This window comes from Dendrobates tinctorius, unplaced genomic scaffold (genome assembly GCF_039654945.1).
Source record: "Dendrobates tinctorius isolate UK_male_01 unplaced genomic scaffold, ASM3965494v1 ptg000093l, whole genome shotgun sequence".
NCBI lineage: Eukaryota > Metazoa > Chordata > Amphibia > Anura > Dendrobatidae > Dendrobates > Dendrobates tinctorius.
Genome location: NW_027361761.1, coordinates 10,638,261 through 10,782,439, shown reverse-complemented (window position 1 = coordinate 10,782,439; position 144,179 = coordinate 10,638,261). Strand labels below are relative to the sequence as shown.

Genomic DNA, 144,179 nt, shown 5'->3' with positions numbered 1-144,179 from the left:
GAGGAGCCTTTTTGCTGGCTTGTGCCCTTCAGGGCCAGCCAGACTAGTATCACACTATTTTTTGGAGCCTCATCAATTGCATTGTAGGTTAGCTTCCTGCATTGCAATCGCTCCAAAAAGTTTGTGATACTATAGCTTTCAAACTTTGGTCACATCCTTTTCTTCCCCCCCCAAAAAAAAAAAGGAAATAAAGTTCACCAAACACTCCACTTTACAGTTGTGTAGGCCACATTAGATCATATTAAAGTGTAGTACACACACTCTTAGCCAAACTAGTGTTTCTTATACTGGTTAGCAGGTGTTCAGGAATAAGAACACTAAGCCACCCCTTTTTTACTTTTCTGCCTATCTTTATCAGTCTACCAAGATGAAGAAGGCAGGGAGTAAGGCACGTGGTCGTGGCCGTGGAGTTTCAGCAGGGAGAGGACGTGGGGATTCAGCAGGGAGAGGACGTGGGGATTCGGTGTCTGCTGCGGCCACCAGTGACCCGGCATCCCCCACTTTTACCAGGCAACAGTCCTTCATGCTTTGTTAAATCAACATGAAATCCAACAAATAATTTTCAAGTGCCATTAAAGCAATACAAAATCCCGTCCGTCCCATGGGTAGTGAAATTACCCCGACACAGAAAAAGCACTATACACATATATAAAAAAACATTTATTTATTGAAACATATAAAAACAAAACCGTGGAAAACCTCTGTTAGAGGACACGACAATTGCTATATGCATCCAGAAAATCGGTATAGATAGAACAATGTGTGAAAATTCATGCTAATAATGAAATAGGTGGAAATATACATCAAGTATGAAAAAATATATATATATCATGCGTAGAGTTGAGCGATACCGTCCGATACTTCAAAGTATCGGATCGGAATGGATCGGCCGATCTTTAAAAAAAGTATCGGTATCGCCGATTCCGATACCGGAAGTCCCATTCAAGTCTATGGGACTTCCGGTATCGGAATAAGAAAAACCCTGTTTTTGCCTTGTACAGCCTCTCTGTGTGGGAATTTCCCACGCAGCAATGGCATAAAGTGAGACTAGGGACTTTTTTTTTTTTAAGTGGCGGAGGAATACAGTGCGGAAGGATACCTACCTTCCGTCATTGGATTCCTGCAGCCCGTAGAGAACGGCAGCAACAGCTGATGCTGCCGTTCTCTACCCAAGATCGTCGTGGGACACACTCGTGGACTGCTTCGGATCGTGGGTGAGTATTTTTGTGGTTTGTTATGTTAATATTTATTCCGGAAAAGACAATGGCTTCGGGGAACAATGTGACAAGTATTGGTAAGTATGTTACTCTATGTTATATGTACTGTATGTCTATGTATGTATTGTATGAATGTATTGTATGTAGTATGTATGTAGTATATATGTGGTATGTATGTAGCATGTAGTATGTATGTAGCATGTAGTATGTATGTAGCATGCATGTAGTATGTATGTAGTATGTATGTAGTATTTTTTTTTTTTTTTTTTTTTTTTTTTTAACATTTAACACATTAGCCGGATGATGGGACTACTACTGTCCCATCATTGGCTAATGTGTCAATCACTGTCATGGTAGCAGGCATCGCCAGATGGGACTTGTAGTCCCATCGGACGATGCTTGCACAGACCCCCGGACATCAGCACAGCCCCCCGGCAGGCCGGCACAGCCCCCCGGCAGGCCGGTACAGACCCCCACAGGGTGCACAGACCACCGGCAGGCCGGCACAGCCCCCCGGCAGGCCGGTACAGACCCCCACAGGGTGCACAGACCACCGGCAGGCCGGCACAGCCCCCCGGCAGGCCGGCAGAGACCCCCGGAAGGCCCGAAATGACGGCGCATCATGATGCGCACACACCGCGCATCATGATGACGTCAGGCTGTCAATCATTTTGAACTTCCGATTCCGATGCCGAATTCCGATATTGAAAAAATATCGGAAGTCGGTATCGGAATTCCGATACAGCAAGTATCGGCCGATACCCGATACTTGCGGTATCGGAATGCTCAACACTAATCATGAGGAATACCAAAAAATGAACAATCTATACTAATCAGCTCAAATCGCAATAATATGAGAGTTGAAGAAAAAAAGGCTCCTCATAAACACCATCGCATGAATATCACAAAACCATACTATCTGCAAGATACTGATACCGCTGGGTAGCGATCCTTGCAACACAATCAATGTGTGTGCCCTAACTAAATATTAAGCCAGAAAGCACTACTGAATGAATTTATGTGTGTGCGGATGATGCTAACCCACAATCAGGGAAAACAATTGTAACACCACTTGCTTACATGGATGTCAGTAGCCGCGTGTCCCACTCCCACAGCGAACAAATTGAAGCCGTTGTCGGATGGATGGCAGCTAACGCATCCACTTCAATGACTTCCGCATCCTCCCAGGGCCAGAGCACTGAAGAGCAACCATCTGTCTCTTGACCACCTGCCAAATTGCCCAGGCAGTCTGAGAGCCCTGTACAGGAGCCATCTCAATCTTTACTTCTGTTCTCAGAATCTGTTGGCTTGGAAAGAGGTGGCCAGCCAAGCAGCATTCTAGAGCGTGAAGAAAAGGGAGTATGCAGTGATGCGCAACTGCTTTGTCCCTCTGAATCTGAAGAGGCGGGTTGGCCAGTGCCTATTGTCAGCACACCTCAGTGCTCATCTGATGATGATGAGACTCAGTTGCCAATTTCTGGTGCGTACGGTGCTGGCGAGACAACCCAGGACCAGCCGGTGCTTGAAGAGGGGAGTGGAGATGATGAGGTCCTTGACCGATCATGGCGTCAGCCACAGGAAGGTGGTGGGAGCAGCTCTGAGGAAGAGATTCCCCGAACGGCCAAAAGAGGAGAGGAGGGAGAGGGCGGGGGCAGACTTGGTTGCCTGTAGCCTCCACTTTGGCACCCGTGAGGAGCAATCCTCTTCCAAAACAGAAAACGGGCGCTCCCAGGACTTGCAGTGAGTGGTCTTTTTTTGACACAGTTGCAGATGACATTTGCTTTGTCAAATGCAAGCTGTGTCATCAGAAAGTTAAACGAGGGAAAAATGTGAGCAACCTCAATACCACAAATATGTGGAAACATGTGCGTACCAAGCACGAGGTGGAGTTACACAGACACACTGAAGATGTAGGCCAACCTTCAGCAGCACTTACCACCTCTTCAGCTCGTGTTGGGACCTCTTCCTCCAGCTCACACACAGCTGGTTCGGCTTCCTCACTGGAACGCCATGGAAGAACAACTGCCACTGTTGTCCAGAGACCCAGTGAAATTCCACCCACTGAACCACGTTCTCTGTCATCAGCACACTCCTAGGTCACTCACCAGCAATCGGTAGCACAGGCATGGGAGAAAAAGCGGCCATACTCGGCAAACCATCCCCGAGCACTGGCTCTGAATGCCGGCATTGCCAAACTACTGGCCCTTGAGATGCTGTCATTCAGGCTGGTGGAGACTGACACCTTCCGGAACTTGATGTCATTGGCAGTTCCACAATACAATGTGCCCAGCCGCTTTAATTTCAGCAGGCAAGCCGTCCCTGCAAAAGCATGTGAAGGGAAAAATTAAAAATGCGCTACTAAACGCCGTCAGTAGCAAGGTCCACCTGACCACCGATGCGTGGACCAGCAGCCATGGACAGGGACGATACCTTTCCCTCACTGCCCATTGGGTCAATGTTGTGGAGCCGGGTACAGATCTGGAGAGTGGCTCTGTATGTATTCTGCCAACTCCAAGGATTGCAGGAATGCAGTCTGTACATATTGAGTCCTCCTCCTACTATAGTTCCTCGGAATCAGCACTGCATGAGCCTGTTAGGCCAGATATGAGCACAGGTGTGGCCAAACGTCAACAGGCCGTCCTTAAATTAATTTCTTTGGGGAATCGGAGCCACACAGCACAGGAGCTCTGGAATGCCATCAAGCAGGAGAGCGATGTGTCGTTTGTGCCAGCGAACCTCCAGCCAGGTTTGGTATTGAGTGACAATGGCCGAAATCTAGTGGCAGCTCTGGGCCTAGGCAACCTCACTCACATACCATGTCTGGCACACATGCTCAATTTGGTCGTGCAGAGCTTTCTGAGGGACTATCCGGATCTTGATGCACTGCTGCACAATGTTCGCCTAGAGTGTGCTCACTTGCGGCGTTCCAGTATGGCAAGATCGCGCATTGCATCTCTGCAACGCCGATTCCGCCTGCCAGAACATCGCATCATATGTGACCTCCCCACCAGGTGGAATTCAACGTTACATATGTTGGAGCGGTTGTGTGAGCAGCAGGCAGCAGTAATGGAGTACCAGCTGCATCAGGCGCAAACAAGTCGCACTGTGCGCCGGACACACTTCACCACCACTGAGTGGGCCACTATGAGGGACATCTGCCAAGTTTTTCGTGCCTTCGATGACTCCACGCGGATGGCCAGTGCAGATGATGCACTAGTCAGCATGACTGTCCCCCTTATCTGTCTGCTTCAAAAAACCTTACAAGCACTAAGTGAGGAGGTTTTTGAAGAGGTTGAGGATGAGGAGTCAGAAATGCCATCTGCTTCTGGCAAGTCTGCGCAATGTGTCTCCACACAAAGGCCCAGGCAGGGGACACTTAGTGAGAAGGATGACGAGGAGTCAATGGAGGAGGAGGAACACATCTCTCCAGAGGAGGGAGGTACACAAGGCTCTAGTAGTCAGTGTGTACAGCGAGGGTGGGGTGATGCTGAGCAGGCTGAGATGCTGCCTCAAGCTGGGGACAGCGTTTCCGGTCCAGTTGGCAGTCTGCAGCACATGGTTGATTTCATGCTGCAGTGCTTGTTAAATGACCGCCGCATCGCCAACATTCTCCACACGGCTGATTATTGGGTGTACACCCTCCTAGATCCTCGCTACCGGGACAACTTACAAAGCCTCATACCACAGATGAACCGGGAGCGAAAAATGCGGGAGTACCAAGAAACACTTTTGCAGGCCATCATGTTCTCCATTCCCCCCGCAAGTGTTGCTGGTAGTGCTTTTCAAAGCAGCCATGTGGGTAGAGGCAGTGGAGGAAGCTCTGCACAAAGAGGTAGCAGAGGCAGTGCTGCAGGACAAGGCAAGGCCAGTATGGCCCAAATGTGGAAAAGTTTTGTGGGACCGCCACAAACGGCTACACCATCACAGACGGCTCCAGTCAGCAGGAGGCAACGTTTCCGTCAGATGGTGACAGACTACTTGTCTTGCCCTGTTAGTGTACTCCCAGACGGCTCTTCCCCGTTCAAGTATTGGGTCTCTAAGCTGGATACATGGCCAGAGCTTAGCCAGTATGCATTGGAGGTGCTGGCTTGCCCTGCTGCCAGTGTATTATCGGAACGTGTCTTTAGTGCTGCAGGTGGTGTGGTAACAGACCGTCGCACGCGACTATCTGACGATAATGTTGACCGGCTTACTTTGCTGAAAATGAACAAGGCCTGGATCTCACCTGAATTTGCCAGTCCTCTTCCAGAAAAAATAATTGGCTGGCAACAGGATCCAGGCCTCCTGTTGTGTTCATGTTTCTATGGCCTGAACTTTACTTCCTGGGCTACAGCAACGCCCGTTGTTGCTCAGAAGTGCTGTCCACACAGACAAAACACTCGCTCATGTGTAAGAGGGGTTCGGTAACGTCAGCTGATCCCCTGCTGTGTGTATGGCAAAGTGTCCTGCTCCCTCCACAGTCAAACAACCCCAGATTTACACCTGGCTCCAAGTAGGCCTCGGCCTACTACCTGATTTTCCCTGGGCTCCGACACCGCCAGTTGGTGCTCAGAAGTGCTGTCCGCACAGACAAAACACTCGCTCATGTGTAAGTAGGGTTCGGTAACGTCAGCTGATCCCCTGCTGTGTGTACGGCAAACTCTACTGCTGCCTACAACTTCTGACTACCTCTGATTTAATATGTTCTCTGATTTGCCCTCTGTCTCCACTCTGTTTTGAGTATTTCCTCCGGCCTACAACACCGCCTGTTTCTGCTCTCAAGTGCCGTCTGCACAATCCACACTTGTTCCTGTGTTACCTGGGTCCTGTAACATCTGCTCATCTCCAGAGGTGAGTTCGGCAATGTCTCCTGCTTTGTCTACATTCCCACTACTTGTAGTGGAAAAGTGGACAGAGCAGGAGACATTGCCTGACTCACCTCTAGGGAGAAGCTGCTGTTACAGAACCCCAGTAACACAGGAACAAGTGTGGGTTGTGCAGACGGCATTTCAGAGCAGCAACTGGTGTGGTTGGAAGCCAGAGGAAATACTCGAAACAGAATGAAGACAGAGGCCTAATTAGAGTACGTTGACAGTTAGTAGTAGTCTAGAAACAAACAATCGAAAACTGCCACCAAGTAGGCCTCGGCCTACTACCTTATTTTCCCTGGGCTCCGACACCGCCAGTTGGTGCTCAGAAGTGCTGTCCGCACAGGCAAAACACTCGCTCATGTGTAAGTGGGGTTCGGTAACGTCAGCTGATCCCCTGCTGTGTGTATGGCAAAGTGTCCTGCTCCCTCCACAGTCAAACAACCTCAGATTTTCACCTGGCTCCAAGTAGGTCTCGGCCTACTACCTGACTTTCCCTGGGCTCCGACACCACCAGTTGGTGCTCAGAAGTGCTGTCCGCACAGACAAAACACTCGCTCATGTGTAAGTGGGGTTCGGTAACGTCAGCTGATCCCCTGCTGTGTGTATGGCAAACTCTCCTGCTTCCTCCACAGTCAAACAACCTCAGATTTACACCTGGCTCCAAGTAGACCTCGGCCTACTTCCTGATTTTCCCTGGGCTCCGACACCGCCAGTTGGTGCTCAGAAGTGCTGTCCACACAGAAAAAAACAATCGTTCATGTGAAAGTGGGGGTCGGTAACGTCAGCTGATCCCCTGCTGTGTGGAGGGCAAACTGCTGCTGCCTCCAAATTGTAACTACTTCAGATTTAAACATTCTCTGATTTGGCTTCTGTCTCCACTCTGTCTCTAGTATTTCCCCTGCCCTCCAGCACCGCCAGTTCCTGCTCACAGTTGCCGTCCGCGCATTCCACACTTGTTCCTGTGTTCCTGGTGTTCTGTTATGTGAGCAGATCCCCCAATGTGTGTCTGCCACTGTCTCCTGCGCTGTCCACCTTCACACTGCAAGCGGTGGGAATGTGGACAGAGCAGGAGACAGTGGCAGACACACATCAGGGGATCTGCTGACATTACAGAACCCCAGTAACACAGGAACACGTGTGGATTGGGCAGACGGCTGCTGTACGCATAAACTGGCGGTGTTGGTGGTCACGTGAAATCCTGGAAACAGAGTGGAGACAGATGCCTAATTGGAGCACGTTGACAGTCTGTTGTAGCCTACAAACAATCTAAAACTGCCACCAAGTAGGCCTCGGCCTGCACCATGATTGTCCCTGGGCTCCAACAACGCTAGTTGGTGCTCGGAAGTGCTGTCCACACAGAAAAACACACTTGTTCATGTGTAAGTGGGGTTCGGTAACATCAGCTGATCCCCTGCTGTGTGTACGGCAAACTCTCCTGCTGCCTCCAAATTCAAACAGCATCTTATCTTAAACTGCCTCCAAGTAGGCCTCAGCCTACAAAATGACTCTCCCTGGGCTCCAACATCGTGAGTTGTTGTTCGGAAGTGCTGTCCACACAGAAAAAAACACTCGTTCATGTGAAAGTGGGGTTCGTGTTATGATTGAGTCACCGTAGGAGGCAAAAATAGAAATGCTAGCTAAGTCCAGAAAACCAGAGAAGTTGGCAGCTATCGGATTGCAGACCCCTGAACCTATCAACACAACTAGCAGTAGCCGTGGGGGGCTCCTACGATGCCCTAGGCCCCTCGATCACAGCAGGAGGACTACATAGCCTAAAGACAGAAAGGGAAATCTAAACTTCCCCAGAGCAGACCCCAAAGCAAAAGGCAGCCCCCCACATATAATGACGGTGAAGCAAGAAGAAAGAACAAAACACAGACAGAAAGATAGACTGAGCAAAGATGGGGCCCAAGCTAGCTTAGATAGGAAAGGACAGGAAGGCTGCTGTCTGCAATCCGTGAAAAACCCTATGAAAATAAGAGCCAACAAACTGACAGTAAAAAAGGCCCTGAAGACGCTAGGCTTCAAAAAAGGCTATGTCAGTACTCAGGAATATTCTGAAGACAGAGCAACAGGCAAAAGGAGATTCAGCTCACCCCAGCAGGGAATGACAGATTCCAGAAAAGCAAGGAAAACAAAACACTAATGCAAAAAGGCAAAGCAGAAATCTTAGCTTTAGATGAGCAGGAATCAGACTGGTTTCCTAGAAGTCCACAGAGAAATCACCCGCAGGCCAGAAGGGCGTCGGCAGCCTTATATCCAGTCATTAACTCCACTCAGCCAGTCATCATCATCAGCCCCAGGTGTTTGACAATCAGGCTCACTACCTTTCTTCACCAGAAGAGGGAGTTCCTCGGGCCTCAGTAGTGAAGGGGAAAATGAACTCACAACAGTACCTCCCCCTTGAGGAGGGGTCACCGAACCCTCAACCACGCCACCAGGGCGATCAGGGTGAGCCCGATGAAAGGCACGCACCAATCTTTTGGAATGAATATCAGAGGCAGAGACCCAGGAATTATCCTCCTGACCATAACCCTTCCACTTAACCAAATACTGGAGTCTCCGTCTAGCCAGATGGGAATCCAGTACTTTCTCTACCTCATATTCCATGTTACCTTCAACCAATACAGGGTCTGGAGGTGCCACCCCCGGAACAACAGGTTCAACAAACCTCTTCAACAAAGATTTATGGAACACATTATGGATTTTAAATGTGACAGGAAGAGCCAAGCGAAAAGAGACCGGATTAATAATCTCCAAAATCTTGTAAGGTCCAATAAATCTAGGCTTAAACTTAGGAGAAGCCACCTTCATAGCAATATTTTTTGATGATAACCACACCATATCACCAACCTTAAACTGGGGACCAATGGTCCTATATCGGTTGGAAAACCGCTGGGCCTTTTCCTGGGAGAGAGATAACTTATCCACCACTTGGTCCCAGATCTGGTGCATTCTCTCCACCACAGTGTCAACACCTGGGCAGGCAGAGGGCTCCACCTGCCCTGAAGAAAATCGAGGATGAAACCCAAAGTTACAAAAAAAAGGTGACATCAAAGTGGCAGAACTAGCTCTATTATTTAAAGCAAATTCGGCAAAGGGCAAAAATGAAACCCAATCATCCTGATCAGCAGAAATAAAACATCTCAAATATGACTCCAAGGTCTGGTTTGTTCTCTCTGTCTGCCCATTGGTCTGAGGGTGAAAAGCAGAGGAGATGGACAACTGAATTCCCAGCTTGGAACAGAAAGTTCTCCAAAATCTAGACACAAACTGGACTCCTCTGTCAGATACAATGTTCTCAGGAATCCCGTGCAAGCGAACCACCTGTTGTAAAAACAGGGGCACCAATTCAGAGGAAGACGGCAACTTAGGGAGTGGTACAAAATGAACCATCTTAGAGAACCTATCACAAATCACCCAAATAACAGTCATCCTTTGAGAGACAGGCATATCAGAGATGAAATCCATTGAAATATGGGTCCATGGCCTCTTGGGGACAGGCAAAGGCATCAACAACCCACTAGAGCGAGAACACGATTTAGACCGGGAGCACGTCCCACAGGACTGCACAAAATTCCTGACATCACGAGACAAGGAGGGCCACCAAAAAGACCAACTCACCAGATTTCTACTACCAAAAATACCTATATGACCAGCCAAAGCAGAGCAATGAACTTCAGACATCACTCTCTTCTTCCACTGGTCAGGAACATACAACTTTCCACTGGGACAACGCTCAGGTTTGTCCTCCTGGAACTCTTCCAGAGCACGTCTCAAATCGGGCTAGATGGAAGAAAGAACTACCCCTTCGCCTAAGATGGTAGCAGACTTGGTCACCACAGGAGAATCAGCAAAGAAGCTCCTAGAGAGGGTGTCAGCCTTGACATTCTTAGTTCCAGGAAGAAAAGAAACCACAAAATCAAAACGTGTAAAAAACAAGGCCCACCTAGCCTGTCTAGGGTTCAAGCGCTTAGCCGACTCTAGGTAAATCAAATTCTTGTGGTCAGTGAGGACCACGACTTGATGCTTAGCTCCCTCCAACCAATATCTCCACTCCTCAAATGCCCATTTCATGGCTAACAGTTCCCGATTCCCCACATCATAGTTACGTTCAGATGGAGAGAACTTTCGGGAAAAGAAAGCACAGGGATTCATTTTAGATGTTACAGGATCCTTTTGGGACAAAACAGCTCCTGCACCAATCTCAGAAGCATCCACCTCTACCTGGAATGGAAGTGAGACATCAGGTTGCTGCAAAACCGGGGCGGAGGTGAATCTTCGCTTCAGCTCCTGAAAGGAAGAAACAGCCTCCGGAGACCAATTTAACACATCAGCACCCTTCTTAGTCAAATCAGTCAATGGCTTGGCAATACTAGAAAATTTTGCTATAAATTTCCGATAAAAATTAGCAAAACCCAAAAACTTCTGGAGGGCCTTCAAAGAAGTGGGCTGAACCCAATCGTAAATGGCCTGTACCTTGGCTGGGTCCATTTCAATAGTTGATGGGGACAAAATAAATCCCATAAAAAAAATCCTATGTACTCCAAAAAGGCATTTAGATCCTTTGACATACAGGGAATTCTCCCTCAAGATCCGGAACACAGTCCGAATATGTTCCACATGAGAATCCCAATCCTTGGAGAAGATCAAAATATCATCCAGATAGATAATCAAAAATTTATCGACAAAATCTCGGAAAATATCGTTCATGAAGCACTGGAAGACAGAAGGGGCATTAGTGAGCCCAAAAGGCATCACCAGGTACTCAAAATGTCCCTCCGGAGTATTAAACGCCATCTTCCATTCATCCCCATGCTTAATGCGAATAAGATTATACGCCCCCTGAGGTCAAGCTTGGTAAACCAGCAAGCACCTTTAACTCTGGAGAATAGATCAGAAATAAGGGGTAACGGATACTGATATTTAACAGTAATTTTGCTGAGAGCACGATAATCAATACAAGGTCTTAATGATCCATCCTTTTTGGCTACAAAAAAAAAACCGGCACCTAAGGGTGACGAGGATGGTCTAATATGACCCTTCTCCAACGCCTCCTTAATATAGGATCGCATAGCCTCGTGCTCGGGTACAGATAGATTGAAGAGCCGACCCTTGGGAAATTTACACCCCGGGCTCAGTTCAATTGCACAGTCATAACTCCTATGAGGAGGCAGAGACGCAGACTCATTCTCACTAAATACATCATAAAAGTCCGCCAAATAATCAGGAACATCATGCGACTGAGGAGAGGTGGAAAACACCGGAGCTTCACTAAAGGCACACCGACAACCCCAACTCACCACAGACACAGATTTCCAATCCAAAACTGGATTATGAATTTGTAACCAGGGAAACCCCAGAACAATAGTATCATGCAGATTATGTAACACCAAAAACCTGCAATTTTCTTGATGGTCTGGGGCGACCCGCATTACCACCTGGGTCTAAAACTGAGGTTTATTTTTAGCCAAAGGAGTAGCATCAATCCCCCTCAAAGGGATAGGCGTCTGCAGAGGTGTCATCGGAAATCCACAACGTTTAGCAAAATCGAAGTCCATTAGGTTTAGAGCTGCTCCCGAATCCACAAAAGCCTTGGTGGAAAATGTGGACAGGGAGCAGATCAGAGTAATAGCCAAAAGAAACTTAGGTTGAACACCACCAACAGAAAACGTGTGTGCAAGGCGTTTCTCGCGTTTAGGACAGACAGAAATAATATGTGAGGCATCTCCACAGAAAAAACACAACTTATTACGCCTTCTGAACTCTTGACGCTGCTCTCTGGAAAAAACACTATCACATTGCATAGGTTCAGACATCTGTTCAACAGGTGGCAACACCTCTCGTGCAGCTCTGCGTTCGCGCAAACGCCGATCAACCTGAATGGCTAAAGACATAGAATCGTCAAGACCAGAGGGAACAGGAAATCCCACCATAGTATCTTTTACGGCTTCTGACAACCCCTTCTGAAAGAGAGCAGCCAAGGCATTATCATTCCAGGTAGTAAGTACTGCCCACTTTTGGAATTTTTGACAGTACAATTCTGCAGAATCACGACCCTGGTTCAATACCAGCAGGGTCTTTTCAGCCTGATCAATGGCATTAGGTTCATCATACAACAACCCCAAGGCCTGAAAAAATGCGTTCACATTAGTCAGAATAGGATCATCTGGTTTCAAAGAAAACGCCCAATCCTGGGGATCGCCACGCAGCAAAGAGATGACAATGTTAACCTGCTGCGCGGAGCTCCCTGACGAGTTAGGCTTCAAGGCAAAAAATAATTTACAATTATTTTTGAAATTCAAAAATTTAGACCGATCCCCAAAAAATACATCAGGTGTAGGAATCTTTGGTTCAGCAGCATGTGAATGAGCAAGGTAGGCGGAAATTCCCCGCACTTCCGCAGCGAGCTGCTCCACACGATCAGACAATTGCTTTATCTCCATTGAGAGAAAAAAAAATTCCCCCTACGGCCTCAGAGATATAGAAGAAAAAATATACACACCTTTTTTTTTTTTTTTTTATACAATTCTTTCCTGCAATTGAGTACCCTAGGGTCTGCGGTATGGCGGGTGATTTGTTATGATTGAGTCACCGTAGGAGGCAAAAATAGAAATGCTAGCTAAGTCCAGAAAACCAGAGAAGTTGGCAGCTATTGGATTGCAGACCCCTGAACCTATCAACACAACTAGCAGTAGCCGTGGGGGGCTCCTACGATGCCCTAGGCCCCTCGATCACAGCCGGAGGACTACATAGCCTAAAGACAGAAAGGGAAATCTAAACTTCCCCAGAGCAGACCCCAAAGCAAAAGGCAGCCCCCCACATATAATGACGGTGAAGCAAGAAGAAAGAACAAAACACAGACAGAAAGATAGACTGAGCAAAGATGGGGCCCAAGCTAGCTTAGATAGGAAAGGACAGGAAGGCTGCTGTCTGCAATCCGTGAAAAACCCTATGAAAATAAGAGCCAACAAACTGACAGTAAAAAAGGCCCTGAAGACGCTAGGCTTCAAAAAAGGCTATGTCAGTACTCAGGAATATTCTGAAGACAGAGCAACAGGCAAAAGGAGATTCAGCTCACCCCAGCAGGGAATGGCAGAATCCAGAAAAGCAAGGAAAACAAAACACTAATGCAAAAAGGCAAAGCAGAAATCTTAGATTTAGATGAGCAGGAATCAGACTGGTTTCCTAGAAGTCCACAGAGAAATCACCCACAGGCCAGAAGGGCGTCGGCAGCCTTATATCCAGTCATTAACTCCACTCAGCCAGTCATCATCATCAGCCCCAGGTGTTTGACAATCAGGCTCACTACCTTTCTTCACCAGAAGAGGGAGTTCCTCGGGCCTCAGTAGTGAAGGGGAAAATGAACTCACAACAGGTTCGGTAACGTCAGCTGATCCCCTGCTGTGTGGAGGGCAAGTGCTGCTGCCTCCAAATTGTAACTACTTCAGATTTAAGCATTCTCTGATTTGGCCTCATCTGGATTCCAGTACCGTCAGCTGGTTCTCGGCAGTGTCTTTGGCACGGGTACTCCCTGTTGCCCAGCCTGGTTCCAGCACGCCAGCTGTTTCCGGGTAGTGTCAAGGTCACTATGCCACCAATCCGTTGTCCTGTCGTCTTGCGGCCGGGTTAGCCGACTCTACAGTGCCTGCAGTTTAGGTAACTCCTATGTGGGCTGCGGGAACTGGCACTGAAGGCTGGATCCATAGTGCCAATGGGACATGGACCCCCTGTAGGACTGTGGGTTTCGGTAACTGTGGCCGGCTTGCGGCCTGGCTACTTTGCTTTGGATGGGTACCTTCTGCTACCCACCTGGGTACCAGCACTGTCAGCTGGTTCTCGCCAGAACCTTTGGCCTATGTGCCTCCATCTTGGTATCCAAAGGTCCAGCACCGCCAGCTGGTCCTTGGTAGTGCTTTCTAGCACAGGTACCTGCTGCCTAGTAACTGTGGTCCAGCCCCGTCAGTCGGTCCTCGGTAGTGCCATTGGCTCTTGTTCCTTCTGCTACCCATCCGGTTGCCAGCACTGTCAGCTGGTTCTCGCCAGAGCCTTTGGCCTAGGTGCCTCCATCTCGGTATCCGAGGTCCAGCACCATCAGCTGGTCCTTGGTAGTGCTTTTTAGCACAGGTACCTGCTGCTTAGTAACTGTGGTCCAGCACCGTCAGTTGGTCCTCGGTAGTGCCATTGGCTCTTGTTCCTTCTGCTACCCATCCGGGTGCCAGCACTGTCAGCTGGTTCTCGACAGAGCCTTTGGCCTAGGTGCCTCCATCTCGGTATCCGAGGTCCAGCACCGTCAGCTGGTCCTTGGTAGTGCTTTTTAGCACAGGTACCTTCTGCTTAGTAACCGTGATCCAGCACCGTCAGTTGGTCCTCGGTAGTGCCATTGGCTCTTGTTCCTTCTGCTACCCATCCGGGTGCCAGCACTGTCAGCTGGTTCTCGCCAGAGCCTTTGGCCTAGGTGCCTCCATCTCGGTATCAGAAGTCCAGCACCGTCAGCTGGTCCTTGGTAGTGCTTTTTAGCACAGGTACCTTCTGCTTAGTAACCGTGGTCCATCACCGTCAGTTGGTCCTCGGTAGTGCCATTGGCTCTTGTTCCTTCTGCTACCCATCCGGGTTCCAGCACTGTCTGCTGGTTCTCGCCAGAGCCTTTGGCCTAGGTGCTTCCATCTCGGTATCCGTGGTCCAGCACCGTCAGCTGGTCCTTGGTAGTGGTTTCTAGCACAGGTACCTCCTGCATAGTAACCGGGGTCCAGCACCATCAGCTGTTCCTCAGTAGTGCCATTGGCTATTGTTCCTTCTGCTGCCACTAGGGGTTCCAGTACTGTCAGCTGGTTCTCGCCAGTTTCTCAGCCTTCTTGTACCTTCTGCTACATTTCCAAGATCAAGCTTTTTGAAATTGTCTTTGGTAATCCTTATTGATCTCCATGACGACGACCCTGATGACGACGACCCTGAAGACTACACCAAAGAAGACCAGAAATATGACCCTAAATAATAAGACCAAGAGGACAAAGAACATGAAGACAACCACCAAGATACAGAACAAAAGACAGAAGAACAAGAAGCAGAAGAAGCAAAAGCAGAAGAACAGAAAGCAGAAGAACATTAAGCATAAGACTAAAAATCAGCATAGAAGAAATCAAAATTATAAGCAGAAGAAGACTAAGCAGTAAATGGGGGTGAGTCCGTTCCTCCTCGTGGTGCCCCTGGAAAATGCCTGCTGCTGCAGGCCAAACTGAACGCGGACAAATCCTGTTGTAAATCTTTTGTGACAGGCAGAACGTAAAGTGTAATCTTATAACTTTTATAGATAAGTACTACAGGAATGCCTGTCACCATAAGAAAATGAAGAAAAAGAAGAATAGGAAGAAGATGAAGAAATAGCATATGAAAATTAATAATAGCTGAATAAGAAGAATATGAAGAATGGAAAAAAAAATTAATGGGAAGAAGGTGAAGAAGATGAATAAGGTGAAGAAAAAGTTGATGAAAAAAATGCTACTGCTGCGGATCATGAAGGAGAAAGTGTGGGAGAAGTACAAAAGAAGGTGAAGAGCATGGAAGTTGTGAAACATACATATCTGACTAAATATAAAAAAGTTAACATAGTCAATATCTTTTTAACTCCGAACGTCTTGAAAAACAAAAATTGGAATTAATGCTATGCCATGTGATTTGAATAAACCACTATGCCTTTAATGTCTTCTCCACCTCCCACAATACATTCTACATGATTCTTATTTGTTTTCAATTATGTAGAATTAGCCAACAAGGAAATAAAGGGCTTTTTTAAATTCCGATACCGGAAGTCCCATTGACTTGAATGGGACTTCCGGTATCGGAATCGGCGATACCCGATATTTTTTTCGTATCGGGCGATACCATCCGATACGATACTTTGGGGTATCGAATGGTATCGCTCAACACTACATATGAGGTATCGGTGTACTCAGGAGAAATTTCCCAACAAATTTTAGGATCTATTTTATACTGTTGCCCATGGGAAAATGAAAAAAATGATGCTAAAAGAAAATTTTTGTTGGAAAAACTAAAATGTCCATTTTTTCCTTCCATGTTGCTTTAGTCCCTGTGAAGCACCTGAAGGGTTAATAATCTTCTTGAATGTAGTTTTGAGTAGCTTGGTAGCTTGAGGGGTGCATTTTTTAGAATGGTGTCACTTTTGAGTATTTTCTGCCATATAGACCCCTCAAAGTGACTTCAAATGTGAGATGGTCCCTAAAAAAACGTGGTTTTGTAAATTTTGTTGTAAAAATGAGAAATTGCTTGTCAACTTTTAACCCTTATAACTTCCTAACAAAAAAAATTTTGTTTCCAAAATTGTGCTGATGTAAAGTAGACATGTGGGAAATGTTATTTATTAACTATTTTGTGTCACCTAACTCTCTTGTTTAACAGAATAAAAATTAAAAATTTAAAAATTGTGAAATTTTCAAAATTTTCACCAAATTTCCATTTTTTTCACAAATAAACGCAAAAATTATCAACCTAAATTTACCTCTAACATGAAGCTCAATATGACACGAAAAAACATTCTCAGAATCGCTAGGATGCGATGAAGCGTTCCTGAGTTATTACCTCATAAAGCGACACTGGTCAGAATTGCAAAAAATGGTCAGGTCATTAAGGTCAAAATAGGCTGGGTCACGAAGGGTTTAATCCGAATTCGGGAACGGGATGAGAGGAAAATGGCATTTCTCACTCTGAAGGGTTATTTGAGAATTTGGTTATGCCCTTTGGACTCACCATTCGTTACCACAGATGTTTTTCAGAATTTTATTAACCATGTATTTTCTGATTTTATTGGGTGCTTTATGTTGGTGTACTTAGATGATATCCTCGTGTTCTCATCTAACAAACAAGTTCACATGGATCATGTACGTACGGTTCTCCAGAGGTTACGGGAGAACTCTGTTGTGAGTTCATTTTCCCCTTCACTACTGAGGCCCGAGGAACTCCCACTTCTGGTAAAGAAAGGTAGTGAGCCTGATTATCAAACATCTGAGTCTGATGATGATGACTGGCTGAGTGGAGTTGCTGACTGGATATAAGGCTGCCGACGCCCTTCTGCCCTGCAGGTGATTTCTCTGTGGGATCCTTGGAGACCAGTCTGAATTCCTGCTCCTCTAAAGCTAAGTTTTCTGCTCGGCCTTTTGCATTTGTGCTTAGACTTTGTTTTGCTTTGTTTTTCTGGATTTCTGCCATTCCCTGCTGGGGTGTGCTGAATTCCTTTAGCTCTGTCTTCTGAAAATACCTGAGTGCTGATTTAGTTTTTGAAGCCCAGCTGCTTCAGGGTCTTTTTCATGTCAGCTTGTTGGCTTATGTCTTTGATAGGGTTTTGGCAGATTGCAGACAGCAACCTTCCTTTCCTGTTCTGTTTAGCTAGCTTGGGCCCCATCGTTTGCTCAGCCTATCTTTCTATCTGTGTGAGTGTTTTTTCATCTTGCTTCACTGTCATTATATGTTGGGGGCTGCCTTTTACTTTGGGGTCTGCTCTGGGGCAGTTTAGATTTCCTTTTCTGTCTTTAGGCTATTTAGCGCTCCGGCTGTGATCGAGGGGTCTAGGGCATCGTAGGAACCCCCCACGGCTACTGCTAGTTGTGTTGATAGGTTCAGGGGTCTGCAATCTGATAGTTGCCAACTTCTCTGGTTTTCTGGACGTAGCTTCTATTTTTGCGTCTGCCTCCTACGGTGACTCAATCATAACAGAATCACCCGCCAAACCGCAGATCTTAGGGTACTCAATAACAGGAAAGAATTGTACAAAAAAAAAAAGTGTGTATATTTTTTCCTCTATATCTCTGAGGCCGTTAGGGGCAATTTTTTTTTCTCTCAATGGAGATAAAGCAATTGTCTGATCGTGTGGAGCAGCTCGCTGCGGAAGTGCGGGGAATTTCCGCCTACCTTGCTCATTCACATGCTGCTGAACCAAAGATTCCTACACCTGATGTATTTTTTGGGGATCGGTCTAAATTTTTGAATTTCAAAAATAATTGTAAATTATTTTTTGCCTTGAAGCCTAACTCGTCAGGGAGCTCCGCGCAGCAGGTTAAAATTGTCATCTCTTTGCTGCGTGGCGATCCCCAGGATTGGGCATTTTCTTTGAAACCAAATGATCCTATTCTGACTAATATGAACGCATTCTTTCAAGCTTTGGGGTTGTTGTATGACGAACCTAATGCCATTGATCAGGCTGAAAAGACCCTGCTGGCATTGAGCCAGGGTCGTGATTCTGCAGAATTGTACTGTCAAAAATTCCAAAAGTGGGCAGTACTTACTACCTGGAATGATAATGCCTTGGCTGCTCTCTTTCGGAAGGGGTTGTCAGAAGCTGTAAAAGATACTATGGTGGGATTTCCTGTTCCCTCTGGTCTTGACGATTCTATGTCATTAGCCATTCAGGTTGATCGGCGTTTGCGCGAACGCAAAGCTGCACGAGAGGTGTTGCCACCTGTTGAACAAATGTCTGAACCTATGCAATGTGATAGAGTTTTTTCCAGAGAGCAGCGTCAGGAGTTCGGAAGGCGTAATAAGTTGTGTTTTTTCTGTGGAGATGCCTCACATATAGAGTTGAGCGATACCGTCCGATACTTCAAAGTATCGTATCGGATGGTATCGGCCGATCTTTAAAAAAAGTATCGGTATCGCCGATTCCGATACCGGAAGTCCCATTCAAGTCTATGGGACTTCCGGTATCGGAATAAGAAAAACCCTTTCCTGCCCTTGTACAGCCTCTCTGGGGTCTGTACGGGCCTTTCGGGGGGCTGTGCCGGCCTGCCAGGGGGTCTGTGCAGGCTCCGGGGGGCTGTGCCGGCCTGCCGGGGGGCTGTGCCGGCCTGCCGGGGGGCTGTGCAGGCTCCGGGGGGCTGTGCCGGCCTGCCGGGGGGCAGTGCCGGCCTGCCGGGGGGCTGTGCAGGCTCCGGGGGGCTGTGCCGGCCTGCCGGGGGGCTGTGCCGGCCTGCCGGTGGTCTGTGCAGGCTCCGGGGGTCTGTGCAGGCATCGTCCGATGGGACTACAAGTCCCATCGGGCGATGCCTGCTACCATGACAGTGATTGACACATTAGCCAATGATGGGACAGTAGTAGTCCCATCATCCGGCTAATGTGTTAAATGTAAAAAAAAAAAAAAAAAAATTACATGCTACATACATACAACATGCATACTACATACATGCTACATTCATACTACATACTACATACATACTACATTCATACTACATAAATACTACATGCAACATACATACTACATATATACTACATGCATGCTACATACATACTGCATGCTACATACATACCACATATATACTACATATATACTACATGCATGCTACATACATACTACATGCTACATGCATGCTACATGCTACATACATAACACATATATACTACATGCATGCTACATACATACTACATGCTACATACTACATATATACTACATGCATGCTACATACTACATGCTACATACATACTACATATATACTACATGCATGCTACATACATACTGCATGCTACATGCATGCTACATACATACCACATATATACTACATATATACTACATGCATGCTACATACATACTACATGCTACATGCATGCTACATGCTACATACATAACACATATATACTACATGCATGCTACATACATACTACATGCTACATACTACATATATACTACATGCATGCTACATACTACATGCTACATACATACTACATATATACTACATGCATGCTACATACATACTGCATGCTACATGCATGCTACATACATACTACATACATACTACATGCTACATACATACTACATATATACTACATGCATGCTACATACTACATGCTACATACATACTACATACATACTACATGCTACATACATACCACATATATACTATATACATACAATACATTCATACAATACATACATAGACATACAGTACATATAACATAGAGTAACATACTTACCAATACTTGTCACATTGTTCCCCGAAGCCATTGTCTTTTCCGGGATAGATATTAACATAACAAACCACAAAAATACTCACCCACGATCCGAAGCAGTCCACGAGTGTGTCCCACGACGATCTTGGGTAGAGAACTGCAGCATCAGATGATGCTGCCGTTCTCTACGGGCTGCAGGAATACAATGACGGAAGGTAGGTATCCTTCTGCACTGTATTCCTCCGCCACTTAAAAAAAAAAAAAAGTCCCTAGTCTCACTTTATGCCATTGCTGTGTGGGAATTTCCCACGCAGCAATGGCATAAAGTGAGACTAGGGACTTTTTTTTTTTTAAGTGGCGGAGGAATACAGTGCGGAAGGATACCTACCTTCCGTCATTGGATTCCTGCAGCCCGTAGAGAACGGCAGCATCATCTGATGCTGCCGTTCTCTACCCAAGATCGTCGTGGGACACACTCGTGGACTGCTTCGGATCGTGGGTGAGTATTTTTGTGGTTTGTTATGTTAATATTTATCCCGGAAAAGACAATGGCTTCGGGGAACAATGTGACAAGTATTGGTAAGTATGTTACTCTATGTTATATGTACTGTATGTCTATGTATGTATTGTATGAATGTATTGTATGTATGTAGTATATATGTGGTATGTATGTAGCATGTAGTATGTATGTAGTATGTATGTAGCATGCATGTAGCATGTAGTATGTATGTAGCATGCATGTAGTATATATGTAGTATGTATGTAGCATGCATGTAGTATATATGTAGTATGTATGTAGCATGTAGTATGTATGTAGTATGTATGTAGTATGTATGTGGTATGTATGTAGCATGTAGTATGTATGTAGCATGCATGTAGTATATATGTAGTATGTATGTAGCATGTAGTATGTATGTAGTATGTATGTAGTATGTATGTGGTATGTATGTAGCATGTAGTATGTATGTAGCATGCATGTAGTATATATGTAGTATGTATGTAGTATGTATGTGGTATGTATGTAGCATGTAGTATGTATGTAGCATGCATGTAGTATATATGTAGTATGTAGTATGTATGTAGTATGTATGTGGTATGTATGTAGCATATAGTATGTATGTAGCATGCATGTAGTATGTATGTAGCATGCATGTAGTATGTATGTAGCATGCATGTAGTATGTATGTAGTATGTATGTAGTATGTATGTAGCATGCAGTATGTATGTAGTATATATGTAGTATGTATGTAGCATGTAGTATGTATGTAGCATGCATGTAGTATATATGTAGTATGTATGTAGTATGTATGTATGTATGTAGTATGTATGTAGTATGTATGTAGCATGCAGTATGTATGTAGCATGTATGTAGTATGTATGTAGCATGTAGTATGTATGTAGCATGCATGTAGCATGTATGTAGTATGTATGTAGCATGTAGTATGTATGTAGCATGTAGTATGTATGTAGCATGCATGTAGTATGTATGTAGTATTTTTTTTTTTTTTTTTTTAACATTTAACACATTAGCCGGATGATGGGACTACTACTGTCCCATCATTGGCTAATGTGTCAATCACTGTCATGGTAGCAGGCATCGCCCGATGGGACTTGTAGTCCCATCGGACGATGCTTGCACAGACCCCCGGACATCAGCACAGCCCCCCGGCAGGCCGGCACAGCCCCCCGGCAGGCCGGTACAGACCCCCACAGGGTGCACAGACCACCGGCAGGCCGGCACAGCCCCCCGGCAGGCCGGTACAGACCCCGGGCAGTCCACACAGCCCCCCGGCAGGCCGGCACAGCCCCCCGGCAGGCCGGCACAGCCCCCCGGCAGGCCGGCAGAGACCCCCGGAAGGCCCGAAATGACGGCGCATCATGATGCGCACACACCGCGCATCATGATGACGTCAGGCCGTCAATCAACTGAACTTCCGATTCCGATGCCGAATTCCGATATTGAAAAAATATCGGAAGTCGGTATCGGAATTCCGATACAGCAAGTATCGGCCGATACCCGATACTTGCGGTATCGGAATGCTCAACACTACTCACATATTATTTCTGTCTGTCCTAAACGAGAGAAACGCTTTGCACACACGTTTTCTGTTGGTGGTGTTCAACCTAAGTTTCTTCTGGCTATTACTCTGATCTGCTCCCTGTCCACATTTTCCGCCAAGGCGTTTGTGGATTCGGGAGCAGCCCTAAACCTAATGGACTTGGATTTTGCTAAATGTTGTGGATTTCCGATGACACCTCTGCAGACGCCTATCCCTTTGAGGGGGATTGATGCTACTCCTTTGGCTAAAAATAAACCTCAGTTTTGGACCCAGGTGGTAATGCGGGTCGCCCCAGACCATGAAGAAAATTGCAGATTTTTGGTGTTGCATAATCTGCATGATACTATTGTTCTGGGGTTTCCCTGGTTACAAATTCATAATCCAGTTTTGGATTGGAAATCTGTGTCTGTGGTGAGTTGGGGTTGTCGGTGTGCCTTTAGTGAGGCTCCGGTGTTTTCCACCTCTCCTCAGTCGCATGATGTTCCTGATTATTTGGCGGACTTTTATGATGTATTTAGTGAGAATGAATCTGTGTCTCTGCCTCCTCATAGGAGTTATGACTGTGCAATTGAACTGAGCCCGGGGTGTAAATTTCCCAAGGGTCGGCTCTTCAATCTGTCTGTACCCGAGCACGAGGCTATGCGATCCTATATTAAGGAGGCGTTGGAGAAGGGTCATATTAGACCATCCTCGTCACCCTTAGGTGCCGGGTTTTTTTTTGTAGCCAAAAAGGATGGATCATTAAGACCTTGTATTGATTATCGTGCCCTCAACAAAATTACTGTTAAATATCAGTATCCGTTACCCCTGATTTCTGATCTATTCTCCAGAGTTAAAGGTGCTTGCTGGTTTACCAAGCTTGACCTCAGGGGGGCGTATAATCTTATTCGCATTAAGGATGGGGATGAATGGAAGACGGCGTTTAATACTCCGGAGGGACATTTTGAGTACCTGGTGATGCCTTTTGGGCTCACTAATGCCCCTTCTGTCTTCCAGTGCTTCATGAACGATATTTTCCGAGATTTTGTCGATAAATTTTTGATTATCTATCTGGCTGATATTTTGATCTTCTCCAAGGATTGGGATTCTCATGTGGAACATATTCGGACTGTGTTCCGGATCTTGAGGGAGAATTCCCTGTATTTCAAAGGATCTAAATGCCTTTTTGGAGTACAGAGGATTTCTTTTTTGGGATTTATTTTGTCCCCGTCAACTATTGAAATGGACCCGGCCAAGGTACAGGCCATTTACGATTGGGTTCAGCCCACTTCTTTGAAGGCCCTCCAGAAGTTTTTGGGTTTTGCTAATTTTTATCGGAAATTTATAGCAAAATTTTCTAGTATTGCCAAGCCATTGACTGATTTGACTAAGAAGGGTGCTGATGTGTTAAATTGGTCTCCGGAGGCTGTTTCTTCCTTTCAGGAGCTGAAGCGAAGATTCACCTCCGCCCCGGTTTTGCGGCAACCTGATGTCTCACTTCCGTTCCAGGTAGAGGTGGATGCTTCTGAGATTGGTGCAGGAGCTGTTTTGTCCCAAAAGGATCCTGTAACACCTAAAATGAATCCCTGTGCTTTCTTTTCCCGAAAGTTCTCTCCATCTGAACGTAACTATGATGTGGGGAATCGGGAACTGTTGGCCATGAAATGGGCATTTGAGGAGTGGATACATTGGTTGGAGGGAGCTAAGCATCAAGTCGTGGTCCTCACTGACCACAAGAATTTGATTTACCTAGAGTCGGCTAAGCGCTTGAACCCTAGACAGGCTAGGTGGGCCTTGTTTTTTACACGTTTTGATTTTGTGGTTTCTTTTCTTCCTGGAACTAATAATGTCAAGGCAGACACCCTCTCTAGGAGCTTCTTTGCTGATTCTCCTGTGGTGACCAAGCCTGCTACCATCTTAGGCGAAGGGGTAGTTCTTTCTGCCATCTCGCCCGATTTGAGACGTGCTCTGGAAGAGTTCCAGGAGGACAAACCTGAGCGTTCTCCCAGTGGAAAGTTGTATGTTGCTGACCAGTGGAAGAAGAGAGTGATGTCTGAAGTTCATTGCTCTGCTTTGGCTGGTCATCCAGGTATTTTTGGTACTAGAGATCTGGTGAGTCGGTCTTTTTGGTGGCCCTCCTTGTCTCGTGATGTCAGGAATTTTGTGCAGTCCCGTGGGACGTGCTCCCGGTCTAAATCATGTTCTTGCTCTAGTGGGTTGTTGATGCCTTTGCCTGTCCCCAAGAGGCCATGGACCCATATTTCAATGGATTTCATCTCTGATATGCCTGTCTCTCAAAGGATGACTGTTATTTGGGTGATTTGTGATAGGTTCTCTAAGATGGTTCATCTTGTACCACTCCCTAAGTTGCCGTCTTCCTCTGAGTTGGTGCCCCTGTTTTTACAACAGGTGGTTCGCTTGCACGGGATTCCTGAGAACATTGTATCTGACAGAGGAGTCCAGTTTGTGTCTAGGTTTTGGAGAACTTTCTGTTCCAAGCTGGGAATTCAGTTGTCCTTCTCCTCTGCTTTTCACCCTCAGACCAATGGGCAGACAGAGAGAACAAACCAGACCTTGGAGTCATATTTGAGATGTTTTATTTCTGCTGATCAGGATGATTGGGTTTCATTTTTGCCCTTGGCCGAATTTGCTTTAAATAATAGAGCTAGTTCTGCCACTTTGATGTCACCTTTTTTTTGTAACTTTGGGTTTCATCCTCGATTTTCTTCAGGGCAGGTGGAGCCCTCTGCCTGCCCAGGTGTTGACACTGTGGTGGAGAGAATGCACCAGATCTGGGACCAAGTGGTGGATAAGTTATCTCTCTCCCAGGAAAAGTCCCAGCGGTTTTCCAACCAACATAGGACCATTGGTCCCCAGTTTAAGGTTGGTGATATGGTGTGGTTATCATCAAAAAATATTGCTATGAAGGTGGCTTCTCCTAAGTTTAAGCCTAGATTTATTGGACCTTACAAGATTTTGGAGATTATTAATCCGTTCTCTTTTCGTTTGGCTCTTCCTGTCACATTTAAAATCCATAATGTGTTCCATAAATCTTTGTTGAAGAGGTTTGTTGAACCTGTTGTTCCAGGGGTGGCACCTCCAGACCCTGAATTGGTTGAAGGTAACATGGAATATGAGGTAGAGAAAGTACTGGATTCCCGTCTGGCTAGACGGAGACTCCAGTATTTGGTTAAGTGGAAGGGTTATGGTCAGGAGGATAATTCCTGGGTCTCTGCCTCTGATATTCATGCCAAAAGATTGGTGCGTGCCTTTCATCGGGCTCACCCTGATCGCCCTGGTGGCGTGGTTGAGGGTTCGGTGACCCCTCCTCAAGGGGGAGGTACTGTTGTGAGTTCATTTTCCCCTTCACTACTGAGGCCCGAGGAACTCCCACTTCTGGTAAAGAAAGGTAGTGAGCCTGATTATCAAACACCTGAGTCTGATGATGATGACTGGCTGAGTGGAGTTACTGACTGGATATAAGGCTGCCGACGCCCTTCTGCCCTGCAGGTGATTTCTCTGTGGGATCCTTGGAGACCAGTCTGAATTCCTGCTCCTCTAAAGCTAAGTTTTCTGCTCAGCCTTTTGCATTTGTGCTTAGACTTTGTTTTGCTTTGTTTTTCTGGATTTCTGCCATTCCCTGCTGGGGTGTGCTGAATTCCTTTAGCTCTGTCTTCTGAAAATACCTGAGTGCTGATTTAGTTTTTGAAGCCCAGCTGCTTCAGGGTCTTTTTCATATCAGCTTGTTGGCTTATGTCTTTGATAGGGTTTTGGCAGATTGCAGACAGCAACCTTCCTTTCCTGTTCTGTTTAGCTAGCTTGGGCCCCATCATTTGCTCAGCCTATCTTTCTATCTGTGTGAGTGTTTTTTCATCTTGCTTCACCGTCATTATATGTTGGGGGCTGCCTTTTACTTTGGGGTCTGCTCTGGGGCAGTTTAGATTTCCTTTTCTGTCTTTAGGCTATTTAGCGCTCCGGCTGTGATCGAGGGGTCTAGGGCATCGTAGGAACCCCCCACGGCTTCTGCTAGTTGTGTTGATAGGTTCAGGGGTCTGCAATCTGATAGTTGCCAACTTCTCTGGTTTTCTGGACGTAGCTTCTGTTTTTTTGTCTGCCTCTTCTGAAAATACCTCAGTGCTGATTTAGTTTTTGAAGCCTAGCTGCTTCAGGGTCTTTTTCATATCAGCTTGTTGGCTTATGTCTTTGATAGGGTTTTGGCAGATTGCAGACAGCAACCTTCCTTTCCTGTTCTGTTTAGCTAGCTTGGGCCCCATCGTTTGCTCAGCCTATCTTTCTATCTGTGTGAGTGTTTTTTCATCTTGCTTCACCGTCATTATATGTTGGGGCTGCCTTTTACTTTGGGGTCTGCTCTGGGGCAGTTTAGATTTCCTTTTCTGTCTTTAGGCTATTTAGCGCTCCGGCTGTGATCGAGGGGTCTAGGGCAACGTAGGAACCCCCCACGGCTACTGCTAGTTGTGTTGATAGGTTCAGGGGTCTGCAATCTGATAGTTGCCAACTTCTCTGGTTTTCTGGACGTAGCTTCTGTTTTTTGTCTGCCTCCTACGGTGACTCAATCATAACAGAACTTGCTTTTTGCGAAAACTGAAAAATGCACATTTTTGGTCCAGATATTGTCCTTTCTGTGGTTCATTCTGTCTGACAAGGGGTTTTGTAAGGACCCTGGGAAGGAATGGGCCATTGTGGATTCTGTGAAACCCAGAGACTTAAAAGGTCTTCAACGTTTTTTGAGGTTTGCAAACTATTATAGGAAATTCATAAAGGGGTTTTTAAGGGTGCTCAAGCCCCTCACTGATCTGACTCGTAGGGGGCTGCTCTCAAAAACTGGTAGGCTCTGGCTGTGGAGGCATTTGCTTTATTAAAGTAATGCTTTATGTCTGCCCCTGTTTTGGTCCAGCCTGATCTTTCTAAACTGTTCATTGTTGAGGTGGATGCATCGGAAGTGGGAGTGGAGGGTGTTGTCCGAAGACCTGCCACTTTGGCTAACTTAGGCCCTGTGCCTTCTTCTCAAAAAATTCTCTCCTTCTGAGAGGAATTATGATGTTGGGAATCGGGAGCTTTTAGCTATCATGCTGGCCTTTGAAGAATCGAGGCACTTTTTGGAGGGGGCTGTTCATCGGATCACTGTGATTATGGACCAAAAGAATTTGTCTTATATTGAGACAGCCAAACATTTGACTCCCAGAAAGGCTAGGTGGTCGCTTTTTTTCACACTTTAATTTTTCTATCACTTTTCAGCCTGGTTCGAAGAATGTCAAGGCGGATGCCTTGTCTAGCAGCTTGGATCCAATATCACCACCTGAACCTCCTTCCTCCATTAAGCACGGGTTGATTGTGGCAGTTGTGTCCTCAGAATTGGAGCAGGAGATTCATGAGGCTGTCTCTTGCTCCTTCATCATTGCCTGACAACAAGCTCTTGGTCCCAGTTCAGTATCGGTTGAGGGTGCTCCAGGAGTTCCACGATTCTGCTCTTAGTGGGCATCCTGGTATCTCAGACACTCGTAGAGCTATTGCTAAGCTGTTTTGGTGGTCCTCAATGGCTTCTGATGTCGCCGTGTTTGTGTCTTCCTGTGATACTTGTACCTGTGCCAAAAGCTCTCGTAACCAACTGGCCAGGGAATTGGTGCCATTGCCAATTCCGGATAAACCTTGCACTCATTTGTCCATGGACTTTAACAAGAATAGAGAGGTCCTCATGCTGTATTTTTTAATTACTTAAATAAATAATTAAAAAAAAGGCATGAAGTCACCCTCATTACTGACAACCAGCAATGCTAAAGCAAACAGTTGAGGGCTGATATTCTCAGGCAGGCAAGGGGCCAAGGATATTTCCCCCAACCTAAAAATGGAAGCCAAGATGTGACCATCCAGACTGAAAACCACTAGTGAATGAGCTGCTGTGAGCGCAACCTCAGTGACTAGCGGTGATGTCATCGAGGTTACCTCCAGTCAATGAGGCTGCATTCCCAGCAGGGCTGAAATGCTGTGACCTCGGCACCATGGGAAAAAGTCAAAGATGAGGTCACTGCAGTTCAAGCTCAGTGACTTCACCACCGATCACAGTGAGGAATTCTCATGGTGATCAGCTGTGAAGCCCCTGAGCTTGAACTGTGGTGAATTCAGTGACTTTTTCCCAGGGTGCTAGCGATGATCTCACCGAGGTCATAGCAGTTCAGCCCATCTGGGAATGCAGCCTCAGTGACCGGATGTAACCTTGATGACATCACCGCCGGTCACTGAGGCTGCACTCACAGCAGCTCATTCCCCAGTGGTTCTCAGCCTGTACGGTCACATCTTAGCACCATCCAGGTTCAAAACTATCAATCTCACAGACATTGATTACGGCATGGGACAGAATGACAGACAGGTATGGTATATCGGTTTTTATTTTAGTTTTAGGGCTTCGGTGAAATAGGCATTAGGTGAGTATAACGGTGTTTGTAATTTTTTTAAAAATTGGAAAACTGTGTTTAGTCTTATTTCACATAAAGGTCTTTATTATGGCTGTGTCTTTATTACCATACAACTGTAGGATTAGCAATGGATAGGTGTCTTATCACCAGACAATACAAAGGTGGCATCAACCCCACAAATATGAACCCCACTTGCAACCGTTACAGGGAAAGTGGAAAGAGCCAGGTACAGTGCCAGAACTGGCGCATCTAAGGCTATGTGCACACACTGCGGAACCACCTGCGGGTTTTTCCCCGCGGAACCACAGGTAAAACCGCAGGTAAAGTGACCTGCGGTTTTCCTGCAGTTTGGCCTGCGGCTTCACACCTCTACTATGTTAAAGGTGTGAAACCGCAACGGAATCCGCAGAAACAATTGACATGCTGCGGTTTATAAATCGCAGCAAAACCGCGCGGAAAGAATCGCAGCGTGAGCACTGCGATTTTGAAAACCCATAGGGTTACATGGTACTGTACCATGTCTGTGGAACTGCTGTGGTTCCGCAGGGCCAAAACCGCAGCGGAACCGCAGCAAAAACCGCAGCTTGTGCACATAGCCTTATAGATGTAGAAACTTGATTCTAGCTCAACCAGTTGCTCCATGCACATCCACCTTGGGATCAGACACCAGCTTCGCCATGGCCTCACATTAAGGATAATAGAAAAAACTAGTGTCCGGCTCAACAGGACTGGATTTTCATTTTCTTTTATTTTTCAGTGAATAATGAGTAAGACCGCTTAGTGCATTCGAAACGCGTTGACTGAGTCATGACATGTCATGAGTAAGACTGCTTAGTGCAGTCAAAACGAGTCAACTGGGTCATGTTGACCATGTACATTTTTCTTTTGTGTGCACTATATTTTCTTCTGAAAAAATAAAAGGAAAATCCAGTCCTGTTTATCCAGACTTCAATTTTTTCTAATATCTAATAGATGTGACTTTTCTGGGCAGTTGTGTGCTGCTATTTTTAGGCTGGGGGGTCAATATTCATGGCCCTTTACCAGCCTGAGAATACCAGCCCCCAGCTGTCTGCTTTAGCAAGGCTGGTTGTTAAAAATAGGGTGGACCCCACGCCATTTTTAAAATTACTTATTTAAATAATTGAAAATACTGCATGGGGACCCCTTTATTCTTAATAACCAACCTTGCTGAATCTGACAGCTGAGGGTTGCAATCCCAAGCTATGAGTTCTGCACGGCTAGTTATCAAAATTACGGGGGAACCAATGCACTTTTTTTTTTTGTATTATTTACGGGGCAGGAGCGGCTGGTGAATACTCACATCCCCCTATCCTGCTCTCACTGTTATTAGCGGAAGCAGGTGTCAAATGATGGGAGCCGTAGTCCCATCAGCTGACACCAGTGACCGGAGGTAAACATCATACCTCCGATCACAACTGAGCACTTACGTTGTCTTCTGACAGCGTGGGAACAGCGGGTCTCTGATCGGTGGGGATGATTTCACCGGCGATCAGAAGCGCTATGCCAGTGTTTCCCACTTTGTCACACAGCGTGGGAAACACCAGCTTTTGTGCTGTGTATTTTTGGCTTAGCCAGCGATTTAATAGATGATTAAATCCATGAATATTGGAAATTCAGCGACTATGAGCCAAACTGAACATTGAAATATTCGCTCCTCTCTAGTCAGCATAACTAATCATATGGTAACTGAAAATTTTCTAGAAATTGCATCCATATTTGAGTAAATTCTTGGCTGTCCCTTATACAAAATCTAGTGTGCATCCTTGTATGAGGCCATAGAACAAAAAAATAGCTAAAAAATAACAACAGAGATTGAGTAAAATATTGATTTTATTTCTCCAATTTGATTAAACACACCATGACAATCATATGGAAATCATAAAAATCATAAAATGTTAAAGCAGCACAGCAGCACTCAAGCATTTTTTTATTATTTCATTGCTGCAGTGGTGCGTAAAATCCTAGTCTCTTCCCCGTCTGATACTCACTTTACATGATTTTCTTCTGTTTTTTTTTTCGCCTGATTGGTGCCAAAAAATGGTGAAGACGCTGGAGGGTGAGTATGAGAGATTGAGCAAGGGACGTACATTTAAAGCACCACTTCAGTAGTGAAAAAAAATCAGAGATACTGAAGAGCAGAGGGGCACTTATTTTATCTCTCCTTTTGTGCACACAGGTAGCAAGGCAGTTGTCAATCAAAGATTTGTCAGTGTTAGAATTATTTTTGAAGTCTATGCAGCCAGCAGAGAAGTCTTGATATGGACAAGCGTTTGCTGAAAAAGAAACAAAAATAATTTACAGTATATTGCACAATCCAACAATAAAGAGGGGGTCACATAAAAGAAACCATATTCCTCACAGACCCCCTCTGATAGCCTCTTAGGAGTGACTCCCAGTTTATAGGATTAATTGTGACTATGAATTACAAGGGCTTCATGTTATGCCGCATTTCTTCTGAAGTTTACTGGTGGACAAATGTGTCGCCACATGAGGCATCCCCATAATGAATTATTTCTGACTAGTACGATTCTCTTTTCACAAAAAGGAGTGCTGTAATGAAAGAAGTGCGGCCACTGACTTTCGGGGCTTATCTACAGCATTCTGCAATGCTGTAGATAAGCCCCCGATCTAACCTGAAAGACAAGAAAAACAAGTTTTATTATACTCACCAGGGAGAGGTCCAGTCCAATGGGCGTCGCAGTTTCGGGTCCGGCGCCTTCCATCTTCTTGCGATGTCATCTTCCTTGCTTCGTGTCGTGGCTCCTACGCAGGCATACTTCTCTGCTCTGCGCAGGCGCTGGGCCTCTCTGACCTTTCTCGGCGCCCGCGCACTGCAGTACTTGGCTCTGCCCTCAACAGGGCAGATCAGTACGCCAGTGTAGGAGCCACGACACGAAGTAAGGAGGAGGACGTCATCGCATGAAGATGGGAGGCGCCGGACCCAGACCTGCAACACCCATCGGACCGGACCGCCCCCAGGTGAGTATAATAAAACTTGCTTTTCTTATCTTTCAGGTTAGATCGGGGGCATATCTACAGCATTCTAGAATACAGTAGATAAACCCCGAAAGTCAGTGGCCGCAGCTCATAGCTGAAAAACCAGGTGACAGGTTCCCTTTAATTACAGAACTCAAGTAGCTGAAAATATCTAGCTCAGTGGAGAATGTTCCAATTCTTCTACCCATCCCCCCAAAAATAAATAAAAGGGCTTTCCTGGTTATGTAATGTGTGCACTGTGGAAACTTGTATAATGAGGTAATGTAGCTTGCTATGCCTATTCGGGTACATCACATGGCTATGTAATGTCGGCTTCATGGAAGCTAGTGCTATGTGGGCAGGGTAACTGCTTGTGCCTCGTCAAGCACAGTATATTAATTGGGTATGACCGTGAGTAGCCCACGACTAGTAGTCATGCTGTTTGCAGGCGGTCTACAATGAAATTGCCCCCCCCCGATTGTATGTACATAGTTAGCGCTACTTTGGATGTGTTATAAATTCTTTATGTGATGTAGACACTATGGAAGCTTATTTTATGGGGGTATTGGAGCTTCTTGTGCTTCTTCAGGAACATTATCTGGCAATGTAACATGGGCACTGTGGAAACTCTTATTATGGGGAAGCGCCACTTCCTTTTCTTATGGGGGTACATTATCTGGCAATGTAATTTAGGTGCTGTGAAATCTAATGTTAGGGGGTGAAAGTAGGTTCTAGTGCTTATAGGGGTACATTGTTAAAGTTGACATTGTGAAAGGTAACGTCATGTAGGTCATGTGTCTTCTAGTCATCATTAAGGTTCATTACTTGACAATATAAAATGCAGCTGATGTTATGAGGGCAAGGTAGCTTACTGTCTTCATCAGATACATTACCTGGCAATATGAGGTGGATACAGCTCAATCTAACTATATGGGGCAATATGGCTTCTTGTGCTTATGAGGATACATTATCTGGCTGAATGATGTGAGCGCTGTGGAAGCTAGAGTTTGGGGAGGGGAGAGGAATATGGCTTCCTGTGCTTATGAGGGTACTTATCTTGCAATAGGAAGGGGGCGCTGTGGAAGCTAAAGTTTGGGTGGCATTGTGTCTGTAGTTCCCAATGTTTACGGCAGTATGTTATAATGTGATGTGGATGACAATGTTATAGGACAATATGGCTTCCCATGCTTTACTGCTTAAATAGGGGGCAATGTGGAGGCTAGTGTGTTGGGGGTACCCTGCTCTTTTGGGGCACACCGCCTAATGTAAATGATTGTACAATAAAGGTTATTGATGACTTGTACCCATGATACTTCAATGTCATCTTGTGAACCTCTCTAGAACTATTGTTATTTAATTATCGACACATCCCCAGTATCTGGATTATAATCAGAAACTGACAGAAATCACCAAATGGGGAAAAGCAAAATAAAATGTAATATGTTTCCTATAAGAACTTACTAGATAGATTGGAGCAGTCCTCTCATGGCTTCCCTTCCATTCAGGGCAAAGAGCCGGAGCCTTGGTTTCTTCTTTAATTGGAAATATAAATGGTAACATAATTATTAATACATACACATAAGAGAGATATATATCTTTGTACCGTGTTAGCCAGTAGATAGAAAAATATTCAGGATTGAGAGTCCTCAGTGGTTGATACCTTTTAATGGCTAACTGAAAAGATGGTAATACATTGCAAGCTTTCGAGACTACTCAGGTCTCTTCATCAGGCTAGACTAATACAAAATCTGAAGTCACATATTTATGCACAATACAGCATAGAAAAAATGCAATAGATAAGACAAGTGACGTGAAGCAGAATTATCATTATGGGAGAGAGAGAAACATAAATATTGGAACAGTTCATAGATATGGAGTCTGGATGTTTTATTGTCCTCTGATTGGGGTCTCCATTAGGAGGACTCTCAATTCTGAATATTTTTCTACACATAAGAGAGTAATTAAATGGCGGCCTAGCACCTAAAATGTTCTTTCTAAATACAGCATCTATCTTTACACACTAACCACCTGATCAGCTTTATTATAAAGTGCCCTACACTTTCCTTTTATCCTGCTAATCCCTAAATATGTTTTTTTACTGCTGTTCCTGAGACATTCCACTTGAATGAAGTCTAAAACGTAGCATCATAGGAGAGGTGCGGTCGCTCACAGCTGCAGCGGAACGAGAAGGAGAGGTGAGTATCGGATTTTATTTTACTTTTATCAGGGTGCATTATACAGTATTATATAAAGTCTGGCGATGGGCAAGGGTGCATTATACTACAGAGTCTGCCTATGGGTGGGTCCATTATACAATACAGAGTTTGCACATAGGAGTGCATTATACTATATTTTGAGTCTACCTATTGGGGATGTATTATACTATATCAAGGACTATGGCGAGTGTATTATACTAAATTGAGTCTGCCTATGGGGGCTGCATTATACAATATAGAATCTGCCTATGGGGGTGCTTTATACTATATAGAGTTTACCTATTTAGGTGCATTATACTATATAGAGTCTGCCTAGGGAGTTGTGTTATACTACAGAGTCTGTCTATCGGAGGCTGAATTATACCATATAGAGTCTGCCAATGGGGGTGCATTATACAACATATAGTCTGCCTTGGGGGGGGGTGCAATATATAATATAGTCTACCTATGGGTGGTGCATTATAATATATAGAGTCTACCTATTGGGGTGCATTATGCTATATAGAGGCCTATGGGGGGCATTATACTATATAGAGTCTGACTATGGGGGTACATTATAAAATATAAATTCTGCCTATGGGGAATGCATTATACTATATAAAGTCTGCCTATGGGGGTAAATTATGTAATATAGAGTCTGACTATTGGGGGTGCATTATACTATATAGAATCTACCTATGGGGGTAAATTATGTGACATAAAGTCTGACTATGGGGGGGTGCATTACACTATATAAAGTCTGCCTATGGGGGTAAATTTTGTAATATAGAGTCTGACTATGGGGGGTGCATTATACTATATAGAGTCTACCTATTAAGAGTGTATTATGCTATGTAGAGTCTGCCTATGGGGGGTAAATTATGTGATATAGAGTCTGACTATGGGGGGTGCATTATACTATAGAGTCTTCTTATGGGGAGTGCATTATACAATATAGAGTCTGCCTAGGGGGGTGTATTACAATATAGAGTCTGCCTGTCATGATCTCAGTGCGGGTTTGACTCGCACATGTGCGGTTAATGTCTGGAACCAGTGCTGATGACTGGCATTTCTGGGGTTAAAGGTTGTGATCCCAGTGCAGGCTTACCTGCACACCTGGGGCTTATGATTGTGGCCTCTCTTCCTGGTTCTGGGAAAGCTTCTTATAGCCTCAGGATGCTCCCATCCCCGTCAGTTATACTTTCGCCCTTGGCATTGTGTGGTGACCCCTGAGTGTGTTTGTGCTGTGTTCTTTTTTATCTGAAACTCTGTGTATGACTCGGTCTGTTCTCTGGATACTGCTTGTTGGATTCTGCTTGGTACCTTCTATATCTGTTTGGCTTTGACCACTCCCTGTCCCCGACTATCCGTTCTGTCTCATCCCTGGTACTTTACTGCTATCTCTGTGTATGATCTCCATTTTGCCTGATTCTGAGTATTTCTGTATAGTGTCCTGCTGATCACTGGAAGCAGGACGCTAAGCCCCGCCCCTTGCAGTCACAAGACCGTAGGTCCTGCTCTGCTTGCTAATCTTCAGCGTTCCCAGGTCCTGTTTGTCAGTACTTTCCGGCCGTACCTTACCCCGGGCCCCCCTACAGTGCGGGTGAGTACCTGCTCAGCGAAGGCTGCACGCCGGCACTAACAGGACCCTGACATTATAACTGACCTCAGGCCATGTTACTTTTTTTCCAAGAAGTTCTCTGCTGCGGAAAGAAATTTTGACGTATACAATTGAGAGCTTCTTGCAGTCAAATTGGCATTTGAAGAATGGAGGCACTTTTTGGAAGGGGCCAGTCACCCGGTTACGGTGATCACAGATCACAAAAATTTGTCATACATTGAGTCTGCTAAAAGACTAACGCCCAGACAGGCCCGTTGGTCACTTTTTTTCCCATTTTCAGTTTACGATTACATTTTGTCCAGGGTCTAAGGATGTCAAAGCTGATGCCTTATCGCGCAGTTTTCAGCCGGTGTCTCCCCCCGAGCCACCGTCCTCCATTCTTCACCCTGGGGTTGTGTTAGTAAAGGAGATTCAGGGGGCCCAGATGCGGGCTTCGGCGGCCAAGCCGGGGGTAAGTTGTTTGTCCCAGAGCAACTTCGCCTGAAACTCTTGGAGTTCCACGAATCCAAGCTGAGTGCTCACCCTGGTATTTCAGCCACGCGTCTGGCGGTGGCTAGGATCTTTTGGTGGCCTACCCTTAGTTCGGACATAAAAAAATTCATTGCTGGGTGTGGGGTCTGCGCTCGTTCCAAAAGCTCTCATAGCCGGCCGGCAGGGGAGCTGATGCCCTTGGCAGTGCCCGAAAGACCATGGAGTTACTTACTCATGGATTTTGTTACCAATCTCCCTCCATCTAAGGGTAATATGGTGGTATGGGTAGTGGTGGACAGGTTTTCTAAGCAGGCTCATTTTGTACCCCTGTCCGCACTACCGTCAGCTGAGACGTTGTCCAGGTTGTTTGTACAGCATGTGATCCGGTTGCATGGGTTACCCCTGAATGTGGTGTCTGATCGTGGTGTGCAGTTTGTGGCTACGTTTTGGCGTGCTTTCTGCAAAAAATTAGGGATGTCTCTGTCCTTTTCATCTGCATACCATCCTGAGAGCAATGGTCAGACGGAACGCACTAACCAGTCCCTGGAACAGATCCTCAGGTGTCTAACCTCTGGTAGACAGAATGACTGGTGCGATGCACTGCCGTTGGCTGAATTTGCCTTCAATAGTCGGGTGAGTCAATCCTCGGGTATGACTCCTTTTTTGATCAATTATGGGTTCAGTCCTCATTTTGGTGAGTTTTCTCGCCTGGACTCGGGGTGTCCCGGGGCTGAGGGCTCTGTTCAGCGATTACAGAATACATGGGCAGAAGTCCAGCGGAGTATATCTAGGTCTCAGGGGAGGTATAAGTTTTTCACGGACAGGAAACGAACACCAGGGCCCACGTTTCAGGTTGGAGACAAGGTTTGGCTCTCCACGCGAAACATTATGTTGAAGGTTCCTTCAGCCAAGTTGGGGCCCAAATTCACTGGCCCATACAAGATTGTGGAAAAAATCAATCCAGTGGCGTATAGGCTGTGCCTTCCACCCTCTTTCAAGATCCCTATTGTCTTCCACAAATCTCTACTGAAATCTTTTGAAACAGTCCGGGGAGACTCCGAATCCGCTGCTCCTCCTGTTTTGGTCGAGCGGCAGGTGGAGTATGAGGTTGGTCATATCAGAGATTCCAGGTTGGTACGGCGGTCGGTACAGTACCTGGTTCATTGGAAGGGGTATGGACCGGAAGACAGATCCTGGGTACCGACACGGTTGATGCATGCTGATCGCCTGGTGCGGGCTCTCCATGCTAAGCACCCGCGCAAGCCTGGGGGTCCAGAGGCCCCCTGTTGAGAGGGGGGTACTATCATGATCTCAGTGCGGGTTTGACTCACACATGTGGGGTTAATGTCTGGAACCAGTGCTGATGACTGGCATTTCTGGGGTTAAAGGTTGTGATCCCAGTGCAGGCTTACCTGCACACCTGGGGCTTATGATTGTGGCCTCTCCCTGGTTCTGGGAAAGCTTCTTATAGCCTCAGGACACTCCCATCCCCGTCAGTTATACTTTCGCCCTTGGCATTGTGTGGTGACCCCTGAGTGTGTTTGTGCTGTGTTCTTGTTTATCTGATACTCTGTGTACACTCGGTCTGTTCTCTGGATACTTTTCACGGCCTCTGGCCTTGCTGTCACGGCCCCCGGGCCCCCAGTCACGCTCTCCGCCAGGCGTCCCAGCGTGCGCGGCCATAATCACCTCGCTCGGCAGCCGCTCTCCCTCCAGCCCCGGCGTCGGCGTCCCTCTCTGTCCGGCCCGCGGCTGGTGACGTCACCGCAGGCCTCGCGCATGCGCCGTAGGCCGCGGCCGACTCTCCACATCTGATCTGATCTGGTCTCCGGCGGTGCCCTGCCCCGATAGCGCCGCCGGACCAATGGGGGCACAGCGGCAGCTATATCAGGCCGCCCTCCCTTAGTGGAGGCGCCTGACCGTTGTTGTTCTCTCGCAGCGCTTTAGGCTCTGTGCTCTCGCCTGGCATCAGGCTCCTTGCCTTAATCTGTGTGTTTCCTTCCAGCTCTGCTTCCTGTGTCCGTACCTGCTCCAGTCCTGTGTCCGTACCTGCTCCAGTCCTGTCTCCGTACCTGCTCCATTCCTGCTACCTGTCTCCGTACCTGTTCCAGTCCTGCCTTCCAGCCTCCGTACCTGCTCCAGTCCTGTTATCTGTGTCCGTACCTGCTCCAGTCCTGTTACCAGTATCCATACCTGCTCCAGTCCTGTGTCCGTACCTGCTCCAGTCCTGTGTCCCTGCCTGTTCCAGTCCTGTCTCCGTACCTGCTCCAGACCTGCCTTCCCGAGTCCGTACCTGCTGTCTGTCTCAAGCCTTGCCAACCCGGGTTTCAACCTGCTGTCCTGTTCTAGTTTAGTCCACCGGTGTCTATCCAGCCGTCCTTACGCAGTTCTTCTTCCCGTCTGCAGCTCAGTGATCCATTCCGAGCCGCCCCTCTTGGTCCCGGCTACCGTGGCACTCAAACCCCTGGACCTGCGCCTAACGGTCCCTGTATAGAGGTCGGCCACACCTGGTTGCTCGTCCGGGACCCCTCGGTGCCACTGTCCAGAGGGTCCACTCCAGGGAATTCCACCTTGCCTTGTGCGGAGCTAACAGTACGGTCAGGCCATGGATCCCGCCGGTGTTTCAGCTCGCGGTCAAAAGGAGTTCCTCTTTTTACGGGAGAACCAGGGGCGCATCATGTCGGTCATGAAGTCCATGGAGTCCCGCCTGTCCGCTCTTCAGGCTGCCGATCTAGGGAATGCCGCTCAGCTGGCCGGCCTCCAGCAGGAGTTGAGCCAGCAGCGGGACGCTCAGTCCCATATTTTGTCTTATATGGCCTCGGTAGACAACCGTCTGGGAGATCTCCAGTCCGCCGCCGCAGCCTCGGCCGCCATCCCCAGTCCCGCTCCGTTTCCCTCTCCTCGCCTTGCCAAACCACCCCAGTACAGTGGGGTCCCCAAACAGTGTAGAGGGTTCCTAAACCAGTGTGGCTTGCATTTTGAGCTTTAGCCTCACCAGTATCCCTCCGATAGGGCCAAGGTGGCCTTTATCATGTCCCATCTGGAGGGAGAGGCCTTATCCTGGCTAAATCCGCTCTGGGAGAGGGACGATCCCATGGTCTCTAACATTCTGGTTCTCCTGGACACCTTTCGTAAGGTGTTCGATGAGCCTCACTCACTGAATCACTTTTCAACCTCCACCAGGGCGCCCTGACAGTTGGTCAATACGCCATTCGGTTCCGCACCATGTCCTCCGAATTGGGTTGGAATAATGCGGCATTGGTCGGGCCTTTTGGCGTGGGTTGTCGGGCAGAATTAAGGATGAGTTGGCAGGGCATGATACTCCCATCACCCTCGAGGACCTCATCTCCCTGGCCACTCGAGTAGACCTCCGGTTCCAGGAGCGTGCCCGAGAATCGGCGAGGGACAGGAGGCCCATTAGGCCTGCCCCGACCACTAGTCGGTCCTTAAGTCCACGCTTGCCTGGTCCTGTACATACTCTGCCTCCCGAGCCCATGCAGGTAGATTGGGTCCGGATGGCTGAGAGACGTCAGAGGGAGAGACGGGAGCAGGGTCTTTGTCTTTATTGTGGGGGAGCATCCCACTTCACCCGTTCTTGTCCTGAGAGACTGGGAAACCCTTCCACCTAGGCCAGGTAAGAGAGGCCTTCCTAGGTGATTATGATTCCTCTCAGGCCCTCACACTTTCTGTTCTTCTACTTTCAGGGGAGAGGCGTGGGTCCGAGGTGGCCTATGTGGATTCGGGCTCAGCAGGCAATTTCATCTGGCGTGAAGTAGTGGACAAGTATCGTATCCCCGTGGTCACCCTGAAGAACCCCCGGATTATCGCTTCTGTTGATGGCAGACCGCTACAGGAATCCATCACCGCGGTCACAGAGGAGGTTGTCTTGCAAGTCGGCGCTCTCCACTGAGAAAGAGTGGCCTTCTACGTGTTGCCCGACTTGTCTCATGCCATTCTACTTGGCCTCCTGTGGTTACAGACACACCAGCCGGTACTCAACTGGTCTACCGGGGAGGTCTTGCGCTGGGGAGATCCGTGTCATGGTCGCTGTCTGAACCCCATTCATCCGGTTGTTCCCGCCCGCCCACCTCAGGAGCTCTCTGAGCTCCCCTCAGCCTAGTGGGCTTATGCAGACGTTTTCAACAAGAAGGAGTCGGAGGTTCTTCCACCACATCGGCCCTTCGACTGCCCGATCGAGCTAATCCCAGGTTCTACTCCTCCCAGGGGCAGGATCTATCCGCTGTCCCCTGCAGAATCCGCAACCATGTCTGAATACGTCACGGAGAACCTCGCCAAGGGTTTCATTCGGAAGTCTTCGTCTCCCGCAGGCGCTGGGTTCTTCTTTGTTAAAAAGGACGGTTCACTGCGCCCATGCATCGATTATAGAGGATGGAACATCACTATCAAAAACCGGTACCCACTCCCTCTTATCCCGGAGTTGTTTGACTGTCTCAGAGGGGCACGCATCTTCTCCAAATTGGACCTCAGGGGGGCGTACAACCTCATCCACATCCGTGCCGGCGATGAATGGAAGACCGCCTTTAACACCCGTGACGGTCATTATGAGTACTTAGTGATGCCATTCGGTCTGTGCAATGCCCCGGCAGTGTTCCAGGAGTTCGTCAATGAAATCTTTCGGGATCTCCTGTACTCCTGTGTCGTAGTATACCTGGATGACATCCTGGTCTTCTCCTCAGATCTTCCATCCCACAGGAGGACTGTCCGCATTGTTCTTCGCCGTCTTCGGGAGAATCGTTTGTATGCCAAGATGGAGAAGTGCCTGTTCGAGCAGACTTCACTGCCATTTCTGGGCTACATCGTCTTCGATGCCGGGCTGGAGATGGATCCCGAGAAACTGTCCGCCATTCTCAAGTGGCCTCGCCCCATTGGCTTAAGAGCCATCCAACGTTTTCTGGGGTTCGCCAACTACTATTGGCAATTCATTCCGCATTTTTCCTCACTCTCCAAGCCGATCTCTGCCCTTACCCGTAAGGGGATCTCTGCTAACTCTTGGACACCCGAAGCCGAAGAGGCCTTCCAGTCGCTAAAACAGGCTTTTTCCACGGCTCCCATGTTGATCCGTCCTGAGAGCAGCAAACCTTTCGTGCTGGAGGTGGATGCTTCCTCAACTGGCGCCGGGGCTGTCTTATCCCAGAGGACCAGTTCGGGCCGCCCACCCCCTGTGGATTCTTCTCCAGAGCCTTCTCCCCTGCTGAGTGTAACTACTCGATTGGCGACTGCGAGCTTTTGGCCATCAAATTGGCATTGGAGGAGTGGCATCACCTTCTGGAAGGAGCAGTCCATCCATTTGTTGTTTACTCGGACCACAAAAATCTAGCCTACCTCCAGTCCGCCCAGAGACTCAATACTCGACAGGTTAGATGGTCCCTGTTTTTTGCTCGCTTTGATTTCGAGCTGCACTTCCGCCCTGGAGACAGGAACACTAAAGCCGATGCCCTATCCAGAGTCTTTCAACCAACTGAGTCTGGGGAGGAACCTTCCCATGTTATCGAGCCTACGAGGATAATCACAGTGGCCCCGTTGACTCTGCTTTCTCCACCTCCGGGCAAGACTCTCGTGCCAGAGAACGTCAAGAGGAGAGTTCTCCTGTGGGGGCATTCTACTAAAGTTGCTGGTCATGCCGGAATTGGGAAGACCCTGGCTCTCATAACGCGGTATTACTGGTGGCCCACTCTTCGGCAAGATGTGGCAGACTTCGTCGCCTCCTGTTCCTCCTGTGCTAGGAATAAGACACCTCGTCGTCCTCCATTTGCTGCTTCCCTTGCCGATGCCGAAGTCACCTTGGGAAATTATCGCCATGGACTTTATCACGGATCTGCCCCACTCGTCTGGCTATACGGTGATTCTTGTGGTCGTGGACCGCTTTTCTAAGATGGCGCATTTCATTCCGTTAAGCGGCCTTCCTTCCGCACCTGGTTTAGCCAAGGTCTTCGTCCATCAGGTTTTCAGACTACACGGCCTACCTCAACGAATTGTCTCTGATCATGGAGTACAGTTTACGGCTAAATTTTGGAGAGCGCTTTGCAAACTTCTGGATATATCCTTGGATTTTTCATCTGCTTATCATCCGCAGACCAATGGGCAAGTGGAACGAACTAACCAGACGCTGACTGCATACCTTCGGCATTTCTCCAACGCCCATCAGGATAACTGGGTTGATCTGCTTCATTGGGCGGAGTTTGCCTATAACAATCATGCCGGCGAATCGTCTACTAAATCTCCCTTTTTTGTGGTATTTGGCAAACATCCTAACATACCTCTTCCTGTCACCCCAACCTCCGAAGTACCGGCAGCCAACTCCCTGTTCCAGGAATTCTCTGAAATCTGGTCCGAGACCAACTCAGCCCTCACAAGGGCCAGCGAGCGAATGAAGAACCACGCAGACAAGAGAAGGCTGGACCCTCCACCGTTTCACATTGGGGATAAGGTCTGGCTTTCATCCAAGTACATCCAACTAAAACTAGCCTCTTACAAGCTGGGTCCCCGGTACATAGGCCCTTTTGAGATCCTGGAACGAGTCAATGAAGTCGCCTACAAGTTGAGGTTGCCCGCTTCGCTCCGTATCCCGAACACCTTCCACGTCTCTCTCCTGAAACCTGTGGTCCTGAATCAGTTCCATCCTTCGCCTGCTCCAGCCCCTCAGCCGATGGGTTCGGATGACACTTTCGAGGTAAGGGATATTCTCGACATGAGGAGAGTTAGAAGGAGGACCTTTTTCCTTGTTGACTGGGAGGGTTTTGGTCCTGAGGAGAGATCCTGGGAGCCCCGGGAGAACATCAACGCCCCCCACATTCTCAGGAAATTTTTTGTCAGCCGCAGCAGGGGGCGGCTTAAGGGGGAGGGTACTGTCACAGCCCCTGGCCTTGCTGTCACGGCCCCCCCACAGTCACACTCCCCGCGAGGCGTCCCAGCGCGCGGCCATACTCACCTCACTCGGCAGCCGCGCTCCCTCCAGCCCCGGCGTCGGCGTCCCTCTCTGTGCGGCCCGCGGCTGGTGACGTCACCGCAGGCCTCGCGCATGCGCTGTAGGCCACGGCCGGCTCTCCACATCTGATCTGATCTGGTCTCCGGTGGTGCCCTGCCCCGATAGCGCCGCCAGACCAATGGGGGCACAGCGGCAACTATATCAGGCCGCCCTCCCTTAATGGAGGCGCCTGACCGTTGTTGTTCTCTCGCAGCGCTTTAGGCTCTGTGCTCTTGCCTGGCATCAGGCTCCTTGCCTTAATCTGTGTGTTTCCTTCCAGCTCTGCTTCCTGTGTCCGTACCTGCTCCAGTCCTGTCTCCGTACCAGCTCCAGTCCTGTGTCCGTACCTGCTCCAGTCCTGTGTCCGTACCTGCTCCAGTCCTGTCTCCGTACCTGCTCCAGTCCTGCTACCTGTCTCCGTACCTGTTCCAGTCCTGCCTTCCAGCCTCCGTACCTGCTCCAGTCCTGTTATCTGTGTCCGTACCTGCTCCAGTCCTGTTACCGGTGTCCGTACCTGCTCCAGTCCTGTGTCCATACCTGCTCCAGTCCTGTGTCCCTACCTGTTCCAGTCCTGTCTCCGTACCTGCTCCAGTCCTGCCTTCCTGAGTTCGTACCTGCTGTCTGTCTCAAGCCTTGCCTACCCGGGTTTCAACCTGCTGTCCTGTTCTAGTTTAGTCCACCGGTGTCTATTCCAGCCGTCCTTACGCAGTTCTTCTTCCCGTCTGCAGCTCAGTGATCCATTCCGAGCCGCCCCTCTTGGTCCCGGCTACCATGGCACTCGAACCCCTGGACCTGCGCCTAACGGTCCCTGTATAGGGGTCGGCCACACCTGGTTGCTCGTCCGGGCCCCTCGGTGCCACGGTCCAGAGGGTCCACTCCAGGGAATTCCGCCTTGCCTTGTGCGGAGCTAACAATATTGCTTGTGGGATTCTGCTTGGTACCTTCTATGTCTGTTTGGCTTTTACCACTGCCTGTCCCCGACTATCCGTTCTGTCTCATCCCTGGTACTTTACTGCTATCTCTGTGTAGGACCTCCATTTTGCCTGACTCTGAGTATTTCTGTATAGTGTCCTGCTGATCTCTGGAAGCAGGACGCTAAGCCCCGCCCCTTGCAGTCACATGACCGTAGGTCCTGCTCTGCTTGCTAAACTTCAGGGTCCCCAGGTCCTGTTTGTCAGTACTTTCCGGCTGTAACTGACCCCGGGCCCCCTACAGTGCGGGTGAGTCCCTGCTCAGCGGAAGCTGCACGCCGGTGCTGACAGGACCCTGACACTGCCTATGGAGGGTACATTATACTATAGAGTCTACCTATGTGTGTGCTTTATATTTTACAGTGGGTGCCTATGAGGGTTCTTTATACTATATGAAGGCCTATGGGGGTACATTATACTATATTGAGAACTATCTGGTGCACTATAAAGTGTGGAGATTACAGTGACGGGGCTATCATACAGTGTTGGAGCCATCAAACAGTTTGAGGGCTACTAACAGGTCAGTATACTGTGTGGGTGATACTATACAGTGAGGGGGCATTATACTGTGTATAAGAGAGCATCATACAGTGTATAGAGGAGCTGTACAGGGGGAGACTCGGGACATTAATAAATGTAAAGCGGGCACTTATTGTTATAGGGGAACTCAGGTTATTGTGACTATCAAAGGGGCACACAGAGGGCATTATTACATTCTAGGGAGCGAAATGTGGGCACTGTTTTCTAGGGCACTTGCACAGGACTTTACTATATTCTACAGGGTTGCTTTGGAATTTAGAGGGCACAGAGAACCACACAGTAGGTACAGTAATAGGGCCACATACAGCAGCAGCGGCTCAGCATTGGGGTATCAGCAGGATGAGGGGTTTGTGCTGGTTGGGAATAGATGGGGACAGTGCCAAAAATATGAGACGTGAAATGTGTCTTTGTTGTAATCTCTGCAGCCGAGTCCTGGCTGGAAGAAGTTGTTATGTCGGTGTGGGCCACATAGAAAAGACGTGAAAAGTGAACTATTCCATCAGAAAGAACGTCAGCTGTAAGTCATTATCTGTAGCTGTACTGTAATCTCATACGTTCCGTAGGACGGGTATCTACCACTGACCATATCCATACACATGGATATGTTGGTCTTTGTATAGAGATCATTTTCAGCAACAGCGCGGTCATCTGCTGAGGTTTTCCTTCACTATTAGGGTGCGTCACCCAGTTGTAATCAAAGTTACTTGGTTACGTGCCCACTCAGAAGTTTCACCCCTCCTGAACCAAAACCCTAGCTTCACCTCTGGATTGCGGAGACAGAAGCATAGTGCTGAGGCTACACTCACCTCTCCAAAAGCTTCCATCACCCAGGATTTATGACATCTCCATTGGGCGGCCATGCAAGAAACTATTGTAAGTAACTGCAATGTTCACCCTGAAGACGTACTATGCCAGGATGGGTGATGGACTCTGTGGAGAGTGAGTGCAGCCCCAGCTTCCTCATCCTCCTGGATAATCTGCAGAGAGACTGATCTCTGATGGAGATTGGAGGTTTCCGCTGCACTGCACTCACTGCACATGGGACACTGAGCACAAGGATGTCCTAACATAGGGTTCATCCTTCTAGGACCCTGATATCCACTGCTGATATCTTTAATAGGGGAAATAGGCAGAGTGAATAGTGTACTTATTCCAGACAAGTAATATGGACTCTTGGTTTATGTATGTCATATGCACATTACATGTGGGGTTATATCTTATATGTCATGATGTCTCTTTGAAAATTATTCTCCTGCTTTGCCATTACATATTCCTTCTTTTGTATATATCTGTATATGGACACATTAGTCCTTGATTTATTTGGTGAAATATAAGGAGAAGTGAAGAGCATTTTATAATAAAGCTTATTACAAAAGTGGTTAGGATGTAAAGATTGATATTTAGGAAGGACATTTTAGGTGGCAGACCACCACTTTAGGTGAGGATGTTGTTGTGGCATTTACTTCAGATGCTGGGTGCCAGGAGAGATACCAATGACAAGCTAGGCTGCCTTGACCAGGATTATTTAGATACAGGGTTAGGATAGTGAACTGATTCATTGCTTGGGGTAAAGGGAAACCTAGCTACAACTGTTAACTTTCATCCTTGGATCCACGAAGTATCATTTCGCCTTGTGGAGAGTGACATGTTAAGCGTTAAGCATGCCGAGATGAGGAGACTTAAAGCCACAAAGCTGCTCTGGGAAATATGCAAATTGTCTAAAGAGACAATTTGCAACTTTCTTCCTTTAAATTGGAAACCTCTGTCCTTCACCTAATTACAGTAGAAGTATGAACCTAATCCAGGTGCCTGTGATGTAGAAACCATTCCACAATAAATACTTACCCTGCACAAACGTGACACACATAAAGATAATTGAATTTGTCTTTTGGACACCTGGCTAATGAACATCCCATGTGATAGATAGGGACTGACACCTGAAACATACAAAAATGGCATGAATTTATTTAGCATTGGATTAAAAGCAGCATTGCAAATAATGAAGATACTGTTTTTTTTAGACAAGTTAATTTATCATTTGTGGAATGCTACTTAAAGAGAAACCACTCAGGTCCCCTGACTGCCACCATTTGCTAGTATAGCATTATTGGTGCAGATTTATTTAATTGGAGAAGGTGTTTTGTTTGCTATACTGACGCTGCAGTGTTTGAAGAATTAACTTTTATCCTGTATAGAGATGGGTAAACCCGAGCAATAAAGTTCCGGGTCCGTTACGAACACCTACTGTTTGGGCTTGGGCTTGGACTCTGAACTTGTACTTCACCAGGAAATCCGTATTACTGTACGGGTTTGTACTGTATGGGTTCAGTGAGGTCACTACTAGCACGGTGAGAAAAATGGTGCATAACTGAGCTCAGAGAGTGCTCCGGGAGAAATATGACATTTCTCCAGGTAAACTCACCACAGCACTCTGAGACTTTTTGTCACTCTGCTTGTGGTAATCTCACTGAGGTCACCTTAGTTCAGAGGCCTGACTGGGAATGCAGCCTTAGAGAACGCACATTACAGTGTGGCAAAAACTAGATGTGCTGCCTCCCCATTCAAGAGTAGGGTTCTGGTACCCAAATGTTTTTTTTTTAACTGTTCAGCCGAACGCAAGCATCCAGGGGTCTTCCCATCTCTAATCCTGAACTTTTGCAAATACTAGTAGGACTAGTCAGGAGGGTTTTCCTTCTCCCAGACTAGTCCTGAGTCATACACTATGCCCCATATAATGCTCCATAAAGTTTATTATGGGCCCCAAAAGATGCTCCATACAAAATATGCCCCACATAATGCTCCATAAAGTTCATGATGGGCCCCAGAAGATGCCCATATACTGTATAATGCTGCTGCAAAAAAAAATGACATACTCACCTCTCATCACTACCCTCTGCTCCTCAGCATCGCCGGCTCTCTGCAGTGACTGGTCAGGCGGAGGGTGCACACTGATCACGTCATCGTTCCCTCTCACCTGAATGTCACAGTCAGAGGACATGGAAGACACAGCGCAGCGGTGGAACAGGGACCGGTGAATATTCACAAGTGCTGGGGGCCTGAGCTAGGGGTGGCACAGGCACCTGGCCCCCATAGCGCGCCGGTTTCCCTGCCTGCTCAGGACCCCGGCACTTGTCTCGGTGCCAATGCCGACAGCCGGCCCTGTCAGCAGCCACCGGAATACTTACTGAGGTTGCAAGAGAGCACACAGACGATCAAGAGACACAGGGACCACCGCACTGCATCGGAGAACAGGTAAGTGGGACCATGACTCGTGTATAAGCTGAGGGGGGTCTTTTTCAGCAAAAGAAAAGGTGTTGAAAAACTCGGCTTATACACAAATTTATACGGTATTACCACTTTTGTCAGATTCAAGTTATTTATTTAATATATATATTACGCTTTATTTTTTGTATCCCATTGACTTAAGTGACTTGATCATTACTACTAGATCCCCCCATTACTCCTTTTTCAGAAAAAGTAATTTCTTGGGTATATTTTGGAATTTTGATACTTTTTAATAAATTAATAAAATGTATTTTTTCGGGGCTCTTTGCTTTATACTTGGTTTTCATTTTAACACTAGACATAAGCCATCTCTATCACACCCTCTCTAGGACTCGCTTAGGTAGGACACTTCCTGAAAGAGCCAAACACTAATATATAGAGTTGAGCGACTTTTGGTTTTTTAGGGTCGAGTTTCGTTTCGTGAAACCCGACTTTTCCAAAAGTCGGGTCGAGCAAGATCGTCCAATTATAGGGAAAAGTCGGGGTCGTCCCGAAACACGAAACCCAATGTAAGTCAATGGGGAATAAAAGTCGGCAGTGAGAGGAGGACAGGAAACACACCTACAGTGCCCATTTGAATGCCAAAAGCATCAATTCTTCTTACTTAAGCTTGTCAACCTTAATTAACTTCATAATACAAGTTACGCACTGAAAAATGGGGGTTATTTGGCTAAAGCTGTGGGGGGGGAGGGCTGGCTGCAGGTTTTCATGTGCCCTGGGCGAAAGAGCGCCCCTTTAACACATACCACAACTCATCATGCTCCGATACGGCAGAGAAATAGCGGTATAGTACAATGAAAAATACTTCACTTTTTACATCTCATGACAAGGCCCATCTATTTCTCCATACAGAATCATTGGTCCCATATAATGTTTGAAACAGTATATGATGAGCTCCACATAATGCTACAGTATATGTTGGTCCCCATGGATGAAGCTCCACTGTCTTATGGGCCCAAATAATGCTCCAAACATAATGGGCCCCATTTCTAATGCTCTAGTGTATAATGGGCCCTGTAAATGCTGCTCCAGTGTCTGATGTCCACCTTTGGAATGTTCCAGTGTATGGTGGGCCCCATCTATCATTCTCCAGAGTATAGTGCTCCCCAAAAATTGCTGTCCCAACATTGAAAACAATCAAATAAGTCTCCTCGCTAGGGAATCCCTGTACTAGTCTGGACTCCTCGTCGTCCCCATCTTCCATCTCACTGCACAGTATTTCAACCTTGCAAGTGCTGTGATCCTGAGCAAGCAGGGGGGGCGCACTCGTTGGCGACGGCACTGGCACAGGGCCCCTGGTAGTACGGTGGTGTGTCTGATGGCGGGTGGGCCGAACCTGCACTTTCATCTGCAGCTTCCTCTTTGTCACCGTGTAAGATGGAACTGTATATGGGAAGGGTAACCTGAGTTTCATCAGGGTCAGATTCAGGCCGTGTAGCGTGCGAGGGGAATGTAGTGGTCTGGGTCAATGTACCAGCAGATTCATCGAGCAGTGGCTGGGCATCAGTGCACTTGTGTCGCCCCCCAGGAGTACGGTCGCCACAGTGGCATTACCTTCTTCCTAGGGAGTGTGATGTCATGCTTGGGAGCAACGAACGATCTCTCTAGCAGGTTAACTGTTTGGGCGGCGTTATTCCCACGAGTCATGACCCTCCAAACAGCGTTCATGAAGGCAAAGTGTTTGTTTTACGTGGGCAGTATGGTTGCAAAGCTGAACCTTAAAGGAATGTCCAGAAGGGCACCACCAGGAGTGGAGCCTATGGTTAAATTCGACTCCACCTGGGAAACCTCAACCATGCCAGCTACAGAACAGATGCACACATTGCAAGCTTAATTCCGTTAACGAACGAGACTCCGTCATGCCCCGCGGTCCGAGTCCGGCTTACTAGAGGGACACGTGAGGCTCTGGAACATGAGATTGGCCAATAACTGGTGTGTCATGCCCTTACATGTCCGTGGCTGCATGTGCGCTACACTGAAAAGGCCAGCGTTTGTCGCTTACAGGTGCAGATAACCCGCTGAACAACGTTAGTGATGGGGATCACTGATTACAATTATTACCCGCGAACAATGATTTCCCAGTAAGTGCAGGTCAACTGCAGTTCCGGAATTAGGCCTAACCGTCATTCCTGAAAAAATGAAAAACTTACGTGTGCAAACCACAGGTGCTGTAGCTTGCTTAACAGCTCGCCAGCCGTTCTCACGCCCAGTATGGATTACACGTGATTGCACAAAGATTAGAAAGGGTACCGTATCCCCGGATAACATGTATGGATAGCGTACACATTCAAAATATATGTCTCAGGAGGCAGGCTCAGACGGTGTTAGGCCCAGTATGGATTGCACGTGATTGCACAAAGGTTAGAAAGGGTACCGTATCCCCAGATAACATGTATGGATAGCGTACACATTCAAAATATATGTCTCAGGAGGCAGGCTCAGACGGTGTTAGGCCCAGTATGGATTGCACGTGATTGCACAAAGGTTAGAAAGGGTACCGTATCCCTGGATAACATGTATGGATAGCGTACACATTCAAAAAATATATGTCTCAGGAGGCAGGCTCAGACGGTGTTAGGCCCAGTATGGTTTGCACGTGATTGCACAAAGGTTAGAAAGGGTACCGTATCCCCGGATAACATGTATGGATAGCGTACACATTCAAAATATATGTCTCAGGAGGCAGGCTCAGACGGTGTTAGGCCCAGTATGGATTGCACGTGATTGCACAAAGGTTAGAAAGGGTACCGTATCCCCAGATAACATGTATGGATAGCGTACACATTCAAAATATATGTCTCAGGAGGCAGGCTCAGACGGTGTTAGGCCCAGTATGGATTGCACGTGATTGCACAAAGGTTAGAAAGGGTACCGTATCCCTGGATAACATGTATGGATAGCGTACACATTTAAAATATATGTCTCAGGAGGCAGGCTCAGACGGTGTTAGGCCCAGTATGGATTGCACGTGCTTGCACAAAGGTTAGAAAGGGTACCGTATCCCCGGATAACATGTATGGATAGCGTACACATTCAAAATATATGTCTCAGGAGGCAGGCTCAGACGGTGTTAGGCCCAGTATGGATTGCACGTGATTGCACAAAGGTTAGAAAGGGTACCGTATCCCCTGATAACATGTATGGATAGCGTACACATTCAAAATATATGTCTCAGGAGGCAGGCTCAGACGGTGTTAGGCCCAGTATGGATTGCACGTGATTGCACAAAGGTTAGAAAGGGTACCGTATCCCCGGATAACATGTATGGATAGCGTACACATTGAAAATATATGTCTCAGGAGGCAGGCTCAGACGGTGTTAGGCCCAGTATGGATTGCACGTGATTGCACAAAGGTTAGAAAGGGTACCGTATCCCCGGATAACATGTATGGATAGCGTACACATTCAAAATATATGTCTCAGGAGGCAGGCTCAGACGGTGTTAGGCCCAGTATGGATTGCACGTGATTGCACAAAGGTTAGAAAGGGTACCGTATCCCCGGATAACATGTATGGATAGCGTACACATTCAAAATATATGTCTCAGGAGGCAGGCTCAGACGGTGTCAGGCACATTATGGATTTGACGGCCCAGATTACACAGCGGAGGAGCAGGGAGAGGTAAAGATTGCAAATTCTGGGGCCCTGCCCAAGCAAGGGGGGCCCACTCGTGGGCGTCGGTACTGGCACTGGGCCCCTCATAGTACAGCGGTGTGTCTGACGGCTGGTGTGCACCACCACCATCAGAGACACTTGATTGCACTATGAGGGACCCTGTGCCAGTGCCCGCGCCCAAGAGTTGGCCTACCCACCTGTCCAGGGTAACGGCACTCTCACGGTGTCGTGCGCTAGGTGGTGACCCCGGCCATGGGGGGAGAGGCAGCACAGTTAGGGAGTTTTAGAAAGTGGCATATGTTGATGTTGGACATTCAGCTGATGCAAAAGGCGAAATAGGTCAAGTCCCAGGAAGAGGTGGACCAAAGCAAGCCATTTTTCTGTCCCCCTATGTGTTATCAGGGGAAGGTGGGACAAAATCCTTGGAAACCCATGCATGGTTCATTTTAATGAAGGTTAGATCATCCACATTTTGGGTTGACAGACGGGTCCTTTTTTCTGTCAGGATTGATCCAGCTGCACTGAAGACTCTTTCCGATAGCACACTTGCAGCTGGGCAAGCGAGCTCCTGTAAGGCATATTGTGCCAATTCAGGCCAGGTGTCCAGTTTAGCGGCCCAATAGTCAAAGGGAAATGACCTGTGTGGGAGAACATCGATATGGGAGGAAAAGTAGTTTGTAACCATGGTTGACAACTGCTGTCTCCTGTCACTTTCCATCGATGCAGTATTACCAGTTGTGTGAGCGGTATTTGAAAAATCAGTCCACAACATTGTCATGAAACCCCTGTCTCCAACGCCACTTCTGCTGTGTGCACCACGAACACCTCTGCCAAGCTGCCCCCGGCCCGTACGGCTCGTTTGAGAACCATCACCGCTGCTGTGTGCTGGGAATGCCTCAAGCAACCGATTTACCAGAGTTGCTTGTTTATTAGCCAATATTAGGTCAAGGTTCTCCTGTGGCATGATTGTTTTGTAATTTGCCTTTATAGCGTGGATCCAGGATGCTGGCCAACCAGTAGTCGTCATCGTTCATCATTTTGGCAATGCGGGGGTCCCTTTTTAGGATCCGCAAGGCATAATCTGACATGTGGGCCAATGTTCCCGGTGTCAATGATGCACTGCGAGTGCTGGTTGGAGGAGCACTTTCTGGCAAATCCACATCCCTCCAGTCACGCACAAACCCTGTACCAGACCTTGCCACGCCAACATTTTCACTTGCCCCACGAGATGCATCCTCCTCCCCTAAGTAATCATCCCCATCATCATCCTCCTCCTCCTCTTCTTCCTCCACCTCGTCCAGGAGAGGTCCCTGAGCAGACAATGGCTGAATGTCATCAAGGATTCCCTCCTCCTCTTCCTCCTCATCAACATTGGCTGCAGACGCCTGCTCCTTAAGGTGCGTCAAAGTTTGCATGAGCAGACGCATAAGTGGGATGCTCATGCTTAGGATGGCGTCGTCTGCGCTTACCAGCCGTGTGCATTCCTCAAAACACTGAAGGACTTTACAGAGGTCTTTCAGCTTCGACCACTGCACACCTGTCAACTCCATGTCTGCTCTCAAAGTGCCTGGCCGTGTATCCTCCCACAAATGCATTATGGCCTGCCTCTGCTCGCACAGCCGCTCCACCATGTGCAGGGTGGAGTTCCACCTTGTTGCAATGTCGATAATGAGGCGATGGTTGGGAAGGTGGAGCAATCGCTGCAGCTTCTGCATACGAACGGAGTGTACAGGCGACCAGCGGATGTGCGCGCACAGTCTTCGCATCTTCTGGAGCAGGGCTGTTAACTCCGGATAATTTTTGAGGAAGCACTGCACCACCAGGTTCAAGGTGTGAGCCAAGCAAGGTATGTGGCTGAGTTTTGAAAGGGCTATGGCTGCCACAAAATTACGGCAGTTATCACTAACTACCTTGCCTGCCTCAAGATGTACACTGCCCAGCCATGACTCAGTTTGTCGCTTCAAGTACTCGGCCAGCACCTCGGCGGTATGTCTGTCGCCCAAACAAATCATCTGCAACACAGCCTGCTGACGCTTTCCACTAGCTGCTCGATAGGGGGACACATCATGTGCAACAGTGGCAGCTGCAGATGGAGTGCTCGTACGACTGCGCTCTGTGGACGAGCTTTCGCTTCTGGAGGAGGAGGGTGGAACGCCTACAGCCAAATGTTTCCTATACCGTGGGCTAGGCAGCACTGTCCCACCACCGCTGTCCCCTGTGGACCCTGCATCCACCACATTAACCCAGTGCGCAGTGATGGACACGTAACGGCCCTGGCCATGCCGACTGGACCATGCATCAGTTGTGAGGTGCACCTTTCCGCTCACTGACTGCTTGAGTGCATGGACAATGCGGTCTTTCACATGATGGTGGAGGGCTGGGATGGCTTTGCGAGAGAAGAAGTGGCGACTGGGTAGGTCATAGCGTGGTACTGCATAGGCCATGAGTTCGCGGAAAGCTGTGCTTTCCACCAACCGAAAGGGCATCATCTCAAACGAGATTAGTTTGGCAATGTGGGCGTTCAAACCCAGTGTACGCGGATGAGAGACTGAGTACTTTCTTGACCTACTCATAGTGTCTGGGAGGGTGAGCTGGACTTGAGAGCTGCATATGGTGGAAGTAGCGGTGGACAGGGTGGACTGAGAGAGGGTTGATGATGGTGATGGAGTTGGTGTTCTTTCTGATGGCCTAGAATCAGTCTTTCGTTGATATAACAGTGGGATTCCCTGACTGCTGTGGCCTTGCAACGACACCTCAACATTTGCTGCTGTGCTAACCGGTGGGCTTACAGTGGGGGAAACAATGTAGCGTTGCTGACTACCTTCGTTGTGATCAGTTGCACATGTGGCACTTGAGGTTTGGTGTTGTGTCCATGCTTGCAAGTGCATGCTGGTTAAATGTCTAAGCATGCAACTGGTATTCAAATTTTTCAGATTTTTCCCTCGGCTAAAGGTCTTTGCGCACTTCTTACAGATAACCTTGGCCTGATCATGAGGATTTTGTTCAAAAAAGTGCCACACTGCACTCTTCCTACTTTGGCAGACATTTTGCGGCCTAGCACGCTGTGATCTTTTGACCCTCTGGACAAGCTGTCCAGCAACTCTTTTGATGTTTGGAACCTGTCTTTGGAGTGCTCCGGGCCTGCCAGATAACAGCTGTTGCGATGTCGATGTCTGCTGTGGATGCTCCTCATCTGAGCTATTGGAAGCAGCACCCTCTTCCCCCAATGGATGCCAATCTGGGTCAACAACTGGGTCATCCATCACCTCCTCTTCTATGTCATGTGCACCTTCCTCTGTGTCACCGTGTATGGTGGTATAGTGTGCGGGAAGGGGTACCTGAGTCTCATCAGGGTCAGAATCTGGCTCTGTACACTGCGAGGACAATGTAGTGCTCTGAGTGAATGTACCAGCAGAATCATCCATCAGCGGCTGTGCATCAGTGCACTCCATGTCAGATTCATCTTGGCCTGGGTAATTCACCATTTCACTTGATAATCCAGGCATGGTATGTGAAAACAGCTCCATGGAGTAATCAGTAGTATGGCCTGCGTCATCCTTCAATCTTGGTTGGGGTGAAGGACACAAGGAAAGGTGTGGTTCATGAACATGAGCCTCCAATGACGACTCAGTGCTTTTACTTTTTACAACTGAAGAAGAGGAGGCGATAGAGCTGGAGGCTGAGTCAGCTATGTAAGACAAAACTTTTTCCTGATGCTCTGGCTTTAAAAGCGGTTTGCAAACTCCTAGAAAACTAAGCGTTCGAGGCCTTATGTAGCCAGACGATGATGCAGGCTCAACACCTCCTGCATTCGGTCCTATTTTGCTCTTGCCACTACCATCAGATCCACCACCAACACCATCATTACCAGCTGCCAACCCCCGCCCAATTCCATGGCCTCTTCCACCAGCCTTCCTCATTTTTGGTAGAAATGTAGACAAAATCCAACAAACTATATAGTATGTAAAACAAGGTACAAGGTGTCTATAGGACAGGGGAGATTTTGAATTTCTGCACACACTTTTGGACACTGGACACTTTTGGATTGTGTGAGGCCCACTGATATCTGAGCGCTATGTGACAGGCTCGATGGCACAGTTGTGACCTAAGTGACTAGAGGATAAGTGAGATTTTGAATCTCTGCACACACTTTTGGACACTGGACACTTTTGGATTGTGTGAGGCCCACTGATATCTCAGCGCTATGTGACAGGCTTGATGGCACAGCTGTGACCTAAGTGACTAGAGGATAAGTGAGATTTTGAATCTCTGCACACACTTTTGGACACTGGACACTTTTGGATTGTGTGAGGCCCAATGAATATCTGAGCGCTATGTGACAGGCTCGATGGCACAGCTGTGACCTAAGTGACTAGAGGATAAGTGAGATTTTGAATCTCTGCACACACTTTTAGACACTGGACACTTTTGGATTGTGTGAGGCCCACTGATATCTGAGCGCTATGTGACAGGCTCGATGGCACAGCTGTGACCTAAGTGACTAGAGGATAAGTGAGATTTTGAATCTCTGCACACACTTTTGGACACTGGACACTTTTGGATTGTGTGAGGCCCACTGATATCTGAGCGCTATGTGACAGGCTTGATGGCACAGCTGTGACCTAAGTGACTAGAGGATAAGTGAGATTTTGAATCTCTGCACACACTTTTGGACACTGGACACTTTTGGATTGTGTGAGGCCCAATGAATATCTGAGCGCTATGTGACAGGCTCGATGGCACAGCTGTGACCTAAGTGACTAGAGGATAAGTGAGATTTTGAATCTCTGCACACACTTTTGGACACTGGACACTTTTGGATTGTGTGAGGCCCAATGAATATCTGAGCGCTATGTGACAGGCTCGATGGCACAGCTGTGACCTAAGTGACTAGAGGATAAGTGAGATTTTGAATCTCTGCACACACTTTTGGACACTGGACACTTTTGGATTGTGTGAGGCCCAATGAATATCTGAGCGCTATGTGACAGGCTCGATGGCACAGCTGTGACCTAAGTGACTAGAGGATAAGTGAGATTTTGAATCTCTGCACACACTTTTGGACACTGGACACTTTTGGATTGTGTGAGGCCCACTGATATCTGAGCGCTATGTGACAGGCTCGATGGCACAGCTGTGACCTAAGTGACTAGAGGATAAGTGAGATTTTGAATCTCTGCACACACTTTTGGACACTGGACACTTTTGGATTGTGTGAGGCCCACTGATATCTGAGCGCTATGTGACAGGCTCGATGGCACAGCTGTGACCTAAATGACTAGAGGATAAGTGAGATTTTGAATCTCTGCACACACTTTTGGACACTGGACACTTTTGGATTGTGTGAGGCCCACTGATATCTGAGCGCTATGTGACAGGCTTGATGGCACAGCTGTGACTTAAGTGACTAGAGGATAAGTGAGATTTTGAATCTCTGCACACACTTTTGGACACTGGACACTTTTGGATTGTGTGAGGCCCAATGAATATCTGAGCGCTATGTGACAGGCTCGATGGCACAGCTGTGACCTAAGTGACTAGAGGATATGTGAGATTTTGAATCTCTGCACACACTTTTGGACACTGGACACTTTTGGATTGTGTGAGGCCCACTGATATCTGAGCGCTATGTGACAGGCTTGATGGCACAGCTGTGACCTAAGTGACTAGAGGATAAGTGAGATTTTGAATCTCTGCACACACTTTTGGACACTGGACACTTTTGGATTGTGTGAGGCCCAATGAATATCTGAGCGCTATGTGACAGGCTCGATGGCACAGCTGTGACCTAAGTGACTAGAGGATAAGTGAGATTTTGAATCTCTCTCTGCACACACTTTTGGACACTGGACACTTTTGGATTGTGTGAGGCCCACTGATATCTGAGCGCTATGTGACAGGCTTGATGGCACAGCTGTGACCTAAGTGACTAGAGGATAAGTGAGATTTTGAATCTCTGCACACACTTTTGGACACTGGACACTTTTGGATTGTGTGAGGCCCACTGATATCTGAGCGCTATGTGACAGGCTCGATGGCACAGCTGTGACCAAAGTGACTAGAGGATAAGGGAGATTGGATTGCTTTTAAAAAAGCAGTTTGCGGAGCAGTGGGTAAACAGCAATGCCAGCCTGTCAGGAAGCCTTAAAAGGCAGCCCAACAACCAACACCACTGATACACCACTATATAGCCTCCCCTTGCACTGCACACACAGTGACTGGTGTGTTGTGCAGGCCAAATCGCTAGCAGCAGAAGCAGTTTTTTGGTCTTCTTCCCTGCCTAACGCTCTACCTACAGAATCAGCAGCAACCTCTCCCTATACTGAGATCGGCAGAAGTAAGATGGCGGTTGGCGTGCACGCCCTTTTATACCCCCTGTGACGCCCACCAAAGCAAGCCAATCACTTGCATGCCCTTCTGAAAGATGGTGGTGACCCGTGCCTATGTCATCACGTTGCCCACAGTGTCCGTGGATCCTGATTGGCTGAAAAAGAGCGCAAAACAAACTTTTGAAACGCGACTTTGGCGCGTAAGTCGCCGACCTCGTGGCCGACCTCATCCTAGGGTCGGGTTTCGTTTCATGAAACCCGACTTTGCCAAATGTCGGCGACTTTTGAATTTTTTCGACCCGTTTCGCTCAACTCTACTAATATATATTAATATAGTATGTGTATATATATTTCAATAAAGTGCTTTTTAAATAGCCCATATGGCTATGTGCACTCTATTGAAAACTAACATGGTGTGCTGATATATATATATATATATATATATATATATATATATTACTGTTTATTCATGCCATGATATTTTTCCACTCACAAAAAGTCCCAAAGGAGGCCACTTACCTTTATGGAATGGCCGACCTCTGCATCAGATAAGGCCCCAAGTCCATTTTTACCATTTTTACAGTCTGCATATTCACGTTGCCAAGAATCAATAACCGTATTCCAGGGGACCATGACGTTAGACCTTAATTCGGTTTCTTTACATATGGAATCTGAAAAGATGAATGTTATAAAGGTAATAAAGGTACTAAATAAAGGTACTAAACATTGAGAAAATACACAAATAATAATAGATAATTCTAACAAATTTCCTCTTCACTGATCTTATCATCCATCATATTGAAAAAGAAAAAAAAAACAACAACAACCTGTGAAAAATATATAATGAATGATATACACAAATGGACAAAAGTATTGGGACACACCTTTATATTCATGTTTTTCATTTAATGCCATTACCCCCCAGTTGACCCCATTGTCCCCCCCCAACTTATAACATGTGGCCCCTCACTCCCAGTGTAAAACATTAGTGTCTCACCTCCTGCATATAACATCCAGCATATTGCCCCGGTGTTTAACGTCTGGCCCCATTGCCTTTGATGTACAATACAACATTTTCCCCCTGGTGTCTAAAATCAAGCCCCATCACTCCCAATGTAAATCATCTGGCTTACCACCATGTCATCAGCCTTTACTAACGTGTGAGTGAGTGGTGCAGATCTCACTGATAACAGCATGGTCCTGTAATAGAAGCCACCGCTGTAACAAGTCCGTTTGTGACATTTTTTCTACCTAAATCTCCACCCATCCCCTGTGAGTGATGTTATTGAGAAGTAGATGGAATCACAGCAAATCAGCCACAAAGTGGTGATCCATAATTAGTGTTGAGCATTCCGATACCGCAAGTATCAGGTATCGGCCGATATTAGCGGTATCGGAATTCCGATACTTAATTCCGATACTTTTGTCATATCGGATTCCGGAATCGGAATCGGAATAGGAAGTTCCCATCATGCTATGAGCCTGCTTGCTTTGATTAAGCCAATGGGAATCCTCCGAAGTGTGGGCACATCCTGTTAGGCATGTAGGCATGTTAACTATTGGCATGGCTGTGATTGGCTGCCGAAATGATGTCATGATGCACTATAAAAGCCACCGCAGCCGCCATTTCTGGTCACTCTGCTGTGAATTCAGTTAGGGACAGGCTGCTGTAGAAGACTGTGAGGGACAGTTAGAAATAGCGATTCCACCAAACATCTAGTGCTTTACCCAGGCTACATAAACCACCACTGTAGCCTTCTTTGCCCTAGCAGCAGTGTTCACAGCTGTCTGCAAGGGCTGTGTGAGTGCAGCTCACGCTGTGGAGTGGGTCCTGCAGCCATGTCAGGCTGTAGGCCACCCAGTGTGATCACTGCTGCCTCATACATCTTTTATTTTTTGAGCTGCATTTTTTACATAATTTCAATCTAGTGTGCTTCCATCCGTATCCATATACGTTGGTTGCAAACACTAGTAGTAGACAGCGGAGCCTTTCTGCAGCCTTTCAGTGCTAGTGTCCACTTTGCTGCACTGTTCACGGCTGTCTGAGAGGTCTCTGACTGTGTGTGAGTGCAGCTCACGCTGAGTAGTGTGTCCTGCAGCTACGTCTGGCTGTAGGACGCTCAGCGTGCGTCAGTGCCTCACACATATTTTTATTTGAGTGCAGCTCATTTTTTCTTCTATTAGTGTGCATCCATCCGTCTCCATCTACGGTGGTTGCAAACACTATAAAGGAGTACACAGCGGAGCCTTTCTGCAGCCTGTCAGTGCCAGTGCCCACTTAGCTGCACTGTTGACGGCTGTCTGAGAGGCCTCTGACTGTGTGTGAGTGCAGCTCACGCTGAGTAGAGTGTCCTGCAGCTACGTCTGGTTGTAGGACGCTCAATGTGCGTCACTGCCTCACACATATTTGTCTTTGAGTGCAGCTCATTTTTTCTTCTCCTATTAGTGTGCATCCATCCGTATCCATCAACATTGGTTGGTTGCAAACACTATATAGGAGTAGATAGAGGAGCCTTTTTTTCTGGCTTGTGCCCTGCCGGCGCAGCCAGATTAGTATTACCCAATTTTTTTGGAGCCTCATCTTTTGCATTGTAGGTTACCTGCCTGCATTGTAATAGCTCCAAAAAGTTGGTGATACTATCAGTTTCAATTCTTTGTTCACATACTTTGAGTTTGTTTCCAACAAAGAAACCACAAAAAAAGTTCACCAAACACTACATTTTGAACTTGTGTAGGCCACATCAGCTCCTATTAAAGTCTAGTCCACACACACACACACTTCATAAAATTAGTGTTTCTTGTACCTGTAACCAGCTGTTCAGGAATAAGCACACTAAGGCCCCCCTTTGTACTTTTTTGCCTATCTTAAGCAGTCTTGCAAGATGAAGAAGGCAGGGAGTAAGGCGCGTGGGCGTGGGCGTGGGCGTGGAGTTTCAGCAGGGAGAGGACGTGGGGATTCTGCAGGGAGAGGACGTGGGGATTCTACAGGTAGAGGACGTGGGGATTCTGGGCCTGCTGCGGGCACCAGTGGATCAGCATCCCCCAGTTTTAGCAGGCAACAGTCCTTTATGCGCAGCTTTGTAGGACCTCAACGTACCCCACTGCTGCGGGAGGAACAAATTGAAGCCGTTGTCGGATGGATGGCAGCTAACGCATCGACTTCAATTACTTCCGCATCCTCTCAGGGTCAGAGCACCGAAGAGCAACCATCTGTCTCTTCACCACCTGCCAAAGTGCCCAGGCAGTCAGAGAGACATGGACAGGAGCCATCACAGTCTCTACTTCTGTTCTCAGAATCTGTTGGCTTGGAAAGAGGGGGCCAGCCAAGCAGCATTCCTGAATGTGAAGAAGAGGGAGTATGCAGTGATGCGCAACTTCTTTGTCCCTCTGAATCTGAAGAGGCGAGTGGGCCAGTGCCTATGGTCAGCACACCTCAGTACGCATCAGATGATGACGAGACTCAGTTGCCACTTTCTGGTGCGTACGGTGCTGGCGAGACAACCCCGGAGAAGCAGCTGTTTGAAGAGGGGAGGGAAGATGATGAGGTCCTTGACCCATCATGGCGTGAGCAACAGGAAGGTGGTGGGAGCAGCTCGGAGGAAGAGATTCCCCTACCGGCCAAAACAGGAGGCAGAGGGAGGGGGAAGACTTGGTTGCCTGTACCCTCCACTTCGGCACCCGTTAGGAGCATTCCTCCTTCCAAAGGCAAACCGGGCGCTCACAAGAGTTGCAGTGCGTGGTCCTTTTTTGACACAGTTGCAGATGACATTTGCTTTGTCAAATGCAAGCTGTGTCATCAGAGAGTCAAAAGAGGGAGAAATGTCAGCAACCTCAATACCACAAATATGTGGAAACATGTGCGCACCAAGCACGAGTTGGAGTTGCAGAGACACCCTGAAGACGTAGGCCAACGTACAGCACCACCTACCACCTCTTCAGTTCGTGTTGGGCCCTCTTCCTCCAGCTCACACACTGCTGGTTCGGCTTCCTCACAGGATCGCCAAGGAAGAACCTCTGCCACTGTTGTCCGGAGACCCTGTCAGATTACACCCATAGCAGCACGTTCCCATCCATCACAGCCATCGGTAGCACAGGCATGGGATAAAAGGCGCCCTTACTCGGCAAACCATCCCTGAGCACAGTCTCTGAATGCTGGCATTGCCAAACTTCTGGCAGTTGAAATGCTGTCATTCAGGCTGGTGGACACTGACACCTTCCGGGACTTAATGGCATTGGCAGTCCCCCAATACAACGTGCCCAGCCGCTTTTATTTCAGCAGGCGAGCCGTCCCTGCCCTGCAGAAACATGTTGAGGGCAAAATAAAACATGCGCTACTAAACGCCGTTAGTAGCAAGGTCCACCTGACCACCGATGCGTGGACCAGTAACCATGGACAGGGACGATACCTTTCCCTCACTGCCCACTGGGTCAATGTTGTGGAGCCGGGTACGGATCTGGAGAGTGGCGCTGTACGTGTTCTTCCAACGCCACGGATTGCAGGACTCCAGTCTGTACACATAGACTCCTCCTCCTACTCAAGTTCCTCAGAAACAGCAGAGCAGGAGCCTGTTACGACCGATATGAGCACAGCCGTGGCCAAACGTCAACAGGCTGTACTCAAATTAATTTCTTTGGGGAATCGAAGCCACACAGCGCAGGAGCTCTGGAATGCTATCAAGCTGGAGAGCGATGTGTGGTTTGGGCCAGCGAATCTCCAGCCGGGCTTGGTAGTGTGTGACAATGGCCGAAATCTGGTGGCAGCTCTTGGCCTAGGCAACCTCACACACATCCCATGTCTGGCACATGTTCTTAACTTGGTCGTGCAGAGCTTTCTGAGGGACTATCCGGATCTTGCTGCACTGTTGCACAAGGTCCGCATAGAGTGCGCTCACTTGCGACGTTCCAGCACGGCAAGATCGCGCCTCGCTGCTCTGCAGCGACGATTTGGCCTTCCGGAACATCGCATCATATGTGACCTACCCACCCGGTGGAATTCAACGTTACATATGTTGGAGCGGTTGTGTGAGCAGCAGGCAGCAGTCATGGAGTACCAGCTGCATCAGGCGCAAACAAGTCGCACTGTGCGCCGTTCACACTTCAGCACCATTGAGTGGGCCTCTATGAAGGACATCTGCCTCGTTTTGCGTGCCTTCGATGAATCCACGCGGATGGCGAGTGCAGATGATGCACTAGTCAGCATGACTGTCCCCCTTATCTGCCTGCTTCAACAAACACTGCAAGCACTAAGGGATGAGGTTTCAGAAGAGGTGGAGGATGAGGAGTCCCAAATGCCATCTGCTTCTGGACAGTCTGCGCTACGTGTTTCCTCACAAAGGCCTAGGCAGGGGACACTTTGTGAGGAGGATGAGGAGGAGTCGATGGAGGAGGAAGACATCTCTCCAGAGGAGGGAGGTACACAAACCTCTACTCAGTATGTACAGCGAGGGTGGGGTGATGCAGAGCAGGCCGAGGTCACGCCTCAAACAGGGGACAGCGGTTCTTTGGCAGTTGGGAGTCTGCAGCACATGGTTGATTTCATGCTGCAGTGCCTGAGAAACGACCGCCGCATCGCCCACATTCTCGTCTCGGCTGATTATTGGGTGTACACCCTCCTAGATCCTCGCTACCGGGACAGCGTACAAAGGCTCATACCAACGTTGAACCGGGAGCGTAAAATGCGGGAGTACGAAGAGTCACTGGTGCAGTCCATAATGTTTTCCATTCCACCCGACAGCATTGTTGCTAGTGCTTTACAAAGCAGCTCTGTGCGTCGAGGCAGTGGAGGAAACTCTGCACAAAGAGGGAGCAGAGGCAGCGCCGCAGCACAAGGCAAGACCACTATGGCCCAAATGTGGCAAAGTTTTGTGTGTCCACCACAATTGTCTACACCATCAGCGACGCCTCGAGTCAGCAGGAGGCAACGCTTCCGTCAGATGGTGTCAGACTACATGTCTTGCCCTGTCGCTGTACTCCCAGATGGCTCTTCCCCCTTCAAGTTTTGGGTCTCTAAGCTGGATACATGGCCAGAGCTTAGCCAGTATGCATTGGAGGTGCTGGCTTGCCCTGCTGCCAGTGTATTATCGGAACGTGTCTTTAGTGCCGCAGGTGGTGTACTAACAGACCGTCGCACGCGACTATCTTCCGATAATGTTGACCGGCTGACTTTTCTGAAAATGAACAAGGCCTGGATCTCCAAAGACTTTGCCATTCCTCTTACAGACTAAATTAGTGGTTGGCAACTGTATCCAGGTCTGCTGGTGTGTTCATTTTTCTACCACCTGAACTATAATCTCTTTGCTTCAACACAGCCAGTTGTCGCTCAGATGTGTCGTCTGCACAGAGAAACACACTAGCTCCTGTGTTAGTGGGGTTCAGTAATGCCAGCTGATCCCCTGCTGTGTGGACGGCAAAGTCACCAGCTCCATCAACATTCAAACCACTACTGATTTTTAACCGTGCCCAACTTAGGTCTCTGGCTCCACTGTCTCTACTATTTCCCCTGACCTCCAACCCCGCCATCTACATCTCTGAAGTGGCGTCAGCACAATCTACACTTGTTCCTGTGTTCCTGTGGCTCAGTCCCATCAGTTTATCCCCTGATGTGTGTCCGGCAAGGTCTCCTGCTCTGTCCACATTCCCATAACCAGTAGTGGGAATGAGGACAGAGCTGGCGAACTTGCCGGACAAACATCAGGGGATCAACTGACGGGACTGAGCACCAGTAACACAGGAACAAGTGTAGATTGTGCTGACGCCACTTCAGAGATGTAGCTGGCGGGGTTGGAGGCCAGGGTAAATAGTAGAGACAGTGGAGCCAGAGGCCTAAGTGGAGCATGGTTAGAATCAGTAGTAGTCCACAACCTCCATAAAAACCGCTGCCCATTGGCCTCTGCATGCGGCATGCGTAATCCTGGGCTCCAACAGCTTCAGTTGGTGTTCAGAAGTGTCGTCTCCACAGAGCCAAACACCTTCGTTAGAGTGTTAGTGGGGTTCAGCACTGCCAGCTGTTCCCCTGCTGTGGAGATGGCAAGTCTCCTGCTGCCTTCACCTGCCAAAATCCAGTAGGCCCCAGCCTGCTCCTCGCCTAATCCTGGGCTCCAACAGCGTCAGTTGGTGTTCAGAAGTGTCGTCTCCACAGAGCCAAACACCTTCGTTAGAGTGTTAGTGGGGTTCAGCACTGCCAGCTGTTCCCCTGCTGTGGAGATGGCAAGTCTCCTGCTGCCTTCACCTGCCAAAATCCAGTAGGCCACAGCCTGCTCCTCGCCTAATCCTGGGCTCCAACAGCGTCAGTTGGTGTTCAGAAGTGTCGTCTCCACAGAGCCAAACACATTCGTTAGAGTGTTAGTGGGGTTCAGCACTGCCAGCTGTTCCCCTGCTGTGGAGATGGCAAGTCTCCTGCTGCCTTCACCTGCCAAAATCCAGTAGGCCCCAGCCTGCTCCTCGCCTAATCCTGGGCTCCAACAGCGTCAGTTGGTGTTCAGAAGTGTCGTCTCCACAGAGCCAAACACCTTCGTTAGAGTGTTAGTGGGGTTCAGCACTGCCAGCTGTTCCCCTGCTGTGGAGATGGCAAGTCTCCTGCTGCCTTCACCTGCCAAAATCTAGTAGGCCACAGCCTGCTCCTCGCCTAATCCTGGGCTCCAACAGCGTCAGTTGGTGTTCAGAAGTGTCGTCTCCACAGAGCCAAACACCTTCGTTAGAGTGTTAGTGGGGTTCAGCACTGCCAGCTGTTCCCCTGCTGTGGAGATGGCAAGTCTCCTGCTGCCTTCACCTGCCAAAATCTAGTAGGCCACAGCCTGCTCCTCGCCTAATCCTGGGCTCCAACAGCGTCAGTTGGTGTTCAGAAGTGTCGTCTCCACAGAGCCAAACACCTTCGTTAGAGTGTTAGTGGGGTTCAGCACTGCCAGCTGTTCCCCTGCTGTGGAGATGGCAAGTCTCCTGCTGCCTTCACCTGCCAAAATCCAGTAGGCCCCAGCCTGCTCCTCGCCTAATCCTGGGCTCCAACAGCGTCAGTTGGTGTTCAGAAGTGTCGTCTCCACAGAGCCAAACACCTTCGTTAGAGTGTTAGTGGGGTTCAGCACTGCCAGCTGTTCCCCTGCTGTGGAGATGGCAAGTCTCCTGCTGCCTTCACCTGCCAAAATCCAGTAGGCCCCAGCCTGCTCCTCGCCTAATCCTGGGCTCCAACAGCGTCAGTTGGTGTTCAGAAGTGTCGTCTCCACAGAGCCAAACACCTTCGTTAGAGTGTTAGTGGGGTTCAGCACTGCCAGCTGTTCCCCTGCTGTGGAGATGGCAAGTCTCCTGCTGCCTTCACCTGCCAAAATCCAGTAGGCCACAGCCTGCTCCTCGCCTAATCCTGGGCTCCAACAGCGTCAGTTGGTGTTCAGAAGTGTCGTCTCCACAGAGCCAAACACATTCGTTAGAGTGTTAGTGGGGTTCAGCACTGCCAGCTGTTCCCCTGCTGTGGAGATGGCAAGTCTCCTGCTGCCTTCACCTGCCAAAATCCAGTAGGCCCCAGCCTGCTCCTCGCCTAATCCTGGGCTCCAACAGCGTCAGTTGGTGTTCAGAAGTGTCGTCTCCACAGAGCCAAACACCTTCGTTAGAGTGTTAGTGGGGTTCAGCACTGCCAGCTGTTCCCCTGCTGTGGAGATGGCAAGTCTCCTGCTGCCTTCACGTGCCAAAATCCAGTAGGCCACAGTCTGCTCCTCGCCTAATCCTGGGCTCCAACAGCGTCAGTTGGTGTTCAGAAGTGTCGTCTCCACAGAGCCAAACACATTCGTTCAAGTGTTAGTGGGGTTCATCATTGCCAGCTGATCCCCTGCTGTGGAGATGGCAGTCTCTCCTGCTGTCTCCGCATTACAAAGACAGTAGGCCTCTGCCTACACCCTCCTATTTCCTGGGCTTCAACACAGCCAGTTGTAGTTCGGAAGTGCCGTCCACACGGAAAGAGATACTTGCTCCCGTGTCTCAGTGGGGTTCAGTAATGTCAGCTGATCCCCTGCTGTGTGGATGGCAGTCTCTCCTGCTGTCAACTCATTCAAAATACAGTAGGCCTCTGCCTACACCCTCCTATTTCCTGGGCTTCAACACAGCCAGTTGTAGTTCGGAAGTGCCGTCCACACGGAAAGAGATACTTGCTCCCGTGTCTCAGTGGGGTTCAGTAACGTCAGCTGATCCCCTGCTGTGTGGATGGCAGTCTCTCCTGCTGTAAACTCATTCAAAATACAGTAGGCCTCTGCCTACACCCTCCTATTTCCTGGGCTTCAACACAGCCAGTTGTAGTTCGGAAGTGCCGTCCACACGGAAAGAGATACTTGCTCCCGTGTCTCAGTGGGGTTCAGTAACGTCAGCTGATCCCCTGCTGTGTGGATGGCAGTCTCTCCTGCTGTAAACTCATTCAAAATACAGTAGGCCTCTGCCTACACCCTCCTATTTCCTGGGCTTCAACACAGCCAGTTGTAGTTCGGAAGTGCCGTCCACACGGAAAGAGATACTTGCTCCCGTGTCTCAGTGGGGTTCAGTAACGTCAGCTGATCCCCTGCTGTGTGGATGGCAGTCTCTCCTGCTGTCACCTCATTCAAAATACAGTAGGCCTCTGCCTACACCCTCCTATTTCCTGGGCTTCAACACAGCCAGTTGTAGTTCGGAAGTGCCGTCCACACGGAAAGAGATACTTGCTCCCGTGTCTCAGTGGGGTTCAGTAACGTCAGCTGATCCCCTGCTGTGTGGATGGCAGTCTCTCCTGCTGTCACCTCATTCAAAATACAGTAGGCCTCTGCCTACACCCTCCTATTTCCTGGGCTTCAACACAGCCAGTTGTAGTTCGGAAGTGCCGTCCACACGGAAAGAGATACTTGCTCCCGTGTCTCAGTGGGGTTCAGTAACGTCAGCTGATCCCCTGCTGTGTGGATGGCAGTCTCTCCTGCTGTAAACTCATTCAAAATACAGTAGGCCTCTGCCTACACCCTCCTATTTCCTGGGCTTCAACACAGCCAGTTGTAGTTCGGAAGTGCCGTCCACACGGAAAGAGATACTTGCTCCCGTGTCTCAGTGGGGTTCAGTAATGTCAGCTGATCCCCTGCTGTGTGGATGGCAAAGTCTCCTGCTGCCTACACAGTCGTACCACTACTGATTTTTAACCGTGCTCCAATTAGGCCTGTGGCTCCACTGTCTCTCGTATTTCCCCTGTCCTCCAACCCTGCCAGTTACAGCTCCGAAGTGGCGTCTGCACAATCCACACTTGTTCCTGTGTTACAGGTGTTCAGTCCGGTCAGTTAATCCCCTGATGTGTGTCCGGCAATGTCGCCTGCTCTGTCCACATTCCCATTATGGGAATGTGGACAGAGCAGGCGACATTGCCGGACACACATCAGGGGATTAACTGACCGGACTGAACACCTGTAACACAGGAACAAGTGTGGATTGTGCAGACGCCACTTCGGAGCTGTAACTGGCGGGGTTGGAGGACAGGGGAAATACGAAAATCAGTGAAGCCACAGGCCTAAGTGGAGCTTGGTTCAAATTAGTAGTCTACAACCGATCTTAAAATTTCTTCAATGCAGCCTAAGCCTGCTCCGTGCTTGTCCCTGGGCTTCAACACAGCCAGTTGTTGCTCGGAAGTGCCGTCTTCACAGAGTAAAACACTAGCTCCTGTGTTTGTGGGGTTCAGTAACGTCAGCTGTTCCCCTGCTGTTTTGATGGCAATCTGTCCTGCTGCCTCCCAATTGACAGCACATCAGGCCTCAGCCTGCTAAGTGCTTGTCCTGGGCTCCAACATCGCCAGTTGCTGCTCATAACTGACTTTGGCACGGGTACTCCCTCCTGCCCAGCTTGGTTCCAGCCCTGCCTGCTGTTTCCGGGAAGTGTCAATGTCAGTTTGCCACCCCAAGTTGCCATGTCGTGTTGCGGTTGGGTTAGCCGAGGCTAGGGTGCCAGCAGTTTAGGTGCTTCCTATGTGGACTGCGGGTTCTGGTAAGAAAGGTTTGTTCCATAGTGCCAGTAGGACAAGCACCCCCTGTAGGACTGTGTGATTCGGTAACTGCGGCCAGCTTGCGGCATGCCAACTTTGCTTTTCAGGGGTAACTTCTGATACCCCTCCGGGTTCCAGCACCGTCAGCTGGTTCTCATCAGAGCCTTTGGCCTAGGTGCCTCCATCTCGGTATCCGAGTTCCGGCAACGTCTGCTGGTCCTTGGTAGTGCTTTGTAGCACAGGTACCTCCTGCTTAGTAACCGGGTTCCAGCACCGTCAGCTGGTCCTCGGTTGTGCCATTGGCTTTTATTCCTTCTGCTGCCCCTCCGGGTGCCAGCACTGTCAGCTGGTCCTCGCTATTTCCATTTGCTCTTGCAGCTTATGCTACCCCTCCGGGTTCCAGCACCGTCAGCTGGTTCTCGTCAGAGCCTTTGGCCTAGGTGCCTCCATCTCGGTATCCGAGTTCCGGCAACGTCTGCTGGTCCTTGGTAGTGCTTTGTAGCACAGGTACCTCCTGCATAGTAACCGTGGTCCAGCACCGTCAGCTGGTCCTCGGTAGTGCCATTGGCTCTTGTTCCTTCTGCTGCCCCTCCGGGTGCCAGTACCGTCAGCTGGTTCAAGAGGACAAAGAACAGGAAGACAACCACCAAGATGCAGAACAACAAGAGAGAGAAGACAAAGAAGCATAAAAAAAACAAAGCAGAAGAACATTAAGCATAAGACTAATACTCTGAGCAAATGTTATTATCTTATTTATAAGCAGAAGACTAAGCAGTGTATGGGGGTGAGTCCGTTCCTCCTCGTGGTGCCCCTGGAAAAGGCCTGCTGCTGCAGGCCAAACTGAACGCGGACAAATCCTGTTGTAAATCTTTTGTGACAGGCAGAACGGAAGGTGTAAACTTCTAACTTTTCTAGATAACAACTACAGGAATGCCTGACACAAACAAGAATATGATGAAGAAGAATAGGAAGAAGATGAATAAGCTGAATATGTAGAATAATAATTGTTGAATAAGAAGAATATGAAGAATGTAAGAAAAGGAAGAAGAAGAAGAAGAAGAAGAAGAAGAAGAAGAAGAATGTAAAAAAAGGAAGTAGAAGAAGAAGAAGAAGAATGTAAAAAAAGGAATAAGAAGAAGAATGTAAAAAAAGGAAGTAGAAGAAGAAGAAGAAGAAGAATGTAAAAAAAGGAAGTAGAAGAAGAAGAAGAAGAATGTAAAAAAAGGAAGTAGAAGAAGAAGAAGAAGAATGTAAAAAAAGGAAGTAGAAGAAGAAGACATACATGTCTGGCAAAATATAAATGAGGCTAACATAGTCAATATCTTTGTAACTCCTAACATCTTTAAAAAAAAAGTTTAATTCCTGCTATTCCATTTGATTGGGCTAAACCTCTATGGCTTTAATGTCTCCTCCACCTCCCACAATACATTCTACATTATTCTTAGTTGTTTTTCTTCATGTAGAATTAACCTACAAGGAAAGAAAGGGTTTTTTTTAATTCCAATATTTTGGCCCCATTGACTTGCATTGGTTCCCGGTATCGGAATCGGCGATACCGATACTTTTTTTAAAGATCGGCCGATCCATTCCGATCCGATATTTTCAAGTATCGGCTGGTATCGCTCAACTCTATCCATAATGTTACCGAGTGGGTGGCCAAGTGCTGAGGAGAAGAGGGTTGAAAAGTCACTAAGGTTCTGCTGATCCCATAACTGCCCTGTCCTGTCCCCATCTGGAATTAACATCAGCACAAACACTACATCCCTGCCTGGATCTTCATGACTGGGAAGCTGTATGCAGCCTTACATCAGCAAACACAATGTCGGGTATCAGATGGAGTGAAGTGATGTAAAGGCGCCGCCACTGGACTCTGGAAGCGACATGTTCTGTGCAGTGATGGATTACACACAAGACATTATGACAATTGTAGCTTCCAGCTTTGTGGGAGCAGGTTGGGGAAGGCCCTTTTCTGTAGCTCATGACTGTGCCCAATGCCTAAGCTCCATACCAACATGGTTGTGGGAGATTGGTGGAAGTACATGGCCAGCCACAGAGATTCCGGACCTCTGTCCAATCCAAACTCTTTGGGATTAGCTGGAACATAGATTGTGAGTCCTGACTCTCCAACAACATCATGGTCTGACCTCACAAATGCTCTTCTGGATGAAGAAACAAAAATTCCCACAAACACCTCGAAAATCTTGCAGAAATCCTTCCTAGAAAAGTCGGAGCCATTATATCTGCAGATTAATCAGCTTCATATTAACCACTTTCTGACATCAGACGTAGCATTCTCTCCATGTGTCCTGGGCCTATTTTTCCAAGGAGCGATCGGCCACACACACAGGGGGTTCGCGGCTGGGTGTCAGCTGAGTCTCACAGCTGTCACCCAGCACTACGTGCCAGGAGCGGTCACAGACCGCTCAAGGCACTGTAACCCCTGAAATGCTGCGATCGAACATGATCGCAGCATTCCCGAAGCAGGCAGAGGGCTGACAGCCCCTCTGCCTTTGGATCGGAGACCCCGCAGCGTCATACGGGGTCTCGATCACTGCCATGGTGAACCGATGCTGTCACGACATGTCGGTGACGATGCACTGCACAGTGCATGATCAGGAAGTCTGTGTCAGTCCAGCGCTGACAGATTCTATAGCATGCAGATGCTGCTTCATCTGCATGATATAGAAGTGATCAGCCTGCAAAAAAATGATTGTCCCATAGTGGGACTAAGTAAAAAAGTAAGGAAAAAATAAAAAAATTAAGTAATTGAAAAAATATTTTTCAAAAATTAAAAAATATAAAAAAAATCAATATATATTCTATCACTAAATAAATATTTGACTAAAAAAATAAATCTAAATAATGAAAGTACACCTGTTTGGTTTTGCCGTGTCCATAACGACCCGCTCTATAGAATTGTCCCACTAGTTAACCCATTTAGTGATCAATTCACCATAAAAAAATAAATAAAAATTAGGCAAAAAGCAATGCTTTCTCATCATACCGACGAACAAAAAGTGGAATAACACGCGATCAAAAAGATGGATATAAATGAACATGATACCGCTGAAAACATCATTTTGTCCCACAAAAAACAAGCCGCCATACAGCTCCATGACTGGAAAATAAAAAAGTTATATCTCTCCGAATAAAGTGATGCAAGCATAATTATTTTATAATAAAATAGTATTTATTGTAAAAAAGCGCCAAAACACAAAAAAACACTATATAAATGAGGTATCGCTGTAATTGTACTGACCTGAAGAATAAAACCGCTTTATCAATTTTTACCACACGAGGAACGGTATAAACACCCCCCCCCAAAAGAAAGTCATGAATTGCTGGTTTTGATCAATCTGCCTCCCAAAAATCGGAATGGAAAGCGATCAAAAAATGTCATGTGCCCAAAAATGGTACCAATAAAAATGTCAACTTAGGCCGGTTTCACATTTGCGCTTTATAGCGCTGCGACGGCCTGCGCACAGCCGCCGCTAAGCCCCGCCTCCTGCCGGCTCCCTGCCCGCCCCATCCGGTCATCGCCGCCTACTAGCGCACATGGGCGCTTGCGATCTGCGCACCTTATCTTTAGCATAGGGTGTGCAGATCATGCGCTGGCCGTGCGCTAGCAGGATTTTGTCATGCGCTGTGCACTTTTGAAGGTGCGCCCATGTGCGCCGAATGCAGCATGTTGCATTTCGGCGCGCACGGCACACCTTCAAAAGTGCGCAGCGCACGGCAAAATCCTGCTAGCGCACGGCCAGCGCACGATCTGCACACCCTATGCTAAAGATAGGGTGCGCAGATCGCAAGCGCCCATGTGCGCTAGTAGGCGGCGATGACCGGATGGGGCGGGCAGGGAGCCGGCAGGGGGCGGGGCTTAGCGGCGGCCATGCGCAGGCCGTCGCTGCGCTATAAAGCGCAAATGTGAAAACGGCCTTATCCCGCAAAAAATAAGACCTCACGTGACTCTGTGGGTCACAATATGGTATGGAAAAATTACAACTCTCAATATGGTGTCAATATGATTACTGCACCCCTAGATGAATTCATTGAGAGGTGTAGTTTGTAAAATGGGGTCACTTATGGGGGGTACCTGCAAACCATGATAGTAAAATCTGGCGCTCCTTGCCTTCTGACCTTTGCACTGTGTCTGAGAAATATTTTCCGATTACATGTAGGGTATTGGCGCACTCAGGAAAAAATGGACCTCAGTTTGTTGTAAAAAAATTTCCTATTAGCCCTTAGAAAAATTGGAGCTAAAACAACATTTTAGTGGTAAAAATGTAATTTATTCTTTATTCACTGCTCAGTGCTATAAAATTCTGTGAGGCTCATGTGGTGTCAATATGATCACTGCACCACTAGATGATTTCAGTGGGGAGCGTAGTTCACTGCACCACTAGATGATTTCAGTGGGGAGCGTAGTTTGTAAAATGAGTTCACATATAGGGGGATTCCGTTGTTCTGGCACCTCAGGGGCTCTACCAATGTGACATGGCACCCTCAAACCTTTCCAGCAAAATCTGAGCTCCAATATGGTGTCTCTTCCCTTCTGAGCGTTGCAGTGTGCCTCAAAAGTAATATTCCCCCACATATGGGGTATCGGCGTACTCAAGAGAAATTGCACAACAACTTTTGGGGTTCAATTTCTCCTGTTACTCTTGGTAAAATGAAAAAATTGGATCTGAAGTAATTTATTTGTGAAAAAAGTTAAATGTTAATTTCTTTTAAACACTCCAAAAATTCCTGTGGAGAACCTGAAGGGTTACTAAACTTCTTGAATGTGGTTTTGAGCACCTTGAGGGGTGCAGTTTTTAGAATGGTGTCACTTTTGGGCATTTTCTATCATATAGACCCCTCAAAGTGACTTCAAATGTGATGTGGTCCATAACAAAAAATTTCGTTGCAAAAATGAGAAATCGCTGTTTATTTTTTAACCCTTATAACTTCCTAACAAAAAAAAAATTCCAAAGTTGTGCTGATGGAAAACAAACATGTGGTAAATTTTATTTATTAAGTTTTTGGCATGCCATATCTCTGTGATTTAAGTGCATAAAATTTCAAAGATGGAAAATTGCAAAATTTTCTAAATTTTTGCCAAATTTCCATTTTTTTACAAATAAACGCAAGTTATATCAAAGAAATTTTACCACCAACATGAAGTACAATATGTCATGAAAAAACATTCTCAGAATCACTGGGATTAATTGAAGTGTTCCAGAGTTATTACCTCATAAATGGACAGTGGTCAGAATTGTAAAAATTGGCCCGGTCATTAATGTGCAAACCACTCTTGTGGGTAAAGGGGTTAATGTCTATGGATGTAGAAGGGGAGATCAAGAAAGCTCTTGTAGGTATAGTGTGGAGGGGACACAATAGTTTTGTCCATTTAGTATATTTTATGTAGCTAAGGAGATTGACCATATCTTTCCTAAGATCAGATTAATCTCAGACTGTATGGAAACTGGCTTCAACAGAAGCCCTCACTCTTTTACTTAACTGGTATAAGAAAAAATGGAATTCATAGGTAAACCGTGGAATAGAAAAGGATTTGATGTAATGAAGCTGAAGGACTCTATGTCTCTGCGTTATAGTAAAGAGTCAAACGGCTGACTCTGATATGTAGTGATGCTGAAGTTGTTGCCACGTTTGAAGTGCAGAAAGCTTTACACTATGAAGCTGTGGGGTTTGTCTTCACGACCATGGAGCAACTACAGATGTATTTTGGTTTTTTTTTAACTTTTTCTTTTGACTCAACATAGCCTAATATAAGAGGCATAAGATGGGCAGCCTTGAAAAAAAACTTTATTGGGAGATGGATGAGCAGCACAATGGCTCAGTGATTAGCATTGTTGCTTTGAAGTATTGGGGTCCTAGGTTTAAATCCCACCAAGGACAACATCTGTAAGGAGTTTGTATGCTCTCCATTCATTTGCATGAGTTTCGTTAGGTTACTCTGGATGGAATTAATGGCGCTATATAAGCAAATAAATTAAGGATAAATGTTTATGCTATAAAAGTCTACATATGACCACCCTTGTGATGTTCATGGTTTTTCTAGCATTTCCTGAATTTGTTTAGTTAGAAATTGGAGTCCTTAAACAAATGTGAAATATGTATATGTGTAGATGCATGAGGCAGCAGTATCTTAGCATCTGTTCTAGGCTGCAGCTCTTCACATAGATCATGACCTATGTTATCCTGAGGGGATTTCCTGAGAACACACAAAGTGGAAACATTTCACACCTTCTGACTCTTTTGAAGAGAGATGCCAGTTGCAGCCTGACACTATTTACTATAAGAAAGGTTACAAAAATAGTGTTCAAAGAAAAATAATGTATTCGTTGGCAAAATAGCCAGGATCCAGTCACAAACAAAGGATTAGAATATTAACATGAGAGGCCAATCTAGAAATCTGATCTCCAAGTTAAATCTATAAATTAGGCCTTTACACATAGAAACCTGTTCACAGTTGAGGGGGCAGCCAAGCTGGTGTGATCCATTTTACATTCATCGCCCCCTCAGGGAGCAGAAGCCAGATTACAAAGTTTTGACATTTCTGTAAGTTTTCTCCCTTTTATTTTTATAAATGTTTTGATTATTTGTATGTCACTTTTTACATCCATATTTTTATATCATTTTATTGTAAGCACTGTACCTTGTATATTAAAGCTTAAAACTTTAATAAGTTTGAACCTTGTATGCTCTAAAGAATCCATAGCCTTAGAGTGTATGATCCTGGTGATTGGCACATAGTAGTAATATTTCCAGGACTCAACGCCCATGTGTTCAGTGATTGGTGGCAGCGTGTGTAGGCAGCAGGGTGCGTGGTCTGTGACGGGGTGTGATTTATGCTCCCACTGCAGCATAGAACAGAGGTTGAATGCTGTACTGAGTGAGAGGGGATAGAGTAACCCTTGCAGGCGCAACCCCAGGTCACGTGCTGAGAAGTGGGTACGTGACAAATTCGGCAGCACATTGGTCAGTGGTTAGCACTGGGTCCTGAGTTCAAACCCCATCAAGGACAACATCTGCAAGGAGTTTGTATGTTCTCTCCATGTTTGCATGGGTTTCCTCCGGATACTCCAGTTTCCTCCCACATTCCAAAGACATACTGATAGGGAATTTAGACTGTGATCCCCATCGGGGACAGTGATGTTAACGTGTGCAAACTGTAAAGCGCTGCGTAATATGTTAGCGCTATATAAATAAAGAGATTATTCTTAAATGTGAAGTTAAGGGGAACTTGTCAGCTGTTTTATGCTGCCCAAACCATGGTCAGCAAAAATCAGAACCCGGGTGCACAATTGCAGACAAGAATATATCTCTCTGAAATAATCCGATGTTTCAGAGAAAGTATGAATTAAATGGCTCAATGGGATGAAATGAGGAAAATGTGTGCGTATTTCTCGCAAGCTATACTCATGGTCCGTGTGGTGTCTGATTTTTTCTCGGACCCATAGACTTGCATTGGCGAGACTCGGCCGATATGCACGTACAATCGCAGCATGCTGCTATTTCACTTGCACGCTGAATATGCCCGAGAAAAAAAACGGTGATGTGAGCTGCCCCATAGATTAATACTGGTCCAAGTGCTATGCGATGTTTTCTCGCATAGCACTCATCTGTATTCAATGCTAGTGTGATCCCGGCCATAGAGAGAGATCTGTCAGTCAACTGTTAGCTGGAAGAAGCTGGCGGGTGGAGGCACCCGACTAGTCTAGTCTCCCGCTATGGTCTCCATCTGGTTCAATTGGCTATACTTTGTCAGAAATGTCAGAAAATCTCAAATGCAGTCCAGCTTTGGTTCATGTTACCCATTGTGTGGGAAGTTCCCTAAAATGGTCAAAATAACTGTGTAAAGCTTCCACGCAAAGTGAAAACCTGGCAGCAATAAAAGAAAGAGTGCCCCTAATAAGTCCAAGCATTTTTGAAGCTTACCGGTTATTGCTCTTGAAGCTTTAGGACTGTGTCCTACTTTACATTGTTTGGCCGAATCTTCAGCTGTTTTAGCTGCTTCTGAGCTCCAAACCTGCAAAAAAGTGAAAAACATGTATCTATATATTGTTTTATCAAATGTAAAAGGTTATGACATATGTTACTCACAAAATATATTTAGCTGAAGTATGGCAGGCAGAGATCTGATCAGGGGATGAGTAGCAGAGGACACAAAAGGGCCACTGTGACTTGGTCAAAGTATTTAGAAAGCTAAAACAGCATAATGAATTTCATGTCCGAATGCTGATCTATCCATTTCAATAATAGTTATGAGCGAGCACTAAAATGCTTGGATGCTCGTTGCTCGGGTCGAGCAAATTGGAACACTCGGGTACTCGGACAGAACAACGAGCCCAATCTAAGTCTATGGGAAACCAGAGCTTTTTTCCACGACCCCACTTCGGAGGTCTTTTTAGGGTGTAAAAACGTCAGAAATCTATGGGAACAGTGCTAAAATGACATGGAAACATCATGGGGATCGCCCCTGGAAGCATTTCAGACTCCCAGGTCACTGCTGTGTGTCAGAGTCTTACGCCATTTTTACAGGTGCACCAAAAAACATACCAAAACCAAAATGTATTTTCCTGGGAAATATGTTAAGGAAAATCCTTTCCAGGGTAATGTTTTCTATGTAAGGCAAAATAAATAACTAGAGATGAGCGACTTTGCCTTTTTTATGGTCGAGTCGGGTTTCATGAAACCCGACTTTCTCAAAAGTCGGGTTGAACAAAATCGGCCGACTATAGGGAAAAGTCGGAGGCTGACTGAAACATGAAACCCAATGCAAGTCAATGGGGAAGCAAAGTCGGCAGGGAGTGGAGGACAGGAAACACACCTACAGTGCCCATTTCAATGCCAAAAACATCAATTCTTATTACTTAAGCTTGTCAACCTTAATTTGCTTCATAGTAATAGTTACGCATTGAAAACTGGGGGTTATTTGGCTAAAGTTGTGGCGGGGTAGGGCTGGCTCCAGGTTTTCGTGTGCCCTGGGCCAAAGAGTGTCAGTGCGCCCCTTTAACACATACCACAACTCATGATGCTCCGATACAGCACAGAAATATAGTTATAGTACAATGACAAATACTTCACTGCTTACATGACATGACTGATCTATTTGAAATTGTACAATAGCTCAAAAAAAGGACAGTATATTACTCCATACAGTATTATGGCCACCACATTGTGCGCCATACAGAATAATGAATCCCATATATTTCTCCATACAGAATAATTGGCCACATATAATGTTCCATACAGTATATGATGAGCTCCACATAATGCTACAGTATATGATGGTCCCCATGGATGATGCTCCAGTGTGTTATGGGCCCAAATAATGCACCACATATAATGGGCTCCATTTCTAATGCTCCAGTGTATAATGGGCCCCATAAATGCTGCTCCAGTGTCTGATGTCCCCAATCTGGAATGCTCCAGTATATGATGGGCCTCATGGATGATGCTCCAGTGTCTTATGGGCCCTAATAATGCTCCATATATAATGGGCCCCATTTCTAATGCTCCAGTGTATAAAGGGCCCCATAAATGCTGCTCCAGTGTCTGATGTCCCCCATTTGGAATGCTCCAGTATATGATGGGCCTCATGGATGATGTTCCAGTGTCTTATGGGCCCTAATAATGCTCCCTATATAATGGGCCCCATTTCTAATGCTCCAGTGTATCATATGCCCCATAGATGCTGCTCCAGTGTCTGATCTGCCCCATTTGGAATGCTCCAGTATTTGATGGGCCTCATGGATGATGCTCCAGAGCCTTATGGGCCCTAATAATGCTCCTTTTATAATGGGCCCCATTTCTAATGCTCCAGTGTATCATGTGCCCCATAGATGCTGCTCCATTATCTGATCTGCCCCATTTAGAATGCTCCAGTATGTGATGGGCCTCATGGATGATGCTCCAGTGTCAGATGTTCCCCATTTTGAATGCTCCAGTATATGATGGGCCCCATTTTTAATTAACCCAGGCATGGTATGTGAAAAGAGATCCATGGAGTAATCTGAAGTGTGTGCTGCTGCATCCTTCACTTTTGGTGTGTTTGAAGAACACAAGGAAAGTGGTTGCTCCTGACCAGAAGCCCACACTTACGACTCAGTACTTGAATTTTTTTAAACTTCAGAAGAGGAGGTGATTGAGCTGGAGGCTGTTTCAGCAATGTAAGCCAAAAATAGTTCCTGATGCTCCGGCTTTAAAAGCAGTCTACCTACTCCCAGAAAACGGAACCTTACAGGGCTTCCAGAGCTACACCATGACGCTGGCTCAACACCTCCTGCCTTAGCTGCTATTGTGTTTTTGGCACTACCAGCAGATGCACCACCACCATCAGTACCAGGTGGCCCCCCATGCCCACGTCCACGTCCTCTTCCATCATGCTTCCACATGTTTTAGAAAATTGACCCAAAATACCAGCAGATATATAATACTGTAGCAGAAGCGTACTGCTCTATACAGTCTAGGGATAACAGTAAATCTCCGTATATTTTTCATGAGTCATACACAGACGCTCAAAGGCTAAGTATGGATTACCCAATAAAATAAAAAGGTGAAAAAGGGTACAGTATCACCAGATACAAGGTATATATAGTATAGTGTAAACATTCTGAATTTCCGTATACATTTCAGGAGGCAGACACAAAAGCTCTCAGGCCCAGTATGGATTACACAAGAATATGAAAAGCTGTAAATGGGTAATGTAACACAAGCGTACAGCTGTATACAGTGTTGGCAAAATTTGAAATCTCGGTATATATTTCCGGAGTCACCCTCAGACGCTCACTCAGTCTGGGTTTGACCATAATAAAAAATGTAAAAAAGGTACTGGATAACAAGATAGCAAGTATATATATTATAGGGTACAATTGAAATCTCCATATACATAGTCCCGTAGTCAGTCTCAGACGCTTACTCAATATGGATCTGACCATAATACTAAATGTTGAACAAAGGTACTGTATAACAAGATACAAGCTGTATCGAGTATAGGGTAAAAATTGGTATCTCCAGTTCACCGTATATATAGAAGGCGTAAACCACACACGCTCACACATGCTCACTCACTATGGATGATACCGTAATACAAAATTTGGAACAAAGGTACTGTATCAGCACATACCAGGTGTATCCAGTCTAGGGGTAATTGTAAATTTCCGTCTATACTTCCGGAGTCACACACAGACACTCACAGGCTCAGTATGTATTACACCAGTATGTAACAAGTAGAAAAAGGGAAAGGTAGTCGAAGCGTACAACAGTATACAGTGTGGTGGTACTTTTAAATCTTCGTATATATTTCAATCTCAGTAAGCCAGTCCAGACTCTCCGCTACTGGAAACTACATGGATACAAGTACAGACGGAAAGTCGAGTGTTAGCAGAAATTTGGGAATTACTCATCACGGGAAAACCTCCTGGTAGATGTTGCAGAGGCGATTCAGACCCTCAATTACTGTGTCTGTGGAGACAGCGAAAATGGTTCTTTGTGAAGAAAGGACTGCATTATCGCAGTAGCGTGGATCACATCACCGTTACTCATCTCCATCAAATTGTGATCACTGGCAGGGATGTAGATATGGTCCACACTGCCTATCATGATGTGTCTGGTCATTTTGGAGTGCCAAAGACAGAAGCCATTAAAATTAAATTGGATTGGCATGAGAGGAGAAATTGAAAAATGGTGGCAGGAATGTCACACGTCTGTGACTATCACAACTGTGAAAGGTGATCATAAAGCACCACTGCATCCGCTTGTAAGTTGACTTCCATTACAAATGGTAGCCATTGATCATCTGAAGGAAGAAGCCAGCAGGACAGGGCATAGCTACATCTTAACCATCATCGATCAATACACCAAATTTCTAGTGGCCGTCCCTGTGAAGGATTTAACTGCCCAGACTACACATCGGTGGAGCAGGGAGAGGTAAGTATTGCAACTTGCAAGTGCTGTGGCCATGACCAAGCAGGGGGGGCACACTCATGGTCGATGGTACTGGCGCAGGGCCCCACATAGTACGCTGGTGTGTCTGACGGCAAGTGGGCCCCCCCACCATCAGAGACACTGTATTGTACTATGAGGGGCCCTGTGCCAGTGCCGTCAGCCATCTGAGGGCCCATCCACCTGCTTAGAGCAACGGCACATGCCCGGGTGCGCCAGGTGTTGACCCCAGCCATTGGGGGGGGTGGGCAGCCCACTTAGGGAGGTTTAAAAAATGGCATATGTTGATGTGTTGGCTGGACATTCAGCTGCAGCAAAGGGCGGAATTGGGCAAGTCCGAGGAAGAGGAGGACAAAAGCGAGGCAATTTTCTGGGAACCTATGTGTCATCAGGTGAAGATGGGACAAAATCCTTTGCAACCAATGCATGGTTCATTTTATTGAAGGTTAGATCATCTACATTTTGGGTAGACAGACGGGTCCTTTTTTCTGTCAGGATTGATCCAGCAGCACTGAAGACTCTTTCAGATAACACACTAGCAGCAGGGCAAGCGAGCTCCTGTAAGGCATATTGTGCCAATTCAGGCCAGGCGTCCAGTTTAGAGGTCCAATAGTCAAAGGGGAAAGACTTGTGAGGGAGAATCAATATGGGAGGAGAAGTAGTTTGTAACCATAGTTGACAATTGCTGTCTCCTGTCACTTTTAATCGATGCAGTATTAGCAATCGTGTGAGCGGTACTTGAGAAATCATTCCACAACATGGTCATTAAACCACTGTCTCCAACGCCACTTCGGCTGTGTGCACCACGAACACCTCTTCCATTGTGCCCACTACGGCTCATGGGAGAAACAGCACTGCTGCTGTGTGCTGGGAAATCCTCAAACAACCTGTTTACCAGAGTTGCTTGTTTGTTAGCCAATATTATCTCTAGGTTCTCCTGTGGCATGATGTTGTGTAATTTGCCTTTGTAGCATGGATCGAGGATTGTTATGAATGAGTCACCGTAGGAGGCAAAAGCACTTATACAAGCTAAGTCCAGAAAACCAGAGAAGTTGGCAACTATCAGATTGCAGACCCCTGAACCTATCAACACAACTAGCAGTAGCCGTGGGGGGTTCCTACGATGCCCTAGACCCCTCGATCACAGCCGGAGAAATACATAGGCCTAAAGAAAGAAAGGGGAAATCTAAACTGCCCCAGAGCAGACCCCAAAGCAATAGGCAGCCCCCGACATATAATGACGGTGAAGCAAGATGAAAATACTAACACAGACAGAAAGATAGACTGAGCAAAGACAGGGCCCCAAAACTACCTAGATAGGAAAGGACAGGAAGGCTGCTGTCTGCAATCTGCCAAAACCCTATCAAATACATAAGCCAACCAGCTGATATGAAAAAGGCCCTAAAGCAGCTAGGCTTCAAAAACTGAATCAGCACTCAGGTATTTTCAGAAGACAGAGCTAAATGAATTCAGCACACCCCAGCAGGGAATGGCAGAAATCCAGAAAAACAAAGCAAAAACAAAGTCAAAGCACAAAAGCAAAAGGCCGAGCAGCAAACTTAGCTTTGGAGGAGCAGGAATTCAGACTGGTCTCCAAGGATCCCAAAAAGAAATCACCCGCAAGGCAGAAGGGCGTCGGCAGCATTATATCCAGTCCGTAACTCCACTCAGCCAGTCACAATCATCAGCCTCAGGTGTTTGACAATCAGGCTCACTACCTTTCTTTACCAGAAGAGGGAGTTCCTCGGGCCTCAGTAATGAAGGGGAAAATGAACTCACAACAGTACCTCCCCCTTGAGGAGGGGTCACCGAACCCTCAACTATGCCACCAGGGCGATCAGGGTGAGCCCGATGAAAGGCACGCACCAATCGTTTGGCATGAATATCAGAGGCGGAGACCCAGGAATTATCCTCCTGACCATAACCCTTCCACTTAGCCAAATACTGGAGTCTCCGTCTAGCCAGATGGGAATCCAGCACTTTCGTTACCTCATACTCCATGTTACCTTCAACCAATACAGGGTCTGGAGGTGCCACCCCTGGAACAACAGGTTCATCAAACCTCTTCAACAAAGATTTATGGAACACATTATGGATTTTAAATGTGACAGGAAGAGCCAAACGAAAAGAGACCGGATTAATAATCTCCACAATCTTGTAAGGTCCAATAAATCTAGGCTTAAACTTAGGAGAAGCCACCTTCATAGCAATATTTTTTGATGATAACCACACCATATCACCAACCTTAAACTGGGGACCAATGGTCCTATGTCGGTTGGAAAACCGCTGGGCCTTCTCCTGGGAGAGAGATAACTTATCCACCACTTGGTCCCAGATCTGGTGCATTCTCTCCACCACAGTGTCAACACCTGGGCAGGCAGAGGGCTCCACCTGCCCTGAAGAAAATCGAGGATGAAACCCAAAGTTACAAAAAAAAGGTGACATCAAAGTGGCAGAACTAGCTCTATTATTCAAAGCAAATTTGGCCAAGGGCAAAAATGAAACCCAATCATCCTGATCAGCCGATAATAAAACATCTCAAATATGACTCCAAGGTCTGGTTTGTTCTCTCTGTCTGCCCATTGGTCTGAGGGTGAAAAGCAGAGGAGAAGGACAACTGAATTCCCAGCCTGGAACAGAAAGTTCTCCAAAATCTAGACACAAACTGCACTCCTCTGTCAGATACAATGTTCTCAGGAATCCCGTGCAAACGAACCACCTGTTGTAAAAACAGGGGCACCAACTCAGAGGAAGACGGCAACTTAGGGAGTGGTACAAGATGAACCATCTTAGAGAAACTATCACAAATCACCCAAATAACAGTCATCCTCTGAGAGGCAGGCATATCAGAGATGAAAACCATTGAAATATGGGTCCATGGCCTCTTGGGGACAGGCAAAGGCATCAACAACCCACTAGAGTGAGAACACGATTTAGACCGGGATCACGTCCCACAGGACTGCACAAAATTCCTGACATCACGAGACAAGGAGGGCCACCAAAAAAACTGACTCACCAGATCTCTAGTACCAAAAATACCTGGATGACCAGCCAAAGCAGAGCAATGAACTTCAGACATCACTCTCTTCTTCCACTGGTCAGGAACATACAACTTTTCACTGGGACAACGCTCAGGTTTGTCCTCCTGGAACTCTTCCAGAGCACGTCTCAAATCGGGCGAGATGGCAGAAAGAACTACCCCTTCGCCTAAGATGGTAGCAGGCTTGGTCACCACAGGAGAATCAGCAAGGAAGTTCCTAGAGAGGGCGTCTGCCTTGACATTCTTTGTTCCAGGAAGAAAAGAAACCACAAAATCAAAACGTGTAAAAAACAAGGCCCTCCTAGCCTGTCTAGGGTTCAAGCGCTTAGCCGACTCTAGGTAAATCAAATTCTTGTGGTCAGTGAGGACCACGACTTGATGCTTAGCTCCCTCCAACCAATGTCTCCACTCCTCAAATTCCGAATTCATGGCCAACAGTTCCCGATTCCCCACATCATAGTTACGTTCAGATGGAGAGAACTTTCGGGAAAAGAAAGCACAGGGATTCATTTTAGATGTTACAGGATCCTTTTGGGACAAAACAGCTCCTGCACCAATCTCAGAAGCATCCACCTCTACCTGGAATGGAAGTGAGACATCAGGTTGCCGCAAAACCGGGGCGGAGGTGAATCTTCGCTTCAACTCCTGAAAGGAAGAAACAGCCTCCGGAGACCAATTTAACACATCAGCACCCTTTTTAGTCAAATCAGTCAATGGCTTGGCAATACTAGAAAATTTTGCTATAAATTTCCGATAAAAATTAGCAAAACCCAAAAACTTCTGGAGGGCCTTCAAAGAAGTGGGCTGAACCCAATCGTGAATGGCCTGTACCTTGGCCGGGTCCATTTCAATAGTTGACGGGGACAAAATAAATCCCAAAAAAGAAATCCTCTGTACTCCAAAAAGGCATTTAGATCCCTTGACATACAGGGAATTCTCCCTCAAGATCCGGAACACAGTCCGAATATGCTCCACATGAGAATCCCAATCCTTGGAGAAGATCAAAATATCATCCAGATAGATAATCAAAAATTTTTTCGACAAAATCTCGGAAAATATCGTTCATGAAGCACTGGAAGACAGAAGGGGCATTAGTGAGCCCAAAAGGCATCACCAGGTACTCAAAATGTCCCTCCGGAGTATTAAACGCTGTCTTCCATTCATCCCCATGCTTAATGCGAATAAGATTATACGCCCCCCTGAGGTCAAGCTTGGTAAACCAGCAAGCACCTTTAACTCTGGAGAAAAGATCAGAAATCAGGGGTAACGGATACTGATATTTAACAGTAATTTTGTTGAGGGCACGATAATCAATACAAGGTCTTAATGATCCATCCTTTTTGGCTACAAAAAAAAAACCGGCACCCAAGGGTGACGAGGATGGTCTAATATGACCCTTCTCCAACGCCTCCTTAATATAGGATCGCATAGTCTCGTGCTCGGGTACAGATAAATTGAAGAGCCGACCCTTGGGAAATTTACACCCCGGACTCAGTTCAATTGCACAGTCATAACTCCTATGAGGAGGCAGAGACGCAGACTCATTCTCACTAAATACATCATAAAAGTCCGCCAAATAATCAGGAACATCATGCGACTGAGGAGAGGTGGAAAACACCGGAGCCTCACTAAAGGCACACCGACAACCCCAACTCACCACAGACACAGATTTCCAATTCAAAACTGGATTATGAATCTGTAACCAGGGAAACCCCAGAACAACAGTATCATGCAGATTATGCAACACCAAAAATCTGCAATTTTCTTGATGGTCTGGGGTGACCCGCATTACCATCTGGGTCCAAAACTGGGGTTTATTTTTAGCCAAAGGAGTAGCATCAATTCCCCTCAAAGGGATAGGCGTCTGCAGAGGTGTCATCGGAAATCCACAACGTTTAGCAAAATCCAAGTCCATTTGGTTTAGGGCTGCTTCCGAATCCACAAACACCTTGGCAGAAAATGTGGACAGGGAGCAGATCAGAGCAATAGCCAGAAGAAACTTAGGTTGAACACCCCCAACAGAAAACGTGTGTGCAAAGCGTTTCTCTCGTTTGGGACAGACAGAAATAATATGCGAGGCATCTCCACAGAAAAAACACAACTTATTACGCCTTCTGAACTCCTGATGCTGCTCTCTGGAAAAAAACTCTATCACATTGCATAGGTTCAGACATTTGTTCAACAGGTGGCAACACCTCTCGTGCAGCTTTGCGTTCACGCAAACGCCGATCAACCTGAATGGCTAATGACATAGAATCGTCAAGACCAGAGGGAACAGGAAATCCCACCATAGTATCTTTTACGGCTTCTGACAACCCCTTCCGAAAGAGAGCAGCCAAGGCATTATCATTCCAGGTAGTAAGTACTGCCCACTTTCGGAATTTTTGACAGTATAATTCTGCAGAATCACGACCCTGGCTCAATGCCAGCAGGGTCTTTTCAGCCTGATCAATGGCATTAGGTTCGTCATACAACAACCCCAAAGCTTGAAAGAATGCGTTCATATTAGTCAGAATAGGATCATCTGGTTTCAAAGAAAACGCCCAATCCTGGGGATCGCCACGCAGCAAAGAGATGACAATTTTAACCTGCTGCACGGAGCTCCCTGACGAGTTAGGCTTTAACCCCTTCCTGACATGAGACGTACTATCCCGTCCACGGTACCCGGGCCCGTATGACCGGGGACGGGATAGTACGTCTACCGCGATCAGCGGCGCCCACGTGGTGAGCGCCGCTGATCGCGGCCGGGTGTCAGCTGATTATCACAGCTGACACCCGGCACTATGTGTCAGGGGCGGTCACGGACCGCCCCCGACACATTAACCCCTTGCACACCGCGATCAAACGCGATCGCGGTGTACCGGGAGTTAAAGGGAAGCATCGGCAGGGAGGGGGCTCCCTCCGTGCTTCCCTGAGCCCCCCACGGCAGCGCAATGTGCAGCGCTGCTGCGGGGGACTCCTATCCTCCAGGCCCCCGAATCCAAGATGGCGACGGGGGCCTTCGGGGGCCTGGGGAAGCTGGCTTCCTCAGTGCCTGCAAAGCGCAGGCATGAGGAAGCCTTGTGCACTGCCTGTGACAGATTGCTGATCTGTCACAGTGATCTGTGATGTGACAGATCAGCGATCTGTCACAGGACAGTGATGTCCCACCTGGGACTATGTAATAAAGTAAAAAAAAATTTAAAAAAAGTGTAAAAATAAATAAAAAAAAATCGCCAAATAAATTAGTAAAAAAAAAAAAAAATATTCCCCAATAAATTCATTTTTTTAAAATAATAAAAAAAAAAAACAATAAATGTACACATATTAGGTATTGCCGCGTCCGTAACGACCTGCCCTATAAAACTGTCCCATTAGTTAACCCCTTTAGCGAACCCCTTAAAAAATAAAAATAAAAAACGAAGCAAAAAATAATGATTTATTATCATACCGCCAAACAAAAAGTGCAATAACGCGAGATCAAAAAGACGCATATAAATATCCATGGTACCGCTGAAAACGTCATCTTGTCCCGCAAAAAACAAGCCGCCACACAGCATCATCAGCAAAAAAATAAAAAAGTTATAACTCGCAGAATAAAGCGATGCAAAAATAATTATTTTTTATATAAAATAGTTTTCATTGCATAAAACCGACAAAAACATAAAAAAATGACCTAAATGAGGTATCGCTGTAACCGTACTGACCCGAAGAATAAAAGCGCTTTATCAATTTTACCGCACGCGGAACGGTGTAAACGCACCCCCCCCAAAAGAAATTCATGAAACGCTGGTTTTTGTTCATTCTGCGTCCCAAAAATCGGAATAAAAAGCGATCAAAAAATTTCACGTGCCCGAAAATGGTACCAATAAAAACGTCAACTCGTCCCGCAAAAAATAAGACCTCACATGACTCGGTGGGTCAAAATACGGAAAAATTATAGCTCTCAATATGTGGTGATGCAAAAACTATTTTTACAATAAAAAGCGTCTTTTAGCGTGCGACAGCCGCCAAACATAAAAACCGCCATAAATAGTAAATCAAACCCCCCGTTATCACCCCTTTAGTTAGGGAAAAATAATAAAATAAAAAAAATGTATTTATTTCCATTTTTCCATTAGGGTTAGGGCTAGGGTTAGGGCTAGGGGTGTGTTGGGGTAGGGTTAGGGCTAGGGTTAGGGTTAGGGCTAGGGTTAGGGTTAGGGCTAGGGCTAGGGTTAGGGCTAGGGCTAGGGTTAGGGCTAGGGTTAGGGCTAGGGTTAGGGGCGTGTTGGGGTTCGGGTTGGAGTTAGAATTGGGGGTTTCCACTGTTTGGGCACATCAGGGGCTCTCCAAATGCAACATGGCGTCTGATCTCAATTCCAGCCAATTCTGAGTTGAAAAAGTCAAATGGTGCTCCTTCCCTTCCAAGCTCTGCTATGCGCCCAAACAGTGTTTTACCCCCTCATGTAGGGTATCAGCCTACTCAGGACAAATTGCAAAACAATTTTTGGGGTCCAATTTCTCCTGTTACCCTTAGGAAAATAAAAAATTGGGGGCAAAAATATCATTTTTGTGGAAAAAAAATGATTTTTTTATTTTCACGTCCGAGTGTTATAAACTTCTGTGAAGCACTTGGGGGTTCAAAGTGCTCACCACACATCTAGATAAGTTCCGTGGGGGGTCTAGTGTCCAAAATGGGGTCACTTGTGGGGAGTTTCAATAGTTTAGGTACATCAGGGGCTCTCCAAACGCACATGACAACCGCAGACCATTCCATCAAAGTCTGCGTTCCAAAACGTCACTGCTTCCCTTCCGAGCCCCGACGTGTGTCCATACAGTAGTTTTCTCCCACATATGGGGTGTCAGCGTACTCAGGACAAATTGGACAACAACTTTTGGGGTCCAATTTCTCCTGGTACCCTTGGGAAAATAAAAAAAATGGTGACTAAAAGATCATGTTTGTGGAAAAAATACGAATTTTTTATTTTCACGCCCGGGCGTTGTAAACTTCTGTGAAGCACTGGGGGGGTCAAAGTGCTCACCACACATCTAGATAAGTTCCTTGGGGGGTCTAGTTTACAAAATGGTGTCATTTGTGGGGGGTTTCCACTGTTTAGGTACATTAGGGGCTCTCCAAAGGCAACATGACACCCGCAGACCATTCCATCAAAGTCTGCATTCCAAAACGTCACTACTTCCCTTCCGAGCCCTGACGTGTGCCCATACAGTAGTTTTCTCCCACATATGGGGTAGCAGCGTACTCAGGACAAATTGGAAAACAACTTTTGGGGTCCAATTTCTCCTGGTACCCTTGGGAAAATAAAAAAAATGGTGACTAAAAGATCATGTTTGTGGAAAAAATACGAATTTTTTATTTTCACGCCCGGGCGTTGTAAACTTCTGTGAAGCACTGGGGGGGTCAAAGTGCTCACCACACATCTAGATAAGTTCCTTGGGGGGTCTAGTTTACAAAATGGTGTCATTTGTGGGGGGTTTCCACTGTTTAGGTACATTAGGGGCTCTCCAAAGGCAACATGACACCCGCAGACCATTCCATCAAAGTCTGCATTCCAAAACGTCACTACTTCCCTTCCGAGCCCTGACGTGTGCCCATACAGTAGTTTTCTCCCACATATGGGGTAGCAGCGTACTCAGGACAAATTGGAAAACAACTTTTGGGGTCCAATTTCTCCTGGTACCCTTGGGAAAATAAAAAAATGGTGACTAAAAGATCATGTTTGTGGAAAAAATACGAATTTTTTATTTTCACGCCCGGGCGTTGTAAACTTCTGTGAAGCACTGGGGGGGTCAAAGTGCTCACCACACATCTAGATAAGTTCCTTGGGGGGTCTAGTTTACAAAATGGTGTCATTTGTGGGGGGTTTCCACTGTTTAGGTACATTAGGGGCTCTCCAAAGGCAATATCACACCCGCAGACCATTCCATCAAAGTCTGCATTCCAAAACGTCACTACTTCCCTTCCGAGCCCCGACGTGTGCCCATACAGTAGTTTTCTCCCACATATGGGGTATCAGCATACTCAGGACAAATTGGACAACTTTTGGGGTCCAATTTCTCCTGGTACCCTTGGGAAAATAAAAAAATGGTGACTAAAAGATCATGTTTGTGGAAAAAATACGAATTTTTTATTTTCACGCCCGGGCGTTGTAAACTTCTGTGAAGCACTGGGGGGGTCAAAGTGCTCACCACACATCTAGATAAGTTCCATGGGGGGTCTAGTTTCCAAAATGGTGTCATTTGTGGGGGGTTCCACTGTTTTGGTACATCAGGAGTTTTCCAAACGCGACATGGTGTCCGATCTCAATTCCAGCCAAAAACGTCAAATGGCGCTGCTTCCCTTCCGAGCTCTGCCATGCCCCCAAATAGTGGTTTACCCCCACATGTGGGGTATCAGCGTACTCAGGACAAATTGCACAATAACTTTTAGGGTCCTGTTACCCTTGGAAAAATAAGAATTGAGGGTGAAAAGATCATTTTTGTGGAAAAAATATGATTTTTTAATTGTATGGCTTTATGTTATAAACTTCTGTGAAGCCCATGGGGGTTCAAAGTTCTCACCACACATCTAGATAAGTTCCTTAGGGTGTCTAGTTTCCAAAATGGTGTCATTTGTGGGGGGTTTCCACTGTTTTGGTACATCAGGGGTTTTCCAAACGCGACATGGTGTCCGATCTCAATTCCAGCCAAAAACGTCAAATGGCGCTGCTTCCCTTCCGAGCTCTGCCATGCGCCCAAATAGTGGTTTACCCCCACATGTGGGGTATCAGCGTACTCAGGACAAATTGCACAATAACTTTTAGGGTCCTGTTACCCTTGGAAAAATAAGAATTGAGGGTGAAAAGATCATTTTTGTTTAAAAAATATGATTTTTTAATTGTATGGCTTTATGTTATAAACTTCTGTGAAGCCCATGGGGGTTCAAAGTTCTCACCACACATCTAGATAAGTTCCTTAGGGGGTCTAGTTTCCAAAATGGTGTCATTTGTGGGGGGTTTCCACTGTTTTGGTACATCAGGGGTTTTCCAAACGCGACATGGTGTCCGATCTCAATTCCAGCCAAAAACGTCAAATGGCGCTGCTTCCCTTCCGAGCTCTGCCATGCGCCCAAATAGTGGTTTACCCCCACATGTGGGGTATCAGCGTACTCAGGACAAATTGCACAATAACTTTTAGGGTCCTGTTACCCTTGGGAAAATAAAAATTGGGGTGAAAAGATCATTTTTGTGGAAAAAATATGATTTTTTAATTGTACCGCTGTACGTTATAAACTTCTGTAAAGCCCTTGTGGGTTCAAAGTTCTCACCACATATCTAGATAAGTTCCTTGGAGGGTCTAGTTTCCAAAATGGGGTCACTTGTAGGGGGTTTCCACTGTTTAGGTACATCAGGGACTCTCCAAACGTGACATGGCGTCCAATCTGAATTCCAGCCAATTTTGCATTGAAAAAGTCAAACGGCGCTCCTTCCATTCTGAGCTCTGCCATGCGCCGAAACAGTCGTTCCCCCCCACATATCAGGTATCTGCGTACTCAGGACAAATTGCACAATAACTTTTGCAGTTCAATTTCTCCTGTTACCCTTGGTAAAATAAAAAAAATTGAACCTGAAGTATTTTTTTTATGAAAAAAAGTTAGATGTTCATTTTTTTTTAAATATTCAAAAAAATTCCTGTGACGCACCTAAAGGGTTAATAAACTTCTTGAATGTGGTTTTGAGCACCTTAAGGGGTGCAGTTTTTAGAATGGTGTCACTTTTGTGTATTTTCTATCATATAGACCCCTCAAAGTGGCTTCAAATGTGATGTGGTCCTAAAAATAAAATGGTGTTGTAAAAATGAGAAATCGCTGGTCAACTTTTAACCCTTATAACTTCCTAACAAAAAAAAATTTTGGTTCCAAAATTGTGCTGATGTAAAGTAAACATGTGGGAAATGTTAGTTATCAAGTTTTTTGTGTGCCTTATCTCTGTGATTTAAGGGCATAAAAATTCAAAGTTGGAAAATTGCGAAATTTTCAAAATTTTCGCCAAATTTCCGTTTTTCTCACAAATAAACGCAAGTTATTTGAATGAAATTTTACCACTAACATGAAGTACAATATGTCACGAGAAAACAATGTCAGAATCACCGGGATCCATGGAAGCGTTCGAGAGTTATGACCTCATAAAGGTACAGTGGTCAGAATTGTAAAAATTGGCCCGGTCATGAACGTGCAAACCACCCTTGGGGGTGAAGGGGTTAAGGCAAAAAATAATTTACAATTATTTTTGAAATTCAAAAATTTAGACCGATCCCCAAAAAATACATCAGGTGTAGGAATCTTTGGTTCAGCAGCATGTGAATGAGCAAGGTAGGCGGAAATTCCCCGCACTTCCGCAGCGAGCTGCTCCACACGATCAGACAATTGCTTTATCTCCATTGAGAGAAAAAAAAATTCCCCCTACGGCCTCAGAGATATAGAGGAAAAAATATACACACTTTTTTTTTTTTTTTTACAATTCTTTCCTGCTATTGAGTACCCTAGAATCTGCGGTATGGCGGGTGATTCTGTTATGAATGAGTCACCGTAGGAGGCAAAAGCACTTATACAAGCTAAGTCCAGAAAACCAGAGAAGTTGGCAACTATCAGATTGCAGACCCCTGAACCTATCAACACAACTAGCAGTAGCCGTGGGGGGTTCCTACGATGCCCTAGACCCCTCGATCACAGCCGGAGAAATACATAGGCCTAAAGAAAGAAAGGGGAAATCTAAACTGCCCCAGAGCAGACCCCAAAGCAATAGGCAGCCCCCAACATATAATGACGGTGAAGCAAGATGAAAATACTAACACAGACAGAAAGATAGACTGAGCAAAGACGGGGCCCCAAAACTACCTAGATAGGAAAGGACAGGAAGGCTGCTGTCTGCAATCTGCCAAAACCCTATCAAAGACATAAGCCAACCAGCTGATATGAAAAAGGCCCTGAAGCAGCTAGGCTTCAAAAACTGAATCAGCACTCAGGTATTTTCAGAAGACAGAGCTAAATGAATTCAGCACACCCCAGCAGGGAATGGCAGAAATCCAGAAAAACAAAGCAAAAACAAAGTCAAAGCACAAAAGCAAAAGGCCGAGCAGCAAACTTAGCTTTGGAGGAGCAGGAATTCAGACTGGTCTCCAAGGATCCCACAGAGAAATCACCCGCAGGGCAGAAGGGCGTCGGCAGCATTATATCCAGTCCGTAACTCCACTCAGCCAGTCACAATCATCAGCCTCAGGTGTTTGACAATCAGGCTCACTACCTTTCTTTACCAGAAGAGGGAGTTCCTCGGGCCTCAGTAATGAAGGGGAAAATGAACTCACAACAGAGGATGCTGGCAAGCCAGTAGTTATCATCTCTCATCATTTTGGCAATGCGGTGGTCCCTTTTTAGGATCCGCAAGGCATAATCATACATGTGGGCCAATGTTCCAGGTGTAAAGATGCACTGCCAGTGGAGGGTGGATGAGCACTTTCTGGCAAATTTACATCCCTACAGTCACGCACAAACACTGTACCTGACCTTGGAACGCCAACATTTTCTCTTGCCCCCTGAGAAGCATCCTCCTGCCCAAAATAATCATCCCCATCATCCTCCTCCTCCTCTTTCTCTTCTTCCTCCACCTCGTCCAGGACAGTTCCCTGACCAGACAATGGCTGACTGTCATCAAGGCTTCCCTCCTCCTCCTCCGCTGCAGACGCCTGATCCTTAATGTGCGTCAAACTTTGCATGAGCAGATGCATAAGTGGGATGCTCATGCTTATGATGGCGTCATCTGCGCTTACCAGCGGTGTGCATTCCTCAAAACACTGAAGGACTTTACAGAGGTCTTTCAGCTTAGACCACTGCACACCCGACAATTCCATGTCTTCCCTCAAACTGCCTGCCCGTGTATCCTCCCACAAATGCATTACAGCCTGCCTCTGTTTGCACAGCCTCTCAACCATGTGCAGGGTGGAGTTCCACCTTGTTGCAACGTCTATGATTAGGCGGTGCTTGGGGAGGTGGAGCATTTGCTGCAGCTTCTGCATACGACTGGAGTGTACGGCCGAGCGACGGATGTTCGAGTACAGTCGTCGCACCTTATGGAGCAGGGATGTTAACTCCAGATAATTATTAAGGAAGCACTGCACCACCAGGTTCAAAGTGTGAGCCAGGCATGGTATGTGTGTGATTTTAGCACGGGCTATGGCTGCCAAAAAATTACGGCCGTTATCACTGACTACCTTGCCTGCCTCAAGATGTAGACTGCCCAGCCATGACTCTGTTTGTCGCTGCAAGTAGTCGGCCAGTACCTCCGCGGTGTGTCTGTTGTTGCCCAAAGACATCATCTTTAACACAGCCTGCTGACGCTTACCACTAGCTGTTCCATAGTGGGAAACCTCGTGTGCAACACTGCCAGCTACGGATGGAGTGCTCGTGCGACTGCGCTCTGTAGATGAGCTTTCGCTGATAGAGGAGGAGGAGGATCGAAAGCCTACAGCCAACTGTTTCCTATATCGTGGGCTAGGCAGCACTGTTCCACCGCTGCTGTCCCTAGTGGAGCCTGCATCCACCACATTAACCCAGTGCGCAGTGATGGACACGTAACAGCCCTGGCCATGCCTACTGGTCCATGCATCTGTTGTGAGGTACACCTTTCCACTCACAGACTGTTTAAGTGCATGGACAATGCGGTCTTTCACATGCCGGTGGAGGGCAGGGATGGCTTTTAGAGAAAAGAAGTGCTGACTGGGTAGGCCATAGCGTGGGACAGCGTAGGCCATAAGGTCACGGAAAGCTTCGCTTTCAACAAAACGGTAGTGCATCATCTCTAATGAAATTAGTTTGGCAATGTAGGCATTCAAACACAGTGTACGCGGATGACAGGATGAGTACTTTCTTGTCCTACTCAGAGTGTCTGGTAGGGTGAGCTGGACTGGAGAGCTGCATATGGAGGAAGTAGCGGTGGACCGGACGGAGTGAGAGGGGGTTGGTGATGTATTGGTGGTGATGGCCTAGATTCAGTGTTGTGTTGCAAAACCATTGTGATTCCCTGAGTGCTTTGGCCTTGCGACAACACCTCCACATTTAGTGCTGGTGGTGTGCTTAACTGTGGCGGTGGTCTTACAGTGGGGGAAGCGATGGAGCGTTGCTGGCTACCTTCAGTCGGAGCAGGTGCACATGTGCTACCTGAGGTTTTGTACTCCGTCCACGCTTGCAAGTGCATGTTGATTAAATGTCTAAGCATGCAACTGGTATACAAATTTCTGAGTTGTTTACCTCGGCTAAAGGTCCTTCCGCACTTCTTCCAGGTAACCTTTGCCTCATCAGTAGGACTTTGGACAAAGAAGTGCCACACTGCACTCTTCCTACTATGGAATACATTTTCTAGCCTTGCACGCTGTGCTAAGTTGATCGTCTGGCCAAACTGTCCTGCAACTCTTTTATGTTTTTTGTGCACATTTTTGGACAGCTACGGGCTTGCCAGATAACCGCTGCTGCGATGTCAATGCCTGCTGCAGATCCTTCTCCTTATCTGAACTATTGCCATCGCCACCCTCCTCCCCCAATGGATGCCAATCTGGGTCAAGAACTGGGTCATCCATCACCTCCTCTTCAAAGTCATCTGCACCTTCCTCTTTACCTTCCTCTGTATCACCGTGAGAGGTGGTATAGTATGCGGGAAGGGGCACCTGAGTTTCATCAGGGTCAGATTCTGGCTCAATAGACTGCGAGGGCAATGTAGTGCTCTGGTTCGATGTACCAGCAGAATCATCTAGCAGTGGCTGTGCATCAGTGCACTCCATGTCAGGTTCATCTTGGACTGGGGAAATCTGGATTTGACTGGATAACCCAAGCATGGTATGTGAAAAGAGCTCCACAGAGTAATCTGAAGTGTGGGCTGCCGCATCCTTAACTTTTGGTGGGGGTGAAGGACCCAAGGAAAGGTGTTTTTCCTGACCAGAACCCTGCACTGATGACTCTGTGCTTGCAGGTTTCGAATGTTCAGAAGAGGAGGCAATAGAGCTGGTGGCTGTTTCGGCAATGTACGCCAAAACCTGTTCCTGATGCTCCGGCTTTAAAAGCGGTTTTCCTACTCCCAGAAAAGAGAGCCTTCGAGGCCTTGTGGAGCCAGACGATGACACAGGATCAACACCTCCTGCTTTAGGTGCTATTGTGAAAAGAAAAGGCAACCTTACAGGCCTTCTTGGGCCAGAGGATGACGCTGGCTCAACACCTCCTGCCTTAGCTGCTATTGTGCTTTTGCCAGAACCAGCCGATGCACCACCACCATCAGTACCAACGTCTGCGGACTCTTCCACCATACTTCCTCATGTTTGGGAAAATGTACAAAAAATACCAGCAGTGAGATGGAACTGTATGAGGAGCATCCAGCTGTGTAAGGTGTATTAAAACAATTAAATCTACGTATATATTTTGATAGTCACAGACGCTCTCACAGTATGTATTGGACCGTAATCCAACAAGCAGATATACGGAACTGTATCAGAAGTGTACAGCTGTATACATTTTTGGTGTAGCTAACAATCCCCATATATGTATTTACGGAGTGTCACACACACATGCTGACTCTGTATAGATGTGACTGTAATGCGAACGGCAGATATACAATACTGTTTGAGAATCAGACAGATCTATACGGTGTGTATTGAAAATTGTCAATCTCCATCTATTTGTATAGGGACTGACACACGCTGTCTCTGTCTAGTTTTGACCATAATCAAACAGCAGATATACGAAACTGTTTGAAAAGCAGACAGCACTCACTCTAAGGTGTAGGTCTGGAAAAACGGAAAAACTCCTCTTCTTTTTTTTCCAGAGTCACACACAGCTTCTATTTGTCCGTGATACAAGGCAGTACACAGTAGTGTGTGAGGAGCGTACACCGCTATACGGTGCCTGTATGGAAAATTGTCAATCTCCATCTATTTGTATAGGGACTGACACATGCTGTCTCGTTCTAGTTTTGAACGTTATTAAACAGCAGATATACGAAACTGTTTGAAAAGCGGACAGCACTCTAAGGTGTAGGTTTGGAAAAATGGACAAACTCCTCGGCTTTTTCTTCCAGAGTCACACCCAGATAGCTTCTATTTGTCCGTGATACCAGCCGCCAGTACATGGTAGTATGTGAGGAGGGTACACCGGTAAACGGTGTGTGAAAAAATGAACGCTCAGTAACTCACCAGGACAAAATAATAAAAGTTGGAGTGCTTTGAAAAATGCTGTTTGAACAGCAGAGTGCACACAGCAATGCAGCTAGCAGGTAGCCTTAAAAGGCAGCCTAATCACCACCAGCGCTACTGCACACAACAAAAATCCTCCCCTTTCACTGCACACTAACTGTACAGTGAAAAACGCTATCAGCAGAAGCAGTTTTTTTTCCTTCTTCCCTGCCTAACACTCTCCCTGTTCAGAATCAGCAGCAGCACCTCTCCCTATGCTAAGATCGGCAGAAGTAAGATGGTGGTCAGCGGGCACAGCCTTTTATACCCACTGTGATGCCGCACAAAGCCAGCCAATCACTTCAATGCCCTTCTCTAAGATGGTGGTGGCCGCTGCCTATGTCATCGCGTTGCCCATAGTGTGCGTCCTCCATCATTGGCTGAGAAAAGGCGCTGGAAGCATTATTTGAAAAGCGACTTTGGCGCTCTGATCGGCGACCTCATGGCCGACCTCACGATATGGTCGGGTTTCGATCGGCGAAAGTCGGCTACTTTTGAATTTGACTGACCCGTTTCGCTCAACTCTAGTGATCGCACATCAGAGGAGAGAGAAATAAGGTCTCCCGGTCCTCTGATCAACCCCCTGGTAGCTCCGTTGACCCTGCAGGCCCCCCTGAAGTCCTCCGGGCTGTCATCTTCCTCTTCCGGGAGAAAATGGTGGGCGCATGAGCAGTGCGCCCACCGTGATCTGCCGCCACTCGGCAACAATAGGAGATTTTTTCCCATTGGTTCATTTTGATCACTGTGATAGGCCTAATCACAGTGATCAAAATAAAAAAATAAATCAAACCCCCCTTTATCACCCCCTTATTTAGGGAAAAATAATAAAATAAAAAAAATGTATTTATTTCCATTTTCCCATTAGGGTTAGAGTTAGGCTAAAGTGAGTTGGGCTAAAGTTAGGGATAGGGTTGGGGTTAAAGTTAGGGTTAGGGTTGGGGCTAAAATTAGGGTTAGGGCTAAAGTTAGGTTTAGGGTTAGGGTTGGAGCTAAAGTTAGCATTAGAGCTGGAGCTAGAGTTGGGGTTAGGGTTGGGATTAGGGTTAGGGGCATATTGGGGCTGTGGTTGGAGTTAGAATTGAGGGGTTTCCACTGTTTAGGCACATCAGGGGCACTCCAAACGCAACATGGCATCCGATCTTAATTCCAGGCAATTTTGCATTAAAAAAGTAAAACGGCACTCCTTCCCTTCCGAGCTCTGCTGGGTGCCCAAAAAGTGATTTACCCCCACATATGGGGTATCAGCGTACTCAAGACAAATTGGACAAAAACTTTTGGGTTCCAATTTTTCTTGTTACTATTGGGAAAATATAAACTCGGAACTAAAAAATCATGTTTGTGGAAAAAATATGATTTTTTATTTTCACACCCGGGTGTTACAAACTTTAGTGAATCACCTGGGTTCAAAGTGGTCACCACACATCTAGATAAGTTGCTTAGGGGGTCTAGTATCCAAAATGTTGTCACTTGTGGGGGAGATTCCACTGTTTAGGCACATCAGAGGCTCTCCAAACGCGACATGGCGTCTGATCTCAGTTCCAACCAATTTTGTATTGAAAAGTCAAATGGCGCTCCTTCCCTTCCGAGCTCTGCCATGCACCCAATCAGTGGTTTACCTACATATATGGGGTATCAGCGTACTCAGGACAAATTGTACAACAATGATTGGGGTCCAATTTCTCATGTTACCCTTGGTAACCCTTGGTAAAATAAAAACATGGATCTGAATTAATTTTTTTGTGAAAAAAGTTTAATGATAATTTATTTTTAACATTCAAAAAATTCCTGTTAAGCACCTGAAGGGTTAATAAACTTCTTGAATGTGGTTTTGAGCACCTTCATGTGTGAAGATTTTAGAACGGTGTCATTTTTGGGTATTTTGCTATCATGTAGACCCCTCAAAGTGACTTAAAATATGATGTGGTTCCTAAAAAAAATGGTGTTGTAAAAATATGAAATTGCTGTTTAACTTTTAACCCTTATAACTTCCTAACAAAAAATTGGTTCTGAAATTGTGTTGATGTAAAGTAAACATGTGGGAAATGTTAATTAAGTATTTTGTGTGACATATCTCTGTGATTTAGGGGCAGGAAAATTCAAAGTTGGAAAATAGCGATATTTTCTAAATTTTCGTCAAATTTCCGTTTTTTCACAAATAAACGCAAGTCATATGAAATAAATTTTACCAGTATCATGAAGTACAATATGCTACAAAAAAATATTCTCAGAATCGCCAAGGTCCTTTGAAGCGTTCCAGAGTTATTACCTCATAGGGGGACAATGGTCAGAAATGTAAAAATTGGCCGGTCATTAACGTGCAAACCAGCCTTGGTGGTAAAGGGGTTAAAGAAATACGCCCAATACACTTGAAGGATTTCACTCTGACTCATATCATTGTATATAATGCACCCAGCACTATATATCAGTATAATGTCTGCACAATCCTCCTCCAGAGTGGGTCCACTGTGGGATAAAAGCAGCGGGCATCCCGCTGTGGACTCACTAGTGTGAAACTACCCTAAGGCCGGTGTCACACTGCAGGGTGGGCCATTTATATGGATACACCTAAAATGGGAATGGTTGGTGATATCAACTTCCTGTTTGTGGTGCGTTAGTATATGGGAGGGGGAAAACTTTTCAAGATGGGTGGATGTCAAGAATTGCAGGGCTTTTTGGTTGCCCCCAGTTCTTCAGCAGGGATTTATGTATATCCCACTTTTCAATTCCGGTTTGGAACTTGCAGCTATCCAGCGCCCCCCTTACCCTCAGGTCAGTCAGGAAACTGCACCAAGGATAAGTAGTTGTCAGAATGGGCTGCCTCACCATGTACGGGCTAATGGGAAGGCTGCAGTGAGGGTGATGACTAATTCTGGTCCTAGGCCGGATATACACTTATCAAACTCTGTCCGTCACTGCCAGGGTCTCCCCCAAAAGCCCCGAACACAATACGCCACCACCAGCTCCTGGTTCTAATCAAGATCGGGTTAGGAGCCACCTGATCAGTAGCGTTGGGTTAATTTAGCACAGAGGTCGTGGGGATAAGCAAGGAGAAATGAAGCTAGTAATTTTATATTTTACTCCAAAAAGTAGGCAGTGTTTACAAATATACAAAAAGATGTTACAAATTGAGACAATTAGAGAATGTACAGGCAATTATAAAAGAAAGAAGAATTAAAGGTGAAAAATAAGTACTTACAGAAATCTCAGTCCATGGAAAGCATGTCTTTTGGGGGGAGGGGATCCCAAAGGCAAAGATTCAACCCACAGCATGGATGGTATACACTGTCTCCCCCAGGTCTCTCTGATCTCAGACTGAGGTTCCTAATCATATATCCTCTGCTTGTGACATCACTGAGGGGGCGGAGCTATGGAAGCCATCCCCTTTTTGGCAAAGATTTATAACCTTAATAATTTCATATCTCGGGGAGGGAAGCTCGTAGAAGGATGACAAAATGATCATCTTACTCAGGCCGAAATTGGCGTTCATTTAAGTCCAAACGCATTCTTTCTGCCGGCTAGGGGTAAGCAGAAATCCATTCCATGGATACTGCTGGGTTTGGAGCTTAGAAATTTGACTGGTGGTGTGTAGATGGGTCGGTGGACATTCGGAACATGTAACTTTTATATCTCTATCACTAAGTGGGGTCTAGTTATGCCATACTATTACGTTCTTACGTGAACAAAGGGCCACCATGCAGTTTTGGAAAGCTGCTCACAGCGTGTGTCTGCAGAGAGTGTCAATCAAGCTGTGGAAGGTTCTAGAAATGTGTGATGACAAAGAAAACCATACATCATAATTATATTATCATGACATTGCAAACTAGGTGGCAGGTCAGTGAGGGATCAGTGACCTGTCTGCAGGCTGCATTATGAGTATCTAATAAGAGCGCCACATAAAGATCACCCACAGGCAGCCCTGGACCATGAGCATATTATTAACTCAAAACTGAAAATAAAGATTAAACAACTACCACAAAACAGATTTCATCACCAGGTATCATTTAAATCAGTATAATGGTGCCGACCTGACATTGTGTGTAGATTACAGTGCGCAGTCCTGCTGACAGGTTCCCTTTAACCCCTTTGCCTCCAAAGCCTGTTTTCACCTTCCTGACCAGGCCAATTTTTACATTTATGACCACTGTCACATTATGAGGTCATAATGTTTTCTCAAAACCTGTTGTACTTCATGATAGTAGTAAAAATTCTTTGATATGACTTGCGTTTATTCATGAAAAAATGGAAATTTGGCGTAAATTTAGAAAATTTCGCAAATTTCAAATTTGTGTTTTTATACCCTTAATTCAGAGAGTCATATCACACAAAATAGTTAATAAATAACTTTTCCCATATGTCTCCATTACATCAGCGCAATTTTTGAACCATCATTTTGTTTTGTTAGGAAGTTATAAGGTTTAAAAGTTGATCAGCAATTTCTTATTTTTACCACAAAATTTGCAAAACCATTTCATATTTGAAGAGATTTTTAGGGGCCTGTATGACAAAAAATACCCAAAAGTGACACCATTCTAAAAACTGCACCCCTCAAGGTACTCAAAACCACATTCAATAAGTTTTTTAACCCTTCAGGTGCCTTACAGGAATTTCTGGAATGTGGAAGGAAAAAATAAAAAAATTTAGACCTAATTTTTTTACTTTCACAAGTGTGGCAAGAAAAAATGGTCCAAATAATTTGGTGTGCAATTTATCCTGAGTACACTGATACCCCATATGTGGGGAAAAACCACTGTTGGGGCACAAGGCAGAGCTTGGAAAGGAAAGAGGATCATTTCACTTTTTGAATGTAAAATTTGCTGGCAAAATTAGCAAACTCCATGTCATGTTTGGAGAGCCCCTGATGTGCCTAAGCAGTGGAAACCCCCAAAAGTGACCCCATTTTGGAAACTAGACCGCTTTGCTCCATTGGTCCATTTGTTGTACAATTTCTCCTGAGAGTGCATATACCTAACATATGGAGGAAAACAACTGTTTGGGTGCATGGCAGGGCTTGGAAAGAAAAGAGCGCCATTTGACTTTTAGAATGTAAAATTTACTGGAATAATTAGAGGACGCCATGTCATGTTTGGAGAGTCTTGATGTGCCTAAACAGTGAAAATCCCCAACAAGTGACACCATTTTGGAAACTAGACCCCTTTGGGAACTTATCTAAATGTATATTGAACACTTTGAACTCCAAGGTGCTTCACAGAAGTTTATAAAATTAAGTCGTGACCTGATGGAAGTGTGCAGGGAATTCATTCCCTGCATGATGCTGCTCTATGACGCTGTCACTACTGATAGCGGCATCAGAGGGGTTAAATGCCAGCGATCGATGCTAGCACTGACTGTGGGCACTGCTGCGGGGTGTCAGCTCTCACACAGAGCTTACACCCAAACTCGATCTCCGTAGCGCTCAGCATGAACCAGTGCGATCGTGCCGCCAAGTTCTGCGGTTTGCAGGAACGCAGCTCCCGCAGAGCAGTACATGTGTGGTTCATGTTGAGAAGGGGTTAAAGGAAAGGCAGGGGAACTGGCAAACTGAAGTTGGGGATGCACACGTCCAAGGATCTGATCCAGCCATCATCAACAGTCAACAAATGTGGAGAGTGATGTAGTGAATTGGACCTATTATTAACCCATGTGATGTTTCAGCTCCTGTGAACTTTTCTCAAGTTTGAGAAAATCTTGCTTAAACTAAACTGTTGCATGGGCTAATAAAAGGTTAATTTCACTGTGCTGCCTCACTCTCCATATTTGTTGACTTTGTCAACATGATTTATATGTCACAAGTCAAAATTTATGACTAAATGGATTGGTGAAAATAAACATTGAAATTTGGGTCCGTGACCAGGAAACTCCCCAGATTTCAATTCCAGTGAGAACCTGTAGTCAATCCTCAAAATGCGGATGGACAAGAAAAAGTACAGATATTGTTATAACCTCTGAGTACTGATTAGACAAGAATGAGCTGTCATCTGTCGGATTTGGCCCTAAAACTGATATCCAGCTGCCAGGACGAAGGGTAGAAGTCTGGAAACCTAAGAGTCAACTCTGTACACATTGGGTCATTGCATAAACTTGATGTATCTGTCAATAAAAGTTTAAAAACTTATGAAATGTTAATAACTATTTTATCAGCTAATGTAACTTACATTTAATGTAACTTACATTTTCACTTTTTAAAAGTTATATTTTCTTGCAGTCCCAGCACATACCGTATATACTCGAATATAAGCCGCGTTTTTCAGCACATTTTTTTTGTGCTTAAAATGTCCCCCCCCCCCCCCCTCGGCTTATACTCGAGTCATTGTCTCAGATGACGGCGGGGGATGGGGAACAGCAGAACAGCAGATCACAGAAGGCAGCAGCCGACTGCTGCGGCTAAAGCCTGTGCCCACTGCTAAAGAGAAATAAATAGAATTGAGCGAAACGGGTCGAAAAATTTCAAAAGTCGCCGACTTTTGGTAAAGTCGGGTTTCATGAAGCGAAACCCGACCCTAGGGTGAGGTCGGCCACGAGCTCGGCGACTTTAGCGCCAAAGTCGCGTTTCAAAAGTTTGTTTTCCACCCTTTTTCAGCCAATCAGGATCCACGGACACTGTGGGCAACGTGATGACATAGGCAGGGGTCACCACCATCTTTGAGAAGGGCATGCAAATGATTGGCTTGCTTTGGGGGGCGTCACAGGGGGTATAAAAGGGCGTGCACGCCGACCGCCATGTTACTCATGCTGATCTCAGAATAGGGAGAGCTGCTGCTGCTGATTCTGTAGGGAGAGCGTTAGGCAGGGAAGAAGACACCAAAAACTGCTTCTGCTGCTAGCGATTTTGCCTGTACAACACACCAGTCACTGTGTATGCAGTGCAAGGGGAGGCTATATAGTGGTGGATCAGCTGTGTTGGTTGTTAGGCTGCCTTATAAGGCTTCCTGATAGCTGCATTGCTGTTTTCCCACTGCTCTGCAAACTGCTTTTTTAAAAGCAATCCAAATTTTTTTTTTGTCCTGGTGAGGTACTGAGCGTGCATTTTTTTCACACCATACAGCGGTGTATGCTCCTCATACAGTACCGTGTAACGGCTGTTATCATGGCCACAGTGAAGCTATCTGTGTGTGACTCTGTAAGGATAAGTCGAGGACATGTTCCGTTCTTACAGACCTACACCTTCTAGTTTTGTCTGGTTTTCAAACAGTTAAGTATATTTGCTCTTTGATCACATTCAAAACTATAGAGAGACAGTGTGTGTCAGTCCGTATACTTAAAAAACACGGAGCATGACAATTTTACGGACACCGGACAGCGGAGTACGTGCACGCTCCTCTCTCAGTACCGTGTAACGACTGTTATCACGGCCACAGTGAAGCTATCTGTGTGTGACTCTGTAAGGATAAGTCGAGGACCTGTTACATTCTTACAGACCTCCACCTTCTAGTTTTGTCTGGTTTTCAAACAGTTAAGTATATTTGCTGTTTGATCACATTCAAACTATAGAGAGACAGCGTGTGTCATTCCGTATACTTAAAAAACACGGAGCATGACAATTTTACGGACACAGGACAGCGGAGTACGTGCACGCTCCTCTCTCAGTACCGTGTAACGGCTGTTATCACGGCCACAGTGAAGCTATCTGTGTGTGACTCTGTAAGGATAAGTCGAGGATCTGTTCCGTTCTTACAGACCTCCACCTTCTAGTTTTGTCTGGTTTTCAAACAGTTAAGTATATTTGCTGTTTGATCACATTCAAAACTATAGAGAGACAGCGTGCGTCAGTCCGTATACCTAAAAAACAAGGAGCTTCACAATTTTACGGACACCGGACAGTGGTGTACGTGCACGCTCCTCTCTCAGTACCGTGTAACGGCTGTTATCACGGCCACAGTGAAGCTATCTGTGTGTGACTCTGTAAGGATAAGTCGAGGACTTGTTCCGTTCTTACAGACCTACACTCTAGGGAGATTCCTATTCTGCCCAATTCTATATACACCTTGTAGTTTGTCATACACTAGCCAATTTCTGCCTGTGACATAGAGGTGTGATATTCACTGGGCCTCACACAATCCAACAGTATCCACAAGTGTGTTCAGAAATTCTACATCTCCCCTGTCCTATAGTGACATTTTTCACACCTGCGACATTGAGCCTGTGACATAGTGGTGTGATATTCACTGGGCCTCACACAATCCAACAGTGTCCACAAGTGTGTTCAGAAATTCTAATTAAGTCGTGACCTGATGGAAGTGTGCAGGGAATTCATTCCCTGCATGATGCTGCTCTATGACGCTGTCACTACTGATAGCGGCATCAGAGGGGTTAAATGCCAGCGATCGATGCTAGCACTGACTGTGGGCACTGCTGCGGGGTGTCAGCTCTCACACAGAGCTTACACCCAAACTCGATCTCCGTAGTGCTCAGCATGAACCAGTGCGATCGTGCCGCCAAGTTCTGCGGTTTGCAGGAACGCAGCTCCCGCAGAGCAGTACATGTGTGGTTCATGTTGAGAAGGGGTTAAAGGAAAGGCAGGGGAACTGGCAAACTGAAGTTGGGGATGCACACGTCCAAGGATCTGATCCAGCCATCATCAACAGTCAACAAATGTGGAGAGTGATGTAGTGAATTGGACCTATTATTAACCCATGTGATGTTTCAGCTCCTGTGAACTTTTCTCAAGTTTGAGAAAATCTTGCTTAAACTAAACTGTTGCATGGGCTAATAAAAGGTTAATTTCACTGTGCTGCCTCACTCTCCATATTTGTTGACTTTGTCAACATGATTTATATGTCACAAGTCAAAATTTATGACTAAATGGATTGGTGAAAATAAACATTGAAATTTGGGTCCGTGACCAGGAAACTCCCCAGATTTCAATTCCAGTGAGAACCTGTAGTCAATCCTCAAAATGCGGATGGACAAGAAAAAGTACAGATATTGTTATAACCTCTGAGTACTGATTAGACAAGAATGAGCTGTCATCAGTCGGATTTGGCCCTAAAACTGATATCCAGCTGCCAGGACGAAGGGTAGAAGTCTGGAAACCTAAGAGTCAACTCTGTACACATTGGGTCATTGCATAAACTTGATGTATCTGTCAATAAAAGTTTAAAAACTTATGAAATGTTAATAACTATTTTATCAGCTAATGTAACTTACATTTAATGTAACTTACATTTTCACTTTTTAAAAGTTATATTTTCTTGCAGTCCCAGCACATACCGTATATACTCGAATATAAGCCGCGTTTTTCAGCACATTTTTTTTGTGCTTAAAATGTCCCCCCCCCCCCTCGGCTTATACTCGAGTCATTGTCCCAGATGACGGCGGGGGATGGGGAACAGCAGAACAGCAGATCACAGAAGGCAGCAGCCGACTGCTGCGGCTAAAACCTGTGCCCACTGCTAAAGAGAAATAAATAGAATTGAGCGAAACGGGTCGAAAAATTTCAAAAGTCGCCGACTTTTGGTAAAGTCGGGTTTCATGAAGCGAAACCCGACCCTAGGGTGAGGTCGGCCACGAGCTCGGCGACTTTAGCGCCAAAGTCGCGTTTCAAAAGTTTGTTTTCCACCCTTTTTCAGCCAATCAGGATCCACGGACACTGTGGGCAACGTGATGACATAGGCAGGGGTCACCACCATCTTTGAGAAGGGCATGCAAATGATTGGCTTGCTTTGGGGGGCGTCACAGGGGGTATAAAAGGGCGTGCACGCCGACCGCCATGTTACTCATGCTGATCTCAGAATAGGGAGAGCTGCTGCTGCTGATTCTGTAGGGAGAGCGTTAGGCAGGGAAGAAGACACCAAAAACTGCTTCTGCTGCTAGCGATTTTGCCTGTACAACACACCAGTCACTGTGTGTGCAGTGCAAGGGGAGGGTATATAGTGGTGGATCAGCTGTGTTGGTTGTTAGGCTGCCTTATAAGGCTTCCTGATAGCTGCATTGCTGTTTTCCCACTGCTCTGCAAACTGCTTTTTTAAAAGCAATCCAAATTTTTTTTTTGTCCTGGTGAGGTACTGAGCGTGCATCTTTTCACACCATACAGCAGTGTATGCTCCTCACACAGTACCGTGTAACGGCTGTTATCACGGCCACAGTGAAGCTATCTGTGTGTGACTCTGTAAGGATAAGTCGAGGACATGTTACATTCTTACAGACCTCCACCTTCTAGTTTTGTCTGGTTTTCAAACAGTTAAGTATATTTGCTGTTTGATCACATTCAAAACTATAGAGAGACAGCGTGTGTCAGTCCGTATACTTAAAAAACACGGAACTTGACAATTTTACGGACACCGGACAGCGGTGTACGTGCACGCTCCTCTCTCAGTACCGTGTAACGACTGTTATCACGGCCACAGTGAAGCTATCTGTGTGTGACTCTGTAAGGATAAGTCGAGGATCTGTTCCGTTCTTACAGACCTCCACCTTCTAGTTTTGTCTGGTTTTCAAACAGTTAAGTATATTTGCTGTTTGATCACATTCAAAACTATAGAGAGACAGCGTGCGTCAGTCCGTATACCTAAAAAACAAGGAGCTTCACAATTTTACAGACACCGGACAGTAGTGTACGTGCACGCTCCTCTCTCAGTCCCGTGTAACAGCTGTTATCACGGCCACAGTGAAGCTATCTGTGTGTGACTCTGTAAGGATAAGTCGAGGACTTGTTCCGTTCTTACAGACCTACACTCTAGGGAGATTCCTATTCTGCCCAATTCTATATACACCTTGTAGTTTGTCATACACTAGCCAATTTCTGCCTGTGAAATAGCGTTGTGATATTCACTGGGCCTCACACAATCCAACAGTGTCCACAAGTGTGTTCAGAAATTCTACATCTCCCCTGTCCTATAGTGACATTTTTCACACCTGCGACATTAAGCCTGTGACATAGCGGTGTGATATTCACTGGGCCTCACACAATCCAACAGTGTCCACAAGTGTGTTCAGAAATTCTATGTCTCCCCTGTCCTATAGTGACATTTTTCACACCTGCGACATTAAGCCTGTGACATAGTGGTGTGATATTCACTGGGCCTCACACAATCCAACAGTGTCCACAAGTGTGTTCAGAAATTCTACATCTCCCCTGTCCTATAGTGACATTTTTCACACCTGCGACATTGAGACTGTGACATAGCGGTGTGATATTCACAGGGCCTCACACAATCCAACAGTGTCCACAAGTGTGTTCAGAAATTCTACATCTCCCCTGTCCTATAGTGACATTTTTCACACCTGCGACATTGAGACTGTGACATAGCGGTGTGATATTCACTGGGCCTCACACAATCCAACAGTGTCCACAAGTGTGTTCAGAAATTCTACATCTCCCCTGTCCTATAGTGACATTTTTCACACCTGCGACATTGAGACTGTGACATAGCGGTGTGATATTCACTGGGCCTCACACAATCCAACAGTGTCCACAAGTGTGTTCAGAAATTCTACATCTTCCTTGTCCTATATACACCTTGTACCTTGTTTTACATTACTATATAGTTTGTGGGATTTTGTGTACATTTTTACCAAAAATGAGGAAGGCTGGTGGAAGAGGCCGTGGAATTGGGCGGGGGTTGCCAGCTGGTAATGATGGTGTTGGTGGTGGATCTGATGGTAGTGGCAAAAGCAAAATAGGACCGAATGCAGGAGGTGTTGAGCCTGCGTCATCGTCTGGCTCCACAAGGCCTCGAAGGCTTAGTTTTCTAGGAGTTGGCAAACCGCTTTTAAAGCCAGAGCTTCAGGAAAAAGTTTTGGCTTACATTGCTGACAGCCTCCAGCTCTATCACCTCCTCTTCTGAAGTTGTAAAAAATAAAAGCACTGAGTCGTCATTGGAGGCTCATGTTCATGATCCACACCTTTCCTTGTGTCCTTCACCCCAACCAAGATTGAAGGATGACGCAGGCATACAACTGATTACTCCATGGAGCTGTTTTCACATACCATGCCTGGGTTATCAAGTGAAATGGTGAATTACCCAGGCCAAGATGAATCTGACATGGAGTGCACTTGCACAGCCACTGATAGATGATTCTGCTGGTACATTCACTCAGAGCACTACATTGTCCTCGCAGTGTAATGAGCCAGATTCTGACCCTGATGAGACTCAGGTGCCCCTTCCTGCATACTATACCAGCATGCACGGTGACACAGAGGAAGGTGCACATGACATTGAAGAGGAGGTGATGGATGACCCAGTTGTTGACCCAGATTGGCATCCATTGGGGGAAGAGGGTGCTGCTTCCAATAGCTCAGATGAGGAGGAGAAGCATCCACAGCAGACATCGACATCGCAACAGCTGTTATCTGGCAGGCCCGGAGCACTCCAAAGACAGGTTCCAAACATCAAAAGAGTTGCTGGACAGCTTGTCCAGACGGTCAAAATAGCACAGCGTGCTAGGCACCAAAATGTCTTCCAAAGTAGGAAGAGTGCAGTGTGGCACTTTTTGAACAAAATCCTCATGATCAGGCCAAAGTTATCTGTAAGAAGTGCGCAAAGACCTTTAGCCGAGGGAAAAATCTGAAAAATTTGAATACCAGTTGCATGCTTAGACATTTAACCAGCATGCACTTGCAAGCGTGGACACAACACCTAACCTCAAGTACCACATGTGCAACTGATCATAAAGAAGGTAGTCAGCAACGCTACATTGTTTCCCCCACTGTAAGCCCACCGGATAGCACAGCAGCAAATGTTGAGGTGTCGTTGCAAGGCCACAGCAGTCAGGGAATCCCACTGTTATATCAACGAAAGACTGAATCTAGGCCATCAGAAAGAACACCAACTCCATCACCATCATCAACCCTCTCTCAGTCCGCCCTGTCCACCGCTAGTTCCACCATATGCAGCTCTCAAGTCCAGCTCACCCTCCCAGAGACTATGAGTAGGTCAAGAAAGTACTCAGTCTCTCATCCGCGTACACTGGGTTTGAACGCCCACATTGCCAAACTAATCTCGTTAGAGATGATGCCCTATCGGTTGGTGGAAAGCGCAGCTTTCCGCGAACTCATGGCCTCTGCAGTACCACGCTATGACCTACCCAGTCACCACTTCTTCTCTCGCAAAGCCATCCCAGCCCTCCACCATCATGTGAAAGACTGCATTGTCCATGCACTCAAGCAGTCAGTGAGTGGAAAGGTGCACCTCACAACAGATGCATGGTCCAGTCGGCATGGCCAGGGCCGTTACGTGTCCATCACTGCGCACTGGGTTAATGTGGTGGATGCAGGGTCCACAGGGGACAGCGGTGGTGGGACAGTGCTGCCTAGCCCATGGTATAGGAAACAGTTGGCTGTAGGCGTTCGACCCTCCTCCTCCTCCTCCTCCTCCAGAAGCAAAAGCTCGTCCACAGAGCGCAGTCGTACGAGCACTCCATCTGCAGCTGCCACTGTTGCACACGAGGTGCCCCCCTATCGAGCAGCTAGTGGAAAGCGTCAGCAGGCTGTGTTGCAGATGATGTGTTTGGGCGACAGACACACCGCGGAGGTGCTGGCCGAGTACTTTCAGCGACAAACTGAGTCATGGCTGGGCAGTATACATCTTGAGGCAGGCAAGGTAGTTAGTGATAACGGCCGTAATTTTGTGGCAGCCATAGCCCTTTCAAAACTCAGCCACATACCTTGCTTGGCTCACACCTTGAACCTGGTGGTGCAGTGCTTCCTCAACAATTATCCGGACTTAACAGCCCTGCTCCAGAAGGTGCGAAGACTGTGCGCGCACATCCGCCGGTCGCCTGTACACTCCATTCGTATGCAGAAGCTGCAGCGATTGCTCCACCTTCCCAACCACGCCTCATTATCGACATTGCAACAAGGTGGAACTCCACCCTGCACATGGTTGAGCGGCTGTGCAAACAGAGGCAGGCCATAATGCATTTGTGGGAGGATACACGGCCAGGCACTTTGAGAGCAGACATGGAGTTGACAGGTGTGCAGTGGTCGAAGCTGTAAGACCTCTGTAAAGTCCTTCAGTGTTTTGAGGAATGCACATGGCTGGTAAGCGCAGACGACGCCATCCTAAGCATGAGCATCCCACTTATGCGTCTGCTCATGCAAACTTTGACGCACCTTAAGGAGCAGGCGTCTGCAGCCAATGTTGACGAGGAGGAAGAGGAGGAGGGAATCCTTGATGACATTCAGCCATTGTCTGCTCAGGGACCTCTCCTGGACGAGGTGGAGGAAGAAGAGGAGGAGGATGATGATGATAGGGATGATTACTTAGGGGAGGAGGATGCATCTCGTGGGGCAAGTGAAAATGTTGGCGTGGCAAGGTCTGGTACAGGGTTTGTGCGTGACTGGAGGGATGTGGATTTGCCAGAAAGTGCTCCTCCAACCAGCACTCGCAGTGCATCATTGACACTGGGAACATTGGCCCACATGTCAGATTATGCCTTGCAGATCCTAAAAAGGGACCCCCTCATTGCCAAAGTGATGAACGATAATGACTACTGGTTGGCCAGCATCCTGGATCCACGCTATAAAGGCAAATTACAAAACATCATGCCACAGGAGAACCTTGACCTAATATTGGCTAATAAACAAGCAACTCTGGTAAACCGGTTGGTTGAGGCATTCCCAGCACACAGCAGCGGTGATGGTTCTCACATGAGCCGTACGGGCCGGGGGCAGCTTGGCAGAGGTGTTCGTGGTGCACACAGCAGAAGTGGCGTTGGAGACAGGGGTTTCATGACAATGTTGTGGACTGATTTTTCAAGTACCGCTCACTCAACTGGTAATACTGCATCGATGTACAGTGACAGGAGACAGCAGTTGTCAACTATGGTTACAAACTACTTTTTCTCCCATATCGATGTTCTCCCGCACAGGTCATTCCCCTTTGACTATTGGGCCACTAAACTGGACACTTGACCTGAATTGGCACAATATGCCTTACAGGAGCTCGCTTGCCCAGTGTGCTATCGGAAAGAGTCTTCAGTGCAACTGGATCAATCCTGACAGAAAAAAGGACCCGTCTGTCAACCCAAAATGTGGATGATCTAACCTTCATTAAAATGAACCATGCATGGGTTTCCAAGGATTTTATCCCACCTTCCCTTGATGACACATAGGTTGCCAGAAAAATGGCTTGCTTTGGTCCTCCTCCTATTCCGCGAACTTGACCTATTTTGTCTTTTGCAGCAGCTGAATGTCCCACATCAACATATGCCACTTTGTAAACCGCCCTAACTGGGCTGCCCCCCCCACCCATGGCCGGGGTCACCACCTAGCGCACAAAACCGTGCGAGTGCCATTGCCCTGGACAAGTGGGTAGGCCGACTCTTGGGCGCGGGCACTGGCACAGGGTCACTCATAGTGCAATCAAGTGTCTCTGACGGTGGTGGTGCACACCCGCAGTCAGACACACCGCCGTACTATGAGGGGCCCAGTGCCAGTACCGACGCCCACGAGTGTGCCCCCCTTGCTTGGGCAGGGCCCCAGCATTTGCAATGTTTACTTCTCCCTGCTCCTCTGCTGTGTAGTCTGGGCTGTCATATCTTTCACTGGGAGTGCCAGTACAAATTGATTGAACTGAAAGATGATGGTTAAGATGTAGCTATGCCCTAGCTATGCCCTGTCCTGCTGGCCGGGCTCTAGCTCCAGATGATCAATGGCTTCCATTTCTTATGGACGTCGACTCACAATGACATGCAGTGGTGGTTTATCATCAGCTTTCACAGTTTTCCTACTCACAAACGTGTGACATTCCGGCGCACATTTTAAAATGTGCCCTCTCATGCCAATCAAATAGAATCGCCTACGGCCTGTGGCTTCTGTCTTTTGCACTCCAAAGTTACGTGACAGATCATGAAAGCCAGTGAGCACCAGGTTTATATCACTCCCTGTGATAAAAATTTGATTGAGATGAGTAACAGTGATGGAATCAACGGAAGTGCGATACAGCAAGACTTTATTCACAAAAAAATGTTTTCACTGTCTCAACACACAAATTAATTGAGGGTCAGCATCGCCTATGAGAATTGTGACGGAAGTTTTTCCCGTGAATACTAATTCCTAGATTTCTGCAATCACTAGCCTTTATGTCAGTAATTGTATGCATCTCATTTCCTATTGCGGAGAGGCTGGACTGTATTACTGAGACAGAAATATATATGAAGATTTAAAAATAACACCAAAAGTATATAGTTGTGTACGCCTCAAATGCATTTCCTTTTTTCCACTTTTTAGATTGCTGTGTAATCCATACTGAGAACACGGAGATTTTACATGTTTAAACTATGCTATATATACCTGCTACCCAGTGATAAAGTACCCTTTCTCAACTTTGTACAATCTGGTCTAATCCATACTGGGCCTGAGAACATCTGAGTCTGCCTCCTGATCTATAGACATATATTTTTAATGTGTAAACTAGGCTACATATATACGTGCTATCCGGTGAAACTGTACCCTTTATCAACTTTCTACAATGTTGTTGAATCCATACTGGGCCTGAGAACGGCTGCCGAGCTGTTAAGCAAGCTACAGCACCTGTGGTTTGGACACGTAATTTTTTCAGGAATGACGGTTTGGCCTAACTCCGGAATTGCGGTTGACCTGAACTTACTGGGAAATCATCGTTCGCGGGGAATAATCTGAATCCCAGATCCCCATCACTAATAGAGTTCAGCAGGTTATCTGCACCTGTAAGCGACAAAAGCTGGTCCTTTCAGTGTAGCGTGCATGCAGCCCTGGACATGTACGGGAATGCTAGACCTGTTATTGCTCGATCTCACGTGCCAGAGCCTCGCTTATCCCTCTAGTAAGCTTGACGCGTACTGCGGGGGCTTGCCGGAGTCTCGGTTGTTAATGGAATAAAGCTGAGAAATCGCTAGCACAACTACAAACACACATACCACACCACACACAGAATCAACAAAGCTTTCAAAGTGTGCATCTTTTCTTTAGGTGGCATGGTTGTGGTTTCCCGGGTGGAGTCCAATTAGGCCACAGGCTCCACTCCTGGTGGTGCCCTTTTGGACATTCCTTTAAGGTTCAGCTTTGCAATCATACTGCCCCCGGAAACCAAAAACTTTGCCTTCATGGACGCTGTTTGGAGGTTCATGGGAATAACGCAGCCCGATCAGCAGGCGGCATATGGGTCGCCCTCCCAGGGCTGTGGGGTACTCGGTACCGGGCCGGTGTCAGTGGGATGTGTCACAGCAGCGATGACCTGGACGGTGGCCCTGGGCGCCCATGTAAATGGTGTGGTATAATGGTAAAGAGTTTATATAGATAGTTTGACGCCACCTGTGGTATTCGGTAATAGATGTTAGGCCGACGCTGCATGCAGATCCTCTGGGACTGATGGTGCTGTGCAGCAAAGATGGTGAAGCTCCCCACAGGTGGAGCTGGAGTCCCAGGGAAGTATAGATGTAGTGATGGGAGAAAGGCACAGGCGGTGTAGGTGCTGGTATCCAGATGTAGCGGTGCTGGAATAACTGTAGGACACCAGAGCGTGCAGTTCCAAAGCTTTACTCACAGTCTGCAGGTTACACAGATGCCTGCCTCCGTGCTGTGTCCTCCGGTTCAGGACCTCTGCCAATCTCCGGGACCAGAATGGAAAGCTCCCTTCCAACACTCCGCCAACATGTACCTTCCTGAACGTCTCCTTTCTAGCACTTGTGGGGGAAGCACTCACAGGACCGTGGTTCACTGAAGCGCCTCCTGTCTAACAGATGTTCCTCAGACTTTACTTGCATGGCAGACAGCTGTAGCCTTTTCCTTCTGGCTCCCACATGTCGATGCTGGGGCCTCCGAGCCTTAGTTGGGTACAGAGCATTTATAGCTGCTACTTCCCCCGGTTTCTGCTGCAGGAACGTCAGTGTCCCTACAAACTCGGAGACCGGAATCGGGACCATGCGCTCCAGCTAGGAGTGAGCCTTAACTCTGCTCATCCTCCAGCTCCCCTTCTCACGTCCACACACTTCCCCTTCCCTGCACAGAGTGCCCTAACTTACCTCCTCCTGACCACAGAGAGCAGCTCCTCAGCAGTCAGGTTCAGAGGTCTCCCTGCTAGCCTGGAGTGGGAAATGTGTTGTGTGTTGGTTTCACTGCTCGAGAGATACTTCGTTGCTCCCAAGCTTGACAACACACTCCCTAGGATGAAGGTAATGCCACAGTGGCAACCGTACTCTTGGGGACGCCACAAGTGCACTGAGGCCTAGCCACTGCTGGATGATGCTGCTGGTACATTGACCCAGACCACTACATTCCCCTCGCACTCTACACTGCCAGAATCTGACCCAGATGAAACTCAGGTTCCCCTTCCCACATACTATACCACCTTACACGGTGACAAAGAGGATGGTGCAGATGAAAGTGCAGGTTCCTTGAGCAGGTGGGGGGGCATACTCATGGGCGATGGCACTGGCACAGGGCACCGCATAGTACGCAAAACTGTCTCTGCCGGTGGGAGGGCCTAAACAGCCAAGTGCAGTGAGATGGAAGATGGGGACGACAAGGAGTTCAGAGTAGTGCAGGGATTCCCTAGCAAGGAGACTTATGTAATTGTTTTCAATGTTCGGACAGCAATTTTTGGGGAGCACTATACTCTGATGAATGATATATGGGGCCCACCATACACTGGAGCATTCCAAAGGTGGACATCAGACACTGGAGCAGCATTTACAGGGCCCATTATACACTAGAGCAGCAGAAATGGGGCCCATTATATATGGAGCATTATTTGGGCCCATAAGACAGTGGAGCTTCATCCATTGGGACCAACATATACTATAGCATTATGTGGAGCTCATCATATACGGTTTGAAACATTATATGGGATCAATGATTCCATATGGAGAAATATATGGGCCTCATTACTCTGTATAGCACACTAATCGCTGGCCATAATACTGGCTTGGTCACCACAGGAGAATCAGCAAAGAAGCTACTAGAGAGGGCGTCTGCCTTGACATTCTTAGTTCCAGGAAGAAAAGAGACCACAAAATCAAAACGTGTAAAAAACAAGGCCCACCTAGCCTGTCTAGGGTTCAAGCGTTTAGCCGACTCTAGATAAATCAAATTCTTGTGGCCAGTGAGGACCACAACTTGATGTTTAGCTCCCTCCAACCAATGTCTCCACTCCTCAAATGCCCATTTCATGGCCAACAGTTCCCGATTCCCCACATCATAGTTACGTTCAGATGGAGAGAACTTTCGGGAAAAGAAAGCACAGGGATTCATTTTAGATGTTACAGGATCCTTTTGGGACAAAACAGCTCCTGCACCAATCTCAGAAGCATCCACCTCTACCTGGAACGGGAGTGAGACATCAGGTTGCCGCAAAACCGGGGCGGAGGTAAATCTTCGCTTCAGCTCCTGAAAGGAAGCAACAGCCTCTGGAGACCAATTCAACACATCAGCACCCTTCTTAGTCAGATCAGTCAATGGCTTGGCAATACTAGAAAATTTTGCTATAAATTTCCGATAAAAATTAGCAAAACCCAAAAACTTCTGGAGGGCCTTCAAAGAAGTGGGCTGAACCCAATCATAAATGGCCTGTACCTTGGCCGGATCCATTTCAATAGTTGACGGAGACAAAATAAATCCCAAAAATGAAATCCTCTGTACTCCAAAAAGGCATTTCGATCCTTTGACATACAGGGAAATCTCCCTCAAGATTCGGAACACAGTCCGAATATATTCCACATGAGAGTCCCAATCCTTGAAGAAGATCAAAATGTCATCCAAATAGATAATCAAAAATTTATCGACAAAGTCTCGGAAAATATCGTTCATGAAGCACTGGAAGACAGAAGGGGCATTAGTGAGCCCAAAAGGCATCACCAGGTACTCAAAATGTCCCTCCGGAGTATTAAACGCCGTCTTCCATTCATCCCCCTGCTTAATGCGGATAAGATTATACGCCCCCCTGAGGTCAAGCTTGGTAAACCAGCAAGCACCTCTAACTCTAGAGAATAGATCTGAAATCAGGGGTAATGGATACTGATATTTAATAGTAATTTTGTTGAGGGCACGATAATCAATACAAAGCCTTAAAGAACCATCCTTTTTGGCCACAAAAAAAAACCCGGCACCTAAGGGTGAAGAGGATGGTCTAATATGACCCTTCTCCAACGCCTCCTTAATATAGGACCGCATAGCCTCGTGCTCGGGTACAGATAAATTGAAGAGCCGACCCTTGGGAAATTTACACCCTGGGCTCAGTTCAATTGCACAGTCATAACTCCTATGAGGAGGGAAGGACGCAGACTCATTCTCACTAAATACATCATAAAAGTCCGCCAAATAGTCTGGAACATCATGCGACTGAGGAGAGGTGGAAAAAACCGGAGCCTCACTAAAGGCACACCGACAACCCCAACTCACCACAGACACAGATTTCCAATCCAAAACTGGATTATGAATTTGCAACCAGGGAAACCCCAGAACAACGGCATCATGCAGACCTTGCAACACCAAAAATCTGCAATTTTCTTGATGGTCTGGGGCGACCCGCATGACCACCTGGGTCCAAAACTGAGGTTTATTTTTCGCCAAAGGAGTAGCATCAATCCCCCTCAAACGGATAGGCGTCTGCAGAGGTGTCATCGGAAATCCACAACGTTTAGCAAAATCCAAGTCCATTAGGTTTAGCGCTGCTCCTGAATCCACAAAAGCCTTGGCGGAAAATGTGGACAGGGAGCAGATCAGAGTAATTGCCAGAAGAAACTTAGGTTGAACACCACCAACAGAAAACGTGTGTGCAAAGCGTTTCTCTCGTTTAGGACAAACAGAAATAATATGCGAGGCATGTCCACAGAAAAAACACAGCTTATTACACCTTCTGAACTCCTGACGTTGCGCCTTATACAAAACTCTATCACATTGCATAGGTTCAGACGTCTGTTCAACCGGTGGCAACACCTCTCCTGCAATCCTGCGTTCACGTAAACGCCGATCAACCTTAATGGCTAATGACATAGAATCGTCCAGACCAGAGGGAACAGGAAATCCCACCATAGTATCTTTTACAGCTTCTGACAAACCCTTCCGAAAGAGAGCAGCCAAGGCATTATCATTCCAGGTAGTAAGGACCGCCCACTTTCGGAACTTTTGACAGTACAACTCTGCAGAATCTCGACCCTGGTTCAATGCCAACAGGGTCTTTTCAGCCTGATCAACAGCATTAGGTTCGTCATACAACAACCCCAAGGCTTGAAAAAATGCGTTCACATTAGTCAGAATAGGATCATCTGGTTTCAAAGAAAACGCCCAATCCTGGGGATCGCCACGCAGCAAAGAGATGACAATTTTAACCTGCTGCGTGGAGTTCCCTGAAGAGTTAGGCTTCAAGGCAAAAAATAATTTACAATTATTTTTGAAACTCAAAAATTTAGATCGATCCCCAAAAAATACATCAGGTATAGGGATCTTTGGTTCAACAGCATGCGAACGAGCAAGGTAGGCGGAAATTCCCCGCACTTCCGCAGCGAGCTGCTCCACACGATCAAACAATTGTTTTATCTCCATTGATAGAAAAAAAAAATTCCCCCTACGGCCTCAGAGATATAGAGGAAAGAATATACACACCACTTGAGGTAATTTTAGTCGGCTCATTTCCTCCTTCCACACTTTCGTTTCCAAAGACGTCATATGCCACTCTTTGCACAGGCATATACCGGTTTACTGATGTCCTTTGTTCACGCTCTTTTACTTGGTTACTATTACCTCCATTTAAGTAAACAGCAATAATGGTTCTAATGAGCTTGTACTTTACTCTCTTCTGCATTTAATTGTATCATGTTGATTGCACCAGTAGTACTTCTCACATACTTACCTTTCGTTGTGGTGTTTTCTGTGCAGTACCCTCATTTTAATACTTTTATTGATCTTTATGTGATTATTTTAATCATATCTCAATAAAGTTTATATTTTATTCATTATTTGGATCTGGCTTCCTTTTGCTATTTTGATGACTTATATCCAGTCAGTGACTCCACTCAGCCAGTCATCATCATTAGGCTCAGGTGCCTGATAATCAGGCTCATTACCTTCCTTTACCAGAATAGGGAGTTCACCAGACCTCAGTGACGAAGGGGAAAATGAACTCACAACACTGGAGCCAGCCCTACCCCCCCACAACTGTAGCCAAATAACCCCCATTTTTCAGTGCGTAACTAGTATTATGAAGTAAATTAAGGTTGACAAGCTTAAGTAATAAGAATTGATGCTTTTGGCATTCAAATGGGTACTGTAGGTGTGTTTCCTGTCCTCCTCTCACTGCCGACTTTAATTCCCCATTGACTTACATTGGGTTTCGTGTTTTGGTCGGACCCCCGACTTTTCCTTATAGTCGGCCGATTTTGCTCGACCCGACTTTTGGAAAAGTCGGGTTTCATGAAACGATATTCATTTATGTCATAGCGTGCACAGTGTCAGCCAGAGCCACCGTCTTCCACAGCTGTCGGGTTATCACGGGTGCACGCTACTAAAGAGTTATGAATATTCACCTCTCTATACTCCCATGGCATGGAGTGGAGTGAATATTCATTACCTTAATGAGCGGGGACACTTGATCGCACGGCCGCTGGAGCTGCGGGAACCTGAACAAGATACAGTGAGGTTGCACAGGGAAGGTAAGTAGGATTTTTTTTATGCTTCTCTCATGGGGGCCATACATACAAGGATAGGGATGAGGAGCCATGCATACAAGGATAAGGATGAGGAACCATGCATACAAGGATAGGGATGAGGAGGCCATGCATACTAGGATAGGGATGAGGAACAATGCATACCATAATAGGGATGAGGAGCCATGCATACCATAATAGGGATGAGGAGCCATGCATACCAGGATGGGGATGAGGAACCATGCAGACTAGGATGGGGATAAGGAGCCATGCAGACAAGGATGGGGATAAGGAGCCATGTATACAAGGATGGAGATAAGGAGCCATGCAGACATGGATGGGGATGAGGAACCATGGATACCAGAATAGGCAAGAGGAACCATGCATACTGGGATAGGGATAAGGGGACAATACCTACCTTCTTATACTTGAAGTCAATAAGTTTTCCCAGTTTTTCTTGGCAAAATTAGGTGCCTCGGCTTATACTTGGGTCAGCTTATACACGTGTATATACTTTAAGTATATTTGTTGACACAAAGCTGATGTCAAGAAGTTGTCACATTTCTCTGGACTTGCCAATAGGATGACTTACCATTAGGGGTCATCATTGATCATGAATTTTGCTATTGGATCCTGATGGGTACAGCATCCTATATACGAAGCAATAATTATAAAAACTAATTTCACCTGCTTTTGACTTACCATCTTCTCCTTATTTCCTGCACCTGGGACAGCCTGGCTTCTATATTTATTATAACCATCAAGAATCTCTTTCTGTATGGCTGGTAGTTCGGCTGACAAAGCTGAAATCGGGGTATTAGCCTGGGAAATTGATAATGCACACAATCATTTTTTTTTGCTTTATGAATTAAATTAAACAGTTTATTCTAGAAATGATTGAATCAATTATAAACAAATCATATTCATTTGCTTTATCCAAAAATTCATAGATTCAGGTCCACTTCATGGAGAAATTTAGGCGAAAGGACTTTTCTAAAAAAATATTAAACTTCTCTCATCCTGGGCTTCACCTGTCTAAGCACAGAAACCCCTATATGCTTCAGTCTGGTCTTCAGGCATCTTCTCCTTCCGTGTCCCGGCATCTTTACCACCTTGGTGCTGACTAGGCCCCAAAACACTAAGATGTTGCCCTGATGTCATGACATCATGTGAGGCCCGGACATGACGTCATGTGATGAATTTTCAGCCCACTACTTTATCCAGGTCTTGCGTGACATGACATTAGGAGGACCCTCTTCATGTTGTTTTGAGGCCTAGTCAACATAGAGGCACCCATAGTTTTGGGGATGCAGCAGAAGAAGAAGCCTGAAGTGCGGACAAAACATCAAAGCTGCTGTGTCGTTAGCTTGAAGATGACCCGGATATTCTAGACATATTAAGACAGATGTGATTCACAAAGAATAAATTTGATGTGAGTCAAATTTACTGGCCAAAATTCATGCAGATCTGTCGAATTTCATCAGATTGCCTCATCATTAGTGTATAAGCATTGTCAAGACTCTATTAAAAATTCTCCACCTTTATGTACCTACACAAGGTAGATGGAAAACTATATTACATGACTGCAGAAAATTGGGGGTGTTTCTGGGTAAGACTGATAGCACGGGAATACACCATAGCTAAAAGCTTTCTGATGGGAGTGACCCACAGAGATATAATTCTCGGTTTCCATAAAAATAACTAGGACATAGTATTTACCACTTTTCTTTTAATGATGCTATACTCACCACACTCTCAACAGCCTTGGCTGGGATAATCACAGCTTTCCCCAACGATCCAACATTGTCATTATCATCGCAAGCAGGCAGGTAAGCTTTAATCTGTAACACAAGGGAATGTGTAAGACATAAAACTACTGCCAGGTAGAAACGTGATAAATTAATCATGATTTGCATAATGCAAAGTCAGAACAGTAGCTAGACTTTCTTTCACCAGCTGCAAAAGAAATGGCCAGAGTAAGCCTCCCAGCCCCCCCCAGGAGGCGTGGGTGGAGGCCATCATGACGGGGGGGTTGGAGGGTTTAGTGGGGGGAGGGGTTAACAGGGAGGGGGAGCCAGGGGGTATTTAGGTGAGGGTCGGGGGTGTTCCTGCCCTCTGTTCCCGCTCTCCCAGCTCCAAAGCAGTATCACCCACTCACCGGGATGGCAGGAGTAGAAGAGGCCCATGATCGGCTGCGGGCTGCAGCGCTGGGGCAGCTTCCGGGATGGTTGGAGGCACAAGTTGCAGGCCTGCTTCCAGGTACCTCCAGGCAGGCCGATGGAAGAGAGCGCAGATCAAGGCGGGTGAGGCCTCCGGAACGGCTCTCACCCGACACCGCTCCCCGAGCCTCGCATCGCCGCAGGAACTCCCCCTTCCAGTGCGTCGCAGCCTGGGAGGAATCCTCGGGTGCGGCGAGGCCCTGCGGCGGTGTCTGGGACTCCGCCTCGGTCCAGGAGGGGGCGGAGCCAGCACGCGCTGGGCATCACACTTCCCCTGCTCCTTCGGGGGGCCGCGATGGTGACGGGCACACCGCGTGGCCTGCCTCTCCAGCTCCGAGGCCGTCGGCCACCGGCAGAGTGGCAGCCTGCCGGGCGGCAGGGCCTGCTTCATCGTCCCCCAGCGGTGTGGGGGCATTGGCTTCGACAGGGGGGCGCCGCTGAGCAGGCCCCGCAGCTGCGCCTGCCTCAGACACGGCGACCAGAACTTCCAGCTCTGGGGCTGCTGCAGGATTGCCAGGCAGCATGGCGGGGTTGGCGCCTGCTGCAAGAAGGGTCGGAAGCAGGAGGACGATTTCAGGTTCCCAGCTTTCGTGGGGGACCCAGGATGCCCAGATGCGAAAGGACGGCACACCACCAGGAGCTCCCGGCGGGGGGAGCCAGAAGGCATCAGCTTTTGGTGTACTGCTGCCTGGTTCACTCCAGGGGTTCATGCCTCCCACCCTGGTCCTCGCTGTGGGGATTTTCGGGGGCCAGCAACGGGGCAGTGAGTCTGCCACCGGGAGTCACGAGGTCTGCGAGGCTTTGGGGGATCCAGGCTTTCCAGCTGGACGGCACACAGCCCCCTCGCAGCCCGGTGAGTATGTGTCCATGTCCCCTGTTTGTCACCCGCTTTTGTCTTCCTCAGTGGTGGAAAGGGGGCCCTTGGCTGAACCTAGTGGTGTCGGGGTGGGGGCTGGGTTGAGCGGTCTAGGTTCTGCTGGGGAAGTGTGTGATATGCTTGTGGATGTGCGTAGTTTTCTGTCACGCTTGGAGCGGGGCTTTGTTGGGTCGTCGCCAGTAGCAGCGTGGGTCGGGTCACAGGTTGGGGGGTTGTCTAGTCAGAGCTGTCTAGAGCCGGGCCCCCGCTCCGGCGAGCCAGTATCCATGTCGGTACAAACCGAAAAAGAGGAGTGTCGTGTGCATTTAGATGATCGGGCGGATGGCGAGGTGTACGTGTGCTTTGAAGGTTCGTTGGGTGCTCACTTAAAAAAAGAGGTGAGAGAGCAGATTTGGAAGGATGAGTATGTGGAAATATTTTCGTTGCTGCCTCTTGAGAAGTTTAATTTAGATAAAACCAAGAAAGAGGATAGCAAGAAGGAGGAGGAGGAAAAGCGCAGGTGGCGTTTGATTCCTCAGACGTTTGTGAATTGGCAACAAGCTTTTGCCATTTTGGCAAGCGTTATTGGGGGAAAGGCCCCTGACAATTGCTCAGTGCTGTTTTGTTATCTGGACGCTATAGGTGAGGCTTACAGAGTGTATGGCAGTCAGGCGTGGCTGAGGTACGATGAGCAATTCCGTCAGAGGAAGGCTGTGCGTCCGGCTATTCGCTGGGACCAAAAAGATATTGGATTGTGGATGCGCGTGAAAGCTCAAAATAAGTTTGGGAGCTCCTTTCATGGGGGGACTGGAAGCACCAGCCAGAGTAGCGGCAACTCCAGATCTACAGGTGGCGGAGGTCAAGGGCAGACAGGAACACACAAGGCGGGGGTGTGCTGGCAGTTTAATGACGGCCAGTGTAAGTTCGGGGCGAATTGTAAATTCAAACACCTCTGCTCTAATTGTAATGGCGCCTCACATGGAGCGTCAAAGTGTTTAAAAAAAGGGAAGTCCAGAGGTGGGGGTGGAAATTCGTAAGGGGGAGACTCCAGTGAATCTGGAAAGGATGGTTCCCTATCTAAATAGGTACCCGGATAGGGAAAGAGTGGGGTTGTTGTATACAGGTTTTAAGGAGGGTTTTCACATTCCAGTCCTCAGTTTGAAATCCCGTTAGTTTTAAAAAATTTGCTCTCAGCCTTGGAGCATTCCGCAGTTGTTTCTGAGAAACTCAGAAAGGAAGTTTCATTGAGCCGCATGGCTGGCCCTTTCATTTCCCCTCTTTTTCCAGATTTGGTGGTTTCCCCTTTGGGGGTGGTTCTGAAGAAGGAGTCGAATAAGTTTCAGCTCATTCAACATTTGTCCTACCCACGTGGGAGGTCGGTTAACGATGGCATTGATCCGGAGATTTGTTCAGTGGTATACTCTTTGTTTGATGAGCCGGCTCGGTGGGTGCGAAAATGTTGTCGCGATGCCCTTATGGCAAAAACTGATGTTGAATCCGCTTTTCGTCTATTACCGGTTCACCCCGAAAGCGTGAAGCTGCTGGGCTGTTTTTGAGAAGGCAGGTTTTTTGTGGATAGGTGTTTACCTATGGGTTGTTCGTTGTCCTGTGCGTATTTTGAGGTGTTTAGTTCCTTTCTCGAGTGGGTCGTGTGCGACGTTTCCGGTTTCGACTCAGTTATTCATTATTTGGACGACTTTTTGTGTGTTAGTCCGGTGGATTCGTCGCATTGTTTCAGGATTTTGAAAGCCATTGAGTGGGTGGCTGATCGTTTCGGTGTCCCATTGGCGCCCGGAAAAACGGAGGGCCCTAGCACGTGTTTGCGTTTTCTTGGGCTCGTCATCGATACAGTTGAATGGGAATTCAGGTTGCCTGAGGACAAGCTAGTGGATTTGAGGTCTGATGTGGTCCGAGCACGTCGTTTGAGGAAAATATCGTTGCGAGATCTTCAGTCACTGTTGGGGAAGCTTAACTTTGCTTGTCGGGTTATGCCGATGGGTCAAGTTTTTTCCCGTAGGCTGGCTAGCGCTACTGCGGGGATTCGTGCTCCCCACCATTTTGTTAGGTTGTCGTCAGAGCTCAGGGCCGATTTGGCAGTCTGGGGGTCCTTTTTGGAGGAGTACAACTGTTGCTCTTTGGTAATGGCGGAGGTGGTAGGTAACGATGCATTGGATTTGTTTACAGAGGGCAATGGTGTGCGGCTCAATGGCCTAACACGTGGGTTTCGGCTGGTCTGGTGCACAACATCATGTTGTTGGAGATTTTTCCGATACTGGTGGTGGTGCAATTGTGGGGGCAGAATTTTAGGATCCGGCGTGTTCATTTTAATTGCGACAACATGGGCGTTGTGAGCATGATTAATGGTCTTACTGCGTCGTCCCCTCCAGTTGTTTGAGTTTTACAGCAATTGGTGCTATTGTGTTTGTCTTTGAATGCCCATGTGACCGCGATGCACGTGCCCGGCGTGAGGAACGAGATAGCTGACTCTCTCTCTCTAGTTCGCAATGGGATCGTTTTTTGTTCTTTGGCTCCGGAAGCAGATATTGAGGGTCTAACTTGTCTGGAGGAGCTGTGAAGGGTGGCTTACTGGCCGCAGAGTTGCTGATTGAATCGTCACTGGCACCAAAAACTTGGGAGGCTTACGGGGCAGTGTGGCGGATGTGGGAAGAGGTCCTTACGGCCGGCCAAACCAGTTGGGCCAGGCTTGATCAGGAGAGAATGTTGTTGTCCTGGTTGGGGCGAGGTGCAAGCGAGGGTTGGTCCTGTGCAAAGGTAACGCGCTTGTTAGTGGGTTTGTCTTTTGGCTTTCGGTTGCGCAGGAGCAGGGATTTGACGAAAACATTTTTGGTCAAACAGGCGGCAAAAGGTTTCCGCCATTTCAGAGGCGGGGGTGATTTAAGACGGCCTGTATCTTTTAATCTATTGGAGCAATTGGGTCGGGTTCTGGAGTCGGTCTGTTCGGATCGATATGAGATTTTGTTGTTTCGCCTGGCCTTCTTGTTTGCATTTTTTGGGGGCTTTGTGGGTGGGGGAGCTTGTGTCTCCCAATAAAGAGTCGATGGGTGGCTTGTTAGCCAGGGATGTGGTATTGACCTCACGAGGGGTTGAATTCTGGCTGCGACGGTCCAAAACGGACCAGTCCGGGAAAGACCGCCGGGTGGTGTTGGGTGGCGTGTCTGGTTCGTTAATGTGCCCTGTTCAGTGCTTGCAGAGTTTTTGGGAGCTTTGTCCCAGTTTGAGCGGTTCCTTGTTGTGCCATGCAGACGGGGGCAGCTTGTCTCGGTATCAGTTTGGCGCGGTTTTTAAAAAACCCATTCGGTGTTTGGGGATAGATGACTCCCGCTTTGCCTCTCATTCATTCAGGATAGGAGCGGCGACCGAGGCGGCAGCGTGTGGTTTTGGTCCCTCTTTAATACAGCGCATTGGGGGGTGAAGGTCCAATCGGTACCGCAGTTACATTCGGCTTTAATTTGTAAAGGGAGGGGGGTTTGGTTGGTCGTGAACATGAGACGAACAGGAGTTTGAGTGGGTTGGCGTTAAATTCATGCTGCAAGTATGTTTTTTTTTTCTGTTAGTGTCGTTTTTTGTTTCAGGTGCAGAGCCGCTGTTGGTCTGGATTTTTGGTCAGTCCTTCGTTTATTGGGGAGCATTGCGAGCCAATATCAGGAATGAAGGCAGACAGCTGGGGATTCCCAGGGCCATGGCGGTGGTGCGGTGGCTCGGATTCAGGGGCCTGGTGTGGCGAAGGGTGTTGCCGGAGATCCATGAATGCGCCCTATTGGACCGGGCACCAGATATTCTCGTTATTCACGCTGGGGGTAACGATCTGGCAGTTCGGCCGTTTCAGGAGTTGGTCAATGACATTAAGCAGGATTGCTTACGGTTGTGGTTGATGTACTGGGGGGGTCACTATTGTGAGGTCTGAGATTGTGCCACGCAGGCGTTGGCGGTCTATGAGATCGTTGGAGAAGGTTAATCGGGCCAGGATAAAAGTTAACAGAGCGGTGTCTGCTTTTATTGTTAGAAATGGGGGAGTTGCCGTGCGGCATTTCGATTTGGAAAAGGGCGAGGGTGATTTTTTTGTTGGCGGACGGGACCCATTTAAATGCAGTGGGTTCCGATATTTGGGCCCTCGCCCTTCAGGACGGTATAGAGAGGGCTGTCACATGGCGGGTTGGGGGGGTCTCGGGTCATTGAGGTGTTCAAGGCCCCCTCGTTGTGGCAGTTTTGGAGGAGGGGGAGTCCTTGAAGTCGGTGGAAATTGGTTTTGGAGACTCGGTGTGTAGGGTCTCCTCCGTTAAAAGGTATGCTAGTCGTGATCTGGTGAAAGGTGGATGGGGAGTTTTCCGTCGGAAGTGGGCGGATCTCCAAGTAGTTCGTGGACAATATCTATTGGTGTGCTGGTGCTCCTGAGCCTGTGGGGTAACGGCTGGGAGCAAATGGACAGGGTTTGTTCACAGTATTTTGGACTACTTCACCATGATCTTGTGGCTTCAAGGACTCCTCCTTTCAGTGTTCAAGTCATTGTACTTATGTTATTTATGATACAGTGTTTACTGTTGTTTTTTTGCTGGTTTAATAAAAGACTGCTGTGGCCATAAAAATTCCAAAGAAAATACTCGTGTCCGTGTCTTAGTTGGCGCCGGTGAAGGGGTGGGGATTTTCATGGTCACGCAGGGGTAAAGGGGGAAAGTCAAGTGCTTGGTCTCCCCTGATGTAAACCACTTGACAATACCAACGTCATGGTTCAGTATATTGCCTTCACCCAGTATCTAAATACCTTGGCTCACAGCGCACACTGCTGGCACCAGGAGCGGGTGGTTATGTGACTCCCAAGTATGCGGAAAAAAAAAAAGATACTCAGCAAGAGGACACAGTGCTAAATCAGAGCTGGGATGCTTTTGCTGTCTCGATCATGTTGGTCCCAGAGGACAGTACTTGCATATCTTAGAGATATGCTATTACTGTATAAGGTGGAAAAGCTCTTACAATTGTCCTCCTCATCTACAATAAATAATTTTTTTTTACTAAAACTTTGGCTGGGCTGTTTAACATTTATTTGTTTTAGTTATCTCTTTTATTATGCTTCTTAATAGTTGGCGAGGAGAAGACTGTAAAAGTAGTTCTCCATGGAGGTCTCCTAATTCAGCGAAGATTTCCCCTGGTCCAAGTGCTGAACCTCCTATCTCCATTACTCCAATATTAAAATGTACATTTCTCTGCTAGATAGAGCAAACCATACTACTCTGGTGTGTAGATGTTGCGGTTATATGTTGTAACGGTGCACCCTGCCGTTATTTTCATTGGTTTTAAGAATGATCACCTCAGTGCTGGTGAGAAGAAGACATTTATAAGGCGGTTATTTTGCCACCACAAAAGCAAGAATGACTCCACTACACCTGTGTATGAGGATGCAGAAGGTGGATCTGAGCTGTTGAGCTTGAGTAACCACAACATTGGAAAAATTAGGTGTGAGGGAAATAAAAACATTCTAGGGGCCCCATAACGGTGACCACTCTGAACCGGCAGAGATCGGCGTGAGGCAGAAGAGACAGGCAAGTAGTAATTACTTGTCTGTTAGCTCTTAGACCCATATGCAAAAGGGATAAAAGTCCTTGATAACCCCTTTGAATCAGATATAAAAAGGAGTACTTCATCCATATCTATCTTTTTTTATGAAGTCAAACTTATGTTTTGGCTGTAAAACATTTGGCTGAAACAGAAGGTGTACCTCACTATTGTTTCCAATAGGAATGAGGGACAAGAGGCCACCTAGGAAAAAATATATATATATACATACTGTATATTTGTTGTCACTTTCTAGCTGAAAAATAATTGAAATCCTTTACACTGGTAAACAACCAGAACTTGACTTCTATTCTTCCATTTACTGTTATCTTTTGCTCTCCATTTAGTGTAGCTTCAAGAAATACTCACTTCACCAATGTCTTCAGAGTTGGAAATCACAGCACTGTTTTCATTGACGGGGGTGGAAAAGATGGAAGAAATCTGCCCCTATGAACACATTACACAACTTGTTACAATGGTTCGGGATCTACACAGTTGCCCTTTCAAGAAGCAGATTTTTGTACTACACATACCTGTAATAGTATCAGCATCAACAGATTAGTAAGACGCTGCTCCATCACTCTGTAAGACCAAGGAACTCAACATTAGATTTATTTGTATGAGGAAAAAAGACTCCACTTTAGAATGTATAATGAGACCTTAGTTAGAAAAATGGAAGATACTTGGAACAAACAGATGTGTCGATCTAATCCCTCAGATGCTGCAGTTAACGGTGGCACAGCATCTAAGCAGTTAGACATAGAGAATCGGTTTCTTCTGTCACCTTATAACCTCCATATACTCATGTTCTATGCCAGTAGGTTAACATATCTGTTGGGGCCTAACAAAATCCTCAAGGTTCATGAGTTTTCTCGGTCTCACTCTTGTGTTAACTGATAATACATAACAATGGAAAAGGGTAGAGACCAGAAGATCCCATGTTCAAATCCCCTTCCTCTTGGACTAAAAAAACAAGGAAGATTTTGTAAAACTAGCAAAAAATTCTATGTTAAAATCGTTTACCTGCTTTAAATTTTTTTTCTGCGTTGGCAAAATTTTTGCCTTCGTACGGTTATTTAATTAACAGGAAGTCAGTGCTGTGGATGCCCTCTCACTTCCTGTTATTCAACAATACCAAGGCGGCACCAGTGATGCCAGCGCTGATTGGGTGCCAGATTCACATGTCACAACAACTGCATGAGAGCCGTGGGAACACGAGTGCTCAGATCGCAAAAACGGCGCTGGCACGTGAGATGAGTATAAGCTTTTTTTTATTTTTTCCGGGACAAACATTTAGATTAATAATGGGTTTTCCTATTAGTGGACAACCCTTTTAACTATTTCAGTATGACACAAAGACTATACTGAATCGAATAGAGCAAAGAAGCATGGGCCAAGAGAATAAAATTAAATCATCTTTATTAACAATTGATATAAAATAGAACACTAAAAAATGGAGTTATAATTACAAAAAGATACTGCCTACCAGGGTAGTAAACCCATACCTACACAGACCAGTGTCAGCATACAAAGCCTATCTATAAACCATAGTTATCACACATCTTCCAGGGAGTAATCTCAGAGACAAACACCCTTAAGCCCCAAGGGTGGTTTGCACGTTCATGACGGGCCAATGTTTACAATTCTGACCACTGTCCCTTTATGAGGTAATAACTCTGAAACGCATCCATGGATCCCGGTGATTCTGACATTGTTTTCTCGTGACATATTGTACTTCATGTTAGTGGTAACATTTCATTCAAATAACTTGCGTTTATTTGTGAAAAAAATGAAAATTTGGCAAAAATTTTGCAATTCTGCAACTTTAAATTTTTATGCCCTTAAATCACAGAGATACGGCACACAAAAAACTTGATAAGTAACATTTCCCACATGTTTACTTTACATCAGCACAATTTTGGAACCAAAATTTTTTTTTGTTAGTAAGTTATAAGGGTTAAAAATTGACCAGCGATTTCTCATTTTTGCAACACCATTTTATTTTTACGGACCACATCACATTTGAAGCCACTTTGAGGGGTCTATATGATAGAAAATACCCAAAAGTGACACCATTCTAAAAACTGCACCCCTTAAGGTGCTCAAAACCACATTCAAAAAGTTTATTAACCCTTTAGGTGCATCACAGGAATTTTTGGAATATTTTTAAAAAAATGAACATTTAACTTTTTTTCACAAAAAAATACTTCAGGTTCAAGTTTTTTTATTTTAGCAAGGGTAACAGGAGAAATTGGACTGCAAAATTTATTGTGCAATTTGTCCTGAGTACGCTGATACCTGATATGTGGGGGGAACCACTGTTTCGGCGCATGGCAGAGCTCAGAAGGGAAGGAGCACCGTTTGACTTTTTCAATGCAAAATTGGCTGGAATTCAGATCGGACGCCATGTCACGTTTGGAGAGCCCCTGATGTACCTAAACAGTGGAAACCCCCCACAAGTGACCCCATTTTGGAAACTAGACCCCCCAAGGAACTTATCTACAGTCATGGCCAAAAGTTTAGAGAATTACACAAATATTAATTTTTACAAAGTCTACTGCTTCATTTTTTCTAATGGCAATTTGCATATACTCCAGAATGTTATAAAGAGTGATCAGCTTAACAGCAATTACTTGCAAAGTCAATATTTGCCTAGAAAACTTTATCCCCCAAAACACATTTCAACATCATTGCAGCCCTGCCTTAAAAGGACCAGCTAACATCGTTTCAGTGATTGCTCCATTAACACAGGTGTGGGTGTTGATGAGGACAGGGCTGGAGATCAATCTGTCATGATTAAGTAAGAATGACACCACTGGACACTTTAAAAGGAGGCTGGTGTTTGGCATCATTGTTTCTCTTCTGTTAACCATGGTTATCTCTAAAGAAACACATGCAGTCATCATTGCACTGCACAAAAATGGCCTAACAATGAAGAGTATCGCAGCTAGAAAGATTGCACCTCAGTCAACAATCTATCGCATCATCAAGAACTTCAAGGAGAGAGGTTCTCTTGTTGCCAAGAAGTCTCCAGGGCACCCAAGAAAGACCAGCAAGCGCCAGGACCGTCTCTTTAAAGTGTTTCAGCTGCGGGATCGGGCTACCAGCAGTGCAGAGCTTGCTCAGGAATGGCAGCGGGCAGGTGTGAGTGCATCTGCATGCACTGTGAGGCGGAGACTCTTGGAGCAAGGCCTGGTCTCAAGGAGGGCAGCAAAGAAGCCACTTCTCTCCAGAAAAAACATCATGGACAGACTGATATTCTGCAAGAGGTACAGGGAGTGGACTGCTGAGGACTGGGGTAAAGGCATTTTCTCTGATGAATCCCCTTTTCGATTGTTTGGGACATCTGGAAAACGGCTTATTCGGAGAAGACCAGGTGAGCGCTACCACCAGTCTTGTCTCATGCCAACTGTCAAGCATCCTGAAACCATTCATGTGTGAGGTTGCTTCTCAGCCAAGGGAATGGGCTCTCTATCAGTCTTGCCTAAAAACACAGCCATGAATAAAGAATGGTACCAGAATGTCCTCCAAGAGCAACTTCTCCCAACCGTCCAAGAGCAGTTTGGCGATCAACAATGCCTTTTTCAACATGATGGAGCACCTTGCCATAAAGCAAAGGTGATAACTAAATGGCTCAGGGAACAAAACATAGAGAATTTGGGACCATGGCCTGGAAACTCCCCAGATCTTAATCCCATTGAGAACTTGTGGTCAATCAAGAGACGGGTGGACAAAAAAACCTTCAAATTCAGACAAAATAAAAGCATTGATTTTGCAAGAATGGACTGCTATCAGTCAGGATTTGATCCAGAAGTTGATTGAGAGCATGCCAGGGAGAATTGCTGAGGTCCTGAAGAAGAAGGGTCAACACTGCAAATATTGACTTGCTGCATTAACTCTTTCTAACTGTCAATATAACCTTTTGTTACTCATAATATGATTGCAATTATATTTCTGTATATGATAAAAACATCTGACAAACACACATAAAAATCAGAGGGCAGCAGATCATGTGAAAATATAATATTTGTGTCATTCTCTAAACTTTTGGCCATGACTGTAGATATGTGATGAGAACTTTGAACCCACAAGGGCTTCACAGAAGTTTATAACGTACAGCGGTACAATTAAAAAATCATATTTTTTCCACAATAATGATTTTTCACCCCCAATTTTTATTTTCCCAAGGGTAACAGGACCCTTAAAGTTATTGTGCAATTTGTCCTGAGTACGCTGATACCCCACATGTGGGGGTAAACCACTATTTGGGCGCATGGCAGAGCTCAGAAGGGAAAAGACTTTTTTGGGTGGAATTGAGATCGGACACCATGTCGCGTTTGGATGTACCTAAACAGTGGAATCCCCCACAAGTGACCCCATTTTGGAAACTAGACCCCCTAAGAAACTTATCTAGATGTGTGGTGAGCACTTTGACCCCTCCAGTGCTTCACAGAGGTTTATAACGCCCGGGCGTGAAAATAAAAAAATCGTATTTTTTCCACAAACATGATCATTTAGTCCCCATTTTTTTATTTTCCCAAGGGTACCAGGAGAAAATGGACCCCAAAAGTTGTTGTTCAATTTGTCCTGAGTACACTGACACCCCATATGTGGGAGAAAACTATTGTATGGGCACACGTCGGGGCTCAGAAGGGAAATAGTGACGTTTTGGAATGCAGACTTTGATGGAATGGTCTGCGTGTGTCATGTTGTGTACTTTTATTGTTTTTTTTTATTATTTCAAAAAAATGAATTTATTGGGGGAATATTTTTTTTCTAATTTATTTGGCGATTTTTTAAAAATTATTTTAACACTTTTTTTTTTAAACTTTATTACATTGTCCCAGGTGGGACATCACTGTCCTGTGACAGATCGCTGATCTGTCACATCACAGATTACTGTGACAGATCAGCGATCTGTCACAGGCAGTGCAGCAGGCTTCCTCCAAGGTCCCCGTCGACATCTTGGATTCGGGGGCCTGCAGGGAAGGAGCCCCCCGCAGCAGCGCTGCACATTGAGCTGCCGTGGGGGGCTCAGGGAAGCACGGAGGGAGCCCCCTCCCTGCAGATGCTTCCCTTTAACCCCCGGTACACAGCGATCGTGTTTGACAGTGGTGTGCAAGGGGTTAACGTGTCGGGGGCGGTCCGTCACCGCCCCTGACACATTGTGCCGGGTGTCAGCTGTGATAATCAGCTGACACCCGGCCGCGATCAGCGGCGCTCACCACGTGGGCGCCGCTGATCTCTATGACGTACTATCCCGTCCCTTGGAATTAAGTCCCAGGGCACATGGACAGGATAGTACGTCATATGGGATTAAGGGGTTAAACAAGGTTCAAATTCAGACAAAAAATACCGATTTTGGTTAGATCAATTAGCATGAATCTAAGTGGCTGACTAGATAAAGCAATTCAGGGGGGAGAATGTCCACCAACTGACACATTTTTATGATACCGTCACATCAGCAAGGGCTATCTGTGGGTGTAACTATGACGAGGAGGGAGAAGTTCTGCTTAAGTGACCATACCAGCATCCTTCCTTATTCTTCAGTACCCTTTAACTTTTGGTCGTCTAAGCTCCACATTTGACCCGACCTCTCCTTCTACACCTTGGAGGTGCTGCCATGTCCTGCTGCAAGTGTTTTGTCTGAGCGGGTTTTTAGTTTAGCTGGTGCAATCATGACAGATAAGCGCACACGCCTGTCAGCAGAAAATGCAGATAGGTTGACTTTTCTAAAATTGAACAAGGGCGGGATTTCTGGCGACTTTGTAAGCCCTACAGCTGACAGTAACGTAATGTAGAAGCAGCCCAAATGTTTTTTTCTGGGAAGTTGTCTTAACATCTATCCCTTACAATCCAAAACCATTTTGTTCATGAAGTTACCTCCTCCTGCTTCTGCAACCAGGGCTGGTTTTAGGCAAAGTGGGGCCCTAGGCAAAGTTTAAAATGGGGCCCCAAATTCAAACATATTGCACATCGCACAGAAGCATTTCGATTGTATTTACATGAGCTGAGTTCAGGCCGCTAAATGAGTGTGATCGACAATATTGAAGTCGTTCAACACTTGTTTCCCAGCCTATTTTCAACATCTGAGAAAGAATGATGGGCACAGAACAATCACTAATGGATCAATCTATCCCCATACAGTATCATGTTATCAGCAGCACATCTACAGTTTACACACCATAGTCCTCTATATAATATAATGTGCCCCATAGTCCTCCATATTGTATAATACACTCCCTATATACTCCATATAATTTAATGTGCCCCATAGTCCTCCATATAGTATAATAGACTCCTCAGTCCTCCATATAGTATAATACACTCCCCTTAGTCCTCTATATAGTGTAATACACTAATAATAGCCCTCCATATATTAAAATGCACTGATCAGTCCTCCATATAGTATAATGCACTCCTCATTGTGCTCCATATAGTATAATGCACCGCCATAGTCATCCATGTAGTACAATTCACTTCCCATAGTATAATACACCCCATAGTTCTACATGTAATGTATTCCCCCTAGTCTTCAATACAGTATAATGCAGCTCACATATAGTATAATGCAGCCACCCCAGAGCATAATGCAGCCACCCCACAGAGTATAATGCAGACCCGCCATACAATATAATGTAACCCCCATAGAATATAATGCAGTCCCCCTCTTATAGTATAATGCAGCCACCCCTTAGAGCATAATGCAGCTACCCCACAGAGTATAATGCAGCCACTCCACAGAATATAACGTAACCCCCCCATAGAATATAATGCAGCCCCCCTCATATAGTATAGTGCAGCCCCTCCATTGAATATATGGCAACCCCCTCATAGAGTATATTGCAGCCCCCCATATAGTATAATGTAGACCCTCCATAGAATACAATGTAGCCCTCCTCATATAGTATAATGCAGGCCCCATAGAATATAATGTAGCCCCCTCATAAAGTATAATGAAGCCCCCATACCACAGCATCACATGGTATATAGCACAACACCACATGGTATATAGTACAGCACCACAAGGTATACAGCCCCGCACCACATGGCATATAGCACAGCCCATCATGGTATATAGCACAGCACCATGGTATATAGCACAGCCCACCATGGTGTATAGCACAGTACCACATGGTATATAGCACAGCACCACATGATATATAGCACAGCCCACCATGGTATATAGCACAGTACCAAATGGAATATAGAACAGCACCACATGGTATATAACCCAGCATGGCATATGGCATGGTATATAGCCCCCCTGAGAATGGCCCCACAGTCCAGAACTCACACTGATATATTAAAAAATAACACTCCTGACCTTCTCCTCGTGCCCACGCTGCTCCAGGCTCCTGTCTCCAGCACTGCCTGGCACACAGTGAGTGCCCGATGATGTCATCGCGCACTCGATGTGTCAGAGGCAAAGCGGGCAATAATGGGAGAGGGAGCGTCAGCTGATGCTCTCTCCTCCATCATTGCTTTGAACTGTATACGATATACAGTAGTTCAATGTGGCGGTGGGGGAAGTCGGCGCTGGGGGCAGATGGGCCCGCCTGCTTCACAGGCCCCATAGCGGCTGTTTGGTGTGCTGCTAGCTGAGGGCCCCTGAGGGAGCAGAAGCCCTAGGCAGCTTCCTGATCTGCCTGCCCCTAATGCCGGCCCTGTCATCAACAAGTACTTAGTGGTGATCTATGTATACCCCACTTGTCTCATTGTGCAAGGGTGAAACTTGTAGTCCCTATCTATTCCCTTGCTGGCACACTCTAAAAGCTGAGTAATGATGATTATTTCCTCTGCTAAATCTGTACCCAGATGGAGCCAGTTGCACAACTGCTGGATAAAGATACACTATTTTTTAGAACAATAAAAAAATATGATTTTTTAGAAATCATCTTGCTAACACATTTCAAATGCCGAGTAAGGAAGATTATAGGTCCTGCTAAATTGTAACTTACGATTATCTGTACGTGGATTGTGCCAATGCTCAAGTATAAGTCAAGATTTTCAGCCCTATTTTTAGGCTGAAAGTGCCCCTCTCAGCTTACACTCAAGTCATTGTCCCAGGGTGTCGGCGGAGGATAGGAGCGGCAGGAGCTGGCGGCTGTCACATCATACTCACCCCCTCCAGGCACGATCTCTGCACTTCCCTGCTTCTCCGATGGTGTCCAGCGCCAGCAGCTTCTTCCTGTGTTCAGCGGTCATATGGTACCGCTCATTAAAGTAATGAATATGCACGTGACTCCACTCCCATAGGCATGGAGCGCATATTCATTACTTTAAGGAGCTGTACCACATTACCGCTGAACACAGGAAGAAGCTGCGGGTGCCGGAGACCATCGGAAAAGCAGGGAAGTGCAGAGACCGCACCAAGAGGGGTTAAGTATGACAGGGAGGATGGGAGAGCCATGCATACAACAGGGGGAGGACGGAGGAGCCATGCATACAACGGGGAGGACGGAGGAGCCATGCATACAACAGGGGGAGGACGGAGGGAGCCATGCATACAGAAGGGGGAGGTCTGGGGAGCCATGCATACAACAGGGGGAGGACAGAGGAGCCATGCATACAACAGGGGGAGGACGAGGGAGCCATGCATACAGAAGGGGGAGGACTGGGGAGCTGTGCATACAACAGGGGGAGGACAGAAGAGCCATGCATACAACAAGGGGAGGATGGAGGAGTCATGCATACAGCAGGGGGAGGACGAGGGAGCCATGCATACAACAGGGGGAGAACGGAGGGAGCCATGCATACAGAAGGGGGAAGACCAGGGAGCCATGCATACAACAAGGGAGGAGAGAGGAGCCATGCATACAACAGGGGGAGGACGGGGGAGCCATGCATACAGCAGGGGAGGATGGGGGAGCCATGCATACAACAGGGGGAGGACGGAGGAGCCATGCATACAGCAGGGGGAGGATGGGGGAGCCACGCATACAACAGGGGGAGGATGGAGGGAGCCATACATACAGAAGGGGAGGACATGGGAGCCATGCATACAACATGGGGAGGACAGAGGAGCCATGCATACAGCAGGGGGAGGACGGGGGAGCAATGCATACAGAAGGGGAAGGACAGAAGAGCCATGCATACAACAGGGGGAGGACAGAGGAGCCATGGAGCCATGCATACAACAGGGGGAGGACGGGGAAGTGATGCATACAGCAGGGGGAGGAAGGAGGAGCCATGCATTCAACAGGGGGAGCCACACATACAAGGACAGGGATGAGGAGACAATGCATACCCGGCTTATACTCAAGTCAATAATCTTACCCAATTTTCCGTGGCAAAATTAGGTGCATCGGCTTATACTTGAGTCAACTTATACTCGAGTATATGCGGTATTAGGTATTTTAAGTGGAAAATAGCAAAGATCTGCAGCATGCACTTCCAGTGATGAGAACACCCAGGTGCCTGCCTTTTACTCACCCTTCTTCCCTCCTATTAAATTTCTCACTGCTAAATCCTCACCTAACAAACAAAAACAATTACGGTAATTTCTTCACAGCCTTCAGTTCTTAAAAGAGCTTTTTGGAATAAATAACGCTCACCATAACTTTCTGTCACTGTCCTAATGTTCCTTTCACTCTCCCTACGCTCACACTATGCTGCCGGCAGCATTTACGTAGTCCCTATGATGTTGGAAGGCCAGCCAATCACAGTAATGCCACACCAAAGATGACACCGGCTTACTGTGACTGACAAGCCAGCCCAGCATGTTCATTGGCTGCAACTAAAGCGCCAAACATACTGAGTGGGTCACTCGAATATACCAAGGCAAATAGCAAATTACTCGCCCAGTAACGAATAGCCTGAATAGTGTACTATCCGTGCGAGTAACGAATAGTGCCCAATGTATTCACTCATCACTAGTAATTTCAACTGTGAGCACATCCATTCTTATGACAGTCCTCAAAAAATATTACAAATGGTAGCAATCAGCCAACAGGTCTATACTAGTAGATACTTGCATATTTTTGGTCAATTCATTTTGATGCCATCATGCAAAGAATTATACTAAATTTAAAATTCAAGTAGGGTTAGGTCATTGTACTGTAATACCATGCCCCACCACTTGGTTCACTGTCCACAAATCGAAGAAATCTAGTTTAAAATTCAACACCATCTTGTCTTAGAAACATCTGGTGAAAAAGTTCACATTTTCAAAATAAAAATTCTTAAAATGTAGCGATATATTGCACAAAGCTGCAAATTCATTAACGTTAAAATGTGAAATAACCAATAAAAGTATGTAAAGTGTCATCATCATATACTGTATTCATTCAATTACCTGATTCAACAGTGGAAGCTTCTCAGAGGTTTCTATGTTAGAGCGGTGAGCCTCAGGTAATGTAAAGCAACCCGATCTACAAGGTGTATATATAAGACGAGAAGCGGGAAGACTTCCTGTGTGACCTTTTTCTTAACCAAGCATACAAGAACATCGTAAAATAAAATTATATAACACGAGTTACTTGTAATGTTCCAGGTACAGATTTCTGAGAATGTACGATACACGTAAATATCAGTTGCAACGGATGTCATTGTTTGAGCATGCCCTGTCCAATTTCCCGAATTAATAAAAATTATTGTTCATCTGTTGTCTGTAAACTTGAGATCAGTATGTGCAGCTGAATGTTATTTCCTATGGGTTCAATAATCCACACTCCTCTTCTTAGTAGAGATTAACAAATCTTTTGAATTTCAAATTTGCCAATCTCATTTTTTCCCTAAATTATATTTTCAATACTCGAAGGACTGCAATTGCTCATAAAATACATGTAAGGGAGAGAAGAGAGAGAGAACCACATTCATCATAATAGCTAGCACTTCACATGAGAGAGAGGGCAAGGCTGACCATAAGAGCTTACACTCTACAGGAGAGAGAGAAGACTCAGGTGACCTTAAGAGTTTACACTCTACAGGAGACAGAGAGAACTCCACTGACCATAAGAGCTTACAATCTACAGGAGCAAGAGAGGAACCTGCTGACCATAAGAGCTTACACTCTACAGGAGAGATAGGACCCCGCTGACCAAAAGAGCTTACACTCTACAGTAGAGAAAGAGGACTCAGGTGATCTTAAGAGCTTACACTCTACAGGAGAGAGGATCCTGCTAACCGTAAAAGTTTACAATGTACAGAAGACAAAGGAGCCCACTGATCATAATAGCTAATATTCTACATACTTTTCCAGTGACATGGAAAACAGCTCTGTCGTACAAATCGTGGTCCACTGGGAAATGATGTTCTGTGATGGCTCCAACACTGAACACCACTGTACAAGGTATAATCCACAAGATATCATAGCCGCAGGGCATTATGTGGAGGTCATGTAGCCATACAAAATTATGTTTGCCCGTAAAGCAGCCATGTAGATTCTGTTGAGTGCCGAGGACTAAATTAATAATAAAAACCTTATACTCACCTGTCTTTGTTCCCATTCTTAACTTTCACTGCCTTTGCCCCAATTCCCCAGTCCTATGCTACGGTCTTAGGTTCATATGGTATTGTGACAAATGATTGACGACATTTGGTCAAGAAATTTGGGGAGAATTTGGAGCCAATTGTATTTAGTATTGATCAATTCAGTTCACTTATCAATTTGCTTATCTCAAACACTATTGAGCCCTAAGCAGTGGCACGGAGGACCGTGAAGGACTAAGAACCAAAAAAAGGAAAAAGATCCTCCAAACACAAAGTAATGTCTAAAGATATATATATATATATATATACTATTCAACAATTAATTTAAAAGCACATGATTTAAAAAGGAGATGGCAACACATAGTATACATAAAACGAAAAGCACACTGTGCAGAGGTTATATTGAAAATCTCTCCAATTATACTGTACATACAGAGCATGAGAGTTTGTAATTATCTAGTGGTTGTGATGGAAATACTTGCTGTAATCCCAATCACAATGACAATATACATCATAATAAACATTTAGAATGTAATGGTTAATATGCATTATGAAGATATAATGAAAAAAAAAAGTGCTGAGTGCTTATTTAAACATAATGCTGGGAGATGCTGGAAACTGCCCCAGGTGTGGTGCAGATGACACCAGACTCCTTGGATATTAGAAATTAGGCAATAGTAGCATGATTCCAAACCATCTGTTAGCAGACAGACGAGGAGCAGTGAAAAAAATATGGTTTAAATAGCTGGTATCTGTCACGATCCATTTTCGGATCTGTGGCAGAGTCTGGACTCTCTTATATGAACCTTTTTCCTTTCTGGCCTCTGGGGTTAATATGGAGTTTTGCTCCCAGTGGCTGCTGGTGTTACTACAACTGTAGATTGTCGGCTGCTGGGTTTTTGCCCCCATTGGCCGCTGGTGTCACCACAACTGTAGTTGGTCAGCTCCTGGGTTTTTGCCCCTGGTGGCCATTGTAATTGTGTCCCCGGTGTTTGACTGACCGATTGGCGGGTCGTCACGCAGGGCCAGTCACACCGTAACAGTATCTAAACAACACTCAGTGTAGGGTGACAGACAGGCATATTTACAAGAGCTCCATCCAGCAACAGTGGACCCCCTTTATGTGCGTTTCAGCTGTTCTTCCTTAGAAGGGGAGCATGAGGAACAGAGTAGAATGGAGGCTAATTTATGGGGGATATTGGGCGATGTCACCACTCAATATTAAATGTGTCACGCCCTCCATGTTGTGCCAGGGCACAGGTCTCTGCATTGCTGCATACTTCGGCCGTCCCATGGTGCATGGCTGGAAGGCATCACCAGGAAGTTGTATCGGGGAGCCATGGTTACAATCATGTGGATGATGAATGAAGCACAACTACTGTTCACCTCTTTGCACGTAGTGACTTTAGGAGTCTTTGTTCCTTATTTTTATTATTCTCTAATGCTTTTTTGAGGACAACCACTAATGTTATCCGTTATTCAGTATTAAAACTAGTAATGAGTGAATACATTGGGCACTATTCATTACTTAAAAAACTAAAAAACTGGAATCTGAACTGGGAAAGTACTGTAAGTTAATGTGTATGCACAATGTAAGTGCATATTAAACACAAGACCATTACATAAGGCCATCCTGTCTGGCCTAAGCTTTTTCTAGTGGTTCAGCCGCTCGATCCTTATTCACATTCACATCACTTGGCAAGTGGAAAGGTTTTAAATACTAGAGTTAGGGACTGTCCCACAAGGGTTGCCGTGACGTGGCGGGATGGCTTGTACATTATTTTGATCAAAATTATGTTTACTAAATACGCTTATTATTATTACCTTTATGCATTATTTGCAGTTTATTTTTTATTTTATTTTAGGATATTTGTGTTTTTTGTTTTACTATTCATTATTTGCACGAATAGTACGGTATTCGGGCTATTCGTTACTCGGTGAGTAATTAGGTATTCACCTCGGTTTATTCGAGTGACCCGCCCAGCATGTTTGGTGCTTTATTTGCAGCCAATGAACATGCTGGGCTGGCTTGTCAATCACAGTAATGCCAGCACCATTACTGGCTGCAATTACTGTGATTGGCTGGCCTTCCAGTATCATAGGCACTATTTAAAGGCTGCGGGCGTCATCTTGCGCACATTGCAGCCGGAAACAGCTTAGGGAGAGCGTAGTGTTAGCGTAGGGAGAGTGAAAGGATTGTAGGGACAGTGATAGAATAGTTATAGTGAGCGTTATTTATTCCAAAAAGCTCAGAGCTGAAGATTGCTAATATTAGTTGTTTGTTAGGTGGGAATTTAGAAGTGAGAGATTTAATAGGAGAGAGGGTGAAAGGTAGGCACCTGGGTGTTCTGATCATTGCAAGCACATGCTGCAGCGCTCTGATAATTTCCACTTAACCCCTTGCCTGTTTTCACCTTAATGACCGGGCCAATTTTTACAATTCTGACCACCGTCACTTTATGAAGTAATAACTTTGGAACGCTTCAACGAATCCTGGTAATTCTGAGAATGTTTTCTCATGACATATTCTACTTTATAATAGCCGTAAATTTTCGATATGACTTGCGTTTATTTGTGAAAAAAATTTAAATTTGGCAAAAATTTTGCAATTTTCAAATTTTTTATTTTTATGCCCTTAAATCGGAGAGATATGTCACACAAAATAGTTAATATATTACATTTCCACATGACTACTTTACATCAGCACACCTTTGGAACCAAATTTTAAAAACTGCACCCCTCAAGAAGCTCAAAACCACATTCAAGAAGTTTATTACCCCTTCAGGTGCTTCACAGGAGCAGAAGCAGCATTGAAGGAAAAATTGAACATTTAACGTTTTAGTCACAAAAATGATCTTTTAGCAACAATTTTTTTTATTTTCACAAGGGTAAAAGGAGAAAATGGACCACTAAAGTTTTTGTGCAATTTCTCCTGAGTACGCTGATACCTCATATGTGGGGGAAAAACACTCTTTGGGCACATGGCAGAGTTCAGAAGGGAAGGGGCATGTTTTGATTGGTTGGAAGTGAGAGTGGACGCCATGTCTCAATTGAAGAGTCCCTGATGTGCCTAAACATTGTGACCCAATTTTGGAAACTAGACCCTTCAAGGAACTTATCTAGCTGTGTGTTGAGCACTTTTAACCCCCAGTTGCTTCACAGAAGTTTAGAACATAGAGCCATGAAAATTAATAAAAACACATATTTTCCCCCAAAATGATCTTTCAGCAACAATTTTTTTTATTTTCACAAGGGTAACAGGAGATAATGGTCCACTAAAGTTGTTATGCAATTTCTCTTGAGTACACTGATACCCCATTTTGGTTTGCAGACTTTGATGGAATGGTCTGCTGGCATCATGTTGCATTTGCAGAGCCACTGATGTGCTTAAACAGTGGAAATCTCCCAAAAGTGACCCCATTTTTTCCACAAAAATTATCTTTTAGCCCCGATTTTTTTTGTTTTCCCAAGGGTAATAGGAGAAAATAGACTGAAAAAGTTGTTGTGAAATTTCTCCCGAGTATGTCGTTACCCCATATGTGGAGGAAAACCACTGTTTGGGCACAGGGCAGGGCTTGGAATGGAAGTAGTGACATTTTGGATTGCATACTTTGATGGAATGGTCTGTGGGCGCCATGTTGCATTTGCAGAGCCCCTGATGTGCCTAAACAGTGGAAATCCTCCATAAGTAACCCCATCTTGGAATCTATACCCCTGAAGGAATTTATCTAGAGACATAGTTTTGTAGTAATGATTATAATGCTTTTAGTTTTACAAGTGTGTGAATTTATAGTGTGCTGTTATGTGGAAGATGTGCGGGGTTACATCAGATTATAAAAGTGTGTTGTGTCAACAGGGTATAAACTATTTTTATTAATTTGGGGATGTGTGGTACACTTTGAAACAATCCTTAATGCAAAGGCCAGGTTTCTCAGGGCAGGTTTCACAATGGTAATTTGTGTCCTTTCGGATTCCAATCTTGGAGCATAATTTGCACCGTTATTGTGATCGTCCTATCCTCGCTGTTTGGGGAACCTGTCCTGGGAAATTTTGATCTGGGACAACACGGGCACTATCTGATTCAGAAGTACTGAGACTATCACCTCCCTGAGTGGAAAACATTAGGGCATTTATGGCTTCATCCTGAAACTGAAGGAAGGTCCCCGTATTGCCTGCAGATCAGAAAAGCACAGAAGCATTGTACAGTGTCATCCGTACAATGTGCATGACCAGCTTTTTTGTACCATACTTTGGCTTTTCGTATGGCACTGTATGGTTGGAGGACCTGATCTGAGAGATCTCTACACCCTCATGTACCGAGAGGCTCTCTAAGAAGAGTGAGGGCCGACTGCAGGACCTTTAAGAATGGTAAAGGACGCCTGATGGCCCTATAAAAATAGGCTTTGTGACTTTCGAAGTCCCTCCTTCATAAATGAAACAGGATGTGTCAGATGATTTGTCACACACCACATGTCCAGATAAGGTTGTAAAGGCCGACTTTAATATTCTTAAAGGGATGGCAGTTGGTCCTCCCTCACTATTCTTATAGAGCCATTAGCAGGGTATGCTGCTTTGTTGTTCCCATTATTAAACAGTGGGTCTCTTACACTGTTATTGCGTATGCAGTGAGTGGCAGGGCTGCCCAAAATTTGAACGCACCCCAGTAACCCATTGAACAGGCATCCTGGATGGCCACATGAAACCAAAGTTCCCATTATTATTCATTTGGTACTCCCATACTGTTTTAATATGCATTGAATTTGAAGCGATGGCCGGGGGACCACCACAATGCAGGGAGACTACAGTACGCAAGATGAGGTTCAAACAACAAAGGGTTCATTTATTTACAGGCAAGGAATGCAGTGTTAGGA

At 46.4% G+C, this 144,179-nt stretch overlaps 1 protein-coding gene across 1 annotated transcript; it reads right to left on the bottom strand.

Annotated features, from left to right (window-relative positions):
* Positions 1–32,947: 32,947 nt before the first annotated feature.
* Positions 32,948–138,253, bottom strand: LOC141098647 (cysteine-rich venom protein TRI1-like). Its single transcript, XM_073586619.1, has 9 exons — positions 138,173–138,253; positions 128,409–128,457; positions 128,245–128,322; positions 120,981–121,073; positions 119,935–120,054; positions 76,401–76,491; positions 58,016–58,167; positions 46,113–46,204; positions 32,948–33,016 (listed from the first exon to the last, which is right to left on the bottom strand). Exons 2-9 carry the CDS (start codon positions 128,451–128,453, stop codon positions 32,986–32,988), a joined length of 702 nt encoding a protein of 233 aa, XP_073442720.1. The 5' UTR covers positions 128,454–128,457; positions 138,173–138,253; the 3' UTR covers positions 32,948–32,985.
* Positions 138,254–144,179: the final 5,926 nt, after the last annotated feature.

Coding starts and splice junctions, on each gene's coding strand:
- LOC141098647 (XM_073586619.1), bottom strand. CDS start 128,453: ATGGAGCAGCGTCTTACTAATCTGTTGATGCTGATACTATTACAG. Junction 128,323..128,408: donor TGATGCTGATACTATTACAG/GTATGTGTAGTA, acceptor ATGTGTTCATAG/GGGCAGATTTCTTCCATCTT. Junction 58,168..76,400: donor AGCTTCAAGAGCAATAACCG/GTAAGCTTCAAA, acceptor TCATCTTTTCAG/ATTCCATATGTAAAGAAACC.